The sequence below is a fragment of the Ptychodera flava genome, chromosome 16 (assembly GCF_041260155.1).
Source record: "Ptychodera flava strain L36383 chromosome 16, AS_Pfla_20210202, whole genome shotgun sequence".
Lineage (NCBI taxonomy): Eukaryota > Metazoa > Hemichordata > Enteropneusta > Ptychoderidae > Ptychodera > Ptychodera flava.
The window spans coordinates 5,507,319-5,651,497 of NC_091943.1; the positions used below are offsets into that span (position 1 = coordinate 5,507,319).

The window sequence follows — 144,179 nt, forward strand, 5'->3', positions numbered from 1 at the left end:
ATACTTGTGGGCCAAGTTTAGACACTTTTTGAAAAAATCTCCGGATTTGCAAATTTTTTACAACGCGCGCACTACTCACTGACAAGTTCTGGAGCCCCGTCGTCGTTCGCGTTGGAAATTTTCGTAAATTTTGACGGTTTTTGGGGTTCGTTGCATGCTCGCGAGCCAGAGCAATAATTTCCGCTCTGCTGACCTACGCAAAAATTAACGGGTAGTGATAAGCTGTTGCCGTAAAGAGGCGCGTAGTTTACGACGATGGGTTCGTTGATGGGAAAAGCAGAATCCGCCCTGACCATTTACGTTTATTTATGGGCAAGGGCGAGAGGAAAGCCAAAATTAACGGGCTCGGCAAGCTTCGCCCGTTAAATTTTGGCTTTCCTCTCGCCCTTGCCCATAAATAAACGTTAATGGTCAGCGCGTCGCGCGTTATTTCTATATTGTTACTTTAATCCACGTGCAACGTTCTCCTTTGAGCGTTGATTAGTCTGTCCCCGTGACGTTTTACGACTTCAGTCTGAGAATAAACTACTATCGCGGTCATAATTTGAACTCTCATAACTGGTGTGCTGGCTTTTAAATCAACAAACAAACCGAGATTCCACTGGTAAGAACATTTTCATGAACTGATACCGTCATTGGTCATGTTTAAATTGAAGAAAACGTCAGGATTTTTGTGCGTGTAAAATCACAATGTCATTCAAAAGAGGACGCAGGGGAGCGTGGAGTGCACGGCCATGCCCACATGAAAGTCAGTCGCTAGAAGTGTTATATTTTTCGATAATTATCATATTTTTATTCTGTAGGTTTCTGACCACGACATTCAAAAATTGCATTAATGGATTTCATTTGCCAGCTTTGTCGCTAAAAATTGTCTAACGGGTTGCAACTGACATTTCCTCGGAGACAGAAGTAAACGCAATGTTTCACAAGAAATCAAGTCAAGCCCTGTAGATACCTATCCTGTGGGTTAACAGCTTCGTGCAAAGCAACAAAGACAGGAAAGAAATTAAATTTCATAGGAATTTATTGTATTTAATTTCCAATAAATGATATTTTATGTGTGTAACATTTGAATAACAAATATTTCTAAGTATGGTTTAAACAAAAATCACCAAAGGTTACAGTTAATATCAGTTCAGCCTGCGTGTTTTTCTCGATAAATTTATAAACTTCTATTTGGAGGCAAAATTTGAATATTTAGCTCCACTTTTGTTGAATTCATACTGTTTATGAATTGGCAATATATACGTAGGGAATTTTCTGCAGTCGCCTACCCCAAGCTAGGAGACTGTTTTCAAATACTCATAAATTTTTTTATTCGAATTTTAACGAGATATATACCTGACTGCTTTGGCTTTATTGGTTAATCATTGTCATCGTTATAAAGTAATTATGTATCAGAACATTTCATATGGATATTTTTAATCGACGTCAACTTTGAGAAATATGACTAGTATAAAATACAATGTTTCTCACTTATTCTTTTACGTTAACATGCATCAGACGATATTTACATCGAAATCGCAATGTTAAGTTCTGTCGAGTTAAGTTCTTGACTCATTTAACAAACGCAAATACCATGATCTTGTTTTATATGTTTATTGAAAAAAAATAAATTCTCGGCGTTGAGTTTTCAATGTTCGGTATCAGACAGGATTTTTCATAAATCCTCCCCAGTGATCATTTTAAACGACGACACTTTGACATTGAATAGATTTCATACTAGTGTCTAAAATCAAGCTTTAAGAGGGACCGTGGTTGTTTATACTAGTACGTCGCGACTGGAATAGAAACGGGGTTAAAGTTTTACACTATTATAAAACAAACGTATGGAGTCGTTACATTTAAATTGGAAAATACGGATGGTTCGTATGTGCATAGGACCGATTTACAATTTAAATGAAACAGATTGTAGAGTAAAAAAAGCGCAACGCTTCTATGATTTTCAACTATCCGATCATTATGTAAGCTTGAATAAGTCACCAATAAATTATACTTAATTCGATGAATAGCAGATAGATGTGAGTTCTGAAAATCAAGAAATTCAATGACAAAATCTTGCCATGTCTTGCCTTCTCTCTGCTACCATAGAGAACCATACCATACCATAGAAACACTGGTTCAAATCGATCAAACTCGTCGACGTATATAATTGATAGTGTTTGCAAGTGCCCGTAGAAATTTGCTCGATACAGAGACAGGGTACAGCGTGCACAGCCTGTCATAGCCAACAAAAGCATATGCTGTCCAAAAATAGATCTGTCCCGTTTCGAAACTTGCACTATTAGTAACAGTTTAGTTCAGAATGAAAACGGTCTCCTGTCTTTAAACTTACCTCGGTGTAGTATTTATCTGGGCTCGGCAAGCTGCTGCGAGAGTTTTATAGTGACGTAGCGTTTCCCATATTCATATCCGAAGAGTTGTTACAGTATCATGTCAGCTATTTTTATGATATATGTTGGACAGTAATAGAAGTATCAACGGCCTTGAGTGATTTACTGTATGTTAAACCAGTCACGTGATATACCAACATAATACCAAATGTCATCTTCTGTCCCGTGTCGCTATATGACGATCACGTGACGACCGGATACCAGTGAGCGGGCGGTGCGGACAGTTTATATGTATGTGTGTTATACGCGCGTGGCGGGATAACGCTGTGTGAGAATTTTCAATTTTATCATTCAATCGAACGACAAAGCAGTTATTGTTGAGGTGTCATAGAATCCCCGCCAAATTCCTATTTTGTGAACTCTTTTAAAATGGGAATTTGGGGACACTAAAAGGCAGGCAGTGGTAGATGGTACAGATTAAGTAGTTCGGCCTTAACAACCCTTTTGCGACAAAACTTTCGCGCTTTCAGCACTGTGTTTAATGCGATGTTTGGACCAACAAATAAAGGAACTAGGAAAGGGGTAAATATCATGATGTTTATGTTGTTTGCAAAAAAATAGTGCTCGTCGTCCCCCAACAGGTAACTCTGATTTCATTTCTACATCATACATGTTGGCACAATTTTAAACTTTAGTTTACAATAAGAAATGCTTTTGTAAGTGATAAATTATATCCATGGAAGAGACAGTTTTGCGCTTGACCACAGATTGGGAAACTCGCTTAAGATGTCGATAATTTCAATGCATGCTCGTTATTTCAATAAACTACAAACTATCCACAGCAACGGGTATACTACGACACTCTAATGATGTGGCTAATATATATACACGATTGGAGCTAGTTTGGGATAATTGGATATCATTTTTTTTATTTAATCGGTAAATTTAAGGTCATCTACTTATCTTTTTATGCAATACACTAGTTTTTACGGATAATTTGTACTATTGCAGCTTTAAGCTATAGGGCACCTTACGAGTTTGATAAATTTGAACTGTTACAAGATCCAATTCTGCCAAATTAGTTCAAATTGTGTTTATATAGATGTATCTAATTCGTCTATTCTTCGACAAATCGATTTGATAATGACGATAATATCTGTAATTATATTTCCTGTACAATAAAATTTCCTCAGACCACATTTATGGGATTCTTATACGCAACAATAAATCTTCATGAATATCGAACATTCGGTCAATATCTGAAGAGACTCTGATTTTGAATGGCTCATTCCTCAATGGAAAAATCATATTCACCCAGCAAATGCGAGGTTTCGTTTTCTTATGATCGAATGGCCACAAAATGCAGAGAGCATGCGAAATTCGAAAGTAAGATTTGCAGAGTTGGGTTCGCGAACACGAAGCAAAGGACGTTCGAAATCGTTTCATATATCGATCACTGTTTGGTTAATGACATGTCAGTATGTACAGGGAAAGATCGAAAAATGCGAGTATGAGAATCAAGTAGGAAATTAGGTTTTTGCCGAGCTGCCGATAAATCATTTTAGTATTACAACTACATGATCGATAGGTCGCGAAATGTCACGGATAATTTTATTGTATGGATGAGATGAGAATGAGATTGAATGACGAATTCTGTCGATGCTGCTGGGTCTATCAGATGAACTCGTGGAAATGAATAGCAACCTGCTGTTTTTGAAATGAAAGCGCCGAGAAAAAGACGCAGTTGGTGAATCAACAGGTGGTTAGACGCGCACTCGGATTTTAGATTTAGGGAAATTTATTGCCTGGTAATGAAATACCGACAAGAAAAGGGCAAAGGCCGAGTAGGCAGACAGACAGAGGTTTCACACAGCTGGACTGAGTGACATAGACAAACAGGCAGAGACACATACAGACCGACAGATATGCAAATAGGCTGTCAGACAGACGGGCTGGCAAATAGATAAAAACTGGCAAGCAATGTCAAAACTGTAGGGGGAAGTACGTAGAAAAGAGAATGCGAAATATTTACGAGGCATAGGAAATAAATGGTAGAAATACTGCACTAACTCTCGCTGTGAATATAAGATTGATAATTATGTTTGAAAAATATCGAAAGGTCCTCGGTTGATATATATTGATGACGTCAAAGTTGCCATCAATTGAATCCACGTGCGTGAACCCGTTTCTTTTGATTGAATTACATGTATTTTTGGAAAGTCTCAGCTGAACTTCGGTATGATAGGGCGTTGAAACGATACAGTGTTCAGGTAAAAAGGAAATTATTTCTGGAGATCTAGCCACGGATTCTGTCAAAAATGGGCCGACGACACGCTTTTTTTAGTTCTCACTTTGTGTATAGTTCCGGCCAATCAGTCCACTCTCCAAACATATAAGGGATAATTTCATCGAATTATGGTCATTTGAGTGCCGGGGAAGAGGTATTTTGTATAAAACACACTAAATTATGACTTTGATACTTTACATTTTCTCCATCGTCGACTTCAGCTCCACAGTGCCACAGATACCGACGAAATCGGTTGGCGCAAACGCTTTCAGTTTACGCGCACGCCGACCCAGACTTGGTTCAAGTCGGTGAATTTCTAAAAAAATCATTTGTAGTACTTTCTCATGTGTCTCTCCTTTTTCTTACAAACCTGGAATTTGGCAGCCCATGCCAGGTTTTCCTAGCGATTGAACGCGTTACCTTTGAGTATGCGCAGTAGTGAGTTAGTTTCCGCCGGCTGTGATTCCGGAAGAAACTTCCCTGTATAGCGTTCACCCCACTCATCGGATTCACTCCACCCACGGTTATCACATGAAAACAGAGCACAAATCATCACGTTTACCCCACTCAAACATTCACAAAATCACGGACTTGAACCAAATCTAACGCCGACCAGAAATAACTTTGTTTTCATTGCCGAAATCCAGCCCGGCAGCAGACCACGACGGTGTTATAGGCCTAGAAGGGATTATGTACATTTGACGTACGAACTGAATTATGAGGTAAATGTGTTTCCTTTTCAGTTGAAATATGTTGCTATTCATGACCTACCAAGTGAGAAACGAAGAAGAAAATACATGACTTTCACCTGAATCTTCCCATCTTCCTATACATGATCGCGATGGGAATATATTTTCTTTGTTTCATAAAGTCGTTGTGTTGTAAATATGAAAGGGTTTATTTAATTGGTTGCACAAGCAAGTAGAATTGTCGATTGACACGATAAAAACATCAAAATATAAAACAATGAAACGATAACAGTGATATGCAAATGACCCCCGGCCCCCCCCCCCCCCATGCACAAGTGTACAAACATGCCGATGAATGAAGAGTAAAGAAATGAAATTTCCCGCGGTTTGAAGAATAGCGGGAAATTATTGTCTTAGCGTGACGTCATTGTTAGCCGATGAGTGGCCTGTCGACAGGTGTTAGGATGTTTGTCCAGTGTGTCGGTTTTGAATATTGTCAGTCTAGCAGTGTGCCACTAACTGTGAAGCATTCAGTTTTCTTTGCTTTGTAATATTTTTTCTTTCAATTTTTGATTTGTATTGTTTCATTTTGATTTTTCGCTTTGCGTTCAAAATTTCAGTTATTTTCAAGATTTGCGCGACATCTTTGAGACATGTAGCACTGCAATCGGGTACAGTTTTCCAGTCGCATTTTCTCTAATTTTGGCTTCTAGGTTTTTTGTTCTCTGGTTTTCCGGGCAGCTATGTGCTTGTTTCGTGTATGCTTTTTCGAGTCTCTCTTTGCGGGGAGTTTGCCTTGCTTATAGACAGAAGAGAGCCCTTTTCTTAGTTTATATGCTTTGTATTTTGTCGTGTTGCCATGGTTATCTTCCAGTTGATAAACATTCGGTCCTGCACAGGATAGTGTACTGGCCGCAATCCTATATTTATTGTGTCGTAGTGCGTACTATAGTCTAGAATAGACTTCAAATACTTTTATTTTCCATCGATGAGTCCATGATCGGTGTGATATAGTTACTGAAGACACAGTTTGTATGTTTAGTATCAGTTTGTTAAAGACAGACTACTTCAAGCTTGTCACACTAAAATATCTTTTTGTATCTTGTAATCTTGTGTGAGAACGCGTTCATTTTGAAATTTTTTGGCGCTTGCATATTTTATATTTGACCTCCTTTAAGTCAACAACCCTCACTTCTATGAAAATCGGTGCACCTATTTTCATTCTAATCTCATTATGACAACTGCCCTTGCTCTTTGACAAGTACTTCGCACTGTTCAGAATGTGTCGATTAAAATATAAAACTGTAACTATTGAAATATCACTTCTTCAACTAAAAACATCCTAGAAACTACGAAATTTGCCGTGTTTTTCTGGAAAAGACTTGTATTATATAAGTATGTTATATTACTAAATTTATAAATACTAAAATGAGCCATATGACCATGACCATCCTAGAACGTTTAAGCCGAAACACGGGGCGTAAGATAAAAGGGAAATGAGGGGTTAGAACAAATTAAATGATAAATTACCTTTTCTCTCAATACAGCCGCCTCTGACTAGCGGCTCAACTTTTCCATGAAAATACCTCCACACGCTGGTAGACGTTAATCCGATAAAAAACTAAGTTTGATTACCCTTGTTGAACCGAGGTCAAGGACATGTGGAGACCTTTATTTTTATCGAAGTTTCTGGTACTTTTTCCCGCTTAGATGTGTAGAGTGAGGTGACAGGTGAGCGTTGAAAATTAAAATTTTACCTCAGTCTTCTCAGAATACTCTCAAAGACCTAGCCGCGTGCGGGCGCTGTTCGGCCGTCGACGCCAAGCTGCCGCCGGAGAGCAAAAGGCAACCTAAAATGACCGAATCTTTCAGTCTTCTCCCATTAAATGCAAATAAATACACTATTTTGCGGACTAACCTTAAATACAATCGTCTTATTGATCTCTTTCCATAGTACAGCTGCCTTGTGGTTGGTAGACTTTAATTCGATAAAAACTAATAAGGCCACATTCTTTTGCCTATATTACATGCCTCGTATACCCGGGCTCGTATATCGAACGTCGCGCGCTTTATATGATTCAATGGTAACTCGTCGATGACGTCGCGGGCCGCATAGACATCATTGGACTGAAAGTGAACCGGAACTATTTTCAACTTGACAACTTTTTGATGTAAAAATGTTGAAATTTCATGTTTTGCAAAGGAAATCCTGTTTTTGGAAAATTTTGCAGAAAAAATTGATAAACCGCATAACAGTAGTTTAAATATATCATTGCGCCATTCGATGATGAAAATCGTTCCATTTTTAACGGATTTTCGTCTAAGGTGGAAATAAAGCATTTGATTATCATTTGCCAAACAACCTAAATATTTTGAGTGAAAATCGTGTAAGAGAGGCATGTAATAAAAACATTATAGCCCAAACAAGGGACTATGTACCCTCGGGGCAGGAGACCATTTGCCCTCCTTACGTCGGGCAAATGGTCACCTACCCTCGGGCACATAGTCCCATGTTTGGGCTATAATATAACATATTTAGCCAGGAAATAATAATCAGGCATCAGCTCAATATTTCCCCTGAAATTAGTCGAGAATTAAAGTGAGTCTACTCCCAGGAATTGAGTAAAACTGTTCTCCTCTGGTTAACTTGTAAGGTTGATGAACCTGGTTGAGCCAAGTTCAACTGTTAACGATTTGAACAATACAGAAATGGAATATCTGTGAGAAGTTCATATCCATATTCAAAGCAATGGAACAAGTAGTTTGAGATAACATTTCGTGACATAAACTGAAAAAATGCCCAAAATACAAATATATCAATCACTCCTCCATGAAAAAACCCACTAGGGTCATTCCGCGTATGAAATTGCATATCATATTTCAAGGTAATCAGACAAACTGTTTGAGAGATGCACTTTTTACCACAAATGGGAAAAATTCCCTCCAAAACACAAAATTCACCACAATTTGCATAAACTCAACCAAATGGAACCTGTACATCATAATTTCAAACAAATCACACAAGGAGTTTCAGAGAAGAGTTTTGACCAAAAATGTGAAAAATTCACCACAGTTTGAACAAATCTGACTAAAGTCATCCCCAGGAACATGCATACCAGGTTTCAGAGCAATTAGACAAGTGGTTCAGAGATGTTATGACTAAAAAATAGGGAAAATTCCCCTAAAAGTTACAAATATGGAAATTTCACCACAATTTGAAGATACCTAGCTATGATAGCCTATAGAAACCTGCATACCTAGTCTGTTGTTACAGTTTTTGCAATTTGCAGGATTCTGCCCTTTTCACCTCATTTGCATATTTTTGACTCTAACGTTATCATTTGAACAAATTCAATCTCAACCCTTGAGTGCACCTGTACACCAAATACTGAGATGGCAGGTGCTGTGGTTTTTCTCGTTTTTTATTGGGATGGGCATACAAACCCACACACATACATAGATAGATAGATATACAGATGTCGCCAACAGCAGTTCCAGTCATAGCCTCTCAATGTTGTGCTGAAGTTCCCATGCCCTCTACATACTGAAGCCCTAACTCACTGGTCACTCTCTGAATGAAAAAATGAAAATTGATCTACCCTCTCTCAAGAAATCCCCCGCGAACAGTGTTATGCACAAACAACTTCTTGGCTGTCCTAGTACATATATAATAAGATACTTGCAGTCTTATACATCTGGTACCCAAATGAAGCTTGCTGGCACAATATAACATAACAACCTGGAGTTACATTTTGAAATCATTAGAGTTTACACGTTAGCATGTAAACTGTGCACTACTAGTGGATACAAAGTATCTAAGTCTGTGACTGGTAAGCCATTATATATTTCCATTTTATTGAATTGTATGTGCTGGACAGTATTTATGAAAGATTTGGAACTCCTTACAGTAAAATACTGACTTTCAAATCTTGCAAGTCATAGTGACAGCATGACTTCCAAGATGTACATGTAGCTAGTAGTATGGAAAAGGTGGCAAAATGTGCCATCTTGAAAAATGGGGTGGGGTGGGGGTGGGGGAGGGGCAAACCATATGTGGGCCCCTCTACTTTTGAAAGTGGAGAGAATCTGGACACACACACACACACACACACACACACACACACACACACACACACACACTCACATACACTGTATCATGTACAAACACAAACCATAATCTGTTTGCACAGGGCCAAATTTACAATGGTAAATAAATATAAAAATTCATACATTCTCGCTGTCAATTGCTTTCTCTTTTTACCTTTCTTCTTCTGCTTCGATTTCCAAATCTAACAAAAATTATGGTTTGTTTTGGTCATTTTGACACGGTGAAGTACGTTTGTGATGGATTCACTTACAGCTGCACTGGGTACCAATTATTACAACTTTATTAACATTTTCAAGTTTCAATTCTAAAATGATATGATGATGTGTTCAGCTGCAATTTTTGAAATGATTTTGAATCATATCACATCAAACATAAATGCCTGAATAATATGTATAAATGCCAGCAGATATTTCCCTCTTTCACCAAAGAGGTAACTCAAGTTTCTGATTTGATTCAACCAATAGAGGCCCCACTTCTGTAGAGGTGAAAGGTTAAATATCAGAGGCCGTCTGATAGTGAAACATCAAAATATGAAAAAAACAAATGTCTAGGGTAATCACTGAATAAATCTGAGAAGATAAATTTCAACATTCACTAATAAGAGTTGAAAAATGAACCAACTACGGTAGTATAGTAAAACTACAACAAGCAAAACTACACTTAACAAGTACAAAGTTTAGATGAAAAGAATGTTGACAAACATGCAAGAACAAAACAGTTTGACTTATATGAAACGATTTATGATATGATCTGAATAATATGATATGATCTGAATAATAAATATGCCCCATGCAAGCTACATGGTTTACTTTTCAGCACTACTTATGAATTCAGCAACTGTGCTCTCTTCAAGCAAAAACCACGGTTAATGTCCTGTATGAATTCAAGAACTAAGTGAAAAATTACTTGTTTCTAATGCCACTAATGCCAACCAATGGTACTGATAATAATTTAAAATTCAAATGAACAACTGTGTACTTTTAAATCAAACTAAACATCACTGACTTAATTTGCACAAAATCAATGCTGATAGAATGATTGTTATGATGAATTGCAACTGAATTTCAGCCTGTGTTGCAATAAAATGAAAGGCACCTTCATTATTCAAGAATAATTTGTATGAATTCAACTCTGAAAAGTCATTTGACTCTGAATTTAGCAATCTTGTCAATTTCTTTGATCAGCAATCACAATGTTTGTCATTCTAAATTCCAATTATTCTTGGCTCAGCTGTCGACAATTGCTGAGTGTACGAGATGGATGGCCATTTGAGTCTGTTGTCCAGTTTGTGTGTGTGTCAACCTTTGATGGCAGAATGTCTTCTTGCAATTTACTCATCAAATTGCTTTGATACTTACAAATGATGTCTCACTTCAGATTAATCAAATCAGCATAAAATGGACATATTAGAATTGTTGATAATTTTTTCTAATTTTTCATCAAACTTGTTTCTCTTCAAATTGCTTTGCTAATAGTAGCTTTAAAAACTTGCTGTGAAGGTTTCTATGGATAATCTTATTTGGTTGTGGTCAAATGGTCATGAAATTTGCACATTTTGTACTTTTTAAGAGTTTTTCTGTCATTTTGGGTCAAAACATTTTCTTTATAGTGACTGGCCAGATAGCTTTCAAATCTGATGCATAGGGTTATGGGGATAAGTAGGTGTGTCCATGGAGATTATTTTCTTTGAGGTGCATTCCTGACAGATTCCAGGAATGATCTCACTTTTTTCTTTGTTCTATTTGTTAACTGTTGTTTTTTGTCAACATCTTTTAAAATGTTCCAAAGCACTGATTGATTTCTGAATCAATACAAAAGTGACAAACACCATGCCAAATAACAGTGACATCATCACTTTCAAACATCATATTTCAATCTGATCATACTTCCTGTTGGTTTCCATAACCTGCTGTATAGAAGTTCTTCATTAGAAATTTACATCAATCAAACAGGCAAACAATGTCACCAGAACAGACTTTAAACGTCACCTTTTACAATACAGATACCATTTAAAAAATTATCGCGATTGTCTTCGTATTTGCATAGTTTATGAATAGTCTTAACGATACAAGTTTGTTTAAATCAATGAACATTTGAACATCTGGTTGGAGTATGATTGTTAAAGGTATACAGTCACCTGTAATCTAAATATGCCCAAATATGGTCAAAGGGGCATTCCTTGGTATTCAAAATGCCCATGTGAGGGCGCTGTTTTTAAAAAGAGGCCATCCACTGAAAATCTGTGATTGGTTAGATTTTCTTTTTCCATGGTAACTGTGACAACATTGGAACAAGTGACAGTATACCTTTAAAGGTAACTATCAAACTATCTTGACAAAGGAAATGATCAAACCTGCAGAGAAGTGTAACAAACAGTGAGATATAATACTGATGAAGTCTTAGACAGTTTAAAATACAAAACCCTCACCTCATTGCTAATTCAGTGATATGTACACTATTTCTCATAACAAATTACTTGAAGGATAACATTTGTGAGATAAATTGCCCAGAAGAAGATTGTACATTATAACATGCAAACAGTGTATTTTATCTATGTACCGTGTAAAAATATTACAATGATGGAAAAATATTGGTGTACTCTCTTTTTACAAATGCTTATTGCAGATTACTGGTCACTTTTATACAGGCTCAACTTTCTTAACCCTTTTCACCACCAATGGTTTGGCCTAAACCCATTGTTATCAATGGTGAATGTGGACCTGTTTACAGGGAATTGGGGGTGAACTGGTTAAAATATTTTCCTTAATTATTCTTCAATCTCAGCTGAAACTGTTAAACAGTTATCACATCAAATGTGATATATGAAACTTTCTTGAGTCGAAGGGAAACACTGTGGGGTGAGTATTCTGTCACATAGGCTTAAAAGACGAACTGATCACAGTGCAGCAAACCATTTTCATGAACTGAAAATGCTTAGTTTGGCTCTCAAGGCATTTGTAATTTTACAAAATCGATCCAGTTCTAATACTTTCTTCCACAGAATTTTTGTAAAAGTTTCTCAAGGCAAATTAAAGTGGTCAGCTTTATGTTACAATTGATGTTATAAAGTGAACTACAGTCGAAGAATTCTGGATACATATTCTAGATAAAATGTTTCTTTGAATTTACAACTAGATGGTGCAATCCCTACTGACGCTTGAAAAAATATGGAAACCCTTTGCTCTAGAACGTAGTGTTTATTTAGGGGTTCATACTGTCAAAAAGTTTTCACTTTGAATTTGAATTTCCTCAAATTTAAATTGCCAAAACCTTTAAAATCTGAAATATTCTAACCTTTGAAAACTCTATGATTCAGAAAAAGGTTCAAATTTAACCTTCAAAATCATTTTGTTCGCATCCGGGCAACTTTCAAGATTGACAATCACAAACACATCCCTCAAATTCTCTCAGTCACATCGCTGTCCATGGATGAATACTTTCTTGTCAGGTACCACCGCTTGAACCGTGGCGCGGCTAGGAAAACGATGATGGTTACAGCCAGGGTAAGGATGATGGTCAGAATTATAGCCCCGGCTGAAGCTGTGAAAAAGACAACATTCAAGGAATAAGTTGGTCACTGTTATCTTGGCAACAGATTAAATTGTCTTTGTATTTGACGGCTCTGACACTACCCTCTCATTTCATGTGATGTTAACTTTTAAACAGTTTTATCAACTGTCTGCAGAAACATAGCAAACAATGTCATCATACCAGCTCAGAACAAGTAACTGAGAATAATTTAACTGTATTGACTGAGGACAATAAAGTTGTATCAACTCAGAATAATATAATTACAGTGAACCAGAAAGATGAAATCCACATCAACTGACAAAGATGCCTTTGAATCAACTGAGAAAGGTGTTGTCTTATCAACTGAGTTGGTGACACCGTATAGATCAAGAATGATGTTATTATATCAGCTAAGAATCAATTAATCATATCAGCCAAGAAAGATATAATGGTGTGAACTAAGAATGATGTGATGGTATCAACTGCGGATGATATGATGGCACAACAAACATGCAGCAATCGGATTGCCACAAGATATACCAATGTCTTATATAAAAGAAGCAGCTTCCAGTAAATACTTACTTCCTCCACCCTTTGTTTGAGGGCAGCCTTTGCCTGGACAGTTTTGTTCATCAGTATTGTCACCACACTGATCTAAGCCATCACAAATCCAATCAGGATGCATACATATTCCGTTCTTGCATGTAGCATTACACACTGAATCAAAGGAAGAACACAAAATGCAAAAATCTTGTCAAATCAACTCAGAGCTGACTCCTGTAGGAGGACCATCCCTCTTTCAGCTATCTTGGGTCCACAAATACAGGCAAATACAATGTAATCGTTCATGTGGTAAATACTGTCAACATAATTTAGAGAATAACATACAGTGCCAAAAGGTTGGTCCAGATCCGCCATGTTTTTTGGGAAGACTGAAATGGTAACATGAAATGCATGCAAAATATGAATACTTGACTTGGCAATCTCATGTGCAGCACAGCATGTACCGGTACAAGTAACCTAAGAGGGGATTTTTTTCGCTAGAAATGTTAATTCAACACATGCTGCTACAGATGTCAATAAATCTTCAATGGGATGACAAAGCAGCTATACTCACTCTTATAGAGTTGACACATATTTCATGTAAGAAAAAAATCTTTAACTTTCTCACCATGTGTTTTGTAGGAGAATCTAATGGGAAATCCACCAGCATTGCCACTGTCACTCTTGTAGACATATTTCACCCACAGGGAGTTGTAAGTGGATAGAATGCTTGCATCAGTTGAGCCGGTCAAATTGAGCGTCATGTTGCTGGATCTCATGGAGGGACCATCTCTGATCTCAATGTAGTTGCTGTCATGGAAGCCAAAAATCATTCATTTCAAGGTAGAATGTGTCGAGCAGTTAGATATTTTGGTAAAACGACAAAGGGGATGATTGCCAAAATTTGACAAATTTGTAGTTTCTCTCTAATATCTAGAAACTAACAAAATAATCTTTATTGCTGCATTTCAAATATTTCCATGAATTAAAAAAAAAACTAAGGCAGTTTATATTTTTTTGGAAAAAATAACCGAAAACAAAGTGTTAAAGAATGAACTTTTTTCCATTTTTTTCACTCACCTGTCACTTTGTTTCTTGTCGGTGGGAAAATTTAAGTTGACGATGGTGATATTCTTGCTGCGTTCATCCACTGGTGGAATGGTAATGATCCAGATGCAAGTTGTGGAATTCTCAACAGTTTTGGGATAGTCCGGAGTGGAGAAGTTGCCGGATTCACTTGTAAGGTTTCCACCGCATTCTGTCAAGAAAATAAACATATAGTTAATCCACAGTGTAAGTGAAAAGTATTGCACCACACAAAGATGAATTCAGGTAGAATGTACCATGGAGACAGTTGAAGATAATCAAATTCTCACGACACTTTTTCAGATTTGCTTGCTTCTAATGATTTATTCTTTAATCCTGTTGATGAATTTTTTCACCGTTTTGGTTTTGTGAGAGCGAAACGTTTTATTTTACACACAGGGTTAACAAAGTGTATAGCAATTTAGAATTTCAAATACTGGTAAAATTTTATGTAATTTGCTTGGTGACCCCTGATCTTTATTCTTAATTATGAACAAGAGTGGCTAAAAGTTTTCTTGTGAAAAGTGTGAGCACAGTTTGAAAGATTTTGTTTTGAGGTGCATGCTACCTTAATCAGTACCTAACGATCTTTTGAGACTAAAAATTTCACTCTATTCAACTTATAATCACAATATAATTGTTAAACAAAAACAGCAAAACTTGCCTATTAATGCTAAAAGTGTCCCTTATAGATATTTGTCCGTAATAGTTAGGTAAGAAAAATAAAAATGTGTATGCAAATAGGCATGAAAAATCTGTCCTTAACTAAAGGATCGCATAGAAGTTGCACCGACTATAAACGAGGATCATGATCAAATTTTGATGTCACCAGGCAAAAAAAAAGGCAACACAGTATTTACTCCATGGAAATAAAAATTAGTATCCAGATAGTAAAAGCCCTGAGTCTGTGTTGTAAACTAAACTGAACTGTACCTAAATGTAACTTATACCTGCAAAAAATTATCTGGACAGCTGCTCCTCAATTACCTACCCTGGACAATGTACACTTTATGCTATGATTTCTTCAGTATTACCAAGATGTGTGTGCATTATACTGACACTGAATCAGATGAACTGTTATGATTAACCGTATGCAAACTTTGACTAACAGGAAACAGCCCTTCATCATGTGTCATGATTAGCACTCACATAAATATGAAATCTTGGTGATAATGGAAATTTTATTTTCACTAGAGTAGAGGAAGATGGAGGTCAGCTGTCCAGATCACCAAAATCAATATATTATTGATGTTGATATAATCAAGGGTAATTATTGTCACTTTATTTATGGAGTAATTCATTTACAGCTAATCACAAGTTTGCATCACTTCACATTTACACTTTGAAACCATTCCATCAATATTTCTGACCTTCTAAATATGATTAGTATTCACACAAAAAAACCACGAATAAACATTTTCAGGAAAAGATCACCTAAGAATGAAAATCCTACCCCTGAAAGTAGATGTTAATCATTAAATCTTCCACATCACATATGTGCTACAAAGACTTCTGGAAGCATATTTCAATAGATATTAATGAGTACACACATAAAAGAAAGAAATGTTTACTAAGAAATTCATCACAGTGTGTTGGAAGGACTGTAGTGTTTGTATCTGCGAATGTTAAAATAACAAACACTGCAACAAGAAACATAACAACAGAGAGTTAGACAGCCATTATGGGTGTACTTAATAAGAAAACAATTTTAGCAAAGAGAAGCAAATGTTTGCAAGAGTAATGATGTCACAAGTAAGGCTGAATACTTTGGTAACAGCTTCTCACATATCTACAATGACAAACTATTAGAACTATAGATTATATAACAGGTGTTGTGTGACTAAAAGTTGTGATTTGACAAGTGAACACCCTGTGAAGAAAGTAAGCAATTTTATTGAAGAAAGAGTCAAATTTTTTGTCAGTCATTAGTACTAAAAGATCACATAAAGACTACAACCTTTCACAGCTAACACCAAAAGTGATGAACGTAATCATGAAATTATGTGAAGTCTCAATATTAAGTGTAGTATATTGGCGTGAACGACTTACTTGACTCAAAAAATACACAAAACTCTCTGAGCTTTTCTTAACCCATTAAATACAAATTATATGAATTCATCGATGACAAGCACTTGACAACAGCATTTCCAAGAGGGCGCTAAGCAACTTTGCAAATACATGTGCATCGAGCATCTACTTTTTACAACAATAGCACCATAATAGCATGAGAATTACAGATACATGCATTGCTGCAGACAAGTTTATTGTCCATAAAACACACAATGTTGACAAATGTAAGAGTCAAACAATATTCACACAACTCCACATTCTAAAACATGGACATATTGTTTAGATGGAAGTATATTTTTGTGTGAGGCGACGTTATATGCTTGAAGACATCAAGATGACATGTAGATCAAAGGAGTGCCACAGAGATGAATTATGAGATGTCAATTCCTTTGTTTACACATAACTGCTTAACTTACCAAGTAGTGTGTACGAAATATTGTATCCTTGGCTGACACTCAGATCACTGGCATTAGCCAAGCTTGAAAAACTGACCTGGACATCAGTACCACTGAAAATGATGTCATTAGGTGGTACATCACCGGAGTAGTTCCCGATAGCAGTTGCATTGCCGGTATAGTTCAGAATTCTAACTTGGTGTTTGGAATATAAACTGAAACTGTCAAAATACAAATGTGCAAGTTTTCCATCCGGAATGGTTATATTGTGCCAGCACTGGGCATTGAATGGATACTGGTTCGGGAAGTCTGGGGAAAGCAGCTCTCCACTGGCAGATGCAGTCATGGATTTCTGACAACCTGTGATGATAAAATATTAGACATTGAGAAAGTTTAATAGAGTCCTTCTGTGAAATGGAATGATGTCATGGAAGGTGATGCTGTTGCAAGCTGGATTCATGCAGGGTTGGCTGTCGCATTGTGGTGTAAATCCTCAGCATAATTGGGTACGGTGGTGTACATCTGTAGCGATTGGAATGCACAGCGCCGCCAGTGGTGGTAAGGGAGAAAATCGGCAACAATCAGATGCATGCGTATTAAATTTAATGCTTACTGTTCACGTGTTGGTGTCTTCAGTCAAAAGTATATTATACTATTTGTCTATTTTGCTTCATGCCTACGATTCACACTGTCCCCTTTCTGCCAATGGTGGCACAGTGCATTCCAATCGCACCACCATACCCAATTACACTCAACATATTCTTGTTCATGTTCTGGATTTACGTACCATGAGTAATTGAAATGGGGAAATCATAAAGAAGTAAAGAGGATACGGCTCACCATTAACAAAATAGGATGCAAAGACATGTATGCATGTAACTACATTTACTGTGGACACAGTTACTTTGTACACATGCATAGGCTTTGATATTTTCTGCAATTTAACAAGTTAGATGAACTTGTTCTGTTTTACATCTATTGCCATTAATCTCCTATATAGCAGGGTCTTCTAAAACTGCAGCATTGCCTAGCTCTGAGATAACCAATTCTATTTGTTGAGTTTTTGCCATGTACACAGTAGTTATGACAAAGTGTTTACTGCTGGCGCAAATAAACTTGGAACACCGAAGTCCCTATATACATAGGAAAACCGTTGGGAATATCCCTATATCGCCAAGTAATCAGCCAACAGCGGTATCGCTAGTGCATTGGGTCATCTTACACTTTGTTTATCGAAAACACTGCGGGGTGCCCATGCTGTGTCTCATAGACAAAACGCCTTAGCAGAGGCCGTTCATTTTGCGTGAACGATGGTACAATAAAGAATTGACGTTTTGAGTAAAGTTACGTTGGTAAATTTCAATGACCAGGGAACCTACATCTGATTTTAGTCATATTGGCCCGAAACCAACTCGCCCGTTGTTTGAGATTACACGTTCGTTCGTACCGCGTTCCTTGTGTTAAAATTCACATCCCCCTTGCCGATATAGTCTGTAAATATTAATTCTGGATGGTATAATCGAGACTGTCTATGATTTTATCAGTTGGAACAAAAATATTTCGATAGATTGACTAACACAACCAAATTTTAAGCATTTTTCTTCAACTTTAAAAATAAGTCATCGCCTAGACATCGCCGTTTTCGTTGAAAATGCTCCATTTGGCATTAGTCGAATATGAACGCTCAGGTTTACCTTGGCCGTGTACTGCCTGAGAGGTGGCTACTTCTTCAGCTATTTTTTTCAGTTTCGGTAAAGATATCGCCAACTCTTCCTTTCAGTGCTCAGTGCAAGTCTGTTTACGTTTGCAGGAAAAATATATCGTTGGCTCGCCAACAAATTGTCAATGAATTCGGGCGAGTTGGTATCGGGAATCTGGGTGGTTTACCGTTTTGAAGCAAAATGTAGGTTATCAACATCATTGATGATATGCCTTTTTTCTCACCGTGTTGTCTCATTTCTCTGTAATTTTTGGTGATAGCGATTTGAAAATAGTAATTTCTTGTCCGCTGATCGTGGTGATTTGATGTAGCTCACAGAATTTGAAGTACGAAACGTCGACGTCACTGGCTGGGCTGCGGGCCATGCCGCGGGAGATCAGAAAATACATTTTCAAACTTTGGGTCAAACTAAGTTTACGTTCTCGATCGGATAACGTTGAGGTCAAAAAACAAACTTTGCCATAGCGATTAAAATCTGCAGCATTTCAGCGTTCTTTGCAATTGATGATATGATTGAAACATTTTTATTTAGCCTGTCCTTTTTCATCGTACGTTTCTTGAGAATAGTATGTACCCACTTCAATCGGATACCCCTATGAATAATGATATCATCTGTATGACGCACGCAAATAAATGTGATTGAACTATGACTTTCTTGTGTCATGTCAAGGCCGAGACTCGGACACGGTTTACGTCGCCTTTGCCTCTGAGGAGAGGTTTTCAGAAACAAAGCCGAGAAAAGGTCTAGCTTTATCTACGGTTTAGTTTATTCTTCAAAATCACGAAACCGTCGATGGCGACCGTAGAGGTTATGGCCGACAGTTGGATGCTTGTAACAGAGATTCCCCGCCACACCACGCCGTGCGCCAGCAGCAACAAGTCGGACCATCCACGCTCGCGCTTTATTTCAACTTGATAATCAGCTGATACACTGAAATTCTCCGAAAACCGAAACCTTGCCAGTATTAGTTCTCACAGAATTTCGCTATGACATGTCGGACAAAAAAACGTCAAAGCCAGGAAGTTTTACCCAGCAACTCGCACGGCCGATAACGTACCGGTAACGTAGCGGTACCATTGGTTATGTTCACAACCGTCTATTCCTCACTTAGAATACGCATCTACTTTACACCGGTCGACAAACCATAGATCCTCGAGAAACGAGGGTCTATGGACAAACCGGTTTCTTCGAAATGAAATTAGAAATTTAGCGACTTTGAATTTCACTCAAGGAAACACTGTCGCTTTGAATGGAAATTGTCGAAGTACATGCTCGAGATATTACATCGCTCGATGGGTGTAAAACGTGAATAAAGGTTCATGTACAACATATAAGAAAGAGACGCACATTGTAAACCTCAACGTAAGCTGATCACTTTATAAAAATGAAAGTTAAAAATACAGATTTAACCACAATGCCGGGCGTAATTTACAATTTTTGTGAGATAGTGGAAATGACGGCATTTATGATGACACGCCTGCACAACGAAACGAAGCCAAACGATAGCGAGCTCAATGACAACACCTACCGTTTTCTCACCTACACTCTTTCTTCATTTTGAGGGAAAGTCTGTCAAAACGGTTGCTTCAACAGGTTCCCTGCTCATCGAAATTTACCCAAGTAACTTTACTCAAAACGTCAATCCTTTCTTGTACCATCATTCACGCAAATTGAACGGCCTCTGCTATGGCTTTTTGTCTATGAAACACATGCAGTATGGGCACCCCGCAGTGTTTTCGATAAACAAACTGTAAGATGATCTAACTCACTAGCGATACCGCTTTGGCTAATCACTTGGCGATATAGGGATATCGCCAGCGGTTTTCCTATGTATATAGGGACTTCGGTGTTCCAAGTTTATTTGCGCCAGCAACTTTATCATTACACTGGATTGCTGCACTATTCCTTTTATGGTTTGCAACTTGGCTTGTGGGCTGGTTTTGTATTATGTGTAATTCTGTTCAGCAACAATAATGATTTCTGAACTATTAGCTGATCATACCTCCATGAAGTCTATACATGGCTGAGAATATTGTTCCATCATTGGTGCCTTTACTGTCTTGACGGTATTCAACAAACATTGGGCCTGCACTGTGATTGGTGGAGAAGATGATTGGCGTTTTATGCAGAGTGCTGTCTATCTTTGCGATAAGGGGATCGCTTGCACTCAGTCCATGGTAAACTGAGATGGAACTATTGGAACTCATTTGGATTTGGGAAATCATGAGACCTAAAACACCATCTGAAAAAAAGTAAAATTTTCAAGTTTTATAGCGATGTTTTGCAAAATTACTTTATATATGGTAATGTGTAATATACATGTATGCATCTGTACTAATATATTGGCTACAAACCAGAAGCACCTGGATTACAAACCCTAATGGCACATCATGTTTTCAAGAGCCTTGGCTGATGTGGTAGCTTGGCTGATCAGCTGGGAATAGAAGATATTGAATTACAAGCTCAAAGCTGATGTCTGTGTTCTGTAAATCCAGCTGCTTACTTGAATGAGTTACTGGCATAGAGGAATTTTACATGGAATTTTTTAAAAATATTGTAGCACAACTGAAATTAGAATGTTTTTATGAGAACTCTGACACATTGATAAGCTTCTTCACCGCTGTAATATTATCCAATTTTATTTACTAACCAGACAAAAGTTTAGAATCAAAATCATAGTTCCTGAGAATAAAAGACTTCAACATGAGCATGACCCTGCATTTTGACATTGCTACAAAACTGAAAGTGACAAAGAAGCTTACCTTGAGGTGGATTTATTGACCAACTGCAGGTTTTGCTAGCCTGACTTTCATTCAGACTGAAAGTATTTGAAGAATCAGTATAGCTAACATGGTAACCTAGACGACAAGAAATGAAATATACATTGCTTTGTCATAAAATGCCTGGACACGTTACTGATTCATAAATAAAGAGTCTTTACAATGAAGCAACAAAATTGCTTCAAAGACAACTTCAACAAAAGCAACTATTTTAAGAAATTGTTATAACTTGATTCTACAGAGTCGCAAGAATTTAAAAATCGTTTTAAAGTTTTGTGAATATCTGTTGTGTACAACTTGTGTCTCAAGATCACCTCACTTTTGACCTTTGACCCTGAATTCATTGTCACATTTACAGAGACCGTTCTGAAGTTAGCTCACAAGAGGTGGCCACGAGAGATCAACTAACCGAGAGTTTGGTACGTGAACTTAATCGGAAATCCTGATGTTGCACCAACATTCTCAAAATGATACTTCACAAACAGGTAATTGTATGTGGAGAAAATTCTTGTGGACGTCGCCTTGGACTCACTGACTTGAATGATATCAGATCGCAGAGATGGCCCATCACGGATTTCAATGAAGTTGCTGTGAAAGAGATTCATAGTAAATATGTAGATATCATTCCAAAAAAGGATCACAGCTTGATTTATGTTCTAGTGACACTGGCAATTTGTTCAATTCAAATCTCATCCCTTGTTTTGTTCATTTACAGTTATTTATTAAACACAAATTAAATTTTTTGAGGATTCATGATAAGCAAACTCCTGGCAAAGATCTCATTATAATCCATAGTATCAGCATAATCCTTGATTAACACACATCTGACATCCTTAAACATCTGATAAACATGGCAAAATGAAGTAGACTTAAACCAAGTATAGATGCGTACGTTTTTGTCTGCTTGCTAGCTTCTTCTGTTTGAAACATTAGTTGAACCACTGTTGGAGCACCGTTCTGCTGAGGAACACTTATGATCCATATGCAGGTTGATGAATTGCTAACAGCTTTAGGATAGTTGGGTGTTGAGAACTCAGCTGACGAACTTGTCAAATTGCCTCCACAATCTATGAAATAATTTTGTGTTATCACGATACAGCATAGACACTAGCAGTGTCTATAGGGAACAATGAGTTATTGTCGTCATAGTTAACAAAAAGTTCACTTTTCACCCAAGGTTTTTCTATTGGAAAAAAGTGTTGGTGAAAAGTTAAATGATAGTGTGACTCTGGGTCATGTTGTAAATGCTTCACTTATAAGAGCATCCATAAACTTGGATAAGCTTGGTGTCTTACTGTCTGGGCATCATCTTTGCAAAACCACCTGGGCAGAACCTAAATGTTAAAATATTCTCATTAATTTTCAATAGTGATATTTGAGAGTTAGCTCTGGTGTTGTTGTTAGAATCAAATCAGTTAGCTAAGTTGATTAATTAGAGTGACATTACAACTGCATGGCAATACACCACTTTTGTGGGATGTACCATATTGTCAAACCTGACATTTTCAAATAGAGTTCAGATGTTCACACACAGTACTTGTATATTCTACATAACACGCTGAGGAAAGTATAAAAAATGAGTATTAGTGATAAACAAGATGAAAGGTCACACACTAACAGCCCTTTTCCTAGATAAATTTTTTAAATATTTTGTTCTATGTTTTGACTACAGTAACTAGTTCCAATCCCTGAAACCTATTGAAATGACCTGTTTTCAACAAGTGAGTACAGGCCATTTATCTCATGCTTTCTTGAAGTCAGGATGTGAATTCCTGTCTTGACAGTTGTTGATAAATTAGGATGCACACCACACATTTACAGGATGTTTTGATGAATGAAATTTCAGTATGGGTATTTCAGTATATTTCAGGGCATTGGCAAACAAATCTAGTTTATACACAGAACAAAATTCTGAAAAATTATCAAGTTGCTGCCAATTGAGGTCTCCACACAACACTCACAAAGTCTTCGTTAACCCAGAAGTCTTCTCCTGTGGTAGTGTTTTTTTTCTGGCAGTTAGAGGTCAAAGACACTGAGAAAGAAATCACAGGCATGAGTATTGGTGAGCATTAGAAGTTAGAACAGTTGACATGTTTTAAGTGAGAGAGATTTCATAAGTCATCATCACTTTTTTTAATCCATGCATTCTACATCACAACAGGCATGTTATGACGACTTATATCTATACCTAAAACTGACAAGAAAAGAGTTAGATATTATTAAACATTCACATTATCTTTTAAACATTTAGCAATCCATATTGAAATATACTAGTAACTGACAGAGTATCAAAAACTAGTGCTGCAAAAAAACAAAACAGAAGTCTCACTGGCATTGCTGATGTATCTGTTAATTATTAATTACATCTATAATTCAAAACATATTTTCATCATTTCCTGCACAGCTTAAATACATAATGTGATTGGCTCTCATGACTTAAGGTAGAACGCACCTCGGGGACAGACATTCGGACTCTCAAACTTTTACAGTTCTCTTCTGATATACCACATGTGGGGGTTCATTTTAAAGCTCTTGGTGAAAGAAAACTTTTCACCGGCTTAGTTTTTTGAAATTCAAAAATTTTTATTTTTCACCATAGAGTTAACACAGGGATGGCGGCCATTTTGAATTTCTAATATCGGTAAATCTTGGGTTATTTGTTTCTCCAGTACCAAAATTTGCACGGTGACCCCCTATTTTTATTCTTGATTTTGAAAGAGAATGATCGAAAGATTCCTTGAGGAAAGTTTGAGCAAAAGTTTAAGTCTTTCACTTTCGAGGTGCATATTACCTTAAGAGTGATCCATCTGAAATGAAAGTTACATATGTCAAACACCAATGCATGTACAAATTTACTTTGCAATGACTTGGACACCAGCAAAGAATTGATGACTGCACGATGCAATAAAAGTATACCTGGCCAGCAGGCTAGTAAAGAAATGTGTTAATATGATTTCACCATAAAGTGAATGAAATGAAGCATCGTTTTACTTACACTTAAATTCTTTCAATACTATTCTTCAAAAGGCTATACCGTAAAATTCTGTGACTTACCAAGTAGTGTGTATGAGATATTGTATCCTTGAGCGACATTCAAATCGCTGGCATCCGCCAAGCTTGAAAAACTGACCTGGAGATCAGTACCACTGAAAATGATGTCATTAGGTGGTACATTGCCGGAGTAGTTCCCGATAGAAGTTGAACCGTTGGTGTTATCCAGAACTGTGACTTGGTGTTTGGAATACAAACTGAAACTGTCAAAATACAGGTGGGCAAGTTTTCCATCCGGAATGGTCATTTTGTGCCAGCACTGGGCATTGAATGGATACTGGTTCGGGAATTCTGGAGAGTGCAGCTCTCCACTGGCTGACACAGTCATGGAATTCTGACAGCCTGTAAGGGCAAAGGAAAGGCTATGTAAATCTTTGACAAATCAGAAGGGAACAAAGAAGAAATTTTCAGTCTTGCCATAAAAACTATACTATACATAGAAACATACTAATGGTAAAGTCCCCAACAAATTTCTCCCTTCATTTAAATCCTCCATTGTAGTGAATCAAAGAAATTTAAGATTTTTTTTTAGTCATAATTTATTATGAGTAGTCAACTGCAATTATGGCTGCATCTTTAAAAATCCAAAATCACATGTCTTAGCTGTAAAAGACTTTAAATGTGCTACAACATATTATTTGTTAAAAAATATTTCATAGCCACAGATTTGGAAAGAGGTTAAGAGATTGAAGCTAAAGTACCATTCCTTGTGTTTACTATCTATTTTTGAGTGAGTTAGGGATGTTAGGGAAACAGAAAGTAATTTTGTATTGGTAAAATGTGCTAACTTGTGGGCTTAGTCTCAGATCTAGAAGCATGTCTGAGACCTATTTTTAATTTTAATACCATATTTCCAGCAGAACTGCTGATCAGCATAGACAGAGTGGTAATGGAATTTGCACAAAGTATCATTAAGATCTGTCCATGAGGATTTAACGTCAAATTTTTGGAACACACTTTGACAGATCGAAAACTGGATGTAAAAGATTAGGTTAGGTCAGCTCAAAAGTCTGACTGTAGATGTAGGTTTTATAAAATGAAAAAGTTATGGAAAGATATATAAAAGTAAAGTCATGTGAGTGAATGTGACAAATCTAGCTACCTCCTTGCAGTTTGTAGGAGGCCACAAACACCATGTTGGTACCATTCGTATGTTTGGTGTTGTTATATTCCACAAGCAGTGGGCCGGCACTATGACCACTTGAGAAGATGACCGGAGTTTTATGAAGAGATTTGTCGACCTTTGCAATGATAGGATCACCTGAGCTCTCTCCATAGTGCACATTGATGGTGTCCGATTCGTCAGCCATTTTGATTTCTGAAATAACTAGAGACAATACTCTAGCTGAAGCAGAAAGACGAATCTACGTCAGTTATGATAATGTTATTATCACTTTTAAAAGTTATAATTCATTTCTTTTTCTTTGTCAACATCAGGTTTTGTCAAGGTTTCCAATTCGAATTCTTGAACTATGACATGTTCACTATATGACAAACAAATTGGTAAATTCTCATCACTTATTTGAATAGGTCAACCATTTTGTCAAAGTTTGATGAAATGTGAGGCTGATCCTTGCCCAGCTACCATATGTCTTATGCCTATTGTAGGTAATAGATCTTGACTCCATCTACCATGCAATAGTCACATGACCATCACATGGTATGCATATGCTAAGTTGAAGGTACTGCACATACACGTATCAGATGGCTTGATGGTCCAGCTGCACATGGATGAATCTGTCAGAACTGACCCATTGAGGGAGAATGTGCCAGTTGAATCCAGGTAAGTTCCATGGCAACCTGTCAATGAAATAAATTATCATTGACACATCATTATGATATAGGACAGAGTTATCTTATGCTTTCTGATCTGCTGCAGTATTATACATAAAGAAAAGACACACATAAGGAGCATTAAAGTAAACTGCAAATACTTGTACTGGTAATTTGAAATCAATGTTTTGACTATATAGGTCGCATGCAAAGACTTCCTACAGGTCCCTCTAATCCTTGGCTTTTGGTCAGTAGAATGTACATTTAGCATGTTTATGTTTTTAAAGCCGAACCAAAAACTAACCCTACGCTTTTCCCTGAACCAATTTATCCCTGGATTGATGTAATTATTATCAGGAATGCCCCCAAAATGAAATGTATTCAAGGTTCAAGGGGACCTAAAGGAAGTCTTGCCTATAAGGTATGTACTCATTACCTGGTTCAATTACACTGAATTGACCAGAGACTGTGTCATTTCCCTGTAACCCTTCCATAACAAGGAATACATTCTGCCCATTGGAGTAAACAGAGTTGCAAGCAAACATTGGTCCGATGAACTGAGCAAGCATAGGATCGAGGGCGCTGTTTCCATCGTAGAATGTCAAACTGGATCCATTTGATAGGTAGCACTCAGGGAACAGCAACTCCACTTGGTTGTCATTCACAGTCTGATAATCTGGGGCAGTTGAAAAGCGGTACAACTGTGTTGCAAAATCAGCTGGTTTATCTACTTTGAATGGTGTATGAGGCATTGGCTGGAAGTATTGTCTCCCATAGGCTGTAAAATGAAAGCAAGGCAAGGGATGTTATTACAGTTGTGCTCAGGTTTTGTAATGAAAGACCCATGAGCAAAAAACTAATTGATTACATGGCTGAAAGGTATATACGGTATTAAGTCTAAAGGAAGCTACAGCCATTGGTCCTCATTTCATTTTCACACTTGGAAAGGTGTCAAAAACCAAAACAAAAGAGAGGTAAAACTAGATTTTCAGTGGTCAAATTACTCAAATACTATAATATTTTCATATATGTCACTATGAAAAAACAATGAACAGTACAGTTTATATGCAGAATATGTCAGTCTACTGGAACAATATGCTTTTTTTCCTTGAGACATGTGGTATATAATGTGTCATCTTTATAAAATTGAAAATTGCTATCAGTATTATAAATAGACGTACCCAAAGAAAGACACAATAAATTCTGATTTGATCTATCCTTTGAAGGTGTATAGAACATATTGGCAATGAAGTTCACACTGTAATATTAGATCTTGGGATTGAAAAACATGCCTTTACGTTTTACTGCTCAGCTGCACCAAAGGGGAAGCAATCCTGTTTTCTGGAGTAGGATATTTCATACCATATGGCACAAACATACCACCAGCTTGTTTAACAGACTTATATAATTTTGCTGAATGCTTTCATTGTTGGGGATTAGATTCTCTAAAAAACCTCACCATATCACTCTTCCACTGCCACTGCAGTTTAACCCTTAATGATTAGAGTGAGTCATGGCCAAGCTTGATAAGCTGGTGTAGCCATTTTGCTGCACAATACCTGACTTGCTCTTTTGACATTGTTAGGCTAAATCATATCATTGACAGCACATCACTCAGGGCATATCATTGAAGGCACATCACTCAGGGCATGTTATAGCGGGTACATCACTCAGAGCATATCATTGAAGGCACATCACTCAGAGCATATCATTGATGGCACATCACTCAGAGCATATCATTGACAGCACATCACTCAGGGCATATCATTGAAGGCACATCACTCAGGGCATGTTATAGCGGGTACATCACTTGGGGCATGTTACTGAGGGTACATCATTTGGGGCATGTTACTGAGGGTACATCATTTGGGGCATGTTACTGAGGGTACATCACTTGGGGCATGTTACTGAGGGTACATCATTTGGGGTATATTAGTGAGGGTACATCATTTAGGGTATGTTACTGAGGGTACATCACTTGGGGCATGTTACTGAGGGTACATCATTTGGGGCATGTTACTGAGGGTACATCATTTGGGGCATGTTACTGAGGGTACATCATTTGGGGTATATTAGTGAGGGTACATCATTTAGGGTATGTTACTGAGGGTACATCACTTGGGGCATGTTACTGAGGGTACATCATTTGGGGCATGTTACTGAGGGTACATCATTTGGGGCATGTTACTGAGGGTACATCACTTGGGGCATGTTACTGAGGGTACATCATTTGGGGCATGTTACTGAGGGTACATCATTTGGGGCATGTTACTGAGGGTACCGGTACATCATTTGGGGTATGTTACTGAGGGCACATCATTTGGGGCATGTTACTGAGGGAACATCATTTGGGGCATGTTACTGAGGGTACATCATTTGGGGCATGTTACTGAGGGTACATCATTTGGGGTATGTTACTGAGGGCACATCATTTGGGGCATGTTACTGAGGGTACATCATTTGGGGCATGTTACTGAGGGTACATCATTTGGGGCATGTTACTGAGGGTACATCATTTGGGGCATGTTACTGAGGGTACATCATTTGGGGCATGTTACTGAGGGTACATCATTTGGGGCATGTTACTGAGGGTACATCATTTGGGGTATGTTACTGAGGGTACATCACTTGGGGCATGTTACTGAGGGTACATCATTTGGGGCATGTTACTGAGGGTACATCATTTGGGGTATGTTACTGAGGGCACATCATTTAGGGTATGTTACTGAGGGCATATTATTTGGGGACACACCACTCAGAGCACATCACAGAGGGCTTATTACTATGGGCATATCACTGAAGACATTATTGAGGGTAAATCACTTGGGGGACATCACTGGGGGCATGTTATTAGGGGCACATCACTTAGGGAACATCATTGACGGCACAGAGCTTAGGGTATGTCACAGTCCCTCTATCCACCGGTCTGGAAACGTGGCTGGTTTCTTTGTGACACTCCGTGATATGAACAAACACACGATTTACACCTTAAACAAAGGACACTGACAATGTTCAACTGGCCGTTATATCGATGTCGCTACCCCACGATCCTATGACAGCCGCAATGTGATCGTTCAAAAACATGACGTTTGTGGGTTGTTATTTTCAGAATATCACAAAACATTACAACTTGTTCCCTTTAGAAACACTAAACAATTTATTTTTTCATTAAATGGGTAACGTTGCCCCTCTAGATAAAGCTTGAAAGGGACCACACATTATGGTTGCATTATGATCACGATCGAAAAACAAAATGGCCACGCACTGTTCGCAAGTGTCATGGACTATTGCCCGAAATCAAGACAGGCAAAATCAGCTGAATATTAACATCGACAGCTGAGTAGTTCATTACCAACTTGTTATTGTGTTGACATGATAGCATTTTGTAAAAGGTATTTACTGTGCCTGAGCGCGAGCGTATGTATCGAGAGTTCGCCATATTGACGCTACATGGGAAAATATGTGAATAAAATCTACGTGCATTTCTCAGCAGTTGTCGTTCCTATTCTGCTCAGTTAACAGACATAATTTCACAGAATATTACACAGAAAACATATTTAGATCATATTTGGAGGCACTGACAACTAGCATTGCAAGAGAAAGGGATGACAAAGTTTCCGGTGTGTTTCCAGCCGTGCCTGAGCAAGCGTACGTATCGAGAGTTCGCCATATTGACGCTGCATGGGAAAATGTGCGACCACACAACTAAAATCTACATGCATTTCTGCAGTTGTCTTACCTATATTCTGTTCAGTTAACAGACATGATTTCATATAGAATATTACACAGAAAACATATTTAGATCATATTTGGAGACACTGACTACTAGCATTGCAAGAGAAAGGGACCACAAATTTTCCGGTGTGATTCCAGCCATTGCTTGTGCTACGTACGTCAACACACTCGCAGCGGTCAACCCCAGAAATTATCGCACACTATCATCATTTATGATGGGATAAGGATCACGAAAAACACACACCGTTTCAGGATATGATAATTTCTGTCTTCGTGTCGTAGATAGACGCAGAGAACACTTAATAGAGCCAAAAACAGCGAAAATTCGAGAAAAGCGTACACACAATCGGGGACTGTGGCATGCAGGACAAACCCAAGCTACGCATTATCACGTGACTGGCCCTCGTATCGCGGTTCGGCTGTGCGGTCTAGGTGATTGACACCTTTACAATAGGCGTTTCCAGACCGGTGGATAGAGGGACTGTGGGTATGTTTTATAGGCAGAGACTAGAAGCAGCATAGTCAACAAGGTACTTTGAGAAAGCCTACCGGTATGTACTTCTGGGAACACTTTGGTATGATCGGTAGGGACGAACTTTAACCTGGTTTAACAGTTGTTCTACGCCTTTTTTATGTAATTTATATGTCACAAGTTGTTTTCTTCCATCAAATTGTAAACTGTAGAAACAATTTGCTTTCTATTTCATCTCATCAGGAATACAGCACATTGATTATGACTGAGTCTGTTCACCCTAATTCCCTGTAAACAGGTCCACAAACAGGAAACTGTAGAAACAAAGGGTTTGGGCCAAACCATGGTGGTGAAAGGGTTTACCACATCATTGAAATGGTTGGCAAAGTTTGAAAGGGAAATGTGATGAGGAAATTACGAGAAAAAAGTTGCAAAAGGTAATGATAAATGCATGTCTTTAGTTTGTACCTTACCTTGTGAAGTGACTGTGACATTGAGTTTTCCATAGGTTGGAATCTCATCCGTCCGCAAATTGATCCACAGATATTCTTGTGATGTTAAAATAGCAGGCATATCTTTTAACGGTAAACACAATACATGACACAGTTTACTCTACAGTGGAAACTTCATGTCAAGCATTGTGATTTTGTGTAAACCATAATTTTGAAAGATAAATTATGAATTACTAAATGTCAAACATAAAGTAAGCAAGTTAATAGAACTAAAAAAAATATGTTTTAACTTATCAAGACGTAAATTATATTATATCTGTGTGTCAGTCATGGCAATGTATTTTCTGATTGGACAAGAGCAGATCCTGGTTGTTGTGAAAATATGTTTTACTAGTGCGAAAACGGGCTCCTCAACTAGGAAAAAAGCTTGTTGCAGAGACACAAAGAATTTTTATAGGAAGTAAAATTGGTGTTAAAATAATTAAATGATGAAATAAATCGAGTTAATTGCAAGAGGGGTGTAAACGCTAAGAATATTGATCTTAAAACTGCCATATCAGAGCATTTGGCTAGCCCTTTGCCAAATCAGCTCTGTCTCTTTTTGTCGTTTCCACTTCAATAGCCCAGTCCGCACCCTAATTTATCCTACGTGTCAACATTGTAAGGTACTGAATATACCATTCAAAATGCCACATTACATTCTACTTTCTCCCTTTTTTCTTGAAAACTACCAAGAAAAAAACTTTTACAGTTATGCTCAACGGAAAGTAGACGATGAGATTAAATGATACCTTACTCAATTACTAATTTACATCAGACACTTTATTTCTAAAACTACACTAGTACCTCACAATATTGCTTGCGAGCGGCAAGTTCTCAAAGACAAGAATAACAAATACCAGACCTAAATGATTCCTTAACATAACAGTCGCTTGCCTGCTTCTCTGCCGACATGAGTGCATATCTCTTTCCACTGGTTTATTGCCGTAATCTTATACCACGATACTAATTACACAGTGACAAAAAGACAACTGTAAGTTGGCTGAAGCATGAAGTAACATATATGCCTCTCAAAGAGATATATAAAAGGCAAATAATGAACATCTTCATCATTCATGAATCAACGTTTTGTCTGAAAAGCTCTTGCAAAGATATCTTGAGACAGACAATAATTATATGGTTTCTCTGGTTTGGCGAGTAAATCTTGTAGAGGATTATACAAATCTGTAATTGACCCTCATCAATTTTGAGCCATTGAATAACAGATAGACAAAGTCTCATTTGATTGGATATAATAAACACAAAACGTTAAACATCCCAATCAAATGTACTTGGAAGAGTATGCATGAGAATAGTTGCACCACTGTTTGACTGCTAGAAGAGATACACAGAACAGTGGACACATAGACAGTATTTCACATTAATCATCAGTAGCTTAGGTAATTGTAAAGTTGGCGATATGGTACATAGCTAGAGACCCCCATGCGTGATAACATTGCCAAATTAAGTCAGTTTTATCCAAATGTTTTGTCCACACTTATCTTCACTCTAGCACAAATTACAGAGTGGCAGTTGATTGTAACATTTTCACCACCATGGTTTGGCAAAATACCCATTGTTATCAATCGTAAGTGTGGACCTGTTTTACAAAGAATTAGGGGGGTTAGGTCGAGGCATTTTCATACAAAGAATTAGGGGTAATCTGTTTTAAGGCATTTTAGTGTCAAAGAAAATGAAAATTGGCAAAAGCAGAAGTCATGATTTTAAAGATTGAAAAATCCAATCTACTTGACACTTACTGAGCAGTGTCTCAACAATGTCGGCCGGTCTACCCCGGCGATGACGTTCATTTCAGCAAGAACTACAGTTGTCTTTTTGTGGCTGTGTAATTAGTATCGTGGTATAAGATTACGGCAATAAACCAGTGGAAAGAGATAAGGCACTCATGTCGGCAGAGAAGCAGGCAAGCGACTGTTATGTTAAGGAATCATTTAGGTCTGGTATTTGTTATTCTTGTCTTTGAGAACTTGCCGCTCGCAAGCAATATTGTGAGGTACTAGTGTAGTTTTAGAAATAAAGTGTCTGATGTAAATTAGTAATTGAGTAAGGTATCATTTAATCTCATCGTCTACTTTCCGTTGAGCATAACTGTAACACCATAACACAAATGTTTATATTGGTATAATACCGGCATATATAATAGCGATAACCCCTTTCACAGGAAGGTATACACTCAATTTGGCTCGCCTAATGTCTTGTGCTGTATGTCATACATTATACCCAAATCTCATGTATACCCATCTGTGGTGGGGGTAGTTCTTCTATTAGATAGTGCATGATTTAGGCTAATGAATATCTTCCATTAATAATAACTCATCATTGGTTGTATTGCACTCTAAAACAATGCTTGTTAATACATTTTGCATAACTTAATGCATTTATCATTGAATTACAGCACCAGATGAGTGTGAATACACTCTATGTTGAGATGTGTTCTGTTGTAGTTGTCACAGTGTTAATACATGGGCTGGGAAGTTTTGAATGTGTTTAATTGCATACTGGTACATACACAATTGAACACAGTGGTTGTCAATGACAAGTATTTCACTGAACCTGATTTAAATTGGACCATAAATTGAATCTTTTAATTTCAATTTCAGGACAATCAATCTGAAATAAGGATATGACATAGTATTTAATTTTTGACAGTAAACAGTGCTTAATGATCAACATGCAAATGTTGACTTTTCATTTTCAGAACACATAAGCATTTCATATCACAGTAAATAAATATAAAACACACCTTTGACTGCTGAGGCAGATACCCCATGATAAGTCCCGATCAGATTACTCAATCTCTGAGGACCATCACGGAAAGTCACATAGTTGTTGTTATCTTGTAAAGATAACGTGTCAAAGGTCGCCAATAATGTTGTGCTGTTTATTGCTTTCACAATCCATCGGCAATCCATGTTCTGATCAAACATACCCACAATCAAATTAATCGTTTCACTGATGTCAGTTACTTTCTGTAGGCCAGGACCACAGTCTGTATTTTGAGAAAAAAAGATTGTGATGATCACTTAAACTATATTACAAGATGTTTACAGTACAGGAAAAATGGTTTGGCCAAAGTCCCGAAGTATAGCATGGCCAGGTGTTAGAAGCCTTTCCGTAATAGTCCAGTCAAAATACAAAATGACCCACCACAAATTGCAACAGAATTTATTTTTTCACTACTCACCTCAGAAAAACACACAGAAAAACATATCAAAAGTCTTCCAAAATCAAAGGAGTGGAAAACTGCCTAATTTGCATAATCCAAAATGGCCGCCCCAATATGGCGCTGATCGCAAATGACGTCACTGTTCTCTCATTAATATGCATAAATAAACATTTGTCCGCATTTTCAGCATAAACGACGAAAATAAATCCCGCGAGTGTTAGAATGGCTATTTAGCGTCACACTTATTCGTATGAATTGATGACTGAGACTACAAGCTGCAACAACAGTCGCGCATTACAACGACAATATTTGTCTGAATTTCAGCATATTGTCCGAAAGTCCTGCGCGTGCAGCATATTTAGTAACAAAACCCGAAATCGCGATCAACGCTATTATAGGTTCAATGCTTTTGGCCACTTACTTCCCAATATTGGTCTGATTTAGAGAATTTTTGTTTTATTTCCATGTACCTTGTACATTTTCATGATATTTTAGACATGTTTACGATAATTCCATTGTTTTTATTTACAAAACAGGAACATAAGTCTGAATTTTACGGTAAAACAATGGTATTCTCACACACTATGTCTTCTAATCAATACTTGTTTCATGATTTTATAATGTGCAAATGTCTGTAATGTTAAATAAATAAATAAATAAATAAATAAATAAATAAATAAATAAATAAATACACAAGGAGTGGAACAATGCCTAATTTGCATAAATCCAAAATGGCCACCCCGGTATTATAGAATCAACATTTATGACCACATTTTCTGCGATATCAGTCCAATTTGGACATTTATTTTTATTTCCCAATAAATTGTACATTCTCTTCTGATTTCCAACATTTTTAGGGCATTTCCAATTGTGGTTATTAATAAAATAGGCACACAAGTCTGAATTTCAGGGTAAAACAATGGTACACAAACACACTTCACCTTCCAATCAATACTTGTCTAATTTTGCAAGATGCTAATGTATATGGTGTGAAATATATAAATAAAATTGAAAGCAATCTCAGTATAACTAATACAGAATATGTATCCATTTTGTTTTTGGGTTGTTAATTTGCCAATAACCTATTCCCTATTTTCACATTACAGTTATGCTCAACGGAAAGTAGACGATGAGATTAAATGATACCTTACTCAATTACTAATTTACATCAGACACTTTATTTCTAAAACTACACTAGTGCCTCACAATATTGCTTGCGAGCGGCAAGTTCTCAAAGACAAGAATAACAAATACCAGACCTAAATGATTCCTTAACATAACAGTCGCTTGCCTGCTTCTCTGCCGACATGAGTGCCTTATCTCTTTCCACTGGTTTATTGCCGTAATCTTATACCACGATACTAATTACACAGCGACAAAAAGACAACTGTAAGTTGGCTGAAGCATGAAGTAACATATGTGCCTCTCAAAGAGATATATAAAAGGCAAATAATGAAACATCTTCATCATTCACGAATCAAACGTTTTGTCTGAAAAGCTCTTGCAAAGATATCTTGAGACAGACAATAATTATATGGTTTCTCTGGTTTGGCGAGTAAATCTTGTAGAGGATTATACAAATCTGTAATTGACCCTCATCAATTTTGAGCCATTGAATAACAGATAGACAAAGTCTCATTTGATTGGATATAATAAACACAAAACGTTAAACATCCCAATCAAATGTACTTGGAAGAGTATGCATGAGAATAGTTGCACCACTGTTTGACTGCTAGAAGAGATACACAGAACAGTGGACACATAGACAGTATTTCACATTAATCATCAGTAGCTTAGATAATTGTAAAGTTGGCGATATGGTACATAGCTAGAGACCACCATGCGTGATAACATTGCCAAATTAAGTCAGTTTTATCCAAATGTTTTTGTCCACACTTATCTTCACTCAAGCACAAATTACAGAGTGGCAGTTGATTGTAACATTTTCACCACCATGGTTTGGCAAAATACCCATTGTTATCAATCGTAAGTGTGGACCTGTTTTACAAAGAATTAGGGGGGTTAGGTCGAGGCATTTTCATACAAAGAATTAGGGGTAATCTGTTTTAAGGCATTTTAGTGTCAAAGAAAATGAAAATTGGCAAAAGCAGAAGTCATGATTTTAAAGATTGAAAAATCCAATCTACTTGACACTTACTGAGCAGTGTCTCAACAATGTCGGCCGGTCTACCCCGGCGATGACGTTCATTTCAGCAAGAACTACAGTTGTCTTTTTGTCGCTGTGTAATTAGTATCGTGGTATAAGATTACGGCAATAAACCAGTGGAAAGAGATAAGGCACTCATGTCGGCAGAGAAGCAGGCAAGCGACTGTTATGTTAAGGAATCATTTAGGTCTGGTATTTGTTATTCTTGTCTTTGAGAACTTGCCGCTCGCAAGCAATATTGTGAGGTACTAGTGTAGTTTTAGAAATAAAGTGTCTGATGTAAATTAGTAATTGAGTAAGGTATCATTTAATCTCATCGTCTACTTTCCGTTGAGCATGACTGTAAAAGCCACCGGTTGAACTTACGCATTGTTTTAGAACATTCGTTCTATAAAAAGTGGACGGTTTATTCATATCAAACACAGTTAACATGGTTTGAAGTCTAGTTATATCTAGCGTGGTGATATTGTTTTACCAGGATACACTGGTTGTCATCACAGTTGTGAAACTCAACATGGGGTTCAATACTAGCTGGTAATTGTAAAATTACCAGTTTCCCAAATGCTGTTTATTTTACCCCAAATTGTAGATAAACAGCCGCGCCTGAATTGACGGGGTGTGCCAGCGCGGGAGAGCCGAGCCAAGGGAGATGGGGTTTAAAGTCTCTTTGAAGGTGTACAGATCACACAGGAATTAAATAGTATTGGTATTAAAGGGAAAGCAACTCCACACATCGTTCATATTTGGATTGTTTGCGTTTTGTGTATGATATTGTGTATAATATAAGTGTATATCATGTTTGGCTGTTTTATGTAAAATGTTGCTTAAACATGGCAAGACGTACCGTTATCTATGTGTCTTGTGTTAATCCGCACTGGAGCAGAAAGATTGCTTCGACACTACAATCCTTTGGCGCTACGTTTCGAAAACAGAGTTTTCTTCATCAGTCCCTTGAAATTCATTTTTGATTGGTGAGACGTGTTGAATGGTTGATTGTTTTTATTTGGTAATATGTTGTTCCACTTACTCTTGTTGTTCAAGTAGGTAAGCTAGAATGTCTATTGTTTGATCTTGTTGTGTTTGTGTAGGTTCGTGAGAACCTGAGTTTGAGCTATTGTAGTTTTTGTGAAGTCTGGCACTTATAAGTGTGTTGCCCTTCTCTATGCGATTATTGGTTGGTTTTGGAAGTTTTTTTAGTGTTATGTACTTGTTTTTTGATAGGGTTTTCAACGCTATTTGTTCTGCATGTGTCATGTTGTTTTTTGTGTTTCGAATAGGTGTGTTAACAATAGCCAATTTTGTCGCTTCCAAATTTTCTAGTTTTATGTTCTCAGTTGTACGGGTATGTGGGATCCATTTAGAGTTCATTTTGAATGGGTGTGATATGGTCAGTGTCTCATGATATATCGGAGTCTCATTTTCCAAATGTATTTGTATGTCCCATAACAGGTGGATTCTGTTAGGACGATTTGGTGTGGGAATGAATTTTAAGCCTTTGCTAAGTACGTTGATTTCAATGTTGGTGAGTTTGTGTGTTGATAGGTTCTTAATGAATCTGAGATTGTTGTTTGATACAGTGCTCAATTTTGTTCTATTGTGATGACGTTTCGTTATTTTTGTTCATACTATGATTCTTGTTTCTTTGTTTCATTTTTTTAGCTTTGAACTTGGTCATACTAAGACACAATACAAAGCTGTCTCCGGCCATTCTGTCTCTCTCTAACCCGAACCTATCTCCAAGTGTGTACCCCAGAAAACTCTGTTTTCGAAACGTAGCGCCAAAGTATCGTAGTGTCACAGCAATCTCTCCGCTCCAGTGCGGATTAACACAAGACACGTAGATTACGGGTACGTCTCGCCATGGCTAAGCAACATTTTACATAAAACAGCCAAACATGATATACACTTATATTATACACAATATCGTGATACACGAAACGCAAACAACCCAAATAAGAACGATATGTGGAGTTGCTTTCCCTTTACTACCAAAGACGAAGCAACAACTGATGAATAATTTTGTCTTTCTTGTCTTTCTTTCTTATTTATTTATTTATTTATTTATTTCACATTACAGACATTTGTATCGTATAAAATGAAACAAGTATTGATTACAAGACATACCGGTAGTGTGTGAGAATACCATTGTTTTACCGTAAAATTCAGACTTATGTTCCTGTTTTGTAAATAATAACGATGGAATTATCGTCAACATGTCTAAAATATGAAGGGAATGTACAAGGTATATGGAAATAAAAAAAATTATCAAAATCGGACCAATATTGGGTAGTAAGTGGCCAAAAGCGTTGAACCTATAATACCAGGGCGGCCATTTTGGATTTATGCAAATTAGGCGGTTTTCCACTCCTTGGATTTTGAGAGACTTTTGATATGTTTTTATATGGGTTTTTTCTGTTGCAATTTGTGGTGGGTTACCCCCTTTTTTGGCATAAAATGACTGGACTATAAGGCCAGTCACATATTTGAATGACTGTTATGCAAATAATGAATGTGTACTGAGCACGACTGGATTTCCCAATATCAGGGTTTTCAGAAAACATATACTTTATTGGGGTTTGGGGATTCTATAACTGAAATATCTGAAAGTGTCTGTAAGGTATCTAGCTACCTTAAAAGACACAATCTATTGGTACAGAAAAAGTGAAAGAGAAAGTACCAGAACAGTACACTGCTATCATCAGTGTACAGTCAATTTCCAATGTGCGTTGAGACTCTGATCAGTTAAACTGTCTGGCCAAGACATCAGACTTACCAGATATTGTCATGAATGATGCTTTTAAGGTAGCATTTGTTGAAGTGTTTTTAACAAACTCCACTTGTAATTCAGTTCCATTGGATATAATATCAGGGAAATCTCCACTCCCTTATCAGAGGAATAAAGAGAAATCAAGTGAGACTTGAGTGGACACCGTGGGTCATCAGTATGTATTAGGGAGATGGTGCAGTGGCAAAGAATGTGAAATTTTCAGAAGAGTACTTTCAGAATGTGCTTTGGAATACAATTCAGAATAACATTCAGACACTCACTATGTGAGATAATATTCTGTATATTCCAGAAGAGTACTTTCAGAATGTGCTTTGGAATTAACCAAACTTACTAAACTTTTACCATAGTTATGCTATAGGGTAACAAGTCATTGACAATGACATAGTCCCCACTTGTAATAGGAGTATTAGTCTTGATGGGGCAGGAAATGAGGTCATTAAGAAGTATCACTGGAGTGTATATGTTCAGATCTATGGACACATAGGTCTATGTCATTGTTCCCAATTTGAAACAAGAGGCATGTCTAAGTTATGGTTCTAAATCAGGAAAAAAGATCAGACCTCTAGCTGTATTGGCCAGCCAAGAAATACATATGTGAATAAAAAATGAGGTACAAGATGTGACATGTGAAGGTCTATTATCCAATCAAAATTGAAGCGTAAAGAGCTTGTGGTTACTGAGATATGCATATATATGTATAATCAAGGTCAAAGGTCATCGAGGTCACATGATGTTTTGAAAAAAAAATCATATTGCTAATTAATCCCTATATGCCAAAAATCAGACCTCTAGCTCTATTCGCTTGCCAGAATTAGATGTGTACATAATTAATGAGGTAAAGCGTGTGTTGTCATAAGGTCTCCCATCCTACTAAATACAAAGGACATAGCACTTGTGGTTACTTATTTATTGACATAAACATATATTTTAGGCAAAAGGTCATTGAGGTCACATGACATTTGGTCAAAAAATTTCTCTCGTATAGTTATCCCTATATACCAAAAATCAGACATCCAGCTCTATTGGCTCGCTCAAAATTAGATATGTGCATAATTAATGAGGTACAATATGTGGCGTCATAAGGTGTCCCATCATATCATACATGAAGGGTGTAGCACTTGTGGTTACTGAGTTATGGACAAATATGTATATTTGAGGTCAAAGGTCACCGAGGTCACGTGACATTTTGTCAAAAAAATTGTATTGCTAAGTTATCCCCCTATATACCAAAAATCAGACCTCTAGCTCCATTGGCTCGCGTAAGATTAGATATGTGCATAATTAATGAGGTTCAATATTTGGCGTCATAAGTGTGTCCCATCATACCAAATATGAAGGGTGTAGCACTTGTGGTTACTGAGTTTTGGGCAAATATGTATATTTGAGGTCAAAGGTCACCGAGGTCACGTGACATTTTGTCAAAAAATTGTATTGCTAAGTTATCCCTATATACCAAAAATCAGACCTCTAGCTCTATTGGCTCGCTCAAAATTAGATATGTGCATACTTAATGAGGTACAATATGTGGCGTCATAAGGTGTCCCATCATACCAAATATGAAGAGTGTAGCACTTGTAGTTACTGAGTTATGCACAAATATGTATATTTGAGGTCAAAGGTAATTGAGGTCACGTGACATTTTGTCAAAAAAATTGCATTGCTAAGTTATCCCTATATACCAAAAATCAGACCTCTGGCTCTATTGGCTCGCTCAAAATTAGATATGCACATAATTAATGAGGAACAATATGTGGCGTCATAAGGTGTCCCATCATACCAAATATGAAGGGTGTAGCATTAGTGATTACTGAGTTATGGACAAATATGTATATTTGAGGTCAAAGGTCACATTTTGTCAAAAAAAATTGTATTGCTAAGTTATCCATATATACCAAAAATCAGACCTCTAGCTCCATTGGCTTGCTCAAGTTAGATATGCACATATTTAATGAGGTACAATATGTGGCGTCATAGGGTGTCCCATCATACCATATATGAAAGGTTTAGCACTTGTGGTTACTGAGTTATGGACAAATATGTATATTCGTGGTCAAAGGTCACCAAGGTCACGTAACATTTTGTCAAAGCGTCTGAGATATCGTGCGTGAACAGATGGACTCACATGGATGGACTAACGGACTGACATGACCCAATCTATGAGCCCCCTGGACTTTATCTGTTGGGACTAAAAACTGTGTCACTGCATCCTTTTTGCAATATGAATACGATGAGAAACTAAATTTTTAATTTTCTTGGCCTTATACATGGGAGTCTATGGACTGCCTTATACATGGGAGTCTATGGACTGCCTTATACATGGGAGTCTATGGACTGCCTTATACATGGGAGTCTATGGACTGCCTTATACATGGGAGTCTATGGACTGCCTTATACATGGGAGTCTATGGAGGTGAAAACTAAAAAGTCCTCTAACACGGCCAAATTTGATCGCATTGTGAAACAAATTGACGTGCACCTGTATGAGGTAGAGTACTATCCTTGTACCAAGTTTGAACGAAATCGCTCCAGGCGTCTCTGAGATATCTGCGTGAACAGACAGACGGTCGCACGGATGGACGGACGCACGGACATGACCAAACCTATAAGTCCCCCCCCCCCCCCGGGACGGTGTCCGTGGGGACTAATTAAGTATGTGTACAGTCACATCAAATTTGGTTCAATATTTCTTGAGATATAGCCCTATGGCAAAAAAGTCATAAAATATGCAAATGAGCAATTAATTAATAAGCCACACCCACCAAAATCTAATCAGATCTAAGTCTCATCATGATAATACCAAATACCAAATTGCATGACATTGGACCTAAGGGTTCTTAAGTTATGAGTGGAACAAAATCTGTCTACGGACGGACGGACGGACGGACGGACGGACAGACGGACACACACACAGACATTGTGGCGACAAAGGACACCTTTGGTGCTTCGCACCACGGTGTCCAAAAAGGCTTTTATTTGGTTTCTTCATCGGGGTTTTCAGTGGCTTGACAATTGTAAGAATGAGCATGAGAATACATTCTCATAAAGCATTTCGTATTTTGTACATGTCATTATTATACACCTGCGTCTGTAACCTATGGAGTTTTGTCGTACAGTAAGTTTCGGTATCAGAAGACGCAGAGTACAATAACTTTAGGTGTTATTGGACGCTATTTGACCTTTGACCTCAAAACACCTTACGTCAACACGGAGAAAAAGAAGAGCAAATTTTACATTTTTTACAAAAACATATACTTTTTAGCATTCAGTACTTCCCAAATAAAATCGTGGTCAGTCCAAAACCTGTGAATTTGAGTGAAATTATGCTGCTGACATACAATTTCTACCATGTGCACTGCACAGCGCAAGTTGAAATTTCATTCTGTGCGCTTAGCGGACGTGCTCAACGCGCTCCCACTCTGCTTGCATCGCTCAGTACAGTGTGCGTTGAGCATCTAAAAGACGCCTTAATTTCTACTTTTTACTTGTAAAGTTGGACTAAAAAGGTGTACATGTATAATAATAAGGTTATTCCCAAAATTTTGGGAATAACCTTATATTATTCCCAGCTGCTTTGCAATCTCAGATGATTGCCACTACTTGTGGGAGTCACCTGTGCTTTAAGTTTACAAATACATGTACCAATACCATGTAGCAAAGCATACAGATAGAGAGAGTCAGTTAGTGTAACAGGGAGCTACAAAGCAGAACACATAGAGGAATTCAAAGTAGGCAGAAATCTACAAATTGACATCAGAGTCAAAAAGTATAAATTTACAGTATCTTTTTGTGACACATTTTCAAATATACCGGTACTTCTTTTTACTGACAAACATCAAACTGGATGAGATTATGGACACATTCACATTCAAAAACTAGTGAGTAAAAATATCGCAGTGCTTTGTCCTCAGTTTGTTATTCTAGCTACTATGTTACCTAGAATAGTGCAAATCAGCACTAATGACAAATAATGAAAATGAAAATGGTTGGGAAAGGTAAGATCTGCTTTTTTTCTAAATTTTGCTTTTCGCATCAAATATCTGTACATCAAAATATAGACTGCCCGTATCAAAACGAGATATTGAAAAAATCCTTCAAAATATCAATGCCACTTTGCAACACTAAAGAAATGTTCTTGTAGTCTGTTTTCCTGATGTTCAGAGACACTGACTGCTATACCTGAATAGTTTGCCCATATCTTTCCATTTTCTCTCACAACCACATACGAATTATTTTCAGATGGTACACCATCAAATGACAATGACAGCTTATGGCCAAAGGCAGCATCAATACTCCATGTACATGTCAGCATCCTGGATAAATCCTTCGGGTAGAAGACCCGACCAAAGGAGCTGGACCAGGAGTCTTCTGTGAAGCTGTAACTACAATCTACAAAAAAGCAATTTAAATTCTTTGCCAATAAAGTCAAAAGATATTTCTCTAGATCTGCAGACAACATTTACACCATATGAAAGGAATTTTTTATTACCAATCATAATGACCCATTCTACATCAAAATATTCTCTACTTCACATGTTCAGGACAAGTCCACTTTATTTGAAAAAGATATCCTAATATGAACTCTCTTTGTTAAGGAGTAAAACGACTTTGTATTAAAGGGAAACCTAAGTCCAGCGACTTTGACAGTTTATCCCTTCCAAAATCACCCTTGAGTAAAATGCAGCTCAAATTTGCAACATAATTGCACGCGCTGACGACTACGGCGCGACGAAAAGAGAAGTTCAAGTAGACGACATTTATGGAAATGAGTCCGGAATTCCATGGGCGCGAAAGGGCTCATGGGAGAAGCGTGCGTGACGTCATCGGCGATACAGACGATTGTAGCTTGCAGCTGGAGGAGTACTGTGAACAGTTCAGCGCGTTCGTAAGACGACTATGGAGAGTTCGGACAGCGATATTTCTGACATCGAGTATTACTTTTCCCTGACTGAAATAAAACCATACTAATTTGAACCAAGATATGTAATAATTAGAAAGCATCTCAAAACATCGTTCATATCTTGGTTGCTTGCGTTTTGTGTATGATTCAGCGGAGGGAGTCACTGTGCTTGTACAGACCCCAACTGGATTGGAGAGACTGAGTGACCCTGCGATCCTTCAACGCTACGTTTCTAAAACAGAGTTTTCTGTACCAGTCCCTTAAAATTAATTTTTGGTTCGTGAATGATACTGAATGATTGACTGATCGATTGTATGTGTTACCGTGTAAGTCGAGCTTGGCCAGATCTTTAAGGTTGCGAAATCTCCGATATGTATCAGAAAATATTTATTCGCGATTTGACAAATCTATTATAGTGTCGTCTGTTTTTCGAAGCTGGTGTCGAACTTAGGAAGTCGGACTTACTCAGATCTACAAAGTGATGAAATCGCCGATATAATGAATATTTGCCCGCTATTTAAAAAAATGGTATCGTCTTAAAGCTTGTTGTAAGGAATGTGTTTCATACAAGACCAGCCCAAACTCCTGATGATTTCCGATATGTCCTCTGTTCAAGTCCCGATCGCCAAGTAAAAATGTTTACATGTAAAGAATGTAATTTGTGCAAGGGCCTCCCGAGTCCCGATGATATCCGATCGGCCCTCTCGACGAAGTCCCGTGTGGACATTTAATGAAAAAAATGCTTTACATGTAAAAAATGTATTTCGTGCATTAATAAATCTAATAATGTAAAACATACAGTATTCTTGACTACCGGCCATGGATGCTATTTTTGAACTAAGAGTCGGACAGAGGTAGTCGGGTGGTCAGATCTGTTAGGTGGTGAAATCTCTGATATACATCGGATATTTACCCAGGATTTGACAAAGTATCGTCTAGTATCAGAGTTAAAGTCCTAAGTCGCCGATATTTATCGATAAATATCCGTGATTTCGTAGACCCAGCATGCCAACACCACACAGTGCAAGTAAATCTAGGATCGTCAGGTATGGATATTAGCCTAGGAGTTCCGGCGCAATTGATATTTATCGGGTAAATATAATATCGGCGATTTCTCACACCGGCGTGCCGAGACACAGTAGGCAAAAAGTCATTCCAATATCTTGTAATATCAATATTACAAGGTATAGTCCCGAAATTGCCTTTATTTATTGGTTATATATCGGAGATTGGCAGACCCGGGATGTCAAGATAAGAGACGCTTTGTGTAGTTTCGTCTTCGGATTTTAGAGTCCCGAAATCGCCAATATTAATATTTATCTGGTTAAAACCGGCGATAGTAGGCTGACTCAGCATGTCGAGATACGAACCGCATTTTGTAGTATCGTCTTGTATCGGTATCAGAATCCCGAAATCCCTTATAAAACAATCATCCTGAAAGAATTAGAACATAACGTTGTATCTTTTACAGATTTTTAACTCGCCCGACTTTCTTTAGCCACTGTCTTTGAAAAAGCTGTTCTGTGGGAAGACGGTAAAAGCTGACTCCGTTTGTTCTTCCCTGAGTGATTTTTGCACTCAACTGAACAACAGGTAACTATTTTTTATGCTACTGAGCATTAAAGAGTCGTAACGTGCAGAACTGCACTCCTGCAGTCATAGACTCCAATGCTTTGGTAGCCGTCACACACGTTCGTGTATCGCCGATGACGTCACGCACGCTCCTCCCATGAGCCCTTTCGCGCCCATGGGATTCCGAGCTCATTTCCATAAATGTCGTCTACTTCAATGTCTCTTTTCGTCGCTCCGTAGTCGTCGGCGACTGCAATTACGTTGCAAATTTGAGCTGCATTTTATTCAAGGGTGATTTTTTAAGGGATAAACGGTCAATGTCGCTGGACTTAGGTTTCCCTTTAAGAGAAAACTGAATTTCCAGTATATCTTGATTGATAGGAATTCTAATGAAGAAAAGTACAGAGATAGAAGTTTTGACCACACACCACAAAGTCAAATGGAGTATGAAGGATATGATAATTGGTTTTTTTTTTATAGTAAAGTCACTTTCGTTGTCACTATACTTTCAAGTAAAGTTATGTTGTCGTGAAAACAAACACGGTGAAGCTGCCCAATATACTTACCATCCGTTGTGTAAACAGCAGCGAACCTTCTCTTGAAGCTTGGAGACTCTTCTGAGCTTGAAGTCAACTTGACGATCAAGGTGTTGTTTGAAGAAACTACCATGAAAGTTTCTGAAGTGATTGCTGAAAATATTGCAATGAGAGTCATGCAGTTTTTTTAAGGTAGAAAGCACTTCAGGGACTAAAATGTGTGAACAAGTGGGATAATGTATTTTTTCACCTATTTTGCTATAATTACACCCAAGATTTCAAGGATTAAATATGTGTACCCTCTAGGATTGTCAGTCTTGTCAATCTTTAGTAAGTTTTAGCTCTTGTCCTATACTTTTCAAAAAAACATAATTATTGGGGGTCGGTAACCTTGTTTATTTTTTCACTATTTGGCAAAAACAACCGGAAATTCACATACATGTATTTCATACTCTCTCCTGATCACCCTGTGAGGCGCTATTCAGATGGTTAAAGCTAATCTCATTGACCCAGTAGGGTTTGGATTAACTCTATTTGGCTAAGAGTGATTAAACATATCTAAAAACACCCACTAGTCTAATGCATTGAAAAATGGCAAAAAAACGGTGAAAGCTCAATAGAAAAAAAATCTATTTTGTCCCCTTTACAAAATAAATCCATGTTTTCTCAGATTTTGCCAAAATTTTGAGAAAAAACTGTAGCCAATGAAATGTGATCTCCATTTGGTCAAAAATTATCAAAAAATGATAGAAAACTTCATCAAATTGGTAAAATTTTGCACTACAATTTTGGTGGGAGAAAATTACAGAGCTCAAAGGGTTAAGCAAGGATATATAGCTCTGCAAACTGCAGACAATATCTCTATAATGATAAGAGCATGTCCTACAAGTCCTATATCATGGAATTGACCATTTCACACCACACAATTTCAATTTGTTGAGAAAACTATTAAATTTGTGAGAATTACATGGTTGCTGAATCTAACTTTTCAATATATCTATGACATCAAGTATAGATTGAAACTTGAAAGTCTCTTCTTCATTCAGTAACCCTTTCCTGCCAAGTCCATATTTCACCATCAGGTCAAGATGATTAAAATTAATGAAACACATCATATTCCATATAGTGTATTTTAACATAATACTGTACATTTGAAGGCTGTTGAAAACATAAATACTGTAAACTTGATTTTTTTGGACTAAAGATGCTATAACATACCAAGCCAAGCGGGTGAAAATACGTCATGTTTTGGCTTAATACCGCTTTTTACTGACTTGGCTGATGGGGAAGTAATAGTCTTAGTACTGTCTGGCAGGAAAAGGGGTAATCCTAATATTGCCAATGTATAAATTGGAATGGCATAATTTTACAGTAAGGGTATATTTGGGTCATTTGTGCGTAAAATACCAGTACATTTGGTTCATTAATACGTAATATAAACAGCCACCATTTGTACTGACCAATTCTCTGTTGCTCACATTGTGGCCATCTTTTTTACCTCTTTTCATATTTAATGGAAGGCATGTACATCAAAAGTCACGATTGGCCACAGAAACTGCGACTTTTATTCATCTTCTGATTGAGTAATGAAATGCACAATGCTCATCAAATACGTTTTTCAAAGTTGATATTTGATTGCTCCGTACCAGTATTGCTGTGCTTTTACAGGAGATAGGATGATTTGTATGAGATTGACCAGGCCAACTTGCGGAAGTTTGCATAATACGTGTACACATTACAATTGTGTAGCAGTGCATAAACTATTGGTACACGTATGGTATATACTTAAAATGAACCTCGAATGGTAGGGGAGTTGACATTTTCAATTATAACATCAAGAGAAAAAAGAAAACTCTGGTGTACTGCAGGCAGTTTTCAGGTATAAAGTAAAATATCTGATATTGTACCAGTTGGTAGGGAAAGATGACTGAAATATAGGTGCAAGAAGACTTAGTATCCCCTAAGCATGAAGAAAAGTGTATTTTTGATCCATGGCCAATGCATGAAGTCATATTCTTGTTTTGTTTTCTTTCAAACAATTTGCTCCAATCGTTATTAACTTATATAGTTAAATTATACAATAATGAACATAATTTTTTACAAAATGTGAAAGAAAAACATCACACATGTACCTCCGAGACCATCTCTTGAGAAATTTCCGATCAACTGGGCGGCAGAGATACTTCCATCATAAACCTGGAGTACATCACCAGTTCCATCGACGTAGAAATCCACAAAGGTTAAATATATAGTCGATGTTTCCTCAACAGTAATGGTCCATGTACAAACTAGGTTGGCACTGTATGGTTCGGGATAGTTTGTTGAATTGAACTCCGTATCATTGCCAGACAGGTCATATGAACAATCTTCATGAAAAGAACAGAAAAATGATGGTAATTATAAAGTTGATGATGTTGCTGGTGAAAAATGTCAAATCTGATATACAATACATACAAATGTAACAATATTAAAGCCCCTGTAGCTGTAACTCTTGAAATTTGTTGACCAGAAAAAGGCTTTCTATTTTCTCTGACTTTCTTTTAATTATACAGATTTAAAGGATATAGCCTTTTACCACTGAAACATTGGACAAGTAAATCTAAATTTTAACCGTTATTTTGATTTCCCGCCATTTTAAAAATTGGTAATATTACAAAGAAAACAAAGCATATGATGTCCCAGTGGAATACATTCAGCACTATGCATTATATAAGACTACTGTGTTGTTTCTTTGAAGTTTCCAATGCATATATGCACTGCGTACTGTGTTTTGCTTTATTAGCATGAGGGCGCCATTTTATGTTTGGGCAAACATTTATTATTTATCTTGCTCAAAATTGCACATGTAGTCCCAGTTGACAGTTTATTCTGCCTGTATAAACACCCCTCAATGAGTACATTCCCATGAACTTGTTTTAGTTTGGAAGTAAAATCACAAAAATAATGCGAAAAAGATACAGCTATCGGGCCTTTAACAAAGACACAATTTGAGCTCATTTTATTATACAACTATGAATTAAATATTACAATCGATTATGGGTGAAAAATTGATTAAATACAGAGAGTAATTAATTAATTTAAGTGAGAACATAAATCATTTTTTGAAGTAAGTTACACTAAGACTGAAATGACCATTGGTTTTCATATTTTGACAACCAGTGATCTATTAGTGCAAGATATATGTATAGGGTAGATTAGTATTAATTTATGCAAATTATATTGATGAGCATTGTTTCAGTATTGAAATTGTATGCTAATGATTCTTTATCCATTTAGAATATTCATGTGCCCCGAATTGTGCACTGTATACTAGTGATCCATATCAAGCTGTTCAGAAACATCTTCCAGCAAGCCAACATGGACATCAAGAAGTCAGATCAATTTTGATGCATCCAGCTTTGATATAAGGCCTAATTATACAAGTTCAGTAATATGCAAATAAGCTAATTATGCCATGTTACAATTATCAAAATTTGATCATGGCTTAATGTAAGTGTGCCCATGTGTATTTCAGAATTCAGATCAATTTTAGTACTCATTTTTGATATGTGGCCTAATTATCAAAAGTCATTAAATATGAAAATGAGCTAATAATGAGCATGTACCATTCACCAAACTGTCAGTATGTAAATCTCAGTACAAGCAATGTACTTCAGAAATCCCATAACATTCAGTGTATTCAGCATGTATGGTCTCATAAAAAAAGCATTAAATATGCAAATGGACTAATAATCAGAAAGTCATGCTCATCAAAATTACAGTATAAGTGGACCCAAGTATTATCAATGAATGACCGAGGTTTTGTCAGAATCAATATCTTCACTATTGATATGTGTCATGGTTATCACACTTCCAATACAACTTGACCTACATGTTAGTATGACCAGCATACCTCAAAGAGTATTGAATTTTGACAAACAGCTTGATTACAATAATGTCTTAACCCTGTAAACATGCAAATAAACTTGTGATCTGTAAGCTACGCCAACCAAACTATTAGCATACCGGTATAGTAAGATGATAAAATACTGTAGTCTGAGTGCCTATATACAGTCACATCAAATTTGGTGTGGTAATTCTTGAAATATAGCACTTTACACAACTTCAATAATTGTGCAAATGAGCATGAAATATGCAGACCACATCTACCATAAATGATTACTCCAAATTGCATGACATTCTGACTGATGGTTATCAAGTTACAACTGGACGGATGTCCCTTCAGTTTGTCATGACTTGCTTCCCAAAAGTACGACATATGTTGTACTTGCAAAATGTGACTTTCATGGTTTTTTAATGGTTTCTTTGAACTTTATACTGAAATATCTCAACGTACTTTTCATAAATATAATCAATTATCTTGAGACTTCACATAATTGTTTCTATGTAGAACTGAAAAATGTTCTAAGAAAACTAACGTCGTTGGTACAAATCACACAGAATTATTTTGTATTGTACTCTGATGCACTGACAGTTATCTTCTGTCATTTGTGGCACTCCCTTCATGCACCCCATTTCCAGATATCTGATTTCACCGCATTTTTTGAAACTTCATGGCTCCATATTATGACTCTCACTTTATTTCTGTTTCCAGGATTTTCACTTTTGCATTTTTAGCAATATTATTAAAAGTATGCTACAATACATGTACCGGTATTCATTATTCAGTTTGTCCACACAACCTGTACTGGGTATCAAATGCCCACCGTGGTTTTTTACAATTACAGGCAAGGCATATCTCTGTTTAATATTCAAAGAGAGGTTCCTGCACCCACTCCAAATGTGAACATTTTCACAATACCTACTTCTTTATTTCAAACAACATTACCATGCTATTAGACAAGGGTTAGACAAGGGCACAATCTCTTGCTATGCAATATACAAACTAAGGTGTCTCAAAATCTTGGTGAATGATTTTGTCTTTCAATTGCATATGTTACAAGATACATCTGTTACTAGTAATTCCTATTTAATAGAAGCAGCATCTAATTTTAAACAGCCCTACCGGTATACCCTGATTCAGAGCCTATGTATTACCATAAACTTTTGGAACATCACAAATCCAAAACACCTCTGAAGCAGCATTTTGGCATTGACAAAGGGATACTGGAAAAAGTTTTACAAATTAATTAAGCTCTAACTCCCCCCCACCCCGCACCCCTCATTAGGAATGTGTTACATTTGGATGTTCACTTGTTTCTGTTTACAAGAAAATACTGAGAAATCATCTCATGTACAGCAAATGGAGAGTAAAAGACCAAGAAAGACCAAACCACAAATTTTAAAGTATTACACACACAAACCAATTAACCAATACTTTTTTCAGGACACATAATGAACTTTGTAAACATGGATGTTTGGATGAGACAGGAAAATACCTTTCTTCATTGAAGGAAGGGATTTGAATACTCTTGGCAATTAACAAAAAGAATATTAAATTTGAGAGTATAATCTTGAATTCATCCAAATTTGTAAAAATTGCCTTAGACCATCAGCTGCACGTGAGTTTAGCAGAGTATATAGTACATCAATCACTGCATGGCTGGCACAATTGTGACACATTACAGTGTGTGAGGCACACAGGGGTCAAAGGGGCGGGAGGGGGGGGGGTCAAAGAACCATTCTTTCATCACAGAAGAATGTACCAGTACAGTACAGAAGCACATGAAAAAGGCTCCACTAGGCTAGTCTAAAAAATTAGTTGAATGTAAAAATGAATAAATTTGAGATCAGCAATTAAGCACTCCTGTACCCTACTACAGTTTGAAGAACAAGCAAATGTTCCTATTATTGCAGACCTACCGGGATAAAGAAAGTATTTAGCATACAACATTGATGGTAGTCTTTATATTTCCTGTTGACAACAGCGACTTGCACAGTCCATGAAAAGTATAAATCATCATTCTTGAATATTATCTCGAAACTATGAGAGACTGTAAATATTTGTTTGCTAAGTTTTATTACATAAAAAGCTAGTTTGTTTTATTTCAATTTGTTGCTGAGTCAACAATTGGATTTCCAACTGTTTTTTATATGTTTCAAGTAAGAAAATTTATGACTGCAAAAGACTTAGTTCACATAATTGTGACATGCATGAGAGGCAAGTTTTAGGTCTGGTACTTATGTTAGAAAGAGTAACAGACAGGATACTAATAACTAACGTAAATGTGGTACTAGACAGGCTATCACTCATAAAATTTTACAATTTTGTGTTAATTGTATGTCTTATCATGAGAAGAATATTATGGAAGTATACACTTTGTGTAAAAATGTAAATTTGTCTGAAAGTTAATCTTATGATATGGTTAAGACCATGAAATCCACCCTGTTAAAAATATGGTAGAAAGACGATGAAAATTATCAGAACAGGAAAAAGTAAAACAAAATATAACATGTAACCTCAAGTATTGCTTTGACTTATAACAGTCATATTGATTGGATAAGAAGAATTACTTAATATTCAAATTGGGTATATGGGTCATGTTGAACCCCTTGTGAAATGAACTGTGAACCTTGCAATATTTTACTGTCTCATAGCACAGAACAAAATGTTCACATAATTGTGACATGCATGAGGGGTCTTTTAGGTCTGGTACTTATACCAACAGGATACTAATTACTAACGTAAATGTGGTACTAGACAGGCTATCACTCATAAAATATACAAGTACTGGGTATTCTGGTTGTTACAAATATTATCACACACTTCCCTCCTTCCATAAATCATCTGTGTCAATGTTACACATTTCCTACAAATGTTTTATTAATAATTAATGTGTATCTGATAGCAATTTGTTTACTAAAGTTGTTTACTAAACAAGGTGTTTCAACACATGCACTGTTGTAGCTTAAAGACACCATGCCATGCTTTTGTACATGTTTGTGTTAGTTTCTACAGCACTGGACACGTCACCATTCAAGAAATCAGAAAGTGCTTGATCAGCTAGTTGGAAAATCCCAGGACGGGCACCGTAACTTTATCATTTTTTTAAAGTTTGAACAAGTAATGCAAACAAAGGATACATGTGCTTGACAAAGTTGCTGGCCAAAGTGTGTCACAATGCTGGAAGTCACAATGGCCACATGCACATGGGTGAAATAGGAAATGATACCAGCTGTCTTGCTGCACAAAAGTTCGATTTTTATGTCCGGGAGAATTATCATGCAGTCATAAAATGAGGAACTTCATTAACCCAGTGAAAACATGACTTGCGTGATTACTCTTTAGACCAACCACAGTCCCTCCAGAGAGGGACCGAGGACCAACGGTAGGAGGAAGTGCACCATGAAGGTAAACCATGATGAGAAAAGGAAGAATTTCAGTGCTATTTGGGTGGAAATCCTTAATTGTAAAGTTACAATTAGCCATTAGCTACTAGTACTAGTAAGTCTGTCACTAAAAACATCCAATTCTAACCATTTTCCTTCATGCAGAAGTAACATACTTGCCTTATATAAAGAAGTGGCCTTGTATTAAAACAAATGCAATAAATAGCCAGTCATAGGCTGGTATATATAGGCTGACTGCTGATATAGAGAAGCTTGATTTTTATAAACTGCATAACCTATCAGAGTTTCAGACTGAACAGAACTTTCAATACCCCCTCCCCTCCTCCCTGCTCTGATAAACTTTGCATAATATACCTGCAAACATGATCTGAATCATAATGAAATGTGATTGTGAAAACTGCAACACTAGTATTGGGTGAAAGACAATTATGGAAAAACTTACGATACATAATCTCACTATAAAAAGCCTAATCGTTGTATGATATATTTGTTCTTACCGTCAGCATTTACGAAATCCAAAAGTTCAAGTCCATGCAATGAAAAGAATGCACCTGTTGAATTCAAAGCATATCATTGATATTTTAATTCACATCCTTGTCAAACAAGAAGTCTGATTCACTGTTATAAGAAGGGTACATAGAAATTTCTTAAAGTTACCGGGATTGACCCACGTAATTAATTCAAGCAGTATTTTCATGATATAACAGCTACTAAACAAAATGCTGCATTATTAGCACGAACATTTTATTGTAATTTTAAAATATTGGAACATGAAATATCCGTGAAATGAACCTCGATCTCCACAACAATCCGTGTATTTTATTTTTCAGTGATTACTCATCTTCACCTTCTCTTTCATTTTGCATAGATATAAAACATACAACAGTACTTTTCGATTTTCCTCCGTTCACACTTGATGCTCCTTTAACTACATGTAGACTATAGCCTGTGAACTACCATTTTATTCTGGTACTACATTTTGAAAAAGCTATTGTACTTTCACTTTAGTTATTAATATCACTAATTATTCCTGCGTAAACTAACTTCGAAAAGCAATACAATAATTGGTGCCGCTAATTACTAATATAGCAATGGTTGATCTGTTTGGAAAGAGTCCCTTTGAATTTGGACTATTCTTATTGATGCTGAGAACAATGTGATGTGAAGTTTCCAGGAAGCACGAACCGAAAATTACATTGACCGGCTACAGAACCATTTATGATTAGCTTTGCATGGGGATCGAGGATAAACCCTCATGAACTTCACCATTTCGGTATTTTCATACCCATACGAACAATATTAGATAACTAATTAACAAGAATTCATTGAGCTATGTCTGCGCGACAGGCACGTGACAATCATACGCAGTATTACCATGAAGTTATTATCTTACCCTGCAATAACAAGGCTGCTATTGCCGCTTTCATCAAAATATATTTCGCCATTGTCCTTGTCACTGGATAGCTATGCTTCTTCAAGATATGACAAGCCAGCTCCAGAGACGTATCTTGGGATGTTCTTTCTCACAGGTTATGAGAGACGTTCAAGACCGGGACGGACCACTGCACTGGACGAGTTCGCGGCAGGCGAGTGTACAGGTGGTACGTCACGATCAACTAACGCAGGAACGCCCTCTCTGCCAGGGTCAACCGTCTGACCCGTCAGTCAGGTGATAGTCACATGTGTATGGTAAGCCAATCATGGGTTTGATGTAGGACGTTCGAAAATTTAACTTTGGAGTCGTACGTACCGTTTCACCCGAAGTCCTTCTCCGTATAAGATGGATCTTTCTGGTACATATTAGTTATTATCAAAATGTCAAATCTGTAATGCTGCAATCTGAATTGACAATGGATTCATAAATTGACTCAACGACTTAAGTCGATTTTCTAAAAGCATTACTTTAGCTCCGCGGCCTTCTGCCATTCCGTATTCGCGTCTACTGCCCGAAGCACGACAGCTAGCCTGCCGCTCGTAAACATCGGTGTTCACAGTTTACGGACATGGCCACGAAAATTCCCAAACTGGCGAAGAACAGAAGGTCACTTCCCCAGATACCACCTCTTACCGACGCTGTCTCATACGTAAACGGCACGAAGGAGAACAGACAGCCAAACTCTGCGGCGACAACCCCGATATTGTCAAAGGCAGATAAAACCAAAACAATTGTCGTTGCTGAACTGTCAACCCCAATACTGTCTTCGAACGGCACGAAGTATGACGCCGGAACGGCGAAGGAAAATTTAAAGACCCTGGTTGGACGCGTTAAGCATGGAGTTGACAAGGGGGAAGAGATGGGAACCCCCGAGTGCTATAACCACGTCGTAATTGACCCGCCGAGAAAAACGCCGGTGAAGAATCGCAGCGGCAGTGTTCGGAATTTGCATGGGTTGATAGAAGAGGACAGCTCGAGTGTAACTGTCGCTGTCAGAGTCAGACCATTGAATCAAAGGTATTGTGTCATTTCTATCCATGATTGGCATGTAGCTGAAAACACTCAAATACTATCATTTGCAATCGAAACAAACCGTCAAAAGTCGCAATTTGACTGAAGTTTGATTTCTCTTTTCGCACATGGTAATAATATGTCCCGTAAATAGTGACAACCCAATTTGCATATTTAATGCATTGTACTAATCCGTTTTCAGCTTATGGTTTTGAAGGTTGTGTACGGTTTACGTAACCGCAGGGATACACCTGCAGTTCTCATCAAATAATATTGTATTGTAGACTACTCTGACACTTATTCTGTCTGGCACCATTCTGGTCCATTTTCACTTCCAAATTACCGCAAAGGGGAACAGGTCACTCTCTGGCATGCACATAATGACCCCCCCAGTGAATTGGATTGTCGTTGACACTTGTTCTCGGCAAACAATTGCGAAGATGGCACTGGTCCCAGAAAAACTTGAACTGTTTCAATTGTCGTGATCGTCAGCTGACATCACCGACCTAGGGCCGGCACATTCAGATTTTCAAATGTTAAGCACCAGGCTTCCAGAAGTTAGTGAGGATAAAAATGAAAAATAGACAATGCATCCTTGTAATGTGTTCATTTATTTACTTTTTCTCCTTTTATTTTAAATTCACATGAAAATGTTTCATTAGTGATGTACAATCTTCAACTTACTCACAAAAAAATATTACTATTGAAAAAAGTCATAAGACCCCAATTATTATTTTATTAAGTGAATTCTCTGTGGTTCATGATTCAAATAAAGATTCCATGCAAGTATTATTCAAACAATAACATAACCAGAAATATTAAAACTGACAACCTGGTGACATGACAATTTTATGGTCATACCTCCACCTCCAATTTTCAGTTAGTTTGTGAAGATAGATTTGTTTCCTGGTATCTCAAACAATAATGTAATTATGTAAATGTAAGCTTTGAACCAATTTATATAGTTAAGAAGGCTTTTTAATCCATAAATATTTGTCCTTAACATTTAAATTATTTCATATGCTTATTGGTAAAATTACAGAATTGTCGTGAAGATTAATGATGCATAGATACCAGTCTTGGCTAAAAACGGTAGCATAAATACCATCCAGGTGACATGAAAAGAGATCAATAAATTGTGTCAATAGTGTCATTGGATGATTATCCTCTTCTGTGAAAGTTGGATCTTAGCAAAGACCTGTGTATGCCAATGAGCAACCCGTCTGTGGTAGGATATGCCCAACTTCCAAGACATCTGCATATAATTCAAGGCAACTGAATTTATTCCAGTAATTTTGATATTTATCATATCAAATCGAATCCAATCTTTTTTAAGTACTTGGAACAACAGATTTATTGATTTTGCAATGTTCTGCATTAAACATTTAACTTGGAAGGTTTGTCTTGTTACCACCCAGAGAGAAAGTTAATTCTTTAAAATCTACATTTGAAACCATTAACTAAGGAGAAAAGTGATGATAATAAGATAACACAAATCATACATGTACTAGTGTGAGGTATTGATGAAGTTGTCAGTGTTGGTGTTCAGTTTTTGGAATGTGTGTAAGGCGCACCAGACAAGAATTTACTTTTTAGTCCCCGCGGACGAAGTCCGGCGGGGACTTATAGATTGGGTCCCGTCCGTGTGTCCGTCCGTCCGTCCGTCCGTCATCAACAGTTTCTCAGACACTGCTAAACCAATTTTGTTCAAACTTGGCACAAAGGCATAGCACTATGACCTACATGCACATGACCTACAGATGCACATCGATTTATTTTGCGATACGATCCAATATGGCCGCCAGGCGGCCATTTTATTACAATTTTTTCATGTACGGAGCCATAACTCAGACATGTTTCAACCGATTTTATTCAAAGTTGGCACAAGGACATTGACCAATGTCATAGATATGCATGTCAATTTGTTTTGTGATATGATCCAATATGGCCGCCAGGCGGCCATTTTATTACGATTTTTTCATGTACAGAGCCATAACTCAGGCATGTTTCAACCGATTTTATTCAAAGTTGGTACAAGGACAATGACCAATGTCATACATATGCACATTGATTTGTTTTGTGATACGATCCAATATGGCCGCCAGGCGGCCATTTTGTTTCGATTTTTTCATGTACAGTGCCATAACTCAGGCATATCTCAACCGATTTTATTCAAACTTGGTACAAGGACATTGACCTATGTCATATATATGCATGTCGATTTGTTTTGTGATACGATCCAATATGGCTACCAGGCGGCCATTTTATTACGATTTTTTCATGTACAGCGCCATAACTCAGACATGTTTCAACAGATTTTATTCAAAGTTGGTACAAGGACATTGACCAATGTCATATATATGCATGTGGATTTGTTTTGTGATATGATCCAATATGGCCGCCAGGCGGCCATTTTGTTACGATTTTTTCGTGTACAAAGCCATAATTCAGGCATATCTCAACTGATTTTATTCAAAGTTGGTACAAGGACATTGACTTATGTTATACTTATGCACATTGAATCGTTTTGTGATACGATCCAATATGGCCGCCTTGTGGCCATTTTTTTTACGACTTTCCATGTCCTGAACAATAACTCAGACATGTATCAAGCAAATTTATTCAAAGTTGGTACAAGGACATTGACTTATAGTATACATAAGTACATTGATTTGTTTCTCGATATGGTCTGATATGGCCACATGGTAGCAATTTTGTTATGGTTTTTTTCATGTCGAGAGCCATAACTCTAGCAAGTCTCAACTGATTTTATTCAAAGTTTGTACCTGGACATTGACTTATGTAATACATATACGTGTTGATTTTTTAAACAGTAAGATCAAATATCGCTGCGTGGCGGCAATTTGTTACGATTTTCTCATGTACTGAGCCATAACTCAGACATACCGGTATTTCCACCAGTATCATTCAAAGTTGGTACAAGGACATTGACCTATTTCATACATGCTCGTCAGTTGTTTCACGTCATGTAGCAGTATCATGTCAATTATTGAAGTTTCATAATTAGGTTGATATATCAGAAATACTGCATCAAATTTCATGAAACTTTGTACAGATGTTAAGCTCACATTGCTTTAACAGTGAAAAAGACATTTATCAGTGTCATTTTAATTAATTTGTAATTGCATATGTAATGAACTTTCCTAATTAGAGTGATATATCCACAAATACAACGTCAAATTTGATGAAACTTGATACAGATGTTGATCTCATAGTGTTGTAAATACTACATTAAACTTTATGAAATATGGTACCGTTATCTATTAGTGTTAGGATAGAATGAAAAAATGTTTTGCAACATCCTGTCAACTAATTCCCAGTGACTCATTTAATGACCTTTAGGATAGTGGCCTACATTGGTTTTATGTTTTTCATCACCATGGAACTCATTCTTGGCCATTGAGTGCCATCTGTATCAAAGTTTTTTATCACAGAACCTGTAATCAAAGTACCTATTAGCAAGCGGGGACTGGGTCATCAACGATGACTTGTCTAATACAGTTTACACTTAGTTGTATTGTGGAGATTAATTTATTCATTCATTTGCATCATAATTGCTAGGGAAATATATTTAAAACAGGAAAATTTTGTATTCTACCCTGTGCAATATGTTTTTAGTCCCCGCGGACGAAGTCCGGCGGGGACTTATAGATTGGGTCCCGTCTGTGCGTCCGTCCGTCCGTCCGTCCGTCCGTCCGTCCGTCCGTCATCAACAGTTTCTCAGACACTGCTAAACCAATTTCGTTCAAACTTGGCACAAAGGCATAGCACTATGACCTACAGATGCACGTCGATTTATTTTGTGATACGATCCAATATGGCCGCGAGGCGGCCATTTTGTTGCGATTTTTCATGTCTTTGGACCATAACTCAGACATCCTTGAGCAGATTCTGTTCAAACTTGGCACAAAGGCATAACACTATAGCTTTCATATCCCTGTCAAATTATTTCGCGATACGATCCAATACGGGCGCGAGGCGGCCATTTTGTTGCGATTTTTCATGTCTTTGGACCATAACTCAGACATCCTTGAACAGATTCTGTTCAAACTTGGCACAAAGGCATAACACTATGGCCTACATGTGCATGTCAAATTATTTTGCGATACGATCCAACATGGCTGCGAGGTGGCCATTTTGTTTGCGATTTTTCATGTCTTTGAACCATAACTCAAACATCCTTGAACCGATTCTGTTCAAACTTGGCACAAAGGCATAACACTATGGCCTACATATGCATGTCAAATTATATTGCGATACGATCCAATATGGGCATGAGGCGGCCATTTTTTTGCGATTTTTTCATGTCTTTGAACCATAACTCAAACATCCTTGAACTGATTTTGTTCAAACTTGGCACAAAGGCAAAGCACTATGGCATACATATGCATGTATCAATTAACCTTGCAATAGGATCCAATATGGCTGCAGAACTGCCATCTTGTTGGAATTTTGCATGTCTTTGAAGCGTAATTCAAAGGTCATTACACCCATTTTGCCCAAACTTGGCACAAAGATCAAGCACAATGGGATACATGTACATGTCAATTTACTTTGTGACATGTTCCAATATAGCTGCCAGATTGTCTTTTTTTTCCAATATCGCTGCCAGATGGTAATTTTTGGATTTTTTCATGTCTTTGAGGCTTAATCATATGCAAATATTCCTTAACCAATGTTGTTGAGACTTGGTACAAAGATAAAGTACTATGGCATACATATGCATGTCTACTAATTTTATGCTATGATCCATATGGTCAATAGACAGCCATTTGATTTCAATTTCGGTGTGATTTTTTTATGTCTTTAAAACATAAACATAGGTCACTGTCCCTCGATGGACTGATTTTGTTCAAACGTGATACAAAGATAAAATACTATGGCTGCATTCTTGTGCACATTAATTTGTTTCATTCTATGATCCGAAATGGCTGATTACAACAACATACCCGATCCCATACCATTTCGAAAATTCCACCAAACCATGTGTATAGTATGTGCCATCATGACACTAGAGGCAGTGAGGGCATCGTTATGTGTGATGTAATCAAAAGTTCCTTCAGTGTCATTACCGGCAGAGATGAGTCATTTATTGAACGTTCCTCAGATTACTTTATTATGCAAGTCACAGGCCTGATGCACCCGTTGCATCAATGTCATTCCACAGCTACCTAGACCACAGCTACCTAGACACCAAGATTATAACAAAATGGATAAGCGGGGACTGTGTCATCAACGATGACTTGTTATATTAGATATGAGTACATGTAAGTTAACTCGTGGCGTTTAAAGGCTTAGTAAATAATTGTTGCTTTTTAATCACTATCTATACTTTGCAAGTTTCATGTTGCTCCCCAAAAAGCATGTTGAAATGATATTTATTTGGTCAACACAGTCTAGTAAAATGCAGTGATATTGTTTACAATTACATTTGAGGTCTACTCGGGACCAGAATTCACTTGTCAACAAGAACATGCCATTTACACATGTACAGGCTGAGTTGACAAGATGAATATTGTATACATGTATCTCAACATGCTTTTGGGAACAGAACAAGATACTAGTTATTTTTTGAAACAAACCTATTAAAAAAATCGTGAAAAGTTGCATCTTTTGACCCTTTAAAACTTCAAATTTACACACTAAGGTTTTCACTTGGCTGTATTGTTTGGGTAGTGTGTAACTCTAAATACCGACAACAAAAGATCTATTGTGTCTCTTTGATCCAGTGTGTTCATACAATACACAGGATGTAGTCTCTGCAAATACCTGATGGATATTGGCTTACTAGGGTGCAGATCAGTGAGAACATTAAATTGGGTTACAGGTTGTGAAACAAATGTCCTTCATGCTAAATAGCCATTATGTCATTGAATAAAAATTTAATAGACATTATCGTTTATTAAAAAATGGCAGAATTGCTGGTTTGCTTCTCCTAGCAACCTGTTCAGTCTGTACAACAATGAATATCCTGTTACCTGATGTGTAGATGCCAGAGAGGTATGCCAAATAAGTGTACGTCCATTTGTCTAGAGTTACAAGCAAGATATCCAAACTTCAAACATTACCTTCAGCGGAACACATAACTACTGATGTGAAGTGTACGATTGAATAAAAGATTTTCACTCTAAAATATTACTTGTTGCAAAATATGATCTGCCACAGATGTTATAATTGTAAAGCAGAGTTACAGGACCAGAAGCTGTAAATTCTGATGATTTATTTTCACTAATTGTCTTTTTCAAAGTCAACTATAGTTTCTTGTTTTACTTTCCAAATTTTTGCATCTGCATTGTTATTGCTGACTAGTGAAATGGGGTTTCAGTATGCTCTGGGAAGACGATATAGATCAAGATATTGCTATTGACATCTCTAACAAATTGGGTGAAAAATTATCAAAGGTTATGTTTACTGTCCCTTGAAGCAAAATTGTCACATTTACCATGTAAGGGAAGAAAATCATAACGGTAAATCACTTGTGGACTTCTGAGAAACTTTAACAAAATTTCTCAAAGACTTTATGTCAATAAAATGTACAGATAGATGTACATAGGGTATTGCTGTAATTTCATTGCAAATCTACACTTTGATATAAATAGTCATTTGATTTTGTTAATTCCAAATCACTGTGTGTTCATAGTGAATGTGGTTCCCTGTGTCTCAAGTACATAGTGACTGAAAGATTTAGTCATTTGCAGATGCCGTACTACAAAAACTGACAAGCCTTTGTCAGATGCAATGCAGATGGCAATGTACCTCCTGTACATAAAACATCCAGTCCATATGAAGTACAGACATACAGTACATGTACAAACTATAAACTCAAAATACAATATTCTTTGAATTCGCAGAGAGATTGACCGTGGAGATACAAAATGTGCAGTATCAATGCAAGACAGTGAAACCATTGTCACATCAGAAACTGGTGCAAGTCATAATTTCTTCTATGACCACTGTTTCTGGTCATTCAGTGCCAAGGACAAGCACTTCGCGGATCAAGAACTGGTCTATGACAAACTTGCCCGTCCACTGCTGGGCAGTGCATTCCAGGGATACAACACTTGTCTCTTTGCATATGGACAAACAGGATCAGGAAAATCTTACAGGTAAGATTGCTGACTTAATCAGTCTATTAAATCTTTAAACTTGATCCTATTCTGCTGCTGTGTAGGAAAATTTGGCTTTAAATATGCAAATAATTAATACATGAAGATTTAAGATGCTGTGCAAGGTAAGAAATTTTGTATCAATTTATTCATTAATGACACATTAGTTGAAGGTGGTCAAGTTTGCCAAAAATCCTGTAATCTTCAGTTCCTTGGTGTCAGTAGACTGGCCCCCACTCGCCTGGCTGGCCAAGGCATTCACCTCGCAATCTAAGCCCCAGCCTACATGTACCACCTAGCTTGACAGTCTGCTGAAAATCATTCCTTCAGCATATTCCTTTTTGATAGTTATATGTCCACAGACTTTGACCAAGTCTAATATATCAGTTTCAATATGTTGTGATGTATCCTTCTAGCTCTGTAACAATTGATACCATTGGTCCACAGTATTCTAGTTCATTGATCAAACTGTTTCCTGACCTATCCATAGCTTGCTTTCATTTTCACCCATTGTCATTGCCAGTGTGACTCTGAAATGATAGTAGGATGAAACTTTATCTGACATTCTTCTCTTTCTGCATAGCATTATGGGACAAACAGACAACCCAGGGATTGTTCCCAGGTTTAGTGAAGAGTTATTTTCAAGAATTGAAAACTCAATGGACGACAACGTGAGTATTTTGGTTTCCCAAAATTTATGTATGTATGTATGCTAGTATATTTAATACAAAACTCAATAATCTGCTAATACTGTAATTTTGTATTGATCAGTGAAATCAATGCTAAAATGTTTTCATTCTAACTTTATCCAATTATGTTTATTTGTTCCCACTTAAAGTAAGATGTACATGTACCAGACTTTTGTGTCATTCAGTTTTCATATATAAAGATTCTCCAGTTTTCAGTCCTTACCAAACCTTTAGTAAGAATTCAGAACTAGCAGATTACATCAGCTCACTTTCCATACTGAGCTGTATCACGTTGGCTGCAGACACAATTATTCCTGAAAGTAGAAGTGCTGACTTGTGGCAAATCTTGGCAGCTTGAGCAACAGCTATCGGGAAGTGTGCACAGAATTTCAGGGGGAACTCAGTTGACACAACGGTAAAATTGTCACAGCTCACTGGCAGCTAAAATGAACAGCAGTTCTGACATCTGTTCTCACAGAGTTGATAAGATGTTGACATTTCAATGGGGTTTTACCTGGTTGTATCTTAAACTCAGCAATTGACTGCAGCATTTTTGTGTGTGGTCTAAGAAACAGCAATATTTATTTATGGTCTTCTCAATGTTCGTATTAAAGTTACTTTTTCATTTTATTAAACAGGTGATTTTTAACACTGAAATAAGTTACTTTGAAATTTACAATGAGAAGATTCATGACTTATTGGGATCATCGATGGACAAGGGGAAAAAGAAAGCCACTGTAAGTACTTCAACACAGCTATGATTTCCTTGTTATCATAATTGCCAGCTGTCATGAACTTTATTAGAGGCTTTGCATATAGGATACGTAAAGCTTTTGACAGAAACATTCGTACAACTGCTGTCGAGCAAATGTCAGGCAGAATACTACAAACAACTTCAATAAAATGAGCCAAAATTTACTAAGATTGCAATATTACAGACAGGAGGATATCTGGTTACACTTGGAACTCTGTACTCTGTTAATGCACACAGGGGACCATCCTGCTTCAAAACATATGTGTAAATTGAGCATGAACTTGGAACTTGGGGTAAAATGTGTTGTTGGTGCTCACTTTACATGTGTCTTTGACATAGGATGCCACACTGTTTGTGTGTAGATACCGGTAGAGACCAAGCAACTCTTATTAATTTTGATGATTGTTCCAAGTTTATCCAGATCACATCTTTGCTTACTTTGGCTGACTTTATTAGAATTCTTACAGTACCGGTATTTGGCTGCCCTTGCTTGACAGAGGTTGTAAAATCCTTTATGGTACTGAATGGGATTTCATCGTTATGAACAGCCAAGTTTAAAATGTTGAACCATCAACATGGCTGGTCTCTTGGCAAGTGTTCAAAAATGTGCAATGTACCGGTAAGGTTTTATGAGATAGAACTTGTACTGTCAGTGTATAGAATTTGTACAGTCACTGTATCCAGCTCATAAAGATAATTCTTTTGTTAGTTTTGACCCTTTGCCAACAGACAACCATGAATGGGAAGAAAGCTGATCATTGCACTCGGGTTTACACTTTTCCATGGGATGGGAAACGTGTGTTACCATGACAACTAAATTACATGAGAGATGCCGATAAGATACTGTGCTATGTCATGTCAAGTTATACACATTCCATTGGCTGAAGTGGTCACATGACAAAACCATATCACAATTATTTTGACTACTGCCAATTCACATTTCCTTCTGTAATTTCAGCTCAGAGTCAGAGAGCATCCAATCTTAGGTCCCTATGTGGAAGGTCTATCAACGTGAGTAATACATTCTGTGTACACCTAGCATGTACTCCACCACACTATTTGAGCTAATATGCAACATCTCGGAAGCTGTTATCCAATTGGTTGGCAGAATCTTACTGTCGTAATTGAATAATTCAAATAGACTCCCTAAGTTGCTGTGAATAATGACAATTGACCAATCAGATATACCCTCTATTACGCTGCACATCAGCAGCACTATTTAGTTGCACATCAAAGTGTACTATCCTTGTCAGTTGGGTTGAAGACTGTGATATGGTGTGAAAATGGAAAGAAAAAGGAAAAGAAGAAAGTAGAAGTATACAACTTGAACTATTCACAGATAAAGAACCCAATGTTACCTAGGGGATTTCTTATATTACTGGTAAAGGCCTTTATGCATAACACAAATAAACAGTCACTTGAGGATTTTTCAAAGTTATGCACTATCAATGTTTTTAGTTCCCACGGACACCGTCCGGGGGGACTTATAGCTTTGGTCATGTCCGTGCGTGTGTCCGTCCGTCCGTCCGTTCACGCAGATATCTCAGAGATGCCTGGAGCGATTTCATTCAAACTTGGTACAAGGATTACTTCATATGTCATACATATGCACGTCGATTTGTTTTGTGATACAATCCAATATGGCCGCCGTGCGGCCATTTTGTTACGATTTTTTATGTACCAGAGCCATAACTCAGGCATTTTCCAACCGATTTTATTCAAAGTTGGTACAAGGACATTGACAAATGTCAAAGCTATGCTCATCAATTAGTTTTGTGATACGATCCAAAATGGCCACTGTGCGGCCATTTTGTTATGATTTTTTCATGTACAGAGCCATAACTCAAGCATATCTCAACCGATTTTATTCAAAGTTGGTACAAGGACATTGACCAATGTCATAGATATGCACGTCAATTTGTTTTGTGATACGATCCAATATGGCCGCCAGGCGGCCATTTTGTTACGATTTTTTCATGTACAGAGCCATTACTCAGGCATGTTTCAACCGATTTTATTCAAAGTTGGTACAAGGACATTGACAAATGTCATAGCTATGCACATCAATTTGTTTTGTGATACGATCCAAAATGGCCACTGTGCGGCCATTTTGTTACGATTTTTTCATGTACAGAGCCATAACTCAGGCATATCTCAACCGATTTTATTCAAAGTTGGTACAAGGACATTGACCAATGTCATAGCTATGCACATCAATTTGTTTTGTGATACGATCCAATATGGCCACTGTGCGGCCATTTTGTTACGATTTTTTCATGTACAGAGCCATAACTCAGGCATATCTCAACCGATTTTATTCAAAGTTGGTACAAGGACATTGACAAATGTCATAGCTATGCACATCAATTTGTTTTGTGATACGTTCCAATATGGCTGTCGTGCGGCCATTTTGTTACATCTTTTCGTTTACAGAGCCATAACTCAGGCATTTTGCAACCGATTTTAGTCAAAGTTGGTACAAATACATACACCAATGTCATAGATATGCACGTCAATTTGTTTGTGATACGATCCAATATGGCCGCTGTGCGGCCATTTTGTTACGATTTTTTCATGTACAGAGCCATTACTCAGGCATATTTCAACCGATTTTATTCAAAGTTGGTACAAGGACATTGACAAATGTCATAGCTATGCACATCAATTTGTTTTGTGATATGATCCAAAATGGCCGCTGTGCGGCCATTTTGTTACGATTTTTTCATGTACAGAGCCATAACTCAGGCATATTTCAACCGATTTTATTCAAAGTTGGTACAAGGACATTGACCTATGTCATACATATGCACGTCAATCTGTTTTGTGATACGATCCAATATGGCCGCCAGGCGGCCATTTTATTACGATTTTTTCATGTACAGAGCCATTTCTTAGGCATATCCGCATATTTCAACCGATTTTATTCAAAGTTGGTACAAGGACATCGACCAATGTCATAACCATGCACATCAATTTGTTTTGTGATGCGATCCAATATGGCCACTGTGCGGCCATTTTGTTACAATATTTTCATGTCCTGAACCATAAATCAGACATTATCAAGCGAATTCATTCAAAAGTATTTTTATCACAGACCTAATGAAGAGGACACTATCTTCTCTGAGGACCTGTAATCAAAATACCCATTAACAAGTTTGGACTGTTTCATCAAGGATGACTTTTTTACTCATGTTTTATAGTTACTATTCAAAAGTTGCTGCTGTCCTGAGTAGCCCAAACTTCAGTAAAACCATATTTGCACAGCAGGTTTTGCACAATAAGTTACCAATAGTCATTTACACAAGTTCCAGCTTTTGAAGTGTAGATATGACATCTTAAGCCCCTATATTGACCAAGTCTGCCATTAAATATACTGAATCCTCTAGGTAAGCACAAGTCAAGTAAATGCAAACCTAGGAGTGAAATGGTATATGTACATAAAGGCAGGTGTTAGGTATGAAAGGTTACCCTGTTATTGATCCTCATTATATCTGTAGACCTCTGTGTAATATGATTAGGCTTTAGGATTGACAAACACACCTTTCAATGTACAGCAATTCTGACTTCAGGTGCTGCTCACCTAAAGTAACCATTTGCACCACTCTACCACAGGTACATTGCCAAGTCTTACGATGACATCACAGGCTGGCTCACTCTTGGAAATAAACAGAGGGCCACGGCAGCTACTGGAATGAACGATAAATCAAGTCGATCTCATTCCGTCTTCACTATTGTACTCACACAGAAAAAGGTGAGGATTTCAAAGATCCCTGACCATTGAGGACTAACCTGTCTCAGGTATAGTCTACTATTTAGAATCAGCTGTAAAGTAGTATGCACCTCGAAAGTAAAAGACTTAAACTTCTGCTCAAACTTTCCTCAGTCCAACTATTCTTTTTCGAAATCAAGAATAAAAATCGGGGGTCACCATGCAAATTTTGGAACTAGAGAAACAAATTAGCCAAGATTTACTGATATTTACTTATTTATTTATATTTATTTATTTACTGTAAAATTCAAAATGGCTGCCATCCCTGTGTTAACTCTGTGGAGAAAAAATAAAATTATTTTATTTTCAACAAACTAAGACAATGAAATGAGCCCCAACAAAAGTGGTAGATCAGAAAACAATTCAAAAAGTTTGAATCTGAATATCTGTCCCCAAGGCCCATTCTACCTTATAATAAGATCAGTGAAATATTCCTTGTACCGTATTCCTTGTTCAAAGCTAATGTCAAAATAGTTTTGGATCTGCAGTGAAATGAAGAATCTGCTGTTGAATTTCTTTGATTTTTTTTCAGACTGAAATGATTGAAGGAGAAGCCCATGAGCACAGCCGAACAAGTCGAATCAATTTGATTGACTTAGCAGGAAGTGAAAGATGTGTTCAGGCACAAACGTCTGGTGACAGACTCAGAGTAAGTCACAATACTTTGTACTCTCTGAAGGGTGCAATGTTATCATCATGGTTATCATCATGGTTTATTACTGTAAAGCTCCATTTGCTGTAAGATTTGATACATTGTCCATTGTTTTTGTTCTGTTTGAAAAAAAATGTTTGTTCCACTCCCAAAATCAGGTTCAAATTCTTAGCATTGAACTTGTCAACACAATCTGTATGTGTTTTACATCCAATGATTGTTGAAAACTGAAAGTCTTGACAAGAATTCATGTATCAGCAGTATGGTTGCATTTTACACACGATACATTGTGCTATCAATGCTAATACTAATAATGGATTTCAAGAAGAAGAATGACTCATATGTATTTTCTATTACCTGTGGCCACTTGCCTGTTGATTAAGCCCACTTGATGCAGTCAGAAATTCTGTTTGAACAAAGGCAAAACCAGCCTTATTTGGGGTTGTAAATGAGAGTTTACGATTGGCACCCTGTGTTCAAGATTGAGATACAATGTAACATTACAATGCATTGGTCCATGTACAAGTCGTGTTTATTTTAATTTCCCCAGACACACTGTGTGCACTCTCTGCACAGGACACACAAGTTTGCCTGATGCTATTGCAGTGATCTTATAAAAGCGTGTTGCTTCAATAAACTAATTGTTGTGTAGAAGCTTTATACTGCTTTTTTTATAGTAATGAATGAAAGACTCCGAAGTGGTATCTTGTGTCTCAATTTTTACTAGTAACACAGGGGCCCAATTGTAAACTCTCATTTACAACCCTTGGCAGGGTCTGTTTTGTTTTTATACAAGCAGAATTTCTGACTGCATCAAGTTGGCTTTATCAACAGTAAAGTGGCCACGGGTGTACTTTACTTGTACAACATTTTATTATCAAAAAGAAGAGCTATTTGTATACATTAAAAATGTTGAATTTCTTTGTTTGTATTTTATTAATATTAGAGAAGACAATTTTGTTCTATTTTGTAGAAGTACTGCAATGATATGATGTTGTTGTTGTGTGAGCGTTAAAAATAAATCCTCTTTTGTCAACTACGCTTCAGAGAATATTCATATGTCTTGATAAGGATATGTCCAATCACAGACAGTAGAGGTTGGAAGACCCCTCTACTGTCTATGGCCCAATGTGTGACCTTTTTTGTAACTTTTTGCATTTGATTACAGGAAGGAGCAAGTATCAACAAATCTCTTCATACCCTTGGTAAAGTTATCTCAGCGTTGTCTGAGAGATCTATCCATAAAAAGAAGAAAGTTTTCATTCCGTACAGAGACTCAGTACTCACATGGTAAGCGGTTTCATTTTCTCTACAGGCTGATAACAGTAATTACATGTATAATGTTTGTTGTTGTATATCTGTGTAGTCCCCACGGACACCGTCCGGGGGGACTTATAGGTTTGGTCATGTCCGTGCGTGTGTGCGTGCGTCCGTGCGTGCGTGTGTGTGGTCCGTCCGTCCGTCCGTTCACGCAGATATCTCAGAGATGCCTGAAGCGATTTCATTCAAACTTGGTACAAGGATTACTTCATATGTCATACAGATGCACGTCAATTTGTTTTGTGATACGATCCAATATGGCTGCCAGGCGGCCATTTTATTACGATTTTTTCATGTACAGAGCCATAATTCAGGCATGTTTCAACTGATTTTATTCAAAGTTGGTACAAGGACATTGACCAATGTCATAGATATGCACATCGATTCTTTTTGTGATACGATCCAATATGGCCGCCGTGCGGCCATTTTGTTACGATTTTTTCATGTATAGAGCCATAACTCAGGCATATCTCAACCAATTTCATTCAAAATTGGTACAAGGACATTGACCTATGTCATACATATGCACGTCAATTTGTTTTGTGATACGATCCAATATGGCCGCCAGGCGGCCATTTTATTACGATTTTTTCATGTACAGAGCCATAACTCAGGCATGTTTGTACAGATTTTATTCAAAGTTGGTACAAGGACATTGACCAATGTCATAGCTATGCACATCAATTTGTTTTGTGATACGATCCAATATGGCCGTCGTGCTGCCATTTTGTTACGATTTTTTCATGTACAGAGCCATAACTCAGGCATATCTCAACCAATGTCATTCAAACTTGGTACAAGGACATTGACCTATGTCATACATATGCACGTCAATTTGTTTTGTGATACATCCAATATGGCCGCCAGGTGGCCATTTTATTACGATTTTTTATGTACAGAGCCATAACTCAGGCATGTTTCAACTGATTTTATTCAAAGTTGGTACAAGGACATTGACCAATGTCATAGATATGCACATCGATTCTTTTTGTGATACGATCCAATATGGCCGCCGTGCGGCCATTTTGTTACGATTTTTTCATATATAGAGCCATAACTCAGGCATATCTCAACCAATTTTATTCAAAATTGGTACAAGGACATTGACCTATGTCATACATATGCACGTCAATTTGTTTTGTGATACAATCCAATATGGCCGCCAGGCGGCCATTTTATTACGATTTTTTCATGTACAGAGCCATAACTCAGGCATGTTTGTACAGATTTTATTCAAAGTTGGTACAAGGACATTGACCAATGTCATAGCTATGCACATCAATTTGTTTTGTGATACGATCCAATATGGCCGTCGTGCGGCCATTTTGTTACGATTTTTCATGTACGAGTATTCATGTACAGAGCCATAACTCAGGCATATCTCAACCAATGTCATTCAAACTTGGTACAAGGACATTGACCTATGTCATACATATGCACGTCAATTTGTTTTGTGATACGATCCAATATGGCCGCCAGGTGGCCATTTTATTACGATTTTTTATGTACAGAGCCATAACTCAGGCATGTTTGTACAGATTTTATTCAAAGTTGGTACAAGGACATTGACCAATGTCATAGCTATACACATCAATTTTTTTTGTGATACGATCCAATATGGCCGCCGTGCGGCCATTTTGTTACGATTTCTTCATGTACAGAGCCATAACTCAGGCATATCTCAACCAATTTTATTCAAACTTGGTACAAGGACATTGACCAATGTCATAGCTATGCACATCAATTTGTTTTGTGATTCGATCCAATATGGCCACCATGTGGCCATTTTATTACGATTTTTTCATCTCCTGAACTACAACTCAGACATGTATCAAGCGAATTTATTCACAAGTATTTTTATCACAGACCTAATGAAGAGGACTCTATCCTCTCTGAGGACCTGTAATCAAAGCACCCATTAACAAGTGGGGACTGTGTCATCAACGATGATTGTTGTATATCTGTGTTATCTCTGCACATTGATCGGAAGGGGCAATTCATGCTCTATCCATCAAAATTAGGGGGCAGACTTGAAATTTTAGGAGGCACTCCAGGGCTCGAAATTAGCGGAAGTCCGTGTCCACAGACTTCCAATTTTCCCTGGGGATACCAAAATCTGTGAAATGGTAGCCCACACAGACTACTAAAGCCTGGGACATGAAAATCTGTCAGTACTTGGTGTCCCATGTCTGGTCTGTCACTTTGGGACGAGCTAAAAGCAGTCAAACCCAGCTGGACACAGAAAGGCCAGACTATGACTTTGTTATGCAAATTACAAAGACGACCATGCAATGGAACTTTGCAACAAAGTTTCAATGTCTGAATTGATGTACTTGGATGACAGACACAAGAAATGATGGCCAATAAAAATGCATTTTCACTACATTTAGATCATAATGTATCAATCACAATTACCTCCCTAGCTCATGGTCTATTTTTAGCCCGGCTACACTACCAGTAAGTCTCATCTGCTGAGAAGGCTGTGGTCAATTGTTGACTATCAAAATTTGCATACAACTCTGAGAATGAAACTGGTTGTCAATAGATCACCAAACTTTTGAGTTTCACTGTTGTCCATCTGTTTCCTTCACATCAAATGACTAGAAAATTCACTTCATGGGCAGAATCTTGAAAAATAGCTTTTTCTTGTCTTGTTAATTAAAACAAATATCACTACACTAAAATATGCATGGGCTACCAGCCATTGTCACTGGGCTACCAACTTCAGAAAATGGTTGCCCTAGTGGACTACCAGGGAAAGAATTAATTTCGAGCCATGCACTTTCATGTCATCATTGATACATGTATCAAGTTCTGTTTTCAAACTTAATTGTTATCAAAATATAAACATAAAATTGCACTTGTTCCCATGGAGACCAAACCACAAAATTTACTGACTTTCCTTTGAATTTGTAAACTCCAAGTCTGGTACGTCACTAGAGTAGAATGGCAGGTGAAATTTTGATTTTCCAAGAGAGTGGTATCACTAGAAACAACTGCAAATTCACAGATTGCTTCACCGATGTACTGATATCAGTGTACATACCTAATTTATGCAACTGTTTCAGAGATACATTGACGGTCAAAGGATATCCTTCAGTTCACTCTAGTAAACTAAAATATGAAAGCTTATCTTGGTTTCTAAAGGCAATACCAGAAATTCGTATATTTCCTGCACATGGACATCAATCTTCTGTATTGATGAGTCTTATATTTGATGTTAATCAAATTTGAAAAACTCAAACAGAAAGAAATTGTTGAACACTAAAATTAACAGTATATGAAAATGAAAAGAATTAACTTCACATTTAGATCTGACTGTATAAATATGCATGTACCGATATTGTTACTTATACTATATAATGGCTTTTGACATCACAGGTTGCTAAAGGAGAGTCTTGGAGGGAATTCTAAGACAGCAATGATAGCCACCATAGGACCCTCTAGTGCTCATTTTGAAGAGACAATGAGCACGCTCAGATATGCCAAACAAGCTAGGACCATTGTCAATGTCGCTAAAGTCAATGAAGATCCAAGTGCCAGACTCATCAGAGGTCAGTTTGAAAACGCAATATTTTTTTTGGCCTAAAAAATTTTGACTTTTCAATGAACTTGATTAATTCTTTGACCATTTGTGTTGATTATGTCAAAGAGTAGTGTAATGGTACTTCTGGAGTCCACATGTGATCATGTGTAAAAACTAACAACTTTTCAGTGAATTGAATATTTCTTGGACCATTTTGTGTTGTTTTATTAAAGAATAATGTCAGTTTTTGTGATGTGTAAGTATATCATCCAACAGTACATCTGGAGTCCACATGTGATTGTGCTAGATGATGCACCGTAATTAAAAAAGGACAAGTGTCAGTATTACATGGCAATTAAATAGTCCAGATGGATTGATTATTCAAGAAGCATGTAACCGGTAACCTACAGACTTACAAAACCATTCACAAAGGAATAATTGCCGCAGTTGCCATGGTGACCATGAATTGTAAATGACAAGCACAGATAATCAACTTGCTGGATATGTTAATGTTATTATTTTTGGCTTTCCGTCGTGATATACAAATGTAGGTATATAACATTACTTGTGCTGTCAATATGAAGGAGTTAATCCACACAATGTTTCAGTGGTAGCAAAGAAACTTAAAAATATTCTGCTAAAATTATGAATGAAGAAACATCACAGGGTTAAACCACTCATTTCAGTCAGTCAGTCAGTCACTGCAAAACAGGAGTTCAACACTTCACTTTGCTTTGGCACCATTTCAGATAACAATAGTTATACAGTAATTATTTATGAAAACAGGAAGAGTAATTGTAGATGTTTTCATGAAGGCAGAGCTGACCTCAATTCTATGTCACCTTTGCTTTCATATCATTCTGCTTGTATTTATTTACTGACACAAGTTGCCAGGATGTCTGTGATACAGTATGGTCAGGTCATTGAACTTAGATATTAGATTTAAGTCGACTAATGTAATGGACAAGTTGGGGTGGTTGTGATACGATGGAGTGGATACAGTCCATCAAATGTCACTGCAGTTGTAGTACAGTCAGAAATGCCTGCCACACCAAGTGACAATCAGATATGAGTGATAAGTCACACAGTAATCACTGAATTTACCCATATCGACAAATCTCAGTAGATTTATGTTATGAAATCAGATGAATTCTAAGCCACGCATCCGTCGTGTGTTTCCTGTGCTTTTCTCAGCATCGGTAAGTTTTAACTCTTCAGGCAGATGGCATGTTTAAACTTGTTCTAAGACTACAGTTGCATTTCTTTTCATCAAATTTTGCATCGGTGATGGAGGACATGGGTTCTTGAAAGGATGTGTTCAGGTGTTTTGCCGGTGTCAGGGTTCAAACTGGTTTTTATCTTACGTTCCACAGTTTTATTCAGTTATTTATTTTTCTTGTCAGTTTGTAATATCTTGCTTTTATGCTACTGAAATCTCTGAAGCAAAAAAATTTCAGTTTTAAATACTTGAATAATTTCGTCTTAAATAAATAATCCATTGCAGTTTCAGGTCAACTTATCAATAGTAAACATTTGTCAATGAAAACTTGAAATTTCAAAAAGAGCCTGTTTTGAAAAAAGTTTGTATTTGCTATTTTTGTCACCCTTATCTGTGACATGAATGACTTCATTGAACATGATATGAATGTTTTATGAAATATTTTCAATACAATAAATTAATGTCTTACTCCGTGTCAAAATGATAAAATGAATTAGAATCTTTTAAGTTTTCACAATGGATGTATTTTGTGGGGAGCCAGATTTTTGTAGCAAAATAAGTGAAAGCTAAGAATGGATTTACTCCGGATCCATTATTTCCATGGAATTCATCTTTTGTAGCTGCCAAATTTGAACATTAAATTGAACGTTGTCTTTTTATCTCTTCAGAACTGAGAGCAGAGATTGAAAAATTGAAAGGTCAGTCCCAAGGTGGTATGGTCTCAGAGACAGACTACCAGTCATCTCTCAGTGAGATTGCTTCACTCAAGGAAAAATTACTGGAGTCTGAGCAGGCTATGACAGAGGCCACCAAAGCCTGGGAGGAAAAACTGAAACAGTCTGAGAAGAGAAAGATGGAGGAATCAAAGGAACTGGAGGTGAGTGTGTTTGTTTGTTCATTTGTTTGTTTGTGCAAATTTACTTGTTTTTCAATTAGTTCTCGCAATGTTGTATGCTATTCAGTGCTACAGTATCAGTAAATCATAAGCCAGAATCAGGTTTCTTCAGTGTTATTGTTATACGTTGAATTAAGTCCAATAGGGCAGTTCACAGTGTACGTTATTGTTCTCTCATTAATGTGCAAAAATATATATTTGTCTGCATTTTTAGATTAGGCTTTTGAAAATTATGCATGCAAGAATGATGAAAACACATCTTAGTAGGTAACTGCTGGTGTGACAATGAATACTAAGAAAACATACCGGTATTGGCCACTCAGAGTACAAGCTGTAAAAACAGCCATGCATGCAACATTGATAAAATTTGTCCGCATTTCAAGCAGCGTCGTCCGATGTTGCGCGTACGGCTACATTTAGTAACAAACCTGTAACCATGAACAGCGCTACTAAGAAAACAGGATACCAGTGCTAACAAAAAAAATGGTGAAATTCACTGTTGTCAGTTCAGTTGTTATAACTGGTATCGCCTTTTTTTCAGAGAGCTGGGGTGTCTTTCAAAGTTGACAACAAGCTACCAAATCTGGTCAATCTAAATGAAGACCCTCAACTCTCTGAAGTTTTACTGTATCTGTTGAAAGAAGGAACAAACAGAGTGGGTCACATCAGTGGAGATTCACAGTTTGAGATACAGCTGTCTGGAGCTCTCGTCTCAGAAGCACATTGGTGAGAAATCTTGCAATTTTCTATAAAAATTCAATGAAGAATATTGTGTATGGTAAATTGGCATTGGAGCATAGGAGGGTCTATGGTTTAAGACTTTCACTTACTGCTCAAAGTGTTATGCATTCTAATGGATTATCAACCCTTATCCAGCCTGACTGGTCACCCATCTGCTAAGTCGATAAAAGCAGTATTTAGCCTAAAACTACTGGTCCAGGAGTTTTGTAATGAAGGGCCCAGGGCCCTCCAGTTCAGTACAGGGGTATCTGATGTAAATGGCTGCCGTCGGGAAACCAGAAGCCTCAATATTTTTATTTTGTTTGCTGCACAACAGTCATTTTATGACACCTTATTGGTAAATGAGGCAAATTGAGATGTCACTGGTAAAGATCAAGCGAAATTAAATCCAACATAATCGCCTGCCCCGTAATAATCACCCATGGGCCTATATGTTGATGGGCATGTTGTCAGAATAGGCCCATCAACATATATGGTATGATACAGCAGTAAAATCATGTTGACAATATCCATGTTTTCAAAGAACTTAATTTAAAATTCTCTAATCGTTGTTAAAATGCAACATATAGAATTTGATATGCCTAACTGGTTCTAGCCAACTTGATATGATGGCTAAATAGGCTAAATACAAATTAACTTGGCAGGATAAGGGTTGATTGATGAAAGAGCAGTAACTACAAAATACTGTACAACTTTGAAAATTAGAAATTATTTGTTATGCCCAAAGTCATGCATTTAATGTTGTCTAAATTGCTAACATATTGTTGTAAATATGAAAAAAACAAAGTTTGTTTTTATCTTAAAATAAACATGCATTGGAAATGTTAAAATTGGGACATACATGTAACCATGCAATTAAGGATAAGGAATGCAGCTATCTCAATATGGATATACAAATTTGTTTGTCTGTAAATCTGAAAACAGAGCCAGAAGCCATCACTGCCTGCAAACTGCAATACACCTGCTTAATGTGTGTCGGGCATGGCAGTACCATTATCACTTGGGCATTATGTCAATGTAAACACTGAAACCCTCAAGAAATAAATTGACCCTCTGGATCTGTAACCCTGTCATGTCATGACCTTTCACCTGTAAGCTGATTAACCACTTCAGCAATATCAAAAAAAGAAAATGAAAAATATACTCCGTGAACAAAAATGTTTAAAGTTTGAGTGTTACATTTAATTCAAATTTGTTATGGCTGCATCAGTTGATAATGTTGTCATTGTCTTATTCTGAATTTAAATGCAATGATTCTTGGTCTACTTCAAGCTCATGTTGCAGTGCCCAGTATTTAGCACACATGAAGCTTGTCAATTTAAAAGCAGCCTGTATCGATATAATTAATATTAATGTACTAATTTGCTAAATAAATTAAAAACCCATCTCATTTTGATTCTATTTAACCCTTGACTACCTATGGCGCTGGATATATCCGGCGCCATATTGAATTACAATATACCTTGAGTGCCGGAAATATCCGGCACAGTTAAATAGGCGTATTTGCTTCGTTTTTGTCGCTAAAAATCCCGTAATTTCGGCGTCGGCACGTAGCACGACTAAGATTTATGTATTCCGATCTGGCTTGAATGTGATTGCGCCCCCGTACGTCCGAGTATGGCCAAAATCCGGAAGCAAATGTCGTGACCCATGACCTCGACCCTGAAAGGTCAGGCTGATCACAGAAGCGTCGCGCTGATTGTTTACAGTTTTCTGAAGTACGGACAATCGCGAAGATGTTTATGTTTTTTTTTTTATGAAATGAAATGTTTATTTATTGAAAACAAATGATTTATATCAGTGTTGGAAACTGACCAAAATATTTGCCAGACATCAGGACTGGTAACTTTCAATACTTGCCTGTCCTGCCAGAAAGTTGCCGGTCCTGAATTTTTGACAAATCTATTCATTCAAAAAACACAAAACCATTATGTACTTCAACTGTAAACAACTTTATTTTCAACATGAGTATTAACTATGATCTTACAAACAAACTGTTCTGAATTCCACTGTTTGAAATGAATTCTAATCCGAGACTTGAATAAATACAAAATTTCTACAATAACAATGCTGATAACACTCTGATTAATTAATTAGTTAATTCAAACACACTTTGCCCATATCACTCAAACAGTTAAAAGGTTTCACGATAGCGGTTTTAACAACGGGAAAACATTTTTTTAAAAATTTGTCTCCATTTTATGCCACTTTATCGTATAAAACCAAGATGCAATCTGTCATCGAATTGGTACTACAATCAACCAAACTGAAAAGATTGCTGAGCAATACAGAAAACATCATCTGGCAAAGAAAATCACAAACTGAGAGAGTTGCCATTAAAGTAATCAAAGTTGGCGGCATGAATAAATAAACCAATACTCTCCTCAGACCAAACCGATTTCAAAGGCCGTTTACAGCAAATATTGTTAATTAACGAAACCATGAAACCTGGGAATGGTTAAACACAGAGAAACAAAATTTATTTCTCGAAGCAGCCCTTTTCAACATGCTTTTCAAACACCGGAAAGCAGGCACCAATATCGACCCTAAATCTATTACAAAGTCCACGAAAAATTGACACAAAACTAAAAGTTCGGATAATCGATTTAAATGCCTAAAACAAACTAATTGTTGACAGATTAGTACAACATTTACTGTTAACATAACGAGCACTAGCAACGCTCAAAATATGCCCTAAAACAAAAATCCTTATAAGCGTCCAGAAACTCCGGTCGATGCTGGTCATGTTAATTATAATATGACACCACACACCGGATCGCTCACTATAGAGTCAGTCAATAGTGGCTAACTCTCTCAATAACGAATCTGGCTTCTCCTCCTCGAGGACGAAGATGACTTCATCACACAACCAAGCGGAGGGGATACAAAACAAGAGAGCGACTGATGAAGGAACCCCATTTTGGTTCCGAAACACCGTTAAGACGAATCACTCAATCAACAAACCGGTTTACCGGGGACCCAGATCACATGACTAGGGTCAAAGCACTATCGATTCACCGGTGTCTCGCCATATATTCCACACAAAATAAATGCAATGATCCTTTTATTCACCATATCGTAATACTAAGCAATCTTGGTAGAGCCGATGTGTGGAGTTGCCCTCATTTTCCTTTATATCCTTTATATCTTTCCTTTATATCTTTATATTTATAGCACTGGCTGATATCGCGCAAATCTCGCTTAGTGTGAGATTTACTGGTATGAGCGACTTCCTGTTTACCCGTGTTTACATGTCTCGCTTGCATTGCGGTCCGGCGTCACACCGCTGCACAGTTTCAGTAGTCGAAGTCGGACGCTACTACATTTCGTTTATTTTACACAACATTTAGAAGCAGCTGATCGATGAGATTACTGGGTATGCCGTATGGGCTACTATCGAGAGCCCGACACACGGATGTGGAAGTACAATTTTCCTCCCGTCCGACTGAAAAGTTACCCGTCTCGGACGGGAGGACGGGCGGTAGTTTCCAACGCTGATTTATATGTAAATATGTTCTATTAACAGCAATATTCGTGAATGAAACTAGAGGAAATACAATTTTTTACGATAAGCCAGTGAAATTTTATAGTAGCCATATTATCAATATGGCTGGTCACATGACTGGTCATGTGTTTGGTCATGTGATATGTTGTTCCCTAAAATGTATTTTAAATATTGTGAATTATTTTTTGATAAATCATAACCATTTTAGATGCATGTTTCTGCAAGGAAGACATAAAGCAGGTGTTTACAAATATAAAATGTGTTGATTTTCAAATACAGAATCGAGTCAGATGCTGATGTTTGTGGTTCATTTACTCTGCCTTTTGTGAGAAAATCTTAAATAGCTACATCTATAAATAAAGTAAAGGGTAGTTATTATTACATATATGTAAAGACAATGCCATGAAAATTGCAACTGTATTCAAATTTGCGTCATTTTATGGATTCAAAACACGTCCTGATGCTTCAAATATTCATATTCTTTGCCAAATCTAGTCACATGATATGTCTTGTGACCAGTCACGTGACCTGGAAATACAAAACTTATTTATAAAAAAGTGGGAAATTTCATGCTGATTCAGAAAATATATGGTTTATTGGTACTTACTTAACTTTTAGTCTAAGCAGTGTTCATGCAATTACCACACCCCAGATTTTATCAATATTTACATAGGGGCCTGGTATATAGGAATACATTGGCCTTGGTAGTCAAGGGGTTAATGATTTCTAGTTTTATGAATTAACTTCACTTATTTTTTATTTTCTTCTAGCAATATTACCCACCTAGATGATATAGTTACAGTTTCTCCACTGGGTCAAGCGCAGACGTTTGTCAATGGAGCACAGATTACTGAACCCACTGTGTTACATCATGTAAGTAAACCAATGGAATGACTTACAGGTTACAAACCCGCAGCTATAAAACTTGCACAATCAATAGTCTTTATAGGGCTTCTCTCTAATTGAACAGTGAACACTTTCTAAAAATTCCAACCTATATAACTGTTTCTTCAAATATCATTATCTGTTGTACCGTACAGTGTTTTGTATTTTGCTGTTCAGTAAAGTTCAGCATCAGTGAACCCACATCTACTGCCAAGATATCCACTGTACAATAAATTACAAATTCTAAATGTCAGATCATTAAAGCTTTAATCAATTTACCATCTGTATTTCAAATGAGACACTGACAATGAAATGTCTCATGGGAATTCAATGGACAGCATATCAAGTCAAGTTGAACTTGTTGGAAATTGTTTTAGCTGCCAAGTTGTTAAATTTGTAACTCACTTCTAGTTGAATCTTATTTGCAATGTGTGAACTGTAAACATCCATAGTTGGCCCAGACCATTGTGACCTTCGTAAATTTCTTGTATTTATGTACAAATGTTTTATCATGAAAGCATGGTATGTTTCTTTGGCAGGGTGATCGGCTTGTGATTGGTGACCATTACTTCCGAGTGAATCATTTGCATGAAATCCGAAGTGGCAGAAGGAAATCAGCGACAGGAACGCCGATTGATTTTGAATTCGCAAAGAATGAACTCATCACAGCACAGAATGCAAAGTAAGCCATCCAGTCAATGTTCCTTGAAAACTGTATGCATTTAAGGTAGAATGCGCCTCGAAAGTGAAGGACTTAAACTTTTGCTCAAACTTCCCTCAAAGAAACTTTCAACCATGCTCTTACCAAATCAACAATAAAAATCAGGGTCACCATGCAAAGATTGGAACTAGCGAAACAAATTACCCAACAATTTGCAATAGTTGAAATTCAAAATGGCCACCATCCTTGTGTTAACTCTATGAAGGAAAAGTAAGAAAAAGTAGGATGGTAAAAGTTTTTCTTTCTCCGAGAGCTTTAAAATGAGCCCCAACAAGTGGTAGATTAGGAAAGAACTGTAGAAATTTGAGTCCAAATATCTGTCCCCGAGGCGCATTCTACCTTAATCCATTGGCTTTTGTTGCATAATAGCTAGTCTGAGAGTTTATTTCATGCTTGTATCTCTTCTGTAAATTCCCAAACACTAAAACAATGAGGAGATGGAATTTGCAACAAACTGTGAAGTCATCTAACAGAATGACAAATTTAATAATTAGGATGATTCATGATCTCACTATGCTACTTTTCTGTTGGATCTCCAGACTTGAGGCAGAGTTGGAAGAAGCCAGGCTTAAAGCACAGGAAGAAATCATGGCGGAAATCCAGAAAGCAAAGGTAGGGATGGGTGAGGTTTTCAGAAATACAACTTTTATGTCCCTCCAATGACTGTACTCCGTAATATAAAAGACATGGGGTGCTCTACAGACTCAGATATCACATGATGACAGTACAAACAAACCCATGTGTATGATTGTGTACGGAAATACACACATTTCTATGAACATTTATAAAAATGGTTTTGTTTACTACTGTAGTCCATTTGAATTCTTGGTTTAAAGTATTCTGTAATGTCATTCAGAAAAATATTCAAGTCGCTGTATTTAAAAAATAATTTTTGAAAGGGAAATTAATGGAAACACTGATTGTTACTGGTACTGTGATTAATGCCCATGACTCTGAAGGGAGGAAGTTCGCTGCAAATTGCTCATTTTGATGAAACTTTCGAGTGATATACAGATGTCTGCTGTCTTACACAGGAACTTGCTCAGCAACAGATGGACACACAGAGAAACGACTATGAATACAGAATGTCCAGACTTGAAGAACAACTTGTAAGTAAACACTGCCTGTTCTGTCAATCCATGCCTTTGCAGATGTTTCACAATATCACAATTTAGAACCACTGTCATATTTAGCAACATGATGGAGAATTGTATAATATAATCCATGGCCTGTAATGTTTTCCGTCTTGTTTTAATCAATATTTCATCAGATATGTGACTCTAAAGGAAACTTTAAGAAGTTCTATCCACCAGCAGTGTTGATTCCGCACAAGCGTAATGAGTTGTGGAAATATTTTCTGTTGACAGAGAAAAGAGAGTGAAACCAGGGAACAGGAAGAAAGAGTTAAACAGAAAGCTGTGGAGAAAATAGAAGCTTTGGAAGAACAGAAAAAGGTGATGCTTATAGTCTAGTACACTGCAATTGTAATTGAGGGAAAGTACTCCAGGAAGGAGCAGGTTGAGATACATTAATAATTTGCAGGAGATATGCCACATTACAATTACATAAGTTTGATGTGTGCGTTAATTACTTTCAAAGTTCCCATTGGATTACTGACAGTTGATGTACCGGTATTACAGTTAAATGTCTAAAAAGATTTTAAAAACTTGTAAACAAGCTTTGAATGGTTCTACTCTGGAATTAAAAAGACAATGTGTTCTACAGACTCAGTACACCCAAGAGATCATGTGATGGCAGTACAAACAATCCTACTTGTAATAATGTGTCTGTGAAATACACATACTTCTATGTGCGTTTGTGTACGTGGTTTTGTCTGTACCATGGTCCATTTGAATTCTGAGTTTAATCTATGGCTCCATTCCTAAAGAAGCATGTTTCCTGTATTAACAAATTATTCAAGAGGCATAGTTTAAATCACAGGCCCCATGTTTGCATACGCTTTCCAGTGTGGGCAACTTACATGTACTCACGCTGAGAGCTGGGTACCAGATTTGCATAAATTCAAGGCATGCAAATGATATTGTAATGAGGGACAGCCTCTCTTTGAGATGCAGCCTTGAGAAGCATCATGGCAGCCCTGCCGACCGTAGGATACAGATCACCTGAAATTTCTTGCTCTATTAATCTGTAATCGTTCCTTTTCAAACAACGAAAATCATGTATAAGCATTTTGAAGAGTAATGAACCACCAGGTTCCTTGTTTGTGCCGTTTTATAGCAATAAAGTAAGCGAAACAGACATTTATTTCCCCGTAGCATTGTGGCCTGGTCCATAGCAACGTCTAAACATAGGGGATACGCATCTGTAGATTGATTGGCTAAGAAACAAGGGTTAAAGGCTGTGAACCCATTCAAACTCTGTATACATATTCATGATTGGTTTTCCCGCGTTCTGTATGAATTGGAACAGTGTAGGACTATGTTAACGCGAACGACGCACTTTTACAGCGCTGTAACTATGCGATGACCTCACCCCAGCGTTCAGAAAGCTCCGCGTATTTGATACCCGGTGGTAAGATGTTTTATGCTTTCATGAAGTTTATCTCGTGTATAAAGATTCTGTATACATTTCTTTTGAAATTGTTAATGTTAATTGTCGATTAAAAATGACGTGTAAACCCGGACGTTGTTTTGCCGTATAAATAACTACACCGTGCATGTGTGTCGGCGAAGCCACAGACGCTGCACAGACACGCGTGACACTGTGCATGGAGGGACATTACGTACAGATACCCACGTACCCTGCAACTGAAGTGGTACGTCCACGGTCAGTGTATACGTGCGTGTAAACTGGCGGCCATCTAAGTATGAATAGGGAGAGACGAAGTCAGATTTAGAGCAAAGTTTCGCCGGCGATTTTTCAGTAACTAGACCTTGAACACCAAAAATAATTAATTACACAAAGTAATGCAGGTCTGGTCTTGGAGAAAATACCCAATTGGGGTCGTCAAAGACTTGCTAACGAAAAGGACGCACTTTTTAAGAGGACCTTGCACTGGCCGCGGTCAAAAATAACATCGGGGATTCACGAAAAACTACTCCACAGAAGTTGATTTTTTCCCCTCCAGACTATGATAACACTTGTTAGGAACGAATAGAACGGACAACTTGAAAATCTATGGAGCGCTTTAACGAAAATCTGTATTTTCCCACTACGGAGAAAACCGACCAACCGTCACTTGTGAGCGCTGGGTGTGCGTGTTGGTTTGAAGCAAAATCCTCATTATGCATGCAAATTAGGTACCCAGCTCTCAGCGTGTACTGTATGAGGAAATCTTATATTTTCTCTGCGAATGTTATTTTGCCAGATTTTGGAACAGGAAGTTCAGTCCAACAGGAAGAGACTACAGATGGAAGCCTTGGCTGCCAAGCATGCCTTGGAAGACACCAAGTTCTACCAAGCCAGGATTCTACAGGAACTGGATAATGAAAAACACAAACTGGAAAGAGATGTGGAAAGGTTACACCGAGCCAAAAAACTCAGAGAACAGAAAACTAAGAAGGGTTTAGGTAAATTTAGAGCCTTTACTTTTTCTCTTGTTTGCATTCATTTTCTAGCAACTTATATTTCACAAGGCTTCATTATGTGTTCCAATGCTCTTAAATGTGCAATAATACACTCAAACAAAAGTCATAGCACATGAAACGTGTGCATTTTTCCAACACAGTCACTGATCACAGAAGAAACTGACTTCACAGCTCGTATGCTGTTGTTAAAATCTGCTAATGCCTTGATGTTTGGAGTAGGACCATACTCAGTTAATATGCTCTTTCATGTGAAGCTGATAATAACACCTTGTTATTGGTACGATGCCTTATAGTAATTTTGTGTGGTACTCATGAAATTTAAGGCAGTAGGACAGTTAACTTGGATTCAAAACAAAAGGAGCTGCTGAGGAAAGCTGAAACTATTTGGTACGTCTCCCCCCAAAAAAACTCTGGTGATATTTATAATAAGTTTGGTAAAATAAACATATGTTATCATTCGTATCATGGTCATCAATCTTGTCTTTTACAGACGCCAAGAAGAACAGTCGGCGTGATCTGCTCAGAATGTCCATGTGGCTGCAAGAAGCCAATAACATCAGCAAATGCTTAAAGAAACACACAGTAAGTCAAGCTCCATCTATGAATAACTCATCCAGTGCTTTGCTGCCACAATGGGTACCTGCCTCAACCTACCTGTCTCAACCTTCATACTCTTGAAGATTGTTGAAATGATTTCTGTGGCAGAGTTGAACGGCTGTATCAGGAAATGGGGATGAAGGGGCTATGTACATGTTACTGCCTGATAATTCACCTGCTTAATCATAACTGTGTTACAGTACAATCTTCAAAACATGTTTTGTAATTCTCTTTTCATCAGATGTTCAGTCGACATGACGAGATGGAAGGAGAGGAGGTCACCTTCAAGATTAGACTCAACAACACCAAACTGGGCATCACAACGCTCTGGTCACTTGAAAAATTTGAAGACAGACTGATACAAATGAGAGAAATTTATCAAGTAAGTAGATGACATAATAGTAAATCAGAAAAATCAGATGCATTGCTTCATGATTTTATTCCAGTTAATATTGTCCCTTGGTAGTTATTCTTTATATGTTGATTTATACATTCAAACAACACTGATTAACCTGATCACCCCCCATTCCCTGTAAACAGGTCCATACTCACCATTGATAACAATGGGATTGGGCCAAACCATTGTGGTGAAAGGGTTAAATCACATGCACTTTGCATCTAAGAGTACATTGTTTAGAAAATCAGACAGCAGATGCAGCATAACAGACTAATGGGATGGTTGCCTGTTGTTTTTTTTTTGCATTATGCTATTAGCAAAAAGGATGCCAATCATACTTGAAATGTTGGAAATTAAGACTGAGCACTGTTGAGTGTAAGCGAAAAGAAAAAATAAACATACAAGGGCAAATCTTTGTACTGTAAAAACATTTTATTTACCTTTTTTGTTTTTTTTGTTTTTTTTACACAAACAGCAAGGTGGTGGAGCAGACAGCAATTCTGATGATCTATTTTATGATCCTAATGATCAGTGGGAGAAAGATTACAAGATTCAGAACTCACCAGTTTTCAAAGCACAGGGGTAAGATGTGTCTGTATTTCTAGTATTCCAAGTCATTTTCACAGGGGTAAGATGTGTCTGTAATTCTAGTATTCCAAGTCATTTTCACAGGGGTAAGATGTGTCTCTTATTCCAGTATTCCAAGTCATTTTCTGGTATATTGTTAATATTATGGATCAAGACCACTAATTCACTTCGTGGACCTTTAAGTTTTGATACTTACATGGATGCTTGTTTGGTTTGAACTTTAATTTGAAATATTTTTGTAAAGATATTTTTCTGCTTGAGTCAAAATGCAGACTGTTATGAATAATGGCTGTAGCATTCTGTGGTAATATGAGGCGTTTAAGGCTCATGGAACTCATAGCAATGAGTTTTGTCAAAAACACCACTGAGGGCGCTATTTTCATTGCTAACTCAAAATTTCCATGGACTTGCCCACACGAAAAATTCATCAGTACCAAGCTGACATTGACCCAACACCTGCCATGAGGAATCATGCTGCTGAATTTTTAAAAAAAGGAAAATTGAGCTCAAGGCTACTGTGGTAGCCTATGGGAAATTAATTAATGCTCTTGTGCCTAACAGAACCGGGTTTGTGAATTGTTGACAGTATATATGTTTCTCCAAAGAGAGACAAGACGCTTCATGTGATGTTTTGCAATGTAATACTGTATTATTACTATCAACAATGTCACTGACTTTGTGTGTAAAGGTCTGTGCCCTTTTTCTGAATTTGCAGTTTTGCTGAAATGTCTTCCTTCTGTGTAAATTTCAGATGTGAGAAGTACTGTTTATATCAGGCTACCATCCTGTCATCAGCATGTTGACTGTTTCTTTTATCTCATCAAAATCACTTTCAAAGTTCTCACACCCTCGCATGGTTTCTGTTCTTATTCAGATTTGACAGTTTCAAGACACCCACATCATCCCGGCTGTCATCCTTATCCAGCAGGACATCTTCAATTCCATCAACACCAAGTAGTGTTGGAAGACTAACTCCCAAAACTCCCGGTAATACTGCACTGGAACATAACTGCAATTATTCTAAAAGAGAAATGTTCCTCAGAAAATTTTCCACCCAAAGAAATGACATTATCATGCTAGTTTACTTGACATGTTTTTGTTTGAATGTATGCACTCTTAAGATTACCAGAGATATTTCGGTTCCTATTATTCTGAAATTCAATGCATCTATCTTGTTTGGTGAAGCTTTTGCATTTCTTAATTCTGTCTTTGAGAACTTTCAAGTTACAAAGCGCGAGCAACAAATACTGAGACTACAGAAGTGGAGTTAAAACAGCAATTCCCGGTTCTCACATTAGTTTTTCTTCACATCAAATATTGATGTTAGTCCGGTGTTCTCCTTTGAAAGTTGTGTCCAGTTAATCAATTTGCTCAGAGAAAAAGCTGATAGCCAACCTGCACCTTTACAAATCGTTTTGTATGAGTGAAAGATTTTTATAGTTTAATTCTTTTCTTTCCCATACTTTGTATCAGGAGTATCTGGACTGAACACCAGGACATCTGTAAGCAGTGTCCAGTCTAATACATGCCAGACAGTGCATCAGCTTTGCAGATCACTTCTAATGACCTCGCTGGACAGATTCAACAACATTTCAAGTCAGGAATTTAGTGTGGTTGACATGATTCTCACAGACATGCAGAGACTCAAGTCTGCCGTGGAAAACATCGATAAATTCTGCCACAGAATGGGAGATGATGGCGCAGATTCTGAACTCTCTGAGAACCCAGACTACCTGCCAAAACAAATACTAGAAGCCAGTGCATCTGCTGATCTGCTACTGTCACACATTTCATTGTGGAGTTCATATCACTCAAGTTTTGACAGTGGAATTGTCAGAGATCTGACTGAACAGATGGTTGATACTACCAGGAAAACGGCTGGTAATGTTGTTAAATTGTTGCAGGTTGGTATCTGTCCTATTTCTCACTGAAGTTAACTTCTAGGCATCTTGAATTTGAATTGATGAATGGTTAGCTTTTTACAGGAGATAAAATATACAAACATGTACGTCTGTATTTATAAAGAAATCACTACCCTGATTAACTTACGTGTGTATATCTGTAAGTAATGGTATGCACAGTGTGTGTATATCTGTAAGTAATGGTATGCACAGTGTGTGTATATCTGTAAGTAATGGTATGCACAGTGTGTGTATATCTGTAAGTATGCACAGTGTGTGTATATCTGTAAGTAATGGTATGCACAGTGTGTGTATGCATCTCATAATATCTGTATGTCTACATTTGTTACATAGACACATCACTCAAATATGATGTGATATCATCCAAACTTTGTGTAACAACCCATAGCATGTAATTATGTGTATGTGTTTATATATGTGTATCTATCTGTATATGTGCATGGATATGTGCATGTCCAAATGGTTTAGTGAGCTTTACTGCCTTCATAGCATATAAAGGAATAAAAACATAAACGACATCCTTGTTCAACCAAAAATCAAGGTAAATCGAGGTAATGAAGGCGTGATTTTGCAGGTTTTTTCTTTCTTTTTTTTTCACTTCTGAGTCTACGTAGCTCTAAAAAATTTAGGGTCGGCAGGTAAAAAATAGGGTAGGTTGGGTTATCGAAACACATTTTTTTTTGGCTGAAGCATTTAGCTCTTCGTTTTCATTGCGTTCATCGTTCACTTCATTATGACATGAATTTCATATTTTATTTCGTGTTTGTTTGTTTTTTCCAGGGTTGTGATAGTGAAATTGACAGTATGGTATCAGAGTCGTACAAACAGTTGATACAGAGCATTGATTTCCTGGCCAAGATTGTTGGAGAGTTGGCCATAGCAACAGAGACAGAGATGCTGGGCTTTGCTGCTGATGCTGATGGCAATAAAGAAGAGGTGAGTTAGAAAATGCAGAAATTATATCAGGTGTTGTAAAAGCTGTGGTGGTAGACTTGAAAATTGTTTGAACTAAAAATCGAATGGTCATCACGTATCCCGATCTGTCTGCAACGTGCAATCTTTGAAAACAAGTTTGAAGGAAAGCCAGGTGATTATTCCAATGTATGTACCAGTAACCTGTATTATATTATACCCATGTCATTACCGGTGGAATTGGTGACATCGTCCCCCTAGATCATTACTGATAATGTATCTGATTATCCTGTATTGTTGCCGCAGATGTTTTCTGCATCTACAAATTCACTAGTATTGCCAAACTGTAAACTAATAGCAATAATGTACACCATCCCGGCCCATAATGGACTCAAGCAAACTTTGCACACCATAATGTACTCTGCCTCATATATTACGTTGTGCAATGTTTGCTTTCATCCATTATGGGCTGGGAGTATAATAAACATAGCATTCTATGACATTTTCACACATTTCACTCTGATGGAAATGTTGAGGTACGATATTCTATAACAGTTTTGGAAATCCCATTTTATCCTGCAAAGGTCCAATGTCACCATCAAGTCAAATTGGCTTAAACCAGTGAGGCATAACATGCTCCATATGTTGTACAGTATTTTAACAGACACTTGAATGCTTGAAGGCCCCAAAAACATATATAGTGCACACATGATTTTGATGCACTTACCCTTCGATAACATACATGTACATCTACTGTACCAAGTAGATGAAAATAGGTGCAGCATTTGTCTCAATACCACTTTTTATCGACTTGGCAGATAGGGAATTGAGAGGCCTGGCAGGATAGAAGTTCAATCACTCTGTATCATCAGTATTCTCATATTCTTTTTTCTAACTGTTTTGTGGAAAAACTTTGTCTTTGCGACATCACTCAATAGCTATCATATCTATATCTTACAGATTTCCCCATCAATCAAACAAGCTTTCCTAGATGGTGTGGACGTCTTCATTGACAGAACTTTGCAGGGAGGATTGAAAACCATCAATGAATGTGAGGGAAAGTTGAAAGAATCTATTCACAATGAAATGTCAAGAAATGATGTAAGTTGGGGTTTAACAAAGAATACATATTTTTTTATTATTATGAAGTCCTCCATATTTTACTTGTACCTCCAGTACATTAAAAAGGTAGGGAGGGAAGAAAAAACTTGAATGATCAATCAGTCAATCAATAAATTAGTTTGTTAAATGTCTTGTGGTTTTTAATATCTCAACATAAATAATTTCAAGAATGGATTATATCAAAACTTATAAATTTTCATCATCCATTGTGAATGCATTTCTGTAGAAAACAAATTCATGAATGACATCACCAGGCTTAAGATGAAATTAGATGACTTGTACAAGGTAAAAAGCACAAGTGATGGATATTTTCACTCCTCAGGAAAAAAATGCTTTTCATAATGTTATGTAAAACAATTAAGAGGATTGTAAATTGCCCTGTGTACCCAATCACCATGTGGCAATAGTTCGACCAGAGGTACCAGAATACAGCCAGAAAATGAAGTTTGAAAAAAGCAAAATTTGTGAAAAGTTACCGTTTCAAGGCTCTTTCACTTTATCAGACCCATAAATGTAATAGTAATTTACTGCTTCATGTGATTGTAAAGTTCTTTTAAAACTCTTCTCCAATTCATACTGACAAGACAGTCTCTGTTGCTTCTCCCCCTGTCTAGTCCTGCGATAGCATACTTACAAAGCTGCACATGGTTGTGGTGATGGTCCGTTTGGTTCTCATGAAGTGCCAAGACGTCCAGGTTGAGTTGGCTAGCACCTTCAGCAACACCACCATTGACAACATCAAACCAAACAGTTACTACAACAAACACTATCAGAGAGCCCAGAACTTAATCACTGAGGCTGGCAACATTACGGATAACACAAAAGCACTTTTCACTGCATGTCTTTCTGTCCCAAAAGGTATGGCAACAACTTGCACCAGATTAACAACTTAAAACTTTACCCAACCCATCTTTTCTAACTATTTTAACATTCCTGTTATGTTTACAACTGAACAATTTCTATAAATCTGCGACAAGAAGCTTATACCTAATACTTGCATTAACAAAGCAACTATAATGAAAGTTTCTAACAAAATTATAATTTGCAGCTGCAGAAAATGCATACAAATGCACAATGGTATCAATATGTCCCAATATTACAATGATTTCAATAATTCTATGATTGATTTATACTCAATTCATGACTTACACACAAGTGAACAATAGTGCCACAATAGAGCATGCAGCCATACATGAAGTATGATGTCATCATGGCATCACTTGTGTCAATGTGATGGTATCAGCTCTGTCTGTTTCTTCCTTAAAGGTATACTGTCACCTGTTCCAATTTTGCCACAGTTACCATGGAAAGAGAAATCTAACCAATCACAGATTTTAAGCGGGTGGCCGCTTTTTAAAAACAGCACCCTCATATGCACATTTTCAATACCAAGGAACGCCCTTTTGACCATATATGGGCATATTTAGATTACAGGTGACTGTATACTTTTAAGTTCTTGTACAGTCATGTTGCATGGTTTGATCGTGAGGAAATTATGAATGGGTTGACCACCAAAATCTGAGACGTACCATGAATTCCAGTAGGTTGGTTTGAGTTATTGTTGTAAACAGGGAAATGGAGTTGATAGGTAAAGGAAACTGTTCTGATTTTCAGGGCTTTTGTCTGAAATACTTCATGAAAACTTTTGTTACAGGTCAAAGGGCAGATCTGAGAAAACTAAAGAGATATACGGACACAGTCATGAAGACAGCATCACAGGTTTACGTTGCATCCTCAACTGCTGAAATAATTTGTACCCCACAAGAAGACCAATCAGAAGCCAGCGATGTGTCATCAGCCTCATCATTGGCTACTGAAGCCCAGATGAACAGCCAGGTGTACCTAGCCGTTCAAGAAGTAGAAGTCGCTGCCAAGTCATTCATTGAGACGCTGGATGACCAACTCAAGAGGGAAAAGGGACATAATGAGAACTCTCCTTCCAGAGGGGGAAAACGTCTCCTTCCAGCATCTCCTGAAATTTCACAAATTAATCGGATAAGGAAAAGGTTGAACATGGTAGACTCTGTAGTTGAACAGGAAAGCAGATGATGATGATGATGATAATGATGATGATTATTATTCAAAATATATCAAAGAAATTGATCATTGTTAATATAATGATGGTTTTGATTATGTTACAAAGCTGCCTCTTTAAGTCAACTTAAAGTGGTAGCCCCCTGTTAAACTGAAAGAAGGCATACATGCTAGGCTGCTGTATAGAATCCTTGCAAAGCTTGTATGCCTCCTCCAATTCTTGGTTAGCAGTAGACAGGACTCGTCATAGTAGCATGCAACCCTTCTTAGAGTGGCCATGCACAGTGCTGACTCAGCAGTAATAATTATATCTAGAGCCTGTCCATGAGAAGCATATTGCTCTTTTGTCAAAATAAAGTGATTGGTATCTCTAGATCAAAATCTACCATGACTAACTACTTATCAGTTATATTACCCATAATGCTAGCCTTTTTCTAATGGAACTATCATACTAGTAACAAAATGACATCAAATTTTACTTACTACTGGAAATAATAACAACACGGTGAAACCTAGATTAGTAGAATTAAACCAAGTTAGATATCTGATTACAGACGTAGAGATAAACTACCAATAAAATAAAAGGGGTGTTTGATGTCAGAGGTTATTTACAACAAAATTAACCAAATAACTTGCTTATCAGATTTACATGATTTTCCTTATTGATAATGTATGAAAATATATAACTATATATGTTGCCATGAAAAGTGTGTGAACAGATCATCTTTTTATCATCGTAGTTCAAACAGTAGCTATTGGTTAGTATATTGTAGGTGTGTATACCCTCTACAACATAGCCTCACAAACTTAAAACACTGCCTAGTCTCATAATGCACATACGGTAAGCCTCAGTAAACCATTAACTTTTACATTCTGTAGGCAACGATGTACACAAACATTTTCAAACACTAGTCCATGTGTATGTATGTTTGCATCAACACATGCCAATGTGACTGATGGTGTTTATCAGTTATCACAGATATTGCCATGTACCAATGCATGTGACTGTCGACAGAACCAAGTGCCTTTTTTTGTAAAATTAAACCGGTCTCATAGCTGACTGTCGACTACACTTTTTCAAAGATGCTAAGCAGAGGATACATGACTGTTGTAGATTTGATTTCATTTTGTGGCAGTCTAGATTTCCCTCATGGCCAAGTATTGAATGAAGCTTTGACAAGGCACTCCTTGTGAATTTTGTTGCCAAGGTTAGCAACTCGGAGGCCAAAACGGCTCAATGGACTGTCGACAGTGTACAATGCGTGAAGCTTTTCTTTCAGGAATGTTCATTTCAGCAACAATTTTGGGCATATCTTTCATAGATTCTCTGAGTTTTATATTTTTGTAGACTAGCACATACATAGATGATTTGTATCCCATTCCAAAATATTATTAATATTTACATTTTTAGCCCTGTTTGCATTCTGATATAATTTACTATTTGCAACAAACATTGACATTATATGCTGCCACCTACGATTGGTAGATTAGCTTTATACTGTACACAACAGACATAGTATAAAAACAGAGTATTGCTACAAAGTCTTCAAGATATTTGACAGAATTGCATTGTATTGTTTTTTTTATTTTTATATGTCTTGACAACTTGTAAGTTACTTTGTCTTAAGTTTTTGATAAGCTGTCGCCCAGTTGAGTGGTAAACATAGAACCTAGATACAGCCAGTCATTTTAGCAATCCACCAGTACATCTTCAGCAGTTAGGTTTTATCTGGAATCTATACTTGACATTTCACTCTGACAAGGTAACTTTATCATTTGTTGTATAATTGAACTAACCTCTGCTTCTTTTGTGCTTCTTTTTGTACAATAATTGATTATTTTGTCAACATTTCAATGATACTTAATCTTTTACAAATTATTCATTATGTGTAAATAGAAATGCAAAGCGTTTTCAGCTTCCTTCATATTATATAGAGATAATTTATGCAATAGAGAAATTATTTAAACCTTGATTTTGCAAATTACTGATATTCTCTTTCCATAAGTGCAAGTTGAAAAACACTTCACCATAGTTTTAGGTGCTTCATTCATGTCCAATCCATGTCTTTCTATACTGGATACAACATATTGGAATGTCTCCGTAGCCCATCATAGTTTTGCTAGTACTACCATGTGTATCTGTAATGGATTGAACTTTTTTGTTCATTATAAAATGTACCAAGAAAACAGCTTTGTCATGTTACTGTGTCCATTTAGAAATATTGCACAGTTGTCGCGTAATTCACTATTATAGATTTCAAATGCTCTATTTTATTAACCATCTTGAGTTTTATGTTGTCCGTGTGTGTTTTATCATCACCTGTGTACAGATGCAAAGCTGTTATATTGAGGAGAGAGATCAAAGATTCTACGATCACAGTTGACTTCTTTGTACTTAAAAAAGAGATATCAGTTTCGAAGGTTATAATTAAGGTCATATTTTTGAAATATTGAAAAGCTGTCATTTTGACTAATGATTTGAAAAATCAAAAAATTATAAGAATTTACAGCCTCTTTTGTTATATATTATAAATTTACGCAAATGAATAAAGCTGTAGGTGCATGAAAACCTGCTTATAAAAATGATTTGCTTTGGTTTGTATGTTTCAAATGTCTCCAAGACATTCGTGATCATGACTGAATGTGCATACTAGTTAGGCCAAAGTAATTAAATTCTTTGTTTTGCGTCCCCACCCGCGTAGGTTTTTAAGGTTTCCATGAAAAACACACACAGTGTATTTGAATAGGAAATTTTAGGACATGACCGCCTAGCTTTTCTGAACTAAAATTTTGTTACAATTTTTTATTTGCTGCAATCAAATTACATTGTGTTAATTTTCTTGTGTGTGTTTTTCAGCCGCTTAGACGCGTACCTTTTCCCATTTAGAGTGGACGCAAACAAAGAATTTAATTACTTTGGCCTTACTTGTTGAAATGATTGTTGTCCAAAAGTTCTTATGTCTGCTGTTATCAAGTGTTTAACAGACTATCGTCAGAAATCATATTCACTTAAGGATGTACGATCGGTAAAATTAAAAGTAATGTCATTTCTCTAAATTGTCAATTTTTGGATTCTCCTTTGTAAGTATTATCAAAATGTGTGATAAAATATAGGGTCACCGCGCTCGTTTTTGAGATACAGACCATGAATTTTGCCATTTATGAGAAAAATGTTCACCAATGCATATTCTATGGACGAAATAATTCAATGCTGTTTATCTCAAAAGTTAGCGCGGTGACCATATCATTTTATTTGATCACTATTATTTATTTCTCTAGACTGAGCTTTGTGCAAATTTTCGTGAAAATGACAATAGTAGAAATTGATTTTCCAGCAAATTTCGATGTAATCCTATGGGAAGTGACAAATTCCACGCGCGTGTACCGCTCGTACATCATTAAATGTTCCAGCTTCTTTAGACCCATACAAGGTAACCCTGAGCAAACAGATATTGATGATATAGTTATCTTGGACATAATTCAAAATTTCACATTTCCTTGACAAGAAATTCTTGCAGGTTTTTTATTAGCTTATATTTGGTTTTATATATAAATACCAAAAAGAGCTTATATGATGAGTCTGAGTGGCGTCTGTGTCTGTATATTTGTGGGTATGTGCGGATGTATGTCCGTCACACGCAAAGGCTCCCATAGCGCCAAAGCTACCGTCTCAGTATTTGGTGTACAGGTAGATGTAGGGGTTGAGATGTGAATTTGTTCAAATGAACACGTCAGTGTCAAAAATGTGCAAATGAGGTAAGAAAAAGCGAAATTCTGAAACAGGCTTGAAACAGGCTTACTCCACTGACTTGAGTCATTTCCTGTCATTGTTTATGAACTGTTACATATTAACAGACCTGCTCAAACCATAGACAGTAGAGGGGAGGAAGACCGTCAGTAGAGGGGAGGAAGACCGTCTATGGTCAAACTAAGGGGGGCTAGCTGCCTTTCTGCTATGCATGTTGCTAAAGTTGACCTCCAGTACCTAAAGTTTCGGACCTTAATTACTTTTGTCATTCTTGTTTTTCTGGTTGTTGTTTTTCTGGTTGTACTGTGCAGAAATCATTGTCATAACATCAACGTAGAATTTTCCTGCACTGAACAGATAGAAACAACATTTATTGTTGATCTTTGGTACCCATACTGGTATATACCAATTCTGATCAAATTTGAGCGACACTGTATAATTGCGGTATTTTTCATCAATTACAATTCAGCTTGTGAAACTATTTCAGCTGTGTATCATGTGATAAGGCCAAAGTAATTAAATTCTTTGTTTTGCGTCCCCACCCGCGTAGGTTTTTAAGGTTTTCATGAAAAACACACACAATGTATTTGAATAGGAAATTTTAGGACATGACCGCTTAGCTTTTCTGAACTAAAATTTTGTTACAATTTTTTATTTGCTGCAATCAAATTACATTGTGTTAATTTTCTTGTGTGCTTAGACGCGTACCTTTTCCCATTTTGAGTGGACGCAAACAAAGAATTTAATTACTTTGGCCTAAGCGAATGAACTTCAACTTTAATCCTTCAGTTTGTTAGTGGATTGCATATTTTTTGTTTGATTACGCACAAGTTGTGAAGATTGGGTGTAAGTTTACTACATCAGTGTTCCCAAGTACTAGTAAACCATAGGGACGCAACTTGTGAGGGATTCTCCATTCGTTATTCACACATCCTTGAAATTGATTCCTGGAAAATACTAAAAAAATCATATGCCACCTCCAATTTTCAAAATGTGAAGCAATGAATTGCTATAAAATATTCTGATACATTGTATACCATAAAATGTTACTTTGAAAATATTTGTTTTTTATCTAAAAAGTCTGTGAATATATCAAGGTGATATATCGTCAACTAAACTATATTTACAACCGGCTTCTTGAGCCAAATGGTATGTACTCGGGCATGGAACCGCCCTCCGAAGAGAGAGGCAGTGCTTGGCCGATAAGCTGGCAAGTCGTTTGGGGTGGTTGGATGAGCAAATCAAGCCAGCGCCCTCGCTAGATTTAGCTTGGAAAATTGTGTCAGTTTTTTGCTCACGTGTTCACACACGTGAGCATATGTCGCAGCGATGTCTGTCCGTCTGTGTGTCCGTGTGTCTGCCTGTCTGTCTGTCTGTCTGTTGGTCCGATATCTCAAAAACGGCTGATCAGAATCAAATCTGGTACATAGATTTAGTTAGCAAATGGCAAGAACTGATTAGTTTTTGGTGGGTGTGGCTTGCATACTTTTTGCTCATTTGCATAATTAATGATTTTAGAAAAAACGGATATACATTAAAATCAACTGCACTCAATTTGATGAGATTTGCTACAAATGTTGATCACACCAAGATATATCAGCAGTGCGAACCATTAAGGGGTGACATGAAAGATAGTTGCTAATTTGCATATTTAATGAACTTTCCTAATTAGGGATATATATCTGAATTAACTTGATTGTAGTGGTTGAAACTTGCTGTATACATCAAAGATACTGTGATGTAACATTATTGAAAGTCAAAAGACATTTTTACTTCGGCCAATTCCTAATTTGCATATTAAATGAATTTTCATAATTAGGGATATATATCTGAATTGACTTGATCAAAATTGATGAAACTTGCTATGTACATTAAAGACACTATAATACAATATTATTGAAAGTCATTAAGCATTTTCTCTTCAGCCAATTCCTAATTTGCATATTTAATGAACTTTCCTAATTAGGGATATATATCTGAATTGACTTGACCAAAGTTGACAAAACTTGCTACATATATTGAAGATACTATGATACAACATTATTGAAAATCATTAAGCATTTTTACTTCAGCCAATTCCCTATTTACATATTTAATGAACTTTGCTAATTTGGGATATATATCTGAATTGACGGGACCAAAAGTTGATGAAACTTGCTATACGCATTAAAGATACAACATGTATGATACATGTATGATGATTGTATGATACAACATTATCGAAAGTCATTAAGCATTTTTCCTTCAGCCAATTCCTAATTTGCATTGTCAATGATCTTTTCTAATTAGGGATATATACTGGGATTTACTTGATCAAAGTTGGCAAAACATGCCGCTGACATTGATGATTATACCAGGTTAAAACAATATTGAAAGTCATTTCACATTTTCATGTCAGCTAATTTATAATTTGCATATCTAATGAGCTTTCACAGTTTGGCATATATGGCTTGAAGGACTTGGCTAAAGGTAATTACACTTGCTATATGAAGTGGTGGTACAATGACAGCAGTCAAAGAAGGTATTTTTATTCTAGCTAATTACGTATTTGTATACTTCATGATCTTTTAGAGTTAATCGGCGGTGAATTTTGTTCATTATGTTGATCATAATACTTTCAATGAAGTTGCAAACATGTGCCAAAGGTTCAAATTTACACATAACTGCAATAATAATGAAACACGTGAGCATTTTCAGTTCATTGTATATATGCGCTCATTCGTTCCGTCATTCTATCTACCTAAGATATCCTACGCAGTACACGTACACACACAGCAGCAACACAACATCAATCCACTTTACAAATGTAATAGATAAGGATAGCTCGTGTACTTTATGTAATTCTGGACTGATATAGTCTAATGCTGAGGATAATAATTATGGAAATACTGAATACACTTCTGAAACACAACTAGATTGTTGCAGTCTTGTGATTTGTTTATTGTAATTCACCCGCACAAGAAACGAGGTAAAATCCTCAAACATCGTAATCAGTCACACAAGGACAAATTCCTCTTGAAAAGCGCGTAAGTCTTTCAATGTAGAGCAGACAACGTTCTATATATTTTTTTTTACATCCATGGTTCTATCATGTTTGAAGAATGTCAGTGCTAGAATTACATAATTGTACTTTCGATGACACAAAAACTTAAAATGATGCAAGAAAATTGGACGACAATACCGCACAAATTGATTGGAGGGGGGCATCGGCAGCTTGGTCTTTCAAAGCAGTGCTTCGGTGTCTTCGAAGCCGGTGCTTAGACTTGCTAGGCCTCGTGCAGGGCTCGAAATTTGCGGCAGTCCCGCGTCCATAGACTACCAACTTTTCTCTGGGGCGCTACCAAAATCCATGAAATGGTAGCCCATACGGACTACCAAAGCCTGGGACCTGAAAGTCAGTCACTATTTGGCATGCAATGTCTGGTCCGTCCCGGGGGTCCGTCACTTTGGGACAAGCTAAATGCAGTCAAACCAAGCTGGACACAGAAAGGCCATACTAGAATTTGTTATGCAAACTACGAAGGCGACCGGCCGTTCGGTGGAACTTTGCAACAAAGTTTCAATATCTGAACTGACGTACTTGAATGACAGGCACAGGGCGTGATCGCCAATGACCTGCTGCAGAATGTCTCAATGCTGAGAAGGTCGTGTTGCTATCATGACGACTATCAAAATTTGCATACAAAAATAATCGCAATCATACCAATCCATAATCCAATAGCCTTGTTCACGGTTACAGGTTTGTTACTAAATATAGCTGTAGGGCCTACGCGCGCGACATCGGACACGCAGCTTGAAATGCGGACAAATTTTATCAATGTTGCATGCGTGGCTGTTTTTGCAGCTTGTACTCTGAGTCGTGAATATGTTTTTTAGTATTCACTGTTACACTAGCAGTCGCCCACTGAGATGTATTTTCGTCGTTCTTGCATGCGTAATTTTCAAAAGCGTAATCTAAAAATGCGGACAAATATTTATTTTTGCATATTAATGAGAGAACAGTGACGTAAACTGTGAACGGCCCTATAACACTAGGTCAAAATTTGTAAGACAATAGTTGTAAACATAGACACAAAACAGCACAGAACAGACAGTAAATAGACGGTACACAAACATAGGTCACCTAACTTTTGAGTATCACTAATGTCCATACTGTTTCCTTGGGTATATAGGCGATACCGAAGGATTCAAGTATTTAGGCAACTGTTGCTGCGGAAAATTTGTTAAATCCACTAAAATATGACTTTTTGTGCATTTATTTACCCGAAGATGCAAAACAACGACACCGAATTCGAGCAGACGCATGGTTGTCGGTCATGAAACGCGTGACGTAATAGACATGCTGATTAGCACAGCATGTTTTTGAAAAGATTCAGCTACTTCAATTATTTGCTCAAAATCCCCGGAATTTTACATAGTAATACTTGACATACTCCTTCACAGTCCCGGGCATGGATTTGGTTGGCTGTGAAACAAACAGTATGTTTTGAAACGGCAAATGTCTAGGGCCTACTTTGTAATTTCGTACAATTTTTAGGCTAATTCTATTCTTGCCATATCAAAAAAATTATTGTGATTTTTCTAAAACGCATGCTTAGCCTTATTTATCTTGGCGATGTCTACAATTTTGCCGAAATCCATTTCAACAGATGGAAAATTGGCCGACTTTACATGTAAAGCTTTTAAACATTTTCACAATGTCAGAAGGCGATAGTGCCTAGAAAACTCTATAAACGGTAACGATTTTCACGTGCAATAGCGCGCATTTGGAACACTGCCATAGCAATGGCGTGCCCGTTGAATCCCTCTTTATCGCCCTAAAGGTGTGCAAGTATTCACATCAAATAACTAGAAAATTCACTTCATGTGCAGAATCTTGAAAAATAGCCTTGAATACCCCTGAACTAAAATATGTAAGGGATACCAGCCATTGTCACCGGCTACCAACTGCAGCAGCAGAAAATGATAGCCCAATGCAAGTGGACTATAGGCCTACCAGGGAAAAAGGTTAATTTCGAGCCCTGTCGTGTATTACGTTTCATATCATCTAGCTCTTCTACAGTTCCGCCCAATCACAGCAGGGCCTGAACTGTTTCCTAAAAAAACTTCCGGATCCAGCCTTGCAATCACTGGTCCATAAAAGCCCTCTTAGTGCTTACAGTTACCATAAGCGCTCTGGCATAGTGGCAAAGTATGCCCATTTCTGTTGGATAAAGATTAGTAACCAGTGTATAGTGTAGTGCCGGTAAAATTGACTTATATATAGGGTGCTAACGTACTGTTCATTGTACATCGCAATCTCCACTAGTTTGCTCTGTGTAACAGTTTGCAACACACACCGTAGGGCATCCGATAGACTTTTGATGGAACCTTTGGTTGGCCCAATAACTCCAAACTGACGGTGGGTACATCTATGACTTGTTTCTAGCATGTAGATTTGGCCAAGAGACTGGCCTAAAGTTGGGATGCTAAAATCAGAATTTTGTAAAAAAACAAAATGTAAAAAAATTGTTTTAGTGATAGTTATTTATATAATGATGTATATGATGCTATGATAAAGTAAAGTTGCCAGTATCCTTTTGTTTTCATTAATATTGAGTGTGCGTCCTTAAACTTGGCCTAACGCGTGCAATTAATCCATGATATCGAATATTACACACAATATATCGGAAGGGTTTCATTCCTCTCATTTCAAATTCCGAGACATCGATCTTTATATTTTAAACCACTCTGCGGGAAAAGATTCCTACCATTGTGTAAAAAATGAGCTTTTTTTGTCTTTCACAATTTATTTAGGCCTAGTCAGCAAAATCAAGAAATCAACAAACCATGTGATATGTTATTATTATATTTCATTTGATTTTGATAAAAAATCGAGCCCATGGCTTTAAATTATCGCAAAGAATCATAAAAATGAATCATTACAAGTTTAAAATGTACGGTATTTCGGAGGAAAGAATACAGCAATTTATACCGGGAGCACTTACATGTACTACAGTATCATTATGAGTATCATTATGGACTTCCAGGAGTCAAATGGGTCACATCTTGATCCGCAACACAATAGTGCAGTTTATAAATTTCTATCCTCTGAAATATTTACAAAGACGCCCGAAATTTATCATAGGGAAATAATAATTGCGAAAAGTTATTTTCGATTTCTTTGTAAGTCAGATTTAAGTACACTGTAAGTCATTAGTCATTTTGGTGAAAACAAAACAGGCTTATTACGAATCGTGTGAATACAAAACGCTTTCATAGCATAAATTTTGTACTGACAGAGATGAGAGATATACATCGCATGGGTGATCAGGGCCTGCACTTTCTTTGTCGCACCTTTTTTGCCCACAAAGCACTTTTGACCGACCATTTTGTAGAAAATGTAATTTTGACAAATTAAGGTTGGCGTATTTGGCTAAAGTCGTAAATTTTTGACCATTATGGTAAATTGTAGTTTGTTTTGAGTCTGAGCTGTCAAGGGTACTACCCGAATATCGGAACTGCGTTACCCAGTTATCCCTCAAGGGGTTGGGGGTGGGGGTCCTCGGGGGGGAAAAACTTGGAAAGTTTCCATCACCAGGTTTATGCCTATTTGTCTGTAAACTTTGGCACTGATCGGAACACGGTCCCGCCACATCATGTTCGAAACTTAATTCTGACTCGTTCTACTTTATATCTAGGCCAAGTTTACTCTGATGTTATTGCAAGTGCAGACCGAATTGACGGCTCCGTACCACATGTACCAAGGTCATATATAGGTCATGCTATCTCCCATCATGCTGAGCGTTCGGTTTGACAGAAGGCAAAATGGCGTCGACGGCTTTGAGTAACGCTGTGAACGAAATGGGCATTCATCTTGGAGATATGGCACAAATAATGCCAGATTTATCAAAGTACAATCATATAGCCACGGTGAGTATTTCAATTTAATCTCCTTATAAATTCTTTGTGATACCTTGGATTTTTTTAAAAATTGTTTCCGACCAGGCTCTGTCGTACAAATGACAAGTCGATTGTTTTGAAAATTCCGCTCTACGTAAAGCCGCGGCCGACACACGTTGTGCATGTTTAATGTCTGCTTAAATTATGTTGATGAAAATGGACTTGCATTTTAATTTCAAATATCACAAAGCATTAGAATAGTCCGGCTTGTAGCCGTAGTTTCATCGCTAGATATCATTGTTGAGTCTTCTCGCCCCACGAGGTGTCCTCTCGAGGTCGCTTATCACGTCGTCGTCTGTGCGTGTGATATTTAACTCGTCTGATCATTATGGCAACCTGAAAATGTGGATGGATTATGCAAGATTCGAAGAATATAGCTCACAGTGCACAACTGATATCGGCGCACCTTGCCTTGTCGGAAAGCGATGATCGATCTAAGCTTTGACACTTGACAGATTTGTGTTGCAACTAGAACCTCGGCCGTGTCTCGTTCTGCCTTGTTTGCATCAGTATTGGCAAGCTGCCTTACTCCGGTTATTTTGATGGTGGTTACGTGCACATTGTCCTATATATTACGTAATGTCCGTGTATACAACTCACCTAATGTCCAAAACTGACGTAGTATTTATTCCTGCTGTGGTCGTTCTTGTGATCTCCATAGTGGACTTACGAACTGTTATAATGGTAAGATACTTAAATCTTAATAATACAAATGAAACCACTACTCTTGAATAGTGATAGCAATTACTGTTTTCATCTTTGAAATTGTTAGTTTGCAAATTTAATCAGTGGATGTTTAAAATCAAATACTAAACACTCAAATTTAGTCTGACTTGCAAACCTCTAAATATTGAAATCACAACTAGTTGTTGGCACAGCCAAAGAATAATTCGTGATTAAAAAGGTTAAATTTAATTCTGTTCTGTTGTAATTTCCAGCTGTCAGGCAAATGTCAAACAAACTGCTCAACGATCTTCTTTTTACTGTAATCAAAATATATCTTAATAGCAGAAGTAGTTACTGTTTGTTGTTATCTTGTCTATCTTTAAAGATTACATTATGCAACAGCGTCAAATGAAAAACAAACCAGTTTAAGTTTCATCACTCTGTATAGTTCAAGAAATAGGTTTATTTACATGTAGATACCTTCTGATGTGTCACTAATGTGTAACATTGTTGACAGTTTGACTTTCTGTTGTTCAACATAATCGTTCTGACAGATCGGTTTATATTTAAAGGTTTTTAATTAATTCTTGATAGCTTTTACTCATAGTTTAGACTATCTTCAGCATAACAAAATATCTAAGTTTTGGCATACTATTTTTAAGACACAATCTATATGAATTTTCACATTCTTTCATAGACCAACACAAAATTAAGCTACATATTAGACACTCTTGGTAATCCAATTGTCAGTAAGCTGTTACTCAGCCAAAGTTCATATTAACAATCACCAACGTGAAAGATATTGTGCTGAGATGAGCCTAAATGATTACTACGTCTTGTCTTCAAGTGTCTCTTTGTTCCCACTGGCACTGCTATGATTTTGAATCAATCTTGTGAGGTGGATTCTTAGGGTGCTCAGAGCGTTCAACGTAAAGTAATACATACAAGGACTTTTTTCTTCATTACTATACAAACATACCCTGAACACCTGTCAGAGGACTGATCAATCTGACATTTGTACCTGTATCATGCTTGCGTATTTATAGAGTATGACCCCTTGTTATTTTGGACATGTTTACATGTATATTGAATGCTGTGAATGATGGTTCTGAAATGAATTCGTACCAGTGTGTTCACTGATTCAATGGAATCTTTGCTTTATGTATGGGTATGTAGACATGAAAATGTCTTGTGCATCACCATATTGACAGCGTCATGTTTGAATGTATTGGTCTTAAGAGTGTGTTTCTCCTATGCATTTAGTCATGAACCTGCCGTAGATTGCCTTGACACTACATTCTGTACCAGATACAGACACTGTATACATTTCCTTATCATCGCATACCCTTGCATCTTATATGTGCAGGGCCCCTGAACTATGGGGATACCATAGGATACAGGTTCCGTGTGAATTATTTGATAGATAGATTTGATACATATCTGATTTGATATCTATCAAAATCTGTGTACTCTTTGGTTCTGGAGAGTGCACTGGATTGAAAGAAGAGAATGTCTTCATAACTTGTGGAACTATCTTAGTATCTATCAATTCCATGGTTGTAAAGGTATAGTGTCACATGTTCCAATTTTGCCACAGTTATACCATGGAAAGAAAAAATCTAACCAATCACAGATTTTAAGCGGATGGCGGCTTTTTAAAAACAGCACCCTCATAATAGGCATTTTGAATACCAAGGAATGCTCCTTTGACCATATATGGGCATATTTAGATTACAGGTGACTGTATACCTTTAAATTGGCGTGGTAGAGAAAAGATAGTCACCATCCCTCCACTCACCCCCACACGACCATTAACCAATCATCACCCCATACCCTTGGATATTCAAATAATCACTTTTTATAGAAAAGAAACATTTCAAACTTCTTCTCAATCTCACAACATAAATTTATTAATTTTAAATTTGTGTCTTGAAGTTATGTCTAATGGCCACTTTCCATGTTTGAAGTCTCAATTACCAATTATTTTGATTTCGTTTGATGACATTTTGGTTGACTTGTGATCCATTTGAATCATTGTAATCTCAACTGAACTGTAAGCCCAAGTGTTATATATATTTTGCATGGTACATTTTCTGTCTCAATGCAATGATGAATTTCCTGTGCTTATTTGCATGGTGCTTTTCCTTATCCTAAATTTAGATTACATTTTGGGTGTATGTAGAAACTGTACAGAATAGAATCTCCATACAGTTACACAAAATACTGATAATATTAACAAAAGACTAAGTTTACCACTTGGAATCTGGTTGTCCTGTGAAACATACCTCTAATTGTATTTCTAATGACAATTGAACATAGCTGTGTGGTAATGTAAATTTAGATATTTTGAGTAAACAAAATGGTAGACTCACCTCGGCCAGGAATTTGAAATATTCACAGTTGATAAGCATAAGGAACAGCATGTTTGTTTTCTTTTGTAAAGTATAACTTTGATTATGACAGCTGCAGATATAAAGTTTTTAGAAAAAATTGAAAAAATCTGTGTATTTATCATTTTAATATGTGACTGTTTCAGTTTTACAAGTGTCCGTTTCTCAACATTTACTTTTTCAGTGTTTTCTTTGCATTTATTTAACCGATTCCATATAATATTGTAGTTACATGTATCTCAGTGATTAAAGAAAATTTGGCAACTTGTTCTTGAAAGTTCAACTGTAAAGCTTTCAATGAAACTTCAAAATGTCAGCCCCATGACAAATTTATTGTTGGTGATGTGTTTCCTGCTAAAAATAATACACCACATGTCAGAGTGGCATGACCATTCCTCAGACTACCAGCACTATAGCTGCTCAGTCTACAGTGCAGATTACTAATACTAGTGTTTTCAGACTCTTTGATTGAGCTCTCAATCATGATTCCTATATTCTGTCTGTTCTGCAACTAAATTTACATCACATTGAAAATGTTTCTTTTTACTGTCAATTGTTTTGTCTGACATTCCAAAACCCATAAAAGTTTATGCAGGACAGGTTGAGGTTTTGATTAGAGTATTGTGCTTCCAGAGGTCAGATACCAAATTACGATTACGGCAGTTATTCTGTTCTCTGAGATAAAACTTAACTTTTGTTTGAAAACTGTGTTAAAACAAGGGACAAACTTTTGTAGACTACAACTATCCCATACCGGTATGTAGACAGTATCAGTACAAGCAACCCTGTCATGCCAATTTCCCAGTAAAAGCCCAGGTTTAAGGTGGAACATGCCTCGGGGACAGATATTCAGACTTTCAAACTTTTACAATTCTTTTCTGATCTACCACTTGTTAGGGTTCATTTTAAAGCTCTTGGTGTAAGAAAACTTTTTACTGGCTTAGTTTTTCAAAAATTGAAAATTTTGTTTTTTCTCCATGGAGTTAACACAGGGATGGCGACAGTTTTGAATTTCAAATATCAGTATATCTTGAGTAATTTGTTTCTCTAGTTCCAAAATTTGCACAGTGACCCCTGATTTTTATTCTTGATTTTGAAAGAGTATGGTTGAAAGATTCATTGAGGAAATTTGAGTAAGTTTAAAAAGTCTTTCACTTTCGAGGTGCATACTACCTTAAAATAAAAAGTGGAGATTTGTTGCAAAACTGAAAGATGAAGGGTTTCTAATGGGAGAAAGTGATACTTTTTAAATAAATAATGTGGTTTCTGCGTTACCTGAGTTAATCCTTACTGGCAGTTTGTTATGCTGAATAAAAAATGCTTAGTCATTGACTGTGGGAACCGTCCTCTTATACTGCAGCATGCTGATTCATAAATTGTATGCATACTTTGATATTGTAACTACAGGATGTACAATGTATCTGAAATTATGTCATCGCAGTGTACATGTATATGGTTGTTGTACTTCATGCCTAAACAGACTTTGAGTAAACTTTCTTATAACAAACAGGGTGTCCATTTAGGGTGACACAAGCTGAATTGACAGGCTATAGTATTACACTTTTATACTTTTCCTTTCAAGAAATGGAAACCTTTCCATTTGACAAATGTGTGAACAGTGTGATAAACCATTCTTTTGCATTGGTTCTTTTCTGTCTATCACTCACAATATACTACCTATTTGAAAACTGTGAGATCAAACAATTCATCAGATGATAGTCAAGCCTACAAATTATCAGCAAGAATACTTAGTTCATATTTAACTTCAATAAAATTCAACATGGTCCAAGGGGAAACCTGTATTGTGTAGTTATGAAAGGCACCAAGGATATGCAGATAATTACCATATTATCACCCTTTGAGTGCCAAAGTCAACTTTTGTCACCTTTATAGAAAATAGCACAGCCAGCAACTTTTTCCAGATCTAAAAAATTTTTTCCAGATTTTATCCAAAATTTTGTCAAAAATGTTGCCAATGAAAGGTTATATCCATTTGATCCAAAATTATCACGAAATTACAGAGAAATTCATAAAATCAATAAAATGTTACACTGAAATTTTGGTGGGAAAATTGCAGCACTCAAAGGGTTAAAAAGGAAGAGCTGACCACTGCTTTTCCTTGTCAGCTTATTTCTTTATTTTAGTCCCCACTGACACCGTCCAGGGGGACTTATAGGTTTGGTCATGTCCGTGCATGCGTGCGTGTGTGCGTGTGTGCGCGCGTGTGTGCGTCCATCCGTCCGTTCACGCAGATATCTCAGAGATGCAAGAAGCGATTTCATTCAAACTTGGTACAAGGATTACTTCATATGTCATTCAGATGCACGTCGATTTGTTTTGTGATACGATCCAATATGGCCGCCAGGCGGCCATTTTATTACGATTTTTTCATGTACAGAGCCATAACTCAGACATGTTTCAACCGATTTAATTCAAAGTTGGTACAAGGACATTGACCTATGTCATACATATGTACGTCGATTTGTTATGTGATACGATCCAATATGGCCACTAGGCAGCCATTTTATTACGATGTTTTCATATACAGAGCCATAACTCAGACATGTTTCAACCGATTTTATTCAAAGTTGGCACAAGGACATTGACCGATGTCATACATATGCATGTCAATTTGTTATGTGATACGATCCAATATGGCTACCTTGCGGCCATTTTGTTACGATTTTTTCATGTACAGAGCCATAACTCAGACATGTTTCAACCGATTTTATTCAAAGTTAGTACAAGGACATTAACCTATGTCATACATATGTTTGTCAATTTGTTTCATGATATGATCCAATATGGCTGCATGGCAGCCATTTTGTTACAAGTTTTTCGTGTCCTTAGCCAAAACTTTGGCATGTCTCAACTGATTTTATCCACCGATTTTATTCAAACTTAGTACAAGGACATTGACCTATGTCATACATATGCACATTGATTTGTTTTATGATACAATCCAATATGGCCGCCGTGTGGCCATTTTTTTTCCGATTTTTTCATGTCCGGAACCATAACTCAGACATGTATCAAGCAAATTTATTCAAAGCTGGTACAAGGACATTGACTTATTTATACATATGTACTCATGATTGGTTTCATGAGATGGTCCAATATGGCCACATGGTAGCAATTTTGTTATGGTTGTTTCATGTCGAGAGCCATAACTCTGGCAAGTCTCAACTGATCTTATTCAAAGTTGGTACATGTACATTGACTTACGTCATACATATACATGTTGATTTTTTAAACATAAGATCAAATATCACTGCATGGCGGTGATTTTGTTACAATTTTCAAATGTACAGAGCCATAACTCAGACATCTTTCCACCAGTATCATTCAAAGTTGGTACAAGGACATTGACCTATTTCATACATATGCTCATCAATTTGTTTCTCATCATGTAGCAGTAACATGTCAATTATTAAAGTTTCGTAAGTAGGCTGATATGTCAAGAAATACGCACTGCATCAAATTCATGAAACTTTATACAGATGTTAACTGATGTTAAGCTCACATTGCTTTAACATTGAAAAAGACATTTATCAGTGTCATTTTACTTAATTTGTAATTGCATAAGTAATGAACTTTCCTAATTAGGGTGATATAGCCACAAATTAATACAACGTCAAATGTGATGAAACTTGAAACAGATGTTGATCTCATAGTGTTGTAAATACTGCATCAAACTTTATGAAATATGGTACCAGTGATAATCTGTTAAGTGTTAGAATTGTATGCAAAAATGTTTTGCAACATCCTGTTGATTAATTCCTAGTTTGCTCATTTTATGAACTTTAGGATGGTGGCCTACATTGGTTTTATGTTTTCATCACAACTCATTCTTGGCCATTGAGCGCCATCTGTATCAAAGAATTTTTATTACAGACCTAATTAATGAAGAGGACTCTATCCTCTCTGAGGACATGTAATCAAAGTACCCATTAACAAGTGGGGACTGTGTCATCAACAATGACTTGTTTGAAACTACCACAAAGATTAGTACAATCCTATAACTTTATTTGGCAAAAGTTAGGCCTCTACATAGAGGAATGGGGTGGAAGGATTTCAGATAACTGCTTCAATTTTACCATTGGTACACATATTTAATGTGTTAAAGGTATACTGTCACCTGTTCCAATTTTACCATGGAAAGAGAAAATCTAACCAATCACAGATTTTAAGCGGGTGGCCGCTTTGTAAAAAGAGCACCCTCACATGGGCATTTTGAATACCAAGGAACACCCCTTTGACCATATATGGGCATATTTAGATTACAGGTGACTTTATACCTTTAAATATATAGGTCATTTTTCTGTGTATCTGCATCGTGTTCTGATGTTAATCATAATAATAATTTTATTGCCATGTGCAAAAGAAAAATACATTGGCAAAGGACTTTTCACATGAACTGAAAGAGGAGGAAAGATACGCATATTAAACCATTGAAACATACATGGTGGCTGCTACACCATCTGTGGTTGAAACAAAACACATCAAAAGTGAAACTTACATTTTCTTTTCTACATTTCCGTTGCAGACAATTCTTGCAGCTGTGGCAGTGATTGTTGTTGTACTGTGGCTGGTTCTATTTATTCTTCGTAAAATCAAAAGACAGGGTAAGTCATGCATTTTCATGTGAATGTATATTTTTGCTGCTAACAAGTACATGTAATACCTATGAGTCATCCAACTGGTGTCATATTGCAGGTAGTTTTACAGACATTTAGTGGTATACAGTCATTTCTAATCATTCCACCGGATGTAGGACTTACATTTCTCTCCTTAAAAAATAAGAATTTACTATGTTCTGGTTCCTTAAATAGAACAGGTGCCACCTGTTTATTGTCACTTTTTTCGATTCGACTTCACAAATTTACTAAAAATATATGTAGTGTACCCATCAGGATATGAGTAATATATGGTTTTATGGTTCTTTTAGTGTCTGCCTCACATGTCGTGTCAACCAAACGTCTGATGACATTCACTGCAGGATGTAATGAACCTGTAGTTATATATTATCTGGAGATTTTCCTGTATGATTGATATCGCTGAAAGTATTGTAAACCCCTGAACCTGTTTTGCTGAAAGCCTTGAATGCATAGTATTATTCTGACAGTTCATGAATCAGTGACAAATATTTTGACAAGTGTTTTGTTGTCCTTTAGGAGATGAAATCAATTTCCAAATAGTAAATTGAGCTGTGGAATGAGAAAAAGGCCCTCTTGGCTAAAATATCACTTTTTGAGTTTTTATCATAATATATTTTACTATGAAGCTTAAATTTTCATTTGATCAAGTTTTTAGGGTCAGTTTAGGCCTAATTTGCATATTTATGCATAATTTGCATATGTAATGAGTCAGCTTTGCTTTAGTAATGTTGATTAAAATACTTATATACAGCTAATTATTCAGGTTTTCCTGCGATTGCATAAGTTGTTTTCAATATAATTGAATATATTGTATTGCATTTATGTCATATTGCAGGGCTTTCCTTTTCAAAATTTAATAGACTTATTAAAATAAACAAACAATATTGAAAAGGGTGGAACATTGCCAGCAACTGCAATATTTTAAAGACAAACTGAGAAACTAAGAAAAATATAACCAAGTCTCTCTAAAAAGGACAGTAGCTTTTTCTTTTGATAGTTTTCCAGTATCTTTGTTCTCTATATCAAATATTTTTTCCCATTCTAATTTTCAAAGTATGTTAAAACATTAAAATTTGTCAAGCTGCATTAGGTAAAACACATGACTGTAAGTCCGGACTGAAATTCATGCTGGCGACAGGATTACACATTTTGTGTGCTTACACTACAGCGTGTCTATGTGTAACTCTTGAAATCTTAACAAGTCATCACATCAAAGACAGTACGATAAACCCTGTGAGGTTTAATACTGAAAAACTCATCGACCATTTAATCATTCGTAATGTCTGTCTTAGTAATATTACTGTTGACCATAGCTTCTTTGAGTCCATGTATTCATTGTCATGGCTTACACATGCGCCGATTTCCGCTGCCAGCAATACTCACACAGATACTGAATTCGTCTGCACTGTTCAACACAGCCGTCAACACTCATCGATAGAAAGATATTTATGTGCAATGTCCACGAAATAATCCAGGCCAGGCGTTTTGTCGTGAACTAATAACAGAGTCGCATTTTTAGGTGATAATACCTGCCTCTATTAGACTCATTTGAGAAAGACAACGCTCAATGCTGACGACGACAACGTCGACTGTACCATGCTCACACATGTAAACACGTTAAAAATGGCGGCTAAAGTATACTGACCCTGTTCTAAGATGTCATATGATTACCCACAAGTCATCTGAGTGGGCAAAATACGGGATAAATTCCATTAGACACCGCAATGCATAATTGGAAATTAGTTGTTTTCATGCGGAAACTTTAAACGCGTTTTTCTATTAATAAGCAAATTTACCAAGAGGGTCCTTTTCTCATTCCATGCCCAATTTTAAAGATATCTGCAACTTCATGTTGTTCATACATTTTACTTGTCATTCTGTTCAGTAATCCGCATCACCTTGTTTTCGGTGCTGTACTTCACATCTCTTCATATTGGGCTCCTCTGGGAGTCAAATACCAATCGCTCTTCATTCATTCACTTTGCAGAGTGAAATAGGTTTTTAATGTAGGCCTACAACATGATGTGTTTAATTCTACAGCTGGCTTGATAGAAATAGGATTAATATACCAATTAGGGACCAGGGAAACTTTGGTAAAAAAACAGTTTAGAACCTTTATGCCTCGCATCTCTCCATGAAACCAAAATTGGAACTTGCTGTTTCAGTAACCCCCCAAGAAGGTTGATGGGATGAGGATGATGTGCCACATAGCGCAAACCAGCTTACTTAGCAAGTGCTATATAATACAGAGCAAATTGTTTCTAATGGTTTACGTGTAAATGTATCTGATCCGTAGTTTGAGCACCTGAAAAGGAGAAAGTAGATTTTAAAGCTGAGTGAACATTGTAAAGTGGATATTCAGAGCATGGGAATGAGCATTGTATGTCAAGGGGATACATTGCATAGGCTGTTATCCATGACAGTGTAAGTGAAGCAGGCAACACATGGTGACAACTCTGGTAGTGGGATGCTATAACCCATGCCAAATATTGCCACCAGGCATTTCTCAGAACACAATTACAAATCTTTATGCTACATGCCTTTTTAAAGAGTCTCTATATTTTTAATCTTTTAATATTTCTAAACTTTGAATTTTTCCTGCAATTTTAGCATCCCTTTGTGTGAGCATTAACCTATTTTTGGTAGTTTCAAGGCATGCTTTAGCACTAGTATATTATGATTTTACCACAGCTGGTGTGAACTGTTGTCCAGTGAGAACCACACATTGGTGTACTTGGCACAATGATATAGTTTCAGTGATGTACAGTTTGTACAATAACAGTCTGGAAATTAGTGCAATATAAAATCAGCCAGTACTTCTTGGGGTAAAGTACACAAGCTGTATCGTTAAATTTACCATATGGTAAAACTGCAAGCTCATGATTCAGTGTATTTTGTGTGTATCTTGATTTTAATTTTGATGTCGAGAACAGGACAATATAAACAGCTTCAAATTTACTGAGTTTTAATTTGTTCAGAGTGATCTAGCGTATGCTGATTTCAAAAAAATAAATATGACATTATGTACCTACTGGTACTAGATCATTTACATACGTTACATACAACATTATATTGTCAATCGCATACTGCAAATATATTCTTCGTATTTTTTAGTTCTTCCAGTAATGTAGTGGTCTTTAAACAATAAATTATTATTATAATTACTGCAAATATGTGTCATGAGGTTCTGTTTGTAATGTTGTCGTTTCTCAGTTTGCAAGGTGATACAAATGTATGAACAAAACATTGTTGCCACTGTATTGTACAGACAAGTGAAATTACAAAGACTGGCCTACAATAAAAATGCCATCTGTCAGTTCAGGCCTTAAACAATGATGATAGATTTGAAAAGGTTCTAGGTTGTGAAAAATTATGACCGGTAATGATTTTTCTTTGTGTTGAAGATGTAGCACTGTACAACAGAATTATTTTCATGATAGCTGCGAGTCTAAAATTGATGAATGCGTTAAAATTATTAATATTAATGCTGAGTAGGTTTATTAATCACACTTTCCCATCTAGATAGAAATATACGTTTAGTGACTTCTGTGTAGATATAATGAATTCTGATCAAGTTCATCATGAATTTTAAGCAGGTACACCAAATAATTCTGTTCTCTACCGTCGGCTTGTTTGCTTACATGTAGCATGCAAATAATGGGCATTAGACACACATGCCGTCTTGGTCCGTGCCACATGGCTGTATCCACTGTTCTGAGTAATAGACTCTTGGCAGCAAGCCAATTCTATAAGAGAAGACCAAAATTGATGAATGCCCTGACACTACTACTTATAATTAAACATGCTTAGATTTTAGATAATCATCAAAATCAAAAGATTAGATTTATAATTTGATATGAATATCAATAACTCCAATTGATCCTTTGTCAGTTTGTAAATGCTTAATTGTTTTGAGTGGTGAGTTGCTGTCCCTGGTGTTTAAAATCATTGTCAGATGTTTTTGTGTTGTATGAATACACGTATTCAAAATACTAATAACAAACAGGCAGTGGCATTTATATTTATCAGATATTCATTGTCATCAGTTGTATGTCTGATGACAGTGATCATGATTTTGCATTGTAATGCCCTACATTTTGGTTAATATGATAAAACTGATAAAATCTGAATGTATCATTATAGTTATGTTTAGAATTGAAATGAATATCAACTTTAACATCACAATAATGTACCTTGTTAGCTTTCAGGAATTCAAGTGGTTTGAATTTTTGCTACAGCATACTTATTGTGTATAATACATGTAGCTAACGTTCTGGCATATCAATTTATTGTAAAAAATAATGATATACATCTAGATATTGGAATACATCTAGATATTGGACGGCTTTAAACAAGCTCAAGGCTGAGGATTTGATCTTTTTGACCAAATTTATGTACAGGTATTTGTGAAAGGACAAAGGATGATTTAAATAAATCACAGCTTTACAATACTAATAAGCACTGTGATCCTGTGAACAAAGCCACTGCAGAATGCAATGGAAACCTTGACATTTTAAGGCATATATTACTTGTAAAGAAATATCTGTAATTCAATATTCCAAGTGTTAGTTGTAAAATTGAATGTCTGTGTTCTCTCTATAGTGATGGGTCAAAGTCCAGGGTCATCACAGCCAAAACCAAGATTTAGGAAAAGAGATAAAGTTATATTTTATGGAAGGAGAATGCTCAGAAAAGTAAGTACACATGGAATTTCTATTGCTGAAATATTTCTGAGTAAAGCACTCATGTTCTAAATAATTTCAGATTTGAATAAACCCTCTATGCAACCTCCTCATGTGGTTTGAAGGTCAATTTTAAAGGGACAATGGCTGTAACTTCACTGTGATAATATTTTCTTTATTGTTGTTCTGTGATAGAAATACCTTTTCTCTTTTCCTTGAATACAAATTGTTTGTCTTGAATTATGCAAACACATCGCATTAAGTACAATGTGCAATAATGCTGTTGGCAATTGAAATACAGTCAGGACTTGCATTTTGTCAACAAATATTATCAATTATATTACCATGCCCTGCCCGTCGCATTTTGATTGGTCGAGCTCAACCATGTGACTGACCACAAATACACAGTAATAGTTTGTTTACATGCCCATGAATATGAATAATAGGATTAACAACTCAAAGTATCGTATTTTTAAAGCCGCACTTTTCAATCCTAGGTTCTCGCATTAGTGGAGTTCTCCTCCCAGTCAAACACATGGCCAGTATGATGTTTGATTTCTATAACATTAATTACACAAACTGATCTCAACCTTTTGTCACATTTTGCTAATCCTGCAAACAGAGTTTATGCAAGCTTTTGATTGACGGTAGGTTCAATCGCCAACGGTCCATTGATTCCCACCACAAACGCTCGAATTTCCTAAAAAAACTGTCTTTCAGTCGCCTTAGACTTTGAATATAACCTCAGGGTTCGATCGGCTTGGCAGTCTGTGTTTTGCGGCGGGGGAAAACTAAAAAGTGTCATTTCTGGAGCGTGTGCCCGCGTTTTGCCTGTTTGGTGTCCACTTACACGATGCACGCCGCCATAGCTTGGCGTCCATTTAAAGGGAGGCTCTGCCTTTAAGGCTCAAACGTAAATCATAGTCAATCAAAAATAAAATGGAGCACTTGCAGGTCAAGTTGAGACACTTTTTTCTGAAAAGATCTCCGAATTTGCCAATTTTTTCAGCGCGCGTGACAGTGCGTCGCGTATTGCTCAGTTTCTGGGGCCCAGTTGTCGTTCGCTCCGGAAATTTTTGCAAATTTTGACGGTTTTCTTGGGTTCGCTGATAATATAATGGAAATAACAGACTCCGCTCTGACCATTAACGTTTATTTGTGGGCACAGGCTCGAGGAAAGCCAAATTAACGGGCTCGGCAAGCCTCGCCCGTTAATTTTTGGCTTTCCTCTCGCCCTTGCCCACAAATAAACGTTAATGGTCAGCGCGTCGCCCGTTATTTCTATAATATTATACAGACTGTAAACATTGAACACATAGAAGAGCAAGCATTTTAACATGCTTTTGGGATAGAATAATATACTTTATTGACAAATAGTTAACTATAAAATATCTATAAACATACACAGACAAAAAACAGAACTAAAATACTGTCAAATAAATCAAAATTATAGCAAGAGGAACTTTAACATTCAGAATGGCCCTTATAAATTGATAATTTTCACCAGTGATTAACACAGCTATGCTAACTCTGTCAGTAGTCTTTATTGCATCGTATATAATTCCGTCATGAATCTAAACTTGCAAAACATACCGGTACTTAAGCCTTGGCACTTGTAATTGCACTTGAAAATTTCCAGAAAAGTCTTTTGTTTACTTGTGTGTGAAATCCAGTATTGTATTTATTTTTCAGGTGAAATCAATATCGGGACCAATAACAAGTACACGAAGTAGAATAAAGAAAAAACAGAGACTGTTGATGGGAGATATCAAGAGGTGAGATTATCATTCAGAATCCGTGAAAAGAGCATTGTAGATGTAGGGCTGTTTTTTCTGGCGTCCATGTTAAGTATGTTTGGAAAATTATGATTTCACGGGAAGTCAAGGCCAAAAATTACAAATAATAGTTATATTTATGATTTGCTTGTAAATTTATGGTGAAAGATACAGTGATGCAAATACAATACAAGTGTTGTCCACAATTAATATTATTTAGCTATGGTAATATGCTTTGCATTGAAAGTGACATTCAACAGAAAACAAAAAATATATTTAGGTAGGAAGAAGAGAAACCAAGTTTTTTATTTGCCAAGTTATTCATGTTTGCCAGTACAGCATTTTCAGCGAATTAATACAACAACATTGATATGGTTAAGCTAGCCGTAGGGTTATACTCATGGTCATCTCTACATCAGCAAAGCGAATTAATTACACCATAAAAGACTATGAGAAAAATATGCCTATTGATCTTCAATTACTGATTGATTACTGCCAAACAGATTATTACATCTACGTAAGGAAACAGAACCAACTCTGCAAGAAAAAGAACCACCGCCTTCTGTCCTAGAAGCAGATTGGAGGGACCAGTCTGATCTTACAATTCCACCAGAAGTTATTTACATGTTGAAAAGTGTGAGGTAAGTACAAGTAACTTGCTCATTTGCTGTGGTGTGACATCAGTCGTCTTTAACAGTGGAGGAGATGCCAGCAGATCCTACAGGTGATCCAAGTTACATAAAGATATTACAGCTGTTTTGAGACAGTGACACAGTATTTGCATGTTGACTGTTGGAAAATAAGATGTTGAATTACACTGAAATGCTCTCAACAGAAATCAAAGACTATGATTGTCAGTTGTTTACAAATTTAAAATCAAATGAATGCATTTAACCCTTTGAGTGCTGTAATTTTTCCCACCAAAATTTTAGTGCAACATTTTACCAATTTTTATGAATTTTTCTGTAATTTCTTTGATAATTTTGAACCAAATGGTCACTTTATTTCATCGGCTACAGTTTCTTATAAAAATTTTGGCAAAAATCTTTAAAAATTTGACTGGCATATATTTTTTAAAGGTGACAAAAATTGACTTTGGCACTCAAAGGGTTAATCTCAGCGTGACCATTTGATCTCAGTGTGACCATTTGATTTCAGTGTGACCATTTGATGTCAGTGTGATCTAATGGTCATTTTCCATCACTCCTCACAGGGTATTTGGGCATTTTGAAAAGCCTCTATTCCTAGAACTCTGTAGACATATGGAGACCAAGTTTATACCAGCGGGTGCTTTCGTGTTCCGGAAAGGTCAGCTTGATGATAGTGTTTATGTCGTACAGAATGGTCAACTCAGTGTCTTCATCACAGAACCTGTAAGTTTTCACTCTCCTCAGAATGGCAATTACAAATGTCAGGAATAGGCATTTCCAGCCTGATTGTTGCAGTTGTATTGTGTCTTTGTTTTTATCATGACCACAATGTTTTATTGTGACCTTGTACCATCAGTCTTTACACATTGGTAAACAGTCTGTCAGGTGTAAATATTTCAGCGTTTTCATGTATTTCAAACTTCCTGACAGCTCTATCAGAGTCATATATGTAATCTGCATCATTGATCAATGGTTTGAAAAGTACTGATATTGATAACTCACAATGTTCGGTATGGACAGTTTTTCAGCTTAAACAGTTTGCTACTTTCACTGGAGTGCTTATTTTTCTCAATATTTTTAGAGTTGTGCCTGATTGTTGCTGTTGATCATATAAAATATTAGGAAAGAAATCAATTGGAAATTTATTTGGATCCTTGATTAAATAGAGTTCTTCAATGTATTGTTGTATCCTCTTTTTAAAAGTCAATATACCGGTAGTTGAACATCCCTAAATGTTATGGTTTATTATAAAGATTCAAGAAGGTTATTTTAATGGTGTCACTTTCAACTTTCATAAACAAGCCCTCAAGTAATCAAACTACTGATGGATACTATATTCTACCTACAAATTGTTAACTTTAATTCCTCAGTTCCATGCAATCTGGAGTAATTGTAAGTATGAAAACAGACGGGCACGAAAGAATTATCCAATTTGTCCATTTTATACAACTTTCCCAAAACAGAACAAATTGAAAGTGTTCCATCCATACCAACTGATTGCATAGATCATAAGCTACAGTAGTGGAAAAATTCAGTGGGCCAAGACTCAGACTATCAGAGCACAAGTTAACATTATGTCTTGCCTACATTATCAAATCAAATCAAAGGATAACAGAAAAGTTCCTGTGTGGGGCAACTAGGATTCGGAATAAGAACATAACCATAACAGTTTGGTGGAAGGACTGCAGCAGATATTTAAACGATGCCTTTAGACTGACTTGAATTTTCTCAAATCTGCATTTTGTGTTATCAAAGTAGATTAAAACACATCTTCTGTGTTGAGACATTTTAACCTTAGCTGTGCACATTTTATGTTGTATTATCAGGATGGTACTGAGATGGCTATGAAAGAAGTCTATCCAGGAGAAAGTGTACATAGTTTATTGAGTGTCCTAGATGTCATTACTGTAAGTAGGCCATCTAAATGTAACCTCTCTAACAATAATTTTCAGTTTACATGTAGAACAAAAGTTTGACTAAAAAGTTTGAAAACTGCTTACCGTGGTATATCAGATATGATTTATTAAATTTTGTGATGCAAGAATGTTCAAGCAGTAAACATTCAGATACTCTTCAACATTTTAAGTCACACCTGTACATTCTTTACAGGGACACCCAGCACCTTACAAGACTGTATCAGCCAGAGCAGTGGTTGACAGTACAGTGCTAAGACTACCAGCCAAGGCTTTCTGCACTGTCTTTGAAAATTTCCCAGAATCCCTGGTTAGGGTGGTTCAGGTAAAGTTACAGATCTTCCAAAGATGGCCAAAGGTCAAGGATAATGTGTCCATGATCCTTGGCTTGGATTACGCAGTGAATGAAATCTTTGTTAAAATTTTTCATCTCAAGAAGCATTGAGAAAGTTCCTTGATGTACAAACCATGTTATTCTGCCTTCGCTTATTTTACCTAACTGATTGATCATTTTGTTCAAGTCCTGCATACCGGTATTTTGTCAAACTGCCCACATTCTGTGGACTGACTGTTCTATGCTACTTACACATATTGGGCAAATAAGCTAGAGCTAAGTTCATACCTAGTGCCTATTTCTGTGTCCCTATTTAGATTGACTGATTGACTAGCCTGCAACCACGCAGAGTTGATGCTTTCAAATGGTGGTGGTTTGTGGTACTCAACTTTAACACCAAATGAAACCTTTCTTTAGGAAATTCTCAGTGGCAGAAATGAAAGTGATCAAATTACAACAATTTTATCAAGAACATCGTGTCATTATATGCATAGGTCAATTGATAATACACAAAAGTTCCAGCCACGTGTTATTCACTGTTTTCCAGTGTTTTCATTGGAGACATGTTATGTGTGTATTTTTCTCAGATCATAGTGGTACGTCTTCAAAGAGTCACCTTCATGGCATTGCATAACTACCTTGGTTTGAGCATGGAACTGATCAACCCAGAAAACCAGAGTAACAAGTCCTTCTCAGTGCATTCTATATCTCCAAAGACAAGCCCCAGCAAGAAACCATCCAAAAACACCAGATCAGATGAAAGTGTGGAAAGTGAGCAGGTCGTGGAGATGTTTGATTTTGAAGAGGACCGCAAAGCTGCAGAATCACAGAGGATTGGTAAGAACAGTATAAAAACTGTGTGCAGGGTGATCAGTGCTGTGACCTCCCTATCCTGACTCTTGGTTTCTCCTGCTTCTTTTCTGCTTTGATGCTGTTGGATCAGTCAACTTTGGATTTAGGGTGGAAGGGTGATGTTTGTGTGTTGGTGAGAAAGACTTTAAAGGTATAACTTCAGTGTATGTGATGAACGTTTATCCCATTTCCCATGTCACCAGTTTAAGATCTGTCAAAAATTGACTTTGTGAAAGCCTTGATGGGAGTGTGTGTCGTCAAGTTGAAAAGAATGCATCAATTGTAGCATGTTATGATTAAAAGAAAAATTGACACAAAAAGAATATCCAACTGGAGACCATCTCAGATTATTGCATAAATTCTACAAACAAAATTCATTTGTTGAAATGCAGAATATAGTACATGGCAGTAACATCAAAAGTGAAATCAAACAATGATGTACCATATACAGACCAAGCTGCAGGTGTTAGATTTGTATTTTGGAATAAAATCGCAAATTATGTAAAACTGGTACAGGTATACTGTTTCTAATGTGTAATGTTTGGTGTAGTGCCTTACTTTTACCACCCTTAAAATTAAGAACAGAGAGAAACTTTCGCCCAATTGCTTCTTGATCCGAAGAAATTTGTCATATTACATTTAATTTACTGACTCAAGGAAATTTCAAGAATAAGAGATGGTTCAGATATGTTGAAAATTCAAATTAACAGACACTCAACCATGTAGTCAGAACAGCAAGAAATCTTGACATCCAGAGCATTAGAATATGCCTCAGGGATAGGCATTCAGACCCTCAATCTTTCACAATAGGTTTCCAGTCTACCACTTGTTAGGGCTTAATTATTTGAATAGAGTGAATATTGTGTATGTATATCAGGTCTTACACCCTACTCTAAATTATTGAATGGAGTGAATATTGTGTATGTATATGATATGTATATTAGGTCTTATACTCCACTCTAATTATTTGAATGGCGTGAATATTGTGTATGTGAATATATATCAGGTCTCACAGCCCGCTCTAATTACGGTATTTGAATGAAGTGAATAGTGTGTATGTGAATATATATCAGGTCTTACAGCCCCACTCTGATTATTTGAATGGAGTGAATATTGTGTATGTGTGCATATCTCAGGTCTTACACCCTACTCTAATTATTTGAATGGAGTGAATATTGTGTATGCGTATGATATGTATACTAGGTCTTATACTCCACTATAATTATTTGAATGGCGTGAATATTGTGTATGTGATATATATCAGGTCTTACAGCCCATTGTAATTATTTGAATGAAGTGAATATTGTGTATGTACCGGTATATCAGGTTTTATACTCCACTCTAATTATTTGAATGGCGTGAATATTGTGTACATGTACATGGATGTATATCAGGTCTTACAGCCCACTGTAGTTATTTGAATGATGTATATCAGGTCTTATACTCAGCTCTAATTATTTGAACGAAGTGAATATTGTGTATGTATATCAGGTCTTATACAAAGCTCTAATTATTTGAATGAGTGAATATTATGTATGTGTATTTATATCAGGTCTTCCATTCTATTTTCATGATGAGTGTGGACATCTGGGACTTCTTTCATCTTGTGACAATTTTTTCTTTCTCAGTATTCTAGTTATTACATTTTGGTTGGACTTTGTAGCTCATCAGACACGGAGTATATTGATTTATTTTGTGTTTTATTACCATCATAGTAGTGATGCACGTTATTCTAACATCAGTGTCCAATATGCATATCATTTCTTATATCTTTCTAAATATACCCACATGTACTCAGGTTTGTAAATGGAAGGACTGGTCTGGCCAAACTGGCATGTGTTTTTTTCTTGGTAAAACTTTCAGCCTTTTATTGTCTTGAAGCAAACCATTTTGGAACGGCAAACATATCATTATGGCAGAGCCACTGTCATGACAATGAGCCTCTGTCTCAGATGCTTTGTCCGGTTTCTATCATTGAAACTCAACAATCACAGATACTTAAAAAATCACAGAGACAAAATTACTGGTTTTGATTGCCCTCTCTACCATGATATAGCTTCTCATAATCAGATAATGTTTGTCGTGAGCGTTACAAGACCTCACTGTCCTAGATGCTGAGACAAAAGCAACTTGTACTTCCTTAACAAATGTTAGGGTAGATCCCAAAAATTATGGCACCATTTCCTGCTTTTCTTCTGGCTGTAAGCATAAGATATGGTTTGTACACTATGCATCCAGCATGTTTCAAGATACTCATCGACATATATGACTTCTCAAATAACAAAAATTACCAAATATTCTAGGCAAGGTCTGCAGTATTCCAGCCCATATTATCCAAAATATAAACATATCATATGGATGTATGACCTTTGACCCATACAAGTCATGTGACCCCAAAACGGAAACCTGAAAAACCTGTAGTTTAGAATACTATTACTATTTAATTAATTTGGTTGCTAGTTTATACTGCATTTCAAGTAAAAATGAGGTTGTTTCCCTGTAAGAAATTATTTTTATTTTCTCATCCTTTCCCTGCCAAATGTTAAATTTTTAAGTGAAGATGATCAATGGCAAACATAAGATTACATCGCTATTCAAAAGATAAACAACAAAACAATGCAGTCTCCTCAAAGGTTGCAGACCACCAAAACGTGGTGCAGTGTCAGATCTTTCCATTGACCTTTGAAGAAATGCACATAAATACTTTGTATCATTGGCATTTTCTTGAAACTTCTATAAAAGAATCAGGTATGGAAGCCATTTTGAAACTTGTGTTTAAAATTAGTGTGCATTACAAGATTTTCTTTCTTTTAAAACCCAAAGTACAGTAAATTATTGATTTTGTAGGTTTTTGCATTTATGATACAAAAAATATTGTCTCTCCATTAATATCTGGCCAGTAACCTACTTGTCTTTTAGTGTCTTGAAGAGGTATGTTTTAGCAATCTGGATCAAAAGAATGACAAAATCTTCTGTAACAGTAGATAATCTCTTGCATTTATAATGATAAAGGTTGTCAAAGTATAGGTAGCTGCATAATATCATTCACTTCTGTGTAATGTATCTCAAACAATAAAGTTGGAACAGCAGATTTTGTCATGTTTTCTAAACCTCTAACTACAACTTTTGCAGCGGTAAAGAAAATGACGATATTATCATATTTGGTAAGCATCCACCTAGAAAAGAAACTCAACCAAGTCATTCAGAGGGACAAAGTTAATTCATTGAATGACTTCAAGACAAAAAAAGGCTTTAATTTTATAATACTTAACATCTCACATCCTATGTACTTTGTGGTGTACTTCCTCTGTTTTGTGTATGTGTGTCATCTCTGTCTGTCTTCATATTGGGTTCTTTCTCTCAGAGGAACTTAGTGATGTTTCTAGCAAAGAAAGTTTAACTCAGGAGGAATTAGAGCCACAAAGAAGATCCAGAAGTACTTCTCTACCTGCAGGTATGCTTGTCTGCTCCACATTGCATGCGTCTACATTATACTCTGCAGATCATCGGGTCCACTGTCTTTCAGTGCACTGTCGTTAGTTTTATGCCATATGTTAGCTGTGTGTGTAAACGGTCAACTGTGAGCGAATCGATTTGTGTTTGCATTGAATTTAACTGACACTATTATTTATTGATTATTTGTTTGATTTGTTTATTCTCTTTGTTTTATTTATTTATGTATGCATTTATGTATTATGAATTTATTGATTCATATATTTTTTATATTTATTTTCCATCATTGACCTACTTATTTTCTGTTTTATTTATGTATTACTTCTGCTTTGTATGAGTCAATCCTTATTTTACGGTCTGTCAAAGAAGATTTGACAGTCTGTATCTGGAATAATGAATTCTAAAGCAAAGCTGAAGAACAAACACTGTATGATTGTGTCAGTACCATTTGACAAATTGCAATGATGACCAGTGTGCCCTCTAACTAACAGGATTACTGAAAACTTTTGAGTCAATTTGAAAATTTGCTAATTTTTCTTGAGTCACCATGTATTATTTCCTATTCAACTCAAAATTTTCTTGCGTCACAGAGAATTTTTTTGCGTCATGGCGCGTCATATTGGCTTAGAGGGCACACTGATGATGACATGGGTCTTGTCTAAGTATTGAATCTTTTTCTGTTTCACAACAGGCTTACCAAGGCCAATACTGTCACAGAGTGGGAGAGCCAGTTCCTTGGACAGAGACAACTCAACCATACTCAGTTCAAGTCCTTCAGATTTTGACGCAGTGGTCGGCCAGGCCAGGGTACATGGATTCAACGACAAGGTCTTGTTTGTTGCCACATCTCCTTCTGACGAGGTGAGGCCTTCCAACTTCTCTTGAAGTTTACTGTAAGACATGAAGTGATGATTCTTAACAACTAAAGCATTTGTGACTTCACTCAAGAAAACAATCAATGAGCAGAGGATGATGAGCAGCAGCAATGATAAGTGATTTCCCTTACAGTAATATACACCCAGTGTTACCACTACTACCAGTTGCAGTAGTGCCTTGATGTGAAAGAAGTTGAAACCACCTGTAAGGTGTAAGGTGTAGCAATATCATGTATCTATCATTCAAATTATAATGCAAATCTATAGCAAATTAATACAAAACCAGCTATGGTCTATGAATTAGCATTTCACCCAATATTCCAACAGAAAATCACTATAAAAGAAGTTTTGCATATTTAATCAAATTTATGAAATGGAAAGTTCTGTCTTATCTTAGTGAACCATATGATAAACTAATCTTTTTGTATTGCAGTACTTTCTCATTTCACCACTATTAACAAATATAAATGACAAAAAACATGAATATTTATCAGGATTTATGTGTTATTTATTGAATAAAATTTATGACCGTATCAATTAATCAGATAAAAATATTTGAATGATTTCACTTTTGAAAATTTCTCTGTGACTTTCACAACTGCAAAGAACATGTACCGTGTGGTACATTCTTTCATTCAACAGATTTTTGTTTCTTACCAAATGTCCAGTGTAAACATTTCCATATAAGATAAGAAAGATTCAGATTTTTTCATACACTTTCAGAAAGCAGAGGCTGACAAGATGAACAAGAATGGAGTCAAAGAAAGACCAGATTCACTTGAAACATCATCACCGGCGAAGTCAAAGAAAAAGACAGTGAAAATAAGTCCCAATGAACCAGAGACAGACCAGCCAACTCCAGATGATGATGAAATCTTACAAATGGCGTCAAATGATCTAACAGTGCTCTTTGGCTTAGAGGTACATGGACTGTAAATGCAGATTTATTTTATGACCTTGGATAATTGAAACACATGCACATGTTTAAATTAACAAGGGCTCCATATGATCAATGATAAACGTATACGCTATATTAGGGGGATGAACAGCTACATGCTCAGATCTAAAACAGAATCATTCCCATTTTAACCTGTTCACACGTCATTAGCCTTATGCACATATATTTCCGAATAAGAATAAGTGCAAAGGAAACACTATTCACCCAGGTGTGTACACTAATAAGGTTACAGAGTTTTGTAATGAGGATACATTATAGCTTTAACTGTGTGTAATGCTGTTTTATTGCAATTTGTCTGATTTTCAGTTATAGTCATAGATTACGTAATACAGTTGAGTTTGTAATTAAAACCCTTAATTGGAAAACTTTAGGTATGCATACAAACCAACTGGATGTTTCAAACTTATAGCAAATCATGTATTTCCTATTTTTTGAAGGATGACAGTCTATTGAAAGGTGGCCTTGATCTGGCCCATGTGTCAGCTGGAAGATACTTGGCTAAGGAAGGTGACCAGGTGAGTTACTAGAATTAGTAAAGAGCAGGGGGGGGGGGGGGGGGGGGGGGGGGGGGGGGGGGGGGGGGGGGGGGGGGGGTCCTTATATAATTGTTTAGTACCCTTATAGCACGATCAGTATTAATTACAAATGGACGATGACCAGATGACTTATTTAACATAATCCAATTATAAGGTGTACCATAGATTCTCCTCTTGCACCATCTGTGTTGTGCTTTCTTGAAAGTTAAAATCATCTTCCCATTCACCGAGAGACAAAAACGCTAGCCTTTTTCACCAGAAAGCAAAGGCACATTACAAGTTCACTGCAAAATTTTATGTTTTCCAGAGTCTCAAAGAATACCCTTCAGTGTGCTTTTATATAGTTTCAACCAGGAATTTATTTCATCGGTTATTTTTCCTTGAATTTTAGGATTGTAGTCTATACTTTGTGGTGACTGGCACACTTTCTATGTGTCAGAAGAAGATTGGTAAGAGTACAGAGGAACAGACAGTATTTGTAGCACATCCTGGTGAACTGGTTGGTAGCATTGCTGTCATCACTGGTGAACCATCGTTCTTCTCAATACGTGCCAGACAAGACTGTAGAGTTGCTGTCATTACCAAGCTCAACTTCTACAGGTATTGATATGTTTGTGCATGTGCTTCTCTAGTGGCCGTCGGCATGTGTATGTGTCTGTGCTTTGTCATTACCAAACTCAACATTTTAGCAGATTAGAATAATGCAGTGTGTGTATGGGTTGTTATAGTGAAGATACAGGATAAAGGAAATGTCTGTTCTTGAATCAATCTGTTGATGTGGGTACACAGGTTTGTTTGTGTGTGTACTTTGATATAGATGCCGATGTTTCATTGCCAGGTGTTGAATAATTTAACATTGACTGACAAGAGTCAAATATGTCCGTGGACCTATACATCAGGAAACTCACAAAGGTGCAAAGTACCCCAGACATGCTTATAAAATTTGAGCTACATCATGTCTTTGTCATCTCAACTGTCTGTAAATATTTGTATTGAATACAGACAGACTATAATATCACATGGTGCTGACCCTGTCTATGGCAGTTTTCAGTTGTTGCTTATTTTGACATTTCCTCTCCATTCACAGCATAATGAGGTCCTGTCCCAGAGTGGTGTTGAATGTAGCACACACTATCGTCAAAAGGCTGTCACCGTTTGTCAGGCAGATTGATTTTGCCTTAGATTGGATGCATCTTGAAGCTGGTAGAGCTGTCTTCAGGTAAAAATATTATTTTGTTTTTACTCACCCGGCAATTCATTATTCATTTCTAATGGTATTAATTACTGAATGACACAAGCATGACGAGTCAATGTTTTCTTTCTCACTATGATTGAAGCTGTAAATTTTTATACTACATTTTGTTTATTTTCAGTCATAGTTTACTTGGTATTGTAATTATGCTATTAATTTCTGATCAGAATAATTTTTTAGGCGGTTATTTCTACATATATTTCATAATCATACCAGGTACATGATCAAATTTTCACATTGAAGTAAATATTTTGAAAAGATTGATGCAAATCTACAGGTGATTGTGATATGATGTCTACTTTGTACAAGATTCATGAGTCTAATGATGACTCTTTTAATCACATGGTGTGAATGTGCAGCTGTAATCAGCAACAGTTTTATGGATACATTTCAGTGATACAGTCCTTATGCCATGTCCAAGAACTAAACCTAAATGAAATTTGAGATTGACACTTCTCAAAAGTCATTACCAAACCCAAAATTATTAGTATGGGTTAGTGATATCTGTGATATCTTGCTGAGACTTCAATTTATGTTTCATTTTATAATCATGATCAGTTTTGCTTGATCATCTCATTTTTTTATGAATTTTGATCTTCAAAGTCAATGGGGCATCACAGATCCAGCTGTTTGAATAGTTTTTGACGTTCAGCTATCAAACAAAAATATGTACAAGTCTGGATTGACACGTTTTACCAAAAACTGAACGTCACAACGATGTGTAACAATACTATTGCTACCCTGTTTGTAGTCAACAAATTCTTAAGTTGTGTATGAATACTGCTGTCATGTTGCAGACAAGGTGATGAATCAGACTGTACTTACATCATACTGAATGGAAGACTTCGATCAGTGGCTACGTTAGAGAATGGTAAAAAAGAACTGGTAGGAGAATATGGCCGAGGGGACATGGTAGGAATTGTTGAAGTCTTGACTCAGACCAGCAGAGTAACCACCGTTCATGCTGTCAGGTGGGTACTATACCTCATTGTGGTTGTATCAAATTTTACAATGTAAATCTAGGCAACAAACTGCTCATAGACATCTCAGATGTGCACCGGTTTGCAGTTCACCCTGTCACAATACAAAGAGTGCATTTGATAATTTGCACCATGCATGTTAATGAGACAGTTAAAATGATGTATTTTGTGTGTACAGTGATCTCAATTATTCACTAATTCTTTAATTCTGACACTTTTGCACTTTCAATTACATTTTGTTCCTGACTGCACTGTTCTACACTGTATCTTTAATTACATCAGTGTATTCCGGTAAATCGCTAATCCAAAGCCGATATTTTCCTATGTTCTACATGCTCTTTGTATTGGCATTTACTTTCTATGGTAGTTGAGGGGCCCATTATAGCACCAGTAGACATCTACTTGTATTTTATCCTATCTGTTGTGATCTTTCCATCAGTTAAAATGACACATTGATATACTTGATGCAGTGATAAAATGTAATTGAATATGATAGTTTTCATTGTATTTTATGGACGTGTGATACTGTGGTAGATATAGCCTTGGCATTTCACTTCAAAGCTCATCGCCTTGATGTGGGTTTTCTATCTTCCTTTCACCTTATCCAGAGATACAGAGCTTGCCAAAGTGCCAGAGGGATTACTTAACACCATCAAAAGGAAATACCCACAGGTTGTGACAAGATTGATTCATCTTCTTGGCCAGCGGATCCTAGGTACCATTACCGGCAAGTCACTAGGTGCATCAAACCAAGTGAAAGAGAGACCTCTGTTGTCCAACTTGTCAACTGTGGCCATATTACCAGTTTCCAATGACGTCCCACTGTGGCACTTCACCTTGGAACTTGAACATGCGTTATGTGCAATAGGTATGTCCGAAGATTTGTTGAAAACTGAATAAAACTTGTATGTTAGATACCTAATACACTGAGGTTATTTTGCTTGTACATGAAGAAGGCTACATTTAATCATATTACTTATGAAATGCTAATGTTGATTTGGATGTCAAGAAACACTGGTATTTCTAATCTGACCTACCATGTGTTGATTGTTATAAAAAATATGCCTTTTTCACTCATAGAAATGATGTGCTGTATTTCTGACTTTGTTAACTAATTTTACACCTTATTCTATCAGGTTTCAAATCCCCTGTCAATGACTTGTTATTTTCCTAGTTAAGATATTATTTTCGTAATATTTATTTTGTGGTATTGTTTCTCTCCTCAAACCAGGAACCACACTGAGACTTACCAGTGAACATATTCGAGACAGACTTGGTGTGAATGCCTTAGATAGGTAAGAAATTTGCATGGACTTGGCAAGAATGCCTTAGATGGGTAAGAAATTTATGTAGACTTGAATGCCATATACTGTATAAAAGAAATTTACAGATTTTGTACTCTTCTATCAAAGTGTCAACTGTTTCTAAGGTAAACCAGACATCTGTAAACACTTTCATCTTTTATAGCAACTTTTTTTAAAAGAGGACAAGTCGTGAAAACTGCAAACACAAGTCTTCTCAGGCAGTTTTCATCAGCATTTCTGTCAGGTAACCTTTATTCTGCTACTCTTTCAGCATCAATGAATTCCGCCTTGCAAGTTGGCTTGGTCAGCAGGAAGACATACATCGTATTACAATATATCAAGCTGATTTCAGAATGACAGCATGGACACAGAGGTGTATTAGACAGGTACTGTAGAAAACATCACTTTTATTATTACTACTACCCAATGAGTAGTACTGCTATGACACTTAAAACACTGCTCACAGTATTGCTTGCTGTCACAGAGAGTTTTCAAATCAGGGTAATCTGATTTCAATATTGATTGTAAAAGGGTTCTATGCTTTGGTTTTCATGTTTTAATCAATGAACTGATACACTTGTTTGAACCTTAAGGTACAATGCGCCTCAGGGACAGAAATTTGACCTTTCAAATTTTAGCAATTTTCTTCTGATCTACCACTTGTGGAGGCTCATTTTAAAGCTCTTGATGAAAGAAAAGTTTTCACCGTTGTAGTTTTTAAGAATCGGAAATTTTGTTTTCCCCATAGAGTTAACACAGGGATGGTGGCCATTTTGAATTTTAAATATCGGTAAATCTTGGGTATTTGTCTCTCTGATGACTGCTGACTTTTATTCTTGCTTTGGTAAGAGAAGAGTCAAAAGTTTTATTGAGGAAAGTTTGAGCAAAAGTTTAAGTCTTTCACTTTCAAGGCGCAGATTACCTTAAATTCATTGTTACTAAAGATAAGAATTTGCTCATGTCCTCTGTCATTAAAATTGTCTGTTGTCAAAACTCAAAATGATTTTTTCATGATCTCACACCTTTGTAATTCATTTGATGTTGTGTCAGATGATCTTGCAATGAATATCTGTAATCTCTTCAGTATGAGATGTACTGCATATGTACAACACATAGCGTACCCATTGAGCGGTAACTTGTACACAACAGAAATTGGTCATGTTTGTCACTCTGCCTTTTTATTTTTGTTACCAGGCTGACTCAATTCTCATCGTTGGCCTTGCCAACAAGGATCCCTACGCTGTTGGTGACATTGAGAAACAACTTGAGACGTTAGCAGTGAGAGCTCAGAAGGAACTGGTGCTACTTCACAGAGAGGTTGACGGTGTTTACAAAGCACCAACTAGAACAGTTGAATGGCTGAATGCCAGAGGATGGGTCTCTTCACATCAGCATATAAGGTATCAAAGACTTGCCATGCAAAGTTATCACACTTTTATCACCTTTTCATATAAATTGTTATTATTATTAAATCATTATTTCAGAATTGACTGGGTTCATAGAAAAGTTGATATTTATAGAAGCTTCGAAAAGGATAAATACAAATAGATTTATTTCAATTTTTGGAATTGATTATTCATAAGACTGGATATGTTGGACTTCTTGAATACAGAAGTGTAACATTCTAAATTATGAGTTTAATAATTCAGAAGTGACAATATCTTTTCAGATCCAGATATATCCAGAACTATAATTAAAAATATTTCTAGAACTAACCTGATCTTAATAATTATTTCATTTTTTCAGGTGTCCCAAGAGAGTATTCTCCAAGAAATCTCCACACAAAATTCAAGAAATTTACAAGAAACAGTTTGAGAGAGCACCAGATAGACATTCGGATTTCTCTCGACTGGCGAGATTTCTCACAGGCACATCTATAGGTCTGGTACTTGGCGGCGGTGGTGCAAGGTAAAATGAACGTTCTGACAGACATGCTACCTTTACATGTATAGTGTTATTACCTTCTCGTGTCTATTTATAGACACAGAAGGTATTAGAGTTGAAAACCAGTATCATGCTGCTGTCAAGACTTCCGTCTGTCAAGACTTCCGTCTGTCAAGATCCGTTGACATCATGCCATTGTGATGGGTCATATCATAAACTGATGGGGGTGTTCATGGCTCAGGTTGAGGTGTGGGAGAACAATTTTGAGCTGTGACAAAAATCAAAAGGGACTTTAATAGCGGCATAGCCACAGTGTTAAGCCTTTCTCCAAGGTTTCTTAGTTGACTACAATCTATTACAGACTACTGAGCTGACGTTAGGGGTACTCACTTTGTGTTTGCTCACCCTGTGAGCGCTAGTGTTTGGTACGGAGTATCGTGGATATCCCCTCATGGCCTCACGTGATATGGGCCTGTTGCATAATCTACAGAGATGATCATATGCCTCCGAGTCTGAAAACTGTCATTGTGTAAGCCTGTCGGCATTTTCCTTGCATTTTTTCTCATTTAATTTTGCAAAATATCGGCGAGTACCTCAATATTTCAAGATAACCCTTTCTTCCCAATCGTTTCCTGGAGTTTCAGAGTCATATGAACGAAAATGAGTGAAAGTTTTAGACAGGAAAATCGGACGTCGGCCATGTTCAATGTTTACAGTACAATCAGAAGTTTACGTGGAGGAATTAACCAACAAACACTGTTCATGATGCCCGCCCTCTAGAGGCAGACCCTCCTATATGAAGTACCACATTTGATGCTTGTGGAAAGCTTGACCACACAATGGAGCATTTAAACTTTTAGAAAATGACAAACTGAATAAGAAGGTATTCAGAAAATGTCAAATACTGAGGAAAAATGCGCAAATATTCAAAATAAACAGGTTAACTGACTGGTCAGCTATAAAAAACAATGAAAATGTTTATGATCAAAAGTTTTTGAGATGCGCACATTTTAACAAATACAGAAATTATTAACATTATAAATATAAGACCAAACTATTTTTTTCAGGGATGGGACAGGTTGGAAATGAGGGGTGAGAGACAAAGGCACTCCTATTGCTGCATGTGGATGCAGCCACCACACCATTTCATTTACAGCATACTTATTCACTGTGTTGTGTTCAAGTTCCATATTGTACTGACTGTCATACAAGGATAACATAAGCAAATCAAATCAAATTAGAAAAGGATCAATGCTGTTGTGTGGATTTTGCTGAACATGGCTGATTTTAATATTTCACCCTATATATTTGGTATCCAGCAAAGGCATATTTTGATGTAAAGTCAAAATTAACACTACATTGCTGACAATATATGTTACCGTTTCTGCATGAACTTTTCTTTTTTAAATTATAGTATATTAGTACTTCAAAAGATAACAGTTATCGTGATGTCAACCCATAATTTTACATCACAAAGACTGTAATTCTGCCAATTTTTTTTGTTTTTCAGTCATTTTATAAAGTTTGCACTGCACAAGATGATTGAACAAATTGCAATGTTTGAATTTGTAAACTCAAAGAATAAAAATCCTTTGGTCACAGATTAAATTATTTTTTGAAAAGAAATTTACTCTTAAACACTTTTAGCATATATTCTTTACAAGGTCATGTATTTCAAGGAATATATGCCTATTAAAAACAGTAATTTCTTCACTTTCAATTTTTTTTCAATACTATGACAATTATCAGCCATGAGGTTATACAAACACAAGACCAGATAAGCGTTTTTCATCATTTCCACAGGACTCTTTGGAAAATCCATTAAAAACAGTTAAAAGTGACTTAAATGATCACTTGGTATACATTTAATTTACAGATGCCAGGTTGTGTATTTCACATGCACTCAGGTCAGTAAGGAAGTGCGTCATTACTATTTTGGACTGTTAATTCTTATTTCTGAATTATTTAACTTTTTTTCCACATTGAACTATCTTTAGGCAGTTTATACTGTAGCTTAGAATTTTTTTGATTGATGTATTTAATCATCTTTTGGGTTCTTTGGGTCCATATCCCACCTCATGCCCCTACATCATCAACTATTTACCAACAACTCCATGCCACAACAATTACCTGACCTGGCCACACATTAGAGAAGGTACAGCGTCATTGACGGTGTTGTTATTTATGTCTGCCATGTCATTTTGAAGCGATGTTGTTATCACTGTATCAGGAAGTGTGAAATGAAGGGAATAAAACTGTAATATATGATTGCAACAATAAACCAGTAACCATAGTTACAGGTCATTGGCCACATTTGTTGCCAGGAAAGATTGCTACAGTGTATCATAATAAAGCATGATCCAATTGAGTTGATGTGATCAACTTTGAACACTGTCCAGGATTTAGATAGTGAGGTGAGTTGATAGCAAGGTGAATGTGACATCTAATGAGTGGCTAGGAAATATGCTTGACACTGACATTGCCTGAAGACTGATTCACCAAGCAGGATTTTTCAGAAAAAGTATTGTAACTTTCACAAGCATAAAGGTACATCCATGTAGTCTATGAAGGAATGTTAAATATGTACCGGTAATTAAAAAGATATCTCCAACAGTACCATAATTGTTTGGATTTGTATAAATTGTTCATAAAAATCAATTTTTAGTACAGATACATTTATTGATATTTGATTGTTAACAATGTTCTTAATTACAGAGGCTGTTCACAGGTTGGAATAATGAAAGCCATGGAGGAGCAAGGTATTCCAATTGACATGGTAGGGGGTACCAGCATTGGATCCCTGACTGGTGCTTTGTATGCTGATGAAGTCAACGCTGATGCCACTGGTAGAAGAACCAAGGAATGGTGTAAAATGATGAGTTCTGTGTGGTCACAGATACTGGACTTAACATATCCTGCCACAGCAATGTTTACAGGTATCTGCAGCAAAGACGGTTATCTTTCCCATGTGGACAACATAAGTTTCGGGCTGTAAACTATCTCTGAGCAAATCGACTTACTGTGCAAAAATTTCAAACCAGTACAAAGGACTTAAATCATATAAACAGTCAATGTCAACAACCACTTATATGAGAACCAGGGATTGAAAACTGCCCCTTTAAATAGTAAACTAGAAGGTCTGTGATACAAAGGTGTTTCTCGCAGAGTTAAGGAGCATGCCTGTCTTTTGCCCAAACAGTGCATGGTATGAACATGCACTCTCTAATGTGCCCATTGAATGCATCATAGATGCAACGTGAATCAAATATATCTATAAACAAGCATTGTGTCTGTTTTGTTCAGGCTACTTTCAATAAATTTGACATGGTGTCCTCTATAATATGAATTCTCATATCAACTGATATTGTGTAAAAAGAGATAGGATGCATCACTGGACATACGAAACTGTAATGTTGGCACCTATGCCAGGAAGCTACTATTACCAGACACGGTGACGGAGTCCATGAGCACTCTTGAGTTCAAGGTCTTAGTCTGTTTATTGGACGTAAAAGAAAATGCACCCAAAATAGACAATTGACAAACAATAGCATTTGTATAAAATGAGACAATCTTCTCCACAAGGGAGTGCATGTGAACCTGAAATTTCGTCATCATTATGTAATATCAAGTGTTATTACATCCGATGGACCACTTCTCATGTGATGTCCACCATGTATCAATGAGCAGATTAATTCCAGCGACAATTGTCACCAGAGATAAGGGAAATCACTGCTAAGTTCATGATGTCAGGGTCTGATATGAGTATGTATTGAATTGCTGTTAGGAAATACACTACTCGGCTGTTGGATGAAACTTGGTACAACTCTCAAAACCAGTCATGAGACTTTATAGCCTGGCTGGAGTTACATCAAAACGTTGAACAAACAAGATGTCACAAGTGATAGTAACATAACTTTTTAATCGACTGTAAGTCAGTGCAGAGTCACAATATTATCTTTTAGATTGGAATTATTCTGTAGTGTAGTTGTCCTAAGCGCTTCACTAAAACAGGCTTTTTTCTGTGTAGGTGGTGCTTTCAATCGATCTATTGAGAAATTGTTTGGTGAAAAGCAGATTGAAGATTTGTGGTTACCATATTTCAACATCACAACAGATATCACACATTCTCGTATGAGAGTACATACAAGTGGTAAGTTTGGCTATTTACAATGTTGCATTTGGGTTTTTCTGTTATTTTCGTCGTTGTTTACTTCACAATAATTCAGATATTGTCTTTGTTGTTTTGATGTACAACTGTTTGTATTTACTGCATCACCTGAAATGTTAGAAGAAAAGTACGCAGTACTTCAAAGACAGGTAATCTATGATTAGAGTGGTTCTATGGAAAGCACACATCAGAAATCAAATTCAATATAGTAACATCATTTTTAAGAATCTCTTCAGATATTTGTCAGACAATATCCATAAAATGTTTTTGACATTCTGTGTTGATTTTACAGGATCACTATGGCGATACGTGAGGGCCAGTATGTCATTGTCTGGTTACATCCCACCGTTGTGTGATCCTAAAGATGGCCATCTTCTATTGGATGGTGGATATGTAAATAATTTACCAGGTGAGTCAGTTGCTTAATATGTAAATATTTACAGTGTGAGTCAGTCAGCCGATATATAAAGGTTATCAAGTAAGTCAGGAAGTGTATATGTAAATACGCGTAATTCACCAGATGAATCTGTCAGAGAGTGGATATGTGTATAACCTACCAATTTAGGTGTGCTCATTTAACCCTTCCACCACCATGGTTTTACCCAGATCCATTGTTTTCTGTGGTAAAGTTGGACCTGTATAAAGGGAACTGGGGTGAAAGGGTTAAATAATATACCTGGTGAATACCGGATAGAATAGGGGAAGTGACTACATGTGGAACTGCAAGGGTAGAGGGCAGTGTTGTTTGATTATTCATGTGTTTATCCTAAGAACAGACAGAATCATTCAATTGAGATATACATACTGTGTATGTCATCAATTGTGTTGCAACATAGGTAATTAAATAACTGAGATTCCACTTATTCTTTACGCTGAGCTTTATGCTAATGATGTATCAATATTTTTGCCGTAGCTGATATCATGAAAGCCATGGGTGCCCAGACAGTAATTGCGGTTGATGTCGGAAGTGAAGACGACACTGAATTGACAAATTATGGAGATAAGTTATCCGGATGGTGGTTGCTGTGGAAACGGTGGAATCCATGGGCCTCACGAGTGAAGGTTTGTACGGAAGAACACTTCCTAGGTATTCTGTAAAGGTGTATTTCTTGGCACATTCATATCTCTGTTCTCACATCGTTAGCATGTGTACACCAAAGTTGCTAATTACCCAACGATACCTTTAAATGAGTTCAGTCATATGACAGGGCAGTTATTTAAGTCAAAGTCTTGTTTATTAAATTGAAGAGACCAGGATGAAGCTTGACTAATGCCCAAAGCAAGATATTGAAAAACAAATACACCAAGTTGAACTATTTAGTAACATAGAGTATTTGATGGCTATCAAAGAGATTAAAGTGATTTGTTTTCAATTGAAAATGTAACAGAGTACAGTAGATAATTGAGGTAGTGTAAAGTAAATTAATATTTTATAAGAAAATTAATTACATAAACAAATGTATTGTTTCTCCCTGTTCGTTAATACATTCTATTGTTGAAATTGGCCTGGGACTTTGAACAGACCAAGATTCATTCTCATCCTCTGGTCTGTACCAATTGTATATTCGCATTCCTTGTTCAGTCTTTACCAATTGTATACGTGCATTCTTCATCTAATCTTTACTGATCATGTATATACATAACAAGTTGGTAAGACTCAGAGAGAATAGAATTGTCTTCACAAGTGCTTGCTGAACACGCATTCACTGACTTCAAAACGCTGCAACATCTAACTCATCAAATCAAGAAGCTCCCAACTTCATCATTTGCTACGATACACCAAAGACTTGACAGAATCATATACTTATACCTGTTACTGTGGCTATATCAGCTTAGAAAATTCACCTGAAGTTTTTGAAGGTGGTTTCCTGGTCAATCTCATATAGTTACCACCAAAATGGAACAATGATTTTCTTTAGAATTGTATGACCAGATGATTTTTGCTTTAGAGAATGAAAATTATGTGATTGTTGTTGCAACAAGCATGATTTCAATTCATATGATTTCATAGATCTCATTAAAATTTTTTCCATATTGTTAGTTGAACTTGTTAAGAAAAGGTTGAAAGATTTGCTACATTGAAATGCAAATATATTGAAAGATTTGCTACATTATTATGTAAATTGAAAGATTTGCTACATTAAAATGCTGACTTGGATATATGTTGCTATTTAATACTTAGGTTCCTGACATGACAGAAGTTCAAAGCAGATTAGCATATGTATCGTGTGTACGCCACTTGGATGAGCTTAAAACTAGTGGTATGTGCGAATATATCCGACCACCCATTGACAGGTGAGGAAGTTACCATTTTAAATTCAAGTTGTCTTTTTCATATCACCACAGAAATATACAAACAAATTACAACATAACCCCTCCCTCCTCCAAAATAGTCAAATTCTTAGGAATAGTTTTCAATTGTGCAAGGAAAGCTCAACAACCAGTATTAAATAAGTGACCTAAGTTTCACATGTATATACTGTAGACATCAGCAAATCGTATCAATATGACACTAATGATATCGTGGCAGATTAGTATTTATATTATGTCATGCCAGATGATATCAAAGAAGTGCTTGTGAAAAAAGTCTTCAGTCTTTACTTATATCATAGTTGACATGGGAATATTGATTTCCTGAGTTTTTTTAAAACACGATTGGAACTAATTTGGGATAATTGGATGGTGAAGTAATGTCCATTTAACCCTTTGAGCGCTGCAATTTTTCCCACCAAAATTACAGTGAATTGCTTTGAAGCGTTGGCATTAGAAAAACTAGACATATTGTCTAAATCGAGGTGTTGCCAACACTGTCAGGTGTAATTATCAGCTAAGCAGTAATTCCAGTCGACCACAGAGAAATCAATTCTGCCAAAGTTGAAACATTGTCTTGCAGCAGGTCAGATGTAGTCAAAACAAGTACACCTGAAAGCAAGTGATAAGACTTGGACAGTGCTTGGACACATGTGGTGGTGTTGTTTAGACTATGTCTGACCGTCTGCTAGACAATGTTTCAACTTTTGATTGCTTTATGATCGACTCATGTTACCGCTTAGCTGTTAATTGCATTCGACAGTGTTGGCAACACCTCGATTTAGACAATGTGCCTGGTTCATCTAATGCCAATGCTTCAAAGCAAAATTATATATGCAACATTTTACCAATTTTGTGAATTTTTCTGTAATTTTTTTGACAGTTTTAGACCAAAGGGACATCACATTTTATCGGCTTCAGATTTTTATCAAAATTTTAGCAAAAATTAGAAAAAAATTGACTGGTGTATATTTTGATATAGGCGACAAAAATTGACTTGGCGCTCAAAGGGTTAATCTTCAAAAAATAACCTCATGTGGTTTTCTGTTTTTAATAACACACTTGTTTTTATTAGTAATTTGTAACATCGCAACATCCAGCTAGGACACCCAACACTTTCGAGAAATTTGAAAAATATAAAGATCCAATTATCTCAAATTAGTTCCAATTGTGTTTTAATTTTCAGTCATCCAAACTGACAAGTAGATACCTGGAACATGCCGACCAACTTCCAATCAACTTGTTGTTCTTTGACTCCTTAGGTTTGGTACCCTGGAATTCAGTAACTACGATGAAATTATGTTGGTTGGTTACCGCCATGGCAAGACAGTCTTTGATGTCTGGAATAAGGGAAATTTTATGAGAGATATGTTTAAAGAGAAAAAGGAAAAGACATCTTCTTCCAAGGCACAGGTAAAAAAGGCAGCATTTTTTACGAAATGCACAACTTGCAAAAAGTATTAGATTTATCAACCAGCATTATTATGTTCACAGACTTATTATAAGAACTCGTTAAATCATTGAATTTTAACGTTAGTCATAGGTTATCTCAGTTATAGGTTATCCTTAATTTAAGTGTTCAGAACATCAAATATTGAAGTTTTGAAATAAGCCAGTTTATCAAGAATTCACATGGAAATAGTCTCTTCTTCCTTTCAAGACAAAACAAAGAAACTTCAATTATGGTATTTTGTTCAAGACAGTGACACTGTGTTTGATGTATTCCTTGCTTTGTCATGAACATCGTCATTTTAGTTGGTGATATACTTCAATAACTCATACATGTATAGGCCACTTAAACTTTTTGTTTTCTTTTGTTGACATCTTATGTGCTATGATGACTGAAATTTCTGCATGATGCATCATTTGACAGAACGGCATACTACAGATTCCAAACAAGATACTATCAAACTTTAATTCAACCATGTTATTTCCTGTCAAGGGGCAGAGGGTTACTGTGACGTTTCCATTTTAACTATTTTTCCAAAAGTCAGTTTTAAAGACAGGTAAATAGATTTCATATTTAATATGGGAAATAGTGACAAAAACACAAATTATGTTCTGTGTCAATTCACTGTATTGTTTATGATTTTTCAAATGCATGGTTTACTTTCTGCATCTGTTTTCAGACTCATGTCAAAGCAAATGCAATGTTCACCGATTTAGCTGAGATGGTATCCCGTATAGACCCTCCAAGATCTCTTCCCTTTGATGACGGTAAGTATTGAAATGTGCTTTGATGTCCAGAAAAACAGAAATTATTGCTTGAGGGCAGTGGAAAACTTATTTGATCACCTGCGTAACCTCAAAACTTTGATTATTTTGAAAACAGCTGAAATGTTACTGCATAATCAATCCTGGAAAAAAGGATGCAACATTCCAGAACAACCATCAGAGAAAAATTTTGAAAAATCCAGGAACCAATGTTGAATGCCTTCAAGTGTAAAAATCTTTTGTGATGAGGAATGATATAGCTAGAAGGTAAAAATGTCTCAATCAAGCAATGTGCGATGCTTTGCTGTTATCCTGATTCATAATGTACAACAGAAATGAGTCTTTTCCATTGTGACGATCACATGTCTGAACTAGTAGTTTTATCCTTGATTTCAGATGATGATGACTATTTCATGAATTACCGAAGTTCCAGACAAAGAAGAAGTAGAACCTCAGATGAATCTGATGACACCGACTCAGGAACGTGGAGACCAAAGAGAACTTCCAGTAACATCTACTATTACTGAGTTATCCCCCCTATATCATACTGTGGTATGACCGATGCTGGATCTCTACATTACCGTCCAGTGGGAGAAACCATCCCAACAAAGGGGTGCATGTCTTACTGTGCCAGGTTTTAAATTACTTGGCTGCAAGAGGCTCAATGCTGTGCTCTTTTGGATTTCAGTTCTCGAAAGTGGTTTATCTTGTATTTCAGTTAGAATTCATCTGAAATAAGGTCATAAGCTTATGAGAATTTGCCAGCAATAATGATTTGGTGCCGTATTTATAATTTGTGTCCTTGTAACTTTGGACGGTAGTGATAAACCAATTTCTATGCTACAACAGCTAACTGTGAGAAATACTTAGCTCAGTACCCACTGCTGATGATCAAACTCTACCAAAATGAACAAATTGGTGAATTTTTATCCAGCCGAATGTACATACCACTCGTCAAATCTTGCAAGGTGCATGCTGTTTTGCCCATTCCTGGTGTGTTTTGCATGAAAAGTCAAGTAATGATTGCAAATGTTGTTGTGAGAACAATGCAAATACTGTGTCTGTCTAAATGCTGGACTTCCTAAATGCTGCTCTTAGTGTCCATAGTTAGCATGAGTTGTGTGCTGTTGACTCTGTTGGTTTGGAGAGTTTTACTTGAAATCTTCAAACTGCACCTGAAATTTATTGTGTTTAATGGATAAACAATCTGAACAAAATTTCAATTATTTTAAAAACGCTAGCTTTATGTTGTGTTTGCTGCATTTTATACCAATGCAAAGAACTTGTGTTGTACATAACAGAGGCATTACAAAGCGATGATCCCATGTGCAAACTGACTTTGATGCTTTCCATTTGCCAGTCTTGTGTTTTTATGACTATCCTACTGACAATTTCATTGCGAGTTCCAAACTATCAGTGAACAGTGTCTTTTCTGTCCACACAATATAAACAAGAAAACAAAATAATAATACAAATAAGAATGGTTTCATGTACCTTTTAGCTCCCCGTTGTCAAATATAAATGACATTAGGGAGGTACACCTTATAGGCTTGTTGGTTTTCAAATAAAAGTACAATATGCTTCAATATATGGATCTCATGAAAAATACCAGTTTACCAAATACATCTGTGTATTGTTTGATCTCCTACAGAGCACCAGAGTAGAAAATAAATCTCAGATTTATTTTGTGGGCTTTGCATGAAGGAGATAAACTTTTGTAAGACCAAATTTTATGGTAGTTCATTTTATGCATGCTTTATACATACAATTGTTTGTCTTTCTGCTCAGTAATGTTTACCGTGAATATTTATTATTTTATTGTATAATTCTTAATGCATGCAGTGTTGTTTCATTCTGTTTGTTAAAATTTCAGAGTTTAAAGACTGATTTTGTTCACAGTATGGGTGGACAGGAATACAGTCAAGGCAGTCATATAGGCGAGCGGCGAATCCCCAAAAAGGGCCTTATTTCAGAGTTTAATGTACCCACCTTACATACGGCCACATCATACATCATTTGAAAGCTTATTATCTCTACTTTAAGAATATTGACGATGTGGAGCTGCCAATTAGGGCCATACCCCCCTAATTTGCATAATTCACACGGGTACCCAATTTGCAGAAATGCGATATAAAATTAGAAAAATCACTGTTAACTACTGTAAACATACTTTTAAACTATCGAGTGATATATCAAATGAAAGATATTTGCATGTAGAATACAACTTTGATATCCAAAGACATATTTAAATTGATTTCACTGAAATATTTACATATTTATATTGAAAATAATATTTTCCTCTCTTGAATAACAATATTTTAAAAATTTTAACATATACAGCTACAACATACAGCTACATCATGCATCATTTGAAAGCTTATTATCTCTACTACAAGAAAATTGACATTGTTGAACTGTCAAGTAGGGCCATAGCCCCTGATTTGCATAATTTACAAGGGTATCCAATTTGCAGAAATGCAATATAAAATTACAAATTCATTGTTCACTACTCTAAACATACTTTTAAACTATCGAGTGATATATCAAATGAAAGGTATTTGCATGTAGAATACGAAATGGATATCCAAAGAGATATTTCAATTGGTTTCACTGAAATATTTTCATATTTATATTGAAAAATTATTTTCCCCTTTTGAATAACAATATTATAAATATTTCATCACAAACAGCCACATCATACAGCCATATCATACGTCATTTTAAAGGTTATTATCTCTAATTCAAGAAAATTGACAATGTTGAACTATCAAGTAAGGCCGTATCC

At 36.7% G+C, this 144,179-nt stretch overlaps 3 protein-coding genes across 6 annotated transcripts in view; 2 read left to right on the top strand and 1 right to left on the bottom strand.

Annotated features, from left to right (window-relative positions):
• Positions 1-9,679: 9,679 nt before the first annotated feature.
• LOC139152621 (cubilin-like) lies at positions 9,680-55,081 on the bottom strand. Its single transcript, XM_070725865.1, has 21 exons — positions 54,875-55,081; positions 53,979-54,032; positions 48,324-48,557; positions 46,222-46,344; positions 43,363-43,572; positions 39,172-39,282; positions 33,809-34,054; positions 31,027-31,128; positions 26,783-27,124; positions 26,269-26,373; positions 25,676-25,918; positions 24,577-24,915; positions 22,415-22,589; positions 21,932-22,110; positions 21,505-21,600; positions 20,745-20,984; positions 17,043-17,381; positions 14,551-14,728; positions 14,099-14,280; positions 13,510-13,644; positions 9,680-12,957 (listed from the first exon to the last, which is right to left on the bottom strand). Exons 1-21 carry the CDS (start codon positions 54,924-54,926, stop codon positions 12,815-12,817), a joined length of 3,828 nt encoding a protein of 1,275 aa, XP_070581966.1. The 5' UTR covers positions 54,927-55,081; the 3' UTR covers positions 9,680-12,814.
• A 123-nt stretch (positions 55,082-55,204) lies between these two features.
• Positions 55,205-95,436, top strand: LOC139152620 (kinesin-like protein KIF14). Of its 4 annotated transcripts, none has more exons than XM_070725860.1 (26): positions 55,205-55,933; positions 62,800-63,054; positions 63,638-63,725; positions 64,382-64,480; positions 65,456-65,508; positions 68,110-68,248; positions 68,799-68,915; positions 70,087-70,208; positions 73,620-73,792; positions 75,652-75,860; positions 76,420-76,604; positions 80,895-80,997; positions 81,549-81,691; positions 82,270-82,342; positions 82,765-82,839; positions 83,098-83,184; positions 85,059-85,260; positions 85,769-85,860; positions 86,117-86,257; positions 86,748-86,854; positions 87,735-87,847; positions 88,334-88,764; positions 89,563-89,718; positions 90,655-90,795; positions 91,431-91,674; positions 92,471-95,436. In XM_070725860.1, exons 1-26 carry the CDS (start codon positions 55,485-55,487, stop codon positions 92,863-92,865), a joined length of 4,392 nt encoding a protein of 1,463 aa, XP_070581961.1. In that variant the 5' UTR covers positions 55,205-55,484; the 3' UTR covers positions 92,866-95,436. The 4 variants fall into 4 exon arrangements, with proteins under 4 accessions (XP_070581961.1, XP_070581962.1, XP_070581964.1 ...); XM_070725861.1 differs by having other exon boundaries at positions 88,337-88,764; positions 92,471-93,015; XM_070725863.1 differs by lacking the exon at positions 91,431-91,674.
• Positions 95,437-103,382: 7,946 nt separating this feature from the next.
• LOC139152622 (patatin-like phospholipase domain-containing protein 7) overlaps positions 103,383-144,179 on the top strand; it is a 50,923-nt gene continuing 10,126 nt past the window's right edge. The window contains exons 1-29 of the mRNA XM_070725866.1: positions 103,383-103,510; positions 111,143-111,221; positions 115,857-115,948; positions 117,629-117,711; positions 118,215-118,352; positions 118,925-119,084; positions 120,188-120,268; positions 120,471-120,599; positions 121,196-121,445; positions 124,825-124,914; positions 125,605-125,774; positions 126,512-126,709; positions 127,184-127,261; positions 127,674-127,882; positions 128,370-128,501; positions 129,332-129,505; positions 130,123-130,382; positions 130,746-130,809; positions 131,090-131,204; positions 132,013-132,218; positions 132,565-132,726; positions 135,418-135,638; positions 136,730-136,852; positions 137,163-137,279; positions 137,784-137,932; positions 139,053-139,165; positions 140,443-140,593; positions 141,310-141,397; positions 141,791-143,331. Of these exons, the coding sequence (XP_070581967.1) occupies positions 103,406-103,510; positions 111,143-111,221; positions 115,857-115,948; positions 117,629-117,711; positions 118,215-118,352; positions 118,925-119,084; positions 120,188-120,268; positions 120,471-120,599; positions 121,196-121,445; positions 124,825-124,914; positions 125,605-125,774; positions 126,512-126,709; positions 127,184-127,261; positions 127,674-127,882; positions 128,370-128,501; positions 129,332-129,505; positions 130,123-130,382; positions 130,746-130,809; positions 131,090-131,204; positions 132,013-132,218; positions 132,565-132,726; positions 135,418-135,638; positions 136,730-136,852; positions 137,163-137,279; positions 137,784-137,932; positions 139,053-139,165; positions 140,443-140,593; positions 141,310-141,397; positions 141,791-141,921 (4,068 nt within the window). The 5' untranslated portion in view covers positions 103,383-103,405 and the 3' untranslated portion in view covers positions 141,922-143,331. The remainder of the gene's footprint in view (positions 103,511-111,142; positions 111,222-115,856; positions 115,949-117,628; positions 117,712-118,214; positions 118,353-118,924; positions 119,085-120,187; positions 120,269-120,470; positions 120,600-121,195; positions 121,446-124,824; positions 124,915-125,604; positions 125,775-126,511; positions 126,710-127,183; positions 127,262-127,673; positions 127,883-128,369; positions 128,502-129,331; positions 129,506-130,122; positions 130,383-130,745; positions 130,810-131,089; positions 131,205-132,012; positions 132,219-132,564; positions 132,727-135,417; positions 135,639-136,729; positions 136,853-137,162; positions 137,280-137,783; positions 137,933-139,052; positions 139,166-140,442; positions 140,594-141,309; positions 141,398-141,790; positions 143,332-144,179) is intronic.

Excerpts from the sequence above, each read along its gene's own strand:
- LOC139152621 (XM_070725865.1), bottom strand. The coding sequence starts at position 54,926 with ATGGCGAAATATATTTTGATGAAAGCGGCAATAGCAGCCTTGTTATTG. Across the intron at positions 21,601-21,931 it reads GTTCACGTACCAAACTCTCG|GTTACCATGTTAGCTATACT; the intron begins GTTAGTTGATCT and ends CTTGTCGTCTAG. Across the intron at positions 14,729-17,042 it reads TATTTCGTACACACTACTTG|AATGCGGTGGAAACCTTACA; the intron begins GTAAGTTAAGCA and ends TTTTCTTGACAG.
- LOC139152620 (XM_070725860.1), top strand. The coding sequence starts at position 55,485 with ATGGCCACGAAAATTCCCAAACTGGCGAAGAACAGAAGGTCACTTCCC. Across the intron at positions 80,998-81,548 it reads AACCCACTGTGTTACATCAT|GGTGATCGGCTTGTGATTGG; the intron begins GTAAGTAAACCA and ends TTTCTTTGGCAG. Across the intron at positions 87,848-88,333 it reads ACTAACTCCCAAAACTCCCG|GAGTATCTGGACTGAACACC; the intron begins GTAATACTGCAC and ends ACTTTGTATCAG.